Genomic DNA, 110,184 nt, shown 5'->3' with positions numbered 1-110,184 from the left:
GGTTGAAAATTATGTTATATGGCTAATCTACTTAATAAAATGAGATATGAGGAAAAAAAAGTATAAAATTTGTTCAGAGTAGATGGTTTTATAAGTTTGGAGTTGAACTTGTAAGACTATTTTATATAAATTATGTAAAACTTTTTTTTTTCTGTCCTGATGTTATGTGGAATGTGTCAAAAGACAAAGTTCTGATATGATAAAGTATGATAGTTGGTGACAATTAGTAATGAATTATTTTGATTTGTTATAACAATTATCCATTGTTTTGATGATGAGGTTCTGGAAAAGAATGTGTATGTATTATATGTTATGTTTAGAAATATATAGAAAATAGTAATTCACACGAGTGAAAAAGAAGTGCACAATGATCCAATGATGGAGTGCTTCGTATACAAACTCCACTCTGTGATTATCTTATTAGTTAAGAAATGAGTTGAGAGCAACAAAAGAAAAGAAAAAGAAAGAAAAAGAATTGGCAGATGGTGGAGGTTGCTTTGGCTAATATGTAAGTTGTATTTTAAAGTTTAGGAATAGTTTTAAAGTAATGGAGTTTGTTAGTGAGTCAATTTTTAAGGCATGCCAAGGGTCAGCTCCATCATATAAAAAACATTACTTTGTTGTCAAAAACACTGCTCAAACTCCATCATATCAAATGCTTACTCAACTAATATTCCATATTCAAAATTTGTAGCTATTTTTTTCTTCATAAATTCATTAAAAAGAACACAATTTTTTATGGATTTGTAAATCAAAATTGTTTATAGATTATCAAAGGTTAAAATTTGTTAGTAAAATTTCATCATTTTTAGTTATGAATCCAAATTCTTCAAAGTTTATTTACGATAATTATTTGTCTGAAATTTTCAGTTAATAGTTATTTGTTAATAATTATCAACTCGATTAATAATTATTTATCAATAATTATCGATAAATTTTAATTATCAATAAATATAATGATTTGTTATTTTTTTCCTTCTTTCCTTTCCCTTTCAACTCTGCTGCTACTACCACCATTATTCTTGTTGTCGCCACCTTGTTATTATTGTCACGTTCAGTTTCTTCTCCTCTTTTTCTTCTCTTCCTTCCATCCATTTTTAATTAATTTATATAATAATTATTTCATCATATATAACAATAAACTTGACACATTTTTTAAGAAAGTTGGTAACTGACATATTTACATATAAATTTTTAAGAATTTCTATTAACAGATTTAAAAAATAATTGTTACTAATTAATTTTTAAAAAATTTAATTACCAGCAGATTTGTTAATAAATTAAAAAAAAAAACAAATTATAGATTTTCAAAAATTCCATTGCCGACAGGTTCTACAGAAAATAATTATCAATATTTACCTACATGTTTTATCATTAAATAATTAAAATTTATAAAATGTATTAGTCAAATTTCATCAATAAATTTTATTGTGTAGATAAATATTTTTGTCGATAATATTTTTTTCATCAATTTAATAATTTCTTGTAATAAAAAACATATTAATTAAATAAATCAAATTACAGTATACAAATAAATATAAATTTTGTCTTCTGAATTGATATAAGAATTTATTCTAACAAATTTCAGTATATTATCTAAAAAATATTGTTTTCCAATAATATTTACTATGTATAACAACGTACATTCTGTAACGTTTCAATTTAGTAGAATAATTCTAATTTATAGAACGCCTCATGTTTATAGTATAAAATAGAGCACCGACATAAAGTATATTAGAATTAACCTTTTACAGTTATCCCAAATTATACTGGAATGGAAGTCTAAAGACACAACATAATGCCATGAAAAGAATCTAAACTAAACTGGAAATTTGCTCAAAGAGCAAGAAACTACAAAATAACATTACACAAGAAGAAATGCTCAACAATGAGCAATAAAGGACCTAGGAAGCCTAACTACATCGCAGCCTCCCCGCCAACATCATGATCACCAAGAGTCTCCACATCTGCTCACACCAAGGATTTAGTGATCATCGCAAAAGGAAAAAGCCAAAGAAGAGAACAGACACAAAGAGAAAGGGTAAGCTAGAGTAAAATATTTAACATGTTATTGAGCAAGCATATTATAAAACAGGTTATAGACAAGCAAAGCAGTAAGCACCCAAACATGTGAAAGCAAACAATTAAAGGACTCTCTAACTCAATATCCGGATCATACTCTTGATATATAATTCTAAAGGAAGTATGCGCCTGTGCTGGCTTCTAAACTCTGCAGAGTCTAGACGCAAGGGGTTATCACCCAACCACACACAAGGTTAATCCTCTAATGTCTTGGGCCCAATATGTCCCAAGACTAGGACCTCCTGTCAATCTCACCACATAAATTATTCTACTCTATGTGAGCGTGAATAATTTTTAGAGTTCAGAATATCTTCCTTTATCTAAACATCTCCTATATCAAGGTATACACTAACCACCATCACTAAGAGTTTCCCTTGAAACTCTTTTACCAACAATTTCCACATGCCATCTCAATCATTCAAGTCTCATGTCAATCCACCACCAATCAAACAAGTCATGTTTTCCATTTCATACTCAACACAACAAGATTTCATTTAATCTCATACTTTATAAATGCATACTGAGATATACATATATCACAAAATAATATTTATCCCAAATAAATGAGTGTCAACATTTAAGTACCTGCAATTCCATACAATCAAGCACAACACACAACCATAATTCTTATACCAAAATTCCTAAGAAAATTTATTATCACAAAACCAAAATTGTTGCAGTAATGCGTGACACATGTCTCAAGATACAGACATCCAATCGACGATCCAACCGGTCAAACCATAAGATAGCATGTTATTAACCAAATGTCAAAATTTGAGCTCAATCCAACGGTTAATGAGTCGGAAAAGTCAATTTTACTAAAACTGCCCATATCAGAAAAATACACAGTCGCCCAATGAGTCAAGGAACTCGCCCAGCGACTGTGCGACGCATCAGAATACGAGAAAAGACGTCAAACATCACAGTTTCATGAATATTTGAACCTTTAACTCAGAAAGATACCAAAACTAACGTTTTCCAATCATTTAAGCATAAAACAGAAACGAAAACAAACCACATATTTCAAAAACAAACGCGAAAAAGAATCTAGCTTCCCTTACCTTCTTAGATGCTAGCAAACGCCACCAGGTACGAAACCAAGGGGTACCACAGCTCTAAGAATTCAAACAGTGAGCTGGAAATGTGAACAACAAAACAAAACGTACGCAAAAGGTTAAACCCTAACCAGAACAATATACCCAAACGGTAAAAACGTGAAGAAAGGACCAAGGAGCTTCAAAGTTCGACTTACTTGGAGGTATAATGCTCTTAGCTAGTTTGGAGAGGAGTGAATCTTTGTGTCCTAGCAGAACTTTTACTGGAGGAAAGAAAAGGGGAGGGAGAATCTGATTTCTGCAAATGAGACATAATGCATGGGGTTAGGGGCTGAAAAGAGGTATTGGTCCCCTTATTGGGCTGGCCTTAGGCCCACAACAGGCTAGGCCCAAACACCTATAAAGCTGAAAGGAAAAAGGGGTTTACACATTCCAACTACATCTATAATATATAAAATATTTTCTTCCAAATATATATATATATATATATATATATATATATATATATATATATTGCACGTACAGTTCTCGGTGCATATAAATTTATCTTTAGTGAAGACCAACACAAATTATACTAAAACAGTCGTGGGTGAGAGACATATGAGTCTACAAATCAATATCGATCTTAGTCATCATCATATTAATTAATTATATGAATTCATGAGAAAATTACAAAATATTTGTAATGAATTTAATTATTTTTTAATCAGTCACGACGAATCTAGGAAAATATTTGAAAATAGGAAAGTTCATCCTACTTGTGTGCTACACGTGGAAACTTAGTTGGCAGTGTTGTTGAAAAGTAGAAAAAAGCAAGACACACATTTTCATCAACTCACCACATGTATATATGTAAATTAATAAATAAAATTAACAGGTCTAATGGAAATCAAAACATAGCATCATATTTATTTTTCTTATTTTATATTAATATGTGAGAAAGTAATTGATGATAAAGCACATTTTTGAAAGTGAGCGTGTGTAAAAGTGTATGGAAGAAGAAAATGTGATGTAGAATGAGAAAAGAGTGAAAAATGGAAATACGTATCTTAGAGGAATAGGAGTTTTTAGGTGTATGAAATGGTATTAATGGAAATACGTATTGAGTAGAACGAGTTCCTTCTGATTTGTTGTTTGAACTTTGATGAATAATCGGTGTCACGGAGCCTCTAACCAACACGAGAATTCAGTGGTTGGAGCCTTTTAGCCACCATACGTGTCACGTCTTTCCTTCACTCTTCAATCTTCAATTCTTCAACCTTCTTATTCATATCCACACAATCCATGCACGACCAGCGTCTCAAACTTGGATTCAAATTTCCAAAGAAAAAACACTCTATCCACTTCAAATTTCCTTTTCTCCCTCGTTAATGTTTCTTTTCTCAATAACAAAAAATCATCATTATTTAGTGGAGTATTAATCTAATATCATTTCAAAATAAAGATTAATAGCATTTTTTCTCTTCTATTTATAATATGAATTTAATGTTTTCTTCCTATATATTTTTTACTCGATGTGGTTTCTATAGTAAAAAAAAACGATCTCTTTTGTTTACAGATGACAAATAAAATTATTCTTATATTATATGTATTATTCAAACTTGTTTATGTTTTGATAAAAAAATTTCACATTATCGGTATAAGGAATTCTCGACTTTTTTAATTGGTATGAAAATGGGTATATGGATGTATTTGCCCCGTTCTCATCCATATACTCGTCATAATACCCGTTTTCACTATATCTCTATCTCCATTATCGTTTAAATTATTAAAATATTCACAATTGATTAAGTAATCATATATATATATATATATATATATATATATATATATATACACTTTTTTTTTCTTTTAATTGTTTGGTTTGTCATGAAATTCAATCACATCTCCAACATATCTTTTATTTTCACATTTAAATATTTCTATTCTTTTTAAATATTTGGTTAAATTATTCCTTTGGTCCCCATTTTCGTAGCAAAATATCAATTTGGTCCCTCAATTTTTTTATCTAAATTTGGTTCCTATTTTGGAAAATTTGATGTAATCAAGTTCTTTCCGTTAGTGATGTAGTAACATTGCTAAATGGGGTACCACGTGTCATTTTCTAGATTTTTTGAAATTTTATTTATTTATTTTTAAAATTTAAAAAAAAATAAAAATTTGCCACGTGTCAAGCTGACATCTTGCCATGTGGCTGTGACAGTGCCACGTGTCACAATTATGTCTGATGTCATTTTTTCATTCTCAATTTGGTCCCTGTATTTCAATTTTTGTCTCAATTTAGTCCTAATTTTTGTAAAAATTGTGCAATTTCGTCCCCCTCCAAATTGAAACAAAAATTAAACTTTTATATAAATGTTATACAAATATTTATATTAAATTTGATTTTTTTTATTCAAATTGATATTTTTATTATATATTTTCAACAAAACTAAGTTTATTTAAATTTGTTTCACATTCAATTTTACTTAAAATTGTTTTCAAATTTTAATTTTTTTTTATTGTTACATAAACTAGTTATTTTTTCTTAAATTTATATAATTATTCTTTTTACACCATCTAACACATTTGTATAGAAACTATTGAATTTTACACATTTTAAAAATATACAATTATTTAAAATATACAATTATTTAAAATATAAATTTAAATAAAAAAATATTAAAGTATGATGTGATAAAATATCAATATAATTTATGATTTTTTTTTTTGTTATTAGCATTATTTTCTATTAAAAACTTTAAAACAATTTTAAATAAATTTTAATGTAAAATATAAATTAAAATAAACTTAATCTTGTTAAAAATATTTACTTCAAGTATCAATTTTGATAGAAATATTTGTGCACATTTATATAGAAATTAAATTTGGTTTAAATTTGGAGAGGGACAAAATTGCACAATTTTTACAAAAATTGAGACTAAATTGAGACAAAAATTAAAATATTGATACCAAATTGAGAATAGGGAAATGACACTTGGCATAATAGTGACACGTGGTACTATCACTACCACGTGGTACGATGTCAGCTTGACACATGGCAAATTTTTTATTTTTTAAAGAATTTTAAATAAATAAAAAAAAATTCAAAAAAATTCAAAAAAATCAGTAACTGACACGTGACACCCCATTTAAGGTCGTTACTACACCACTAACGGAAAGGACTTGATTGTATCAAATTTCCCAAAATAGGATCAAATTGAGATAAAAAAAAAATTGAGGGACCAAATTGATATTTTGTTACGAAAATGGGGGCCAAAGGTATAATTTAACCTAAATATTTTTATTTATTGTATATTTTCCTTTCACCTGAGAATGTTTGACACTCTCAATTAAAATGTTTAATAGCATAAATATTTCATTTACTAGGTAACAGAAAAAAAAAATTATCTTCTCTACTCTATTATTAATAATTTTTCTTTCATTTGAATAACTTTTTTGTTTTGCTAAAACAATTTACATTATTTCTCAATCATTGACTATGTTGATATTTGAAAAGTTTTCTTAGATCTCTAAGGTATTTTTGATCTTATCATACCCTTAGTTATACATTTATTTTCCTTTGTGCGATTTCATTCAATAATCTCTCAAATTGTTTCTAAGACACACATTTGATAATTCTTAATATTTGTTGTTTATTTTTATCATGTAGAATATTATTTTGATATATTTTATATAATTATTTTTTATTTTTTAACTCATTATCAATTCACTACACGAAAATGTCTCATTAATAACAAATTTTAGTGACCAAAAGTTATTAGTCACTTTACTAACCAATTTAAATACTAATTTACAAAATAAAAAATTATAGATTATTAAACTAGTTACTATTATGAATAAAAAGTTATAAGTAGTCTCTAATTGGTTTCTAAAATTTAACTACCAAAGTTTTAGCTACTGAAGAAATTTGGTCATTAAACATTGGTTATTAATTAATTAGTGGTCAATTTAGCAACCAATTATAATTTTTTATTCATAATAGTAACTATTTTAGTGACCAATAATTTTTTATTTTGTAAATTGGTATTTAAATTCGTCACTATAGTGACTAACAATTTTTTGTCTCTAAAATTTGTTGTTAATGAGACATTTTCTTGTAGTGATCATACTGTAATTTTGTCACTATAATTGTATAAATAAGTTTTATTTACTATAATATAAAAATTTAATGTAATTGCCATGGATTTTTTTTATCACCATTAAACATATATTGAAGTTCAAAAGATATATAATTTATGTTAAAATTTTGTTATTATTTTTTTAATATTTGTTTTTTGAATGATTTCGATCAAGTGATGTATTATGACTTTTATTAGTGTATAAAAAGAGATTCATTAGAATTTAAAAAATTGAAGTAAACAAACATTTAAATTATATTTTAATTTGAATATTTGTTTTCTTTTTATATTTTAAAAAATATTTTTAAATTTTAAGTTCCATTAATGTTTACAAATTTAATAAATATTTTGGTTTTCATGAAATTTTATTTGGTATTCTAATTTGAAATATATACAATTATAATTTTTTTTCTAAATATTTTATATCGAAGAAATAACCACCCTCCTAATATTGAATATTTGATAATATTATGTTTCCTTTATCATAATTTTTTATTATTTTATAAAAATTAATTAATTAATATTAAAACAGTAAGAAAACATGTACGGTTATAGGTACCAGAATACACCTGTTACCCGTTGGATAGGGGATAAGACAAAAATTTGATACCCTTTAGATTTAGGTATGGGGATGAAAATGAATTTTTTTCTATGGAGATGGATGGATATGAAATAGCAAAACTCATTCCTATCTCGTCCATTATTATCTCTATTTTTGTTAATGTTAGATATCATTTAAAAGATGTGATGAATTGATATATGCTAATACAATCACTTTTTTTTAGTTTATTGTTCAATTTTATGGATAAAATGGTAAGAATGACGTTGATGTACCAAAATGAATCACATTGATTTTTTTTTTTTAAATTACAAGGATCTTATTCAAGTAAAAAATAAATTATATCTATATTTTGTAAAAATCTAAGTGTTAATTTAAGTTTCAAATACAATAGAAATGAAAAAGTTGAATTTTATATTAACATATAAGAAATTAAAACCACAAACTTTTAAGTTGAAAGAAATGTCAAGTCCCCATACGTGTCTAACTTAGGTTCCATTATTGATAAATCTTCCATTCTCATCGTAATTTACAAATAAATTTTCAAAAACCTTATCCTCTTGGCAATGGAATTTTATAAAATTCGATTGTTTTATCCACTTGCAATCTTAGGAAGAAAAACTAAGAGTTTTGAAGCCATAGGTTATGATGAACATCCTTGTCACGTTTTGTAGCTTTAGGCCGCCACTACATGCATCCACCACCTTCTTTTGGTAGGTCCTTTTACTTTAATTAAGGATGTTGTTGTTTTCTTTGGAGCAAAGTAGCATATATACCCTTCAAACCAAGTCTCAAAACTTTATAACGTGCTTATAATATAATCCAACCAAATAACTAATTAATTGATTGCACTTGTTTCTTCTCATCAAAACCCAATAGCTTTTAGAAGTTGACAAGGGTAATGTGGAATCTCCCTTGCACAAGAAAATGAAGTTTAATTGGGCTATGTGGGCCATGTGAAGAAAAAGGTTTAGGCCCAGGTACATGAAATTCCAATCCAAGTTGCTTCTTGAATGAGTAATTTAGAGATGCTTGCCTTTTCCCCACATGTTGTTTTGCTTCTCTTTCTTCTCTCCTTTCTTTTTCATGGGTCAATAATGGCAGCCATAAAAATGTGCATTGATGAACCTAACTTTGTACTTAAGAAAAGTTATGTGCTTTATGGCATTTAGAATTAATGGAGATTAGGTGGTCAAGTAATTCGCACTTAAAGTTACATTTTTTATCAAAAGAGGCATATTTTTGTTGATTATGAATAAAAGCCCTTTTTTCTCCCAAAGATATTCTATTCACTTGAAGCATAACAACTTTTATTATTTTACAAAAAAATAAAACAATTAAAAAAGAGAGAACATGTTGAGTTATTGACGATAGCATGAGGTATTACACAAAAAGGGGAAGAGTTATGTAATGGCTAATCAGTTCATATAAAATTCAAAGTTGGTCATTTGATATTGTGGGTATCAATATCCGAAAATTAAAAATTGGTAAATTAATTTGTTCTTCTGAAAAAATAATTAATTCAAAAGAAATACTTTGAGCAGTAAATTAAATTACTGAATAAAATACTATTAAAAAGAAAGGTGAAGTTTTAATCAGATATAATATTTAAAAAAAATTTACGTGATATGAAGAATGTGGACAATTATAAGTTGGGGAAGGTATCAAATCAACGTTTCTAACAAGTTTTCGCATAAATTAATTGTCCATTTTAGTTAGTGCAGGGTGAAGAAGAATTGAGACGTGCAACGACAAAGTTTGTGTTGGTTACACCCATAATTAGTAGGAAATCTTGTCTCTCTACATCAATTATAGCTAAAATTGCTATATTTTTTGAAATAATATTTAATTTTATTTCAGTTCAATCATAAATGCATCTATATATCCTTCAAATATATATAGAAATTAAAACCCGCTTCAACTCACAAAAATCAACTTGTTGTCAAAATTTTATATATATATTCATAACTTTTGAAAAGTGATGCATTTTTCAAAATTTTTTAATAAAATTAGTATTAATATCAGTAAAAAATAAATCTAACTCATAAATAAAGGATTGACATTATTTTTAACATAAAATTTTATATAAAGGATCGACACTATTTTTAACATTTTTTTTGTTAATGAAAAGAAAGAACAAGGATAAAAGATTTAGGTTGAAAATAGATTCAATGATTTTTTTTTTTTAAAAAAATCACATTGGCAAGCTAAAATATCTTCTTTCTTTCATGAGAGAACTAAGGTGGGATGACAACAAAGTAAGAGAAAGAGGGAATGCATCTGAATTTATAAAAATGTATTATAGATAGTACAATTATAAATGTATTTCTATATTACACTTTTTAGAATGTATTAAAATTTAAGTTTAATTATTCAGATGATATCTACTTTGGTAAGAATGTGTCAAGTCCATGTTGTGACACGTGGCAATGTCAGTGCCACGTGACAGGATAATGTTATGTGTGACAAATATCATTATATTGGTTTCAATTTACTATCCATATATATATATATATATATATATATATATATATATATATATATGTGTGTGTGTGTGTGTGTGTGTCATTGTTTCAATTTAGTACCCATATATAATCCATATATATACTTCAATTATTAAAAAAAATTGGAACAAAATTGAACCAAAGATAGAAAAGTTGGGACTAAATTGAAACAATGAGTTATATATGAGTACTAAATTGAAATCAATACAATAACATTTATCACACGTTGCACTGACATTGTCACGTGTCACAACAGGGACTTGACATGTGGCAACAAAAATGTTTTGCAAAAAAGAAAATCAAATTAAAAAAACCAGAAAGTGACACGTGACATGCTGTTAAAGACATTAATTTTTTTTCTAAAAGGGACCTAATTAAGACATTTTTTAAAAAATAGAAACGCAATTGACACTTTTTTATTTACGAATATCAAATTGATACACTTCTATCAAAGTGAATATCATCCAAATAATTATTTACTTTCCTAAAAAGATAATTACTTATTGTCCTAAAAATAGCCATGGACAATATGGTTATTTAGACGGTTACGGGGACGTAGGAAGAAAAAAAAGGAGGTGAGGAAGCAACTACCCTAAAGACATAATTGGCCTTTTGGGCCAAATCGAGTTTGATTTTGTAACCCCAACACATATTAAATATGTACACATATACAATAAGGTATTGCTTCCTTCATTACTTACTGCACTCCCACAATTATTAGTTTCATTCCCATAATATAAAAATTCAAACACTCTTCACTACACCACGACACGACTACTGCTGTAGCTTCCACTGTCCCCGCCGTTGTCCTGCTATTGCAGAGAAAAAATAAGAGGGAAAAACACAACAGAAGAATAAGAAAAGAGAAAATGTAGAAAAGAAAAAACCATTTTGAAAAGTTTTTTTTCCGAAACATAATTCATGGGTTCATTAAGTTCTTTTCCGTAGGATATTCTGAAAAGCTCATCCAAGAGGATATTATATGTGTTTTGAAAAGTTTTTCTCCAAAAATTTCATTCCAAAATAAATTTCATATATTTCGAAAATTACATTTTGAATATTTTGTTCTAAAAATTTCTATTCCGAAAAATTTCGTTCTATAACTGATGTTCTACAAATTCCAGAAAGCTTCCGAAATATCTAATCCGGAAGTTACTTTTTCAATGCTCATTTTGAAAGTTTGATGGTGTGCGAAAAGATCGCTGGTGCAGAAAGTAAAAGTCATAAAACCTAAAACCAGCAAAATTTATACAGCCCGTTTTTCAAATAAAAGTCACATGTATATTTAAAAATCACATAATTGTTTACTTCAACATCTTTTTTAGTAGATAAATATTACTTATAATTTTTTGTATAACTTCAAATTGCATAATACTATGATATATCTGAAATTTAAAATTAAAATTATATATTGCATGAAATAAAAATTACTATATTTTTATCACTTATGTATTATCTATTTCATTCATTTGCAAGTAAATTCACCTTATTCATCAATTACAAAAATATTAAAAAATAATCAAATTAAATTGAGATTTTATTAATTTTGTATTTTTCAGAATTTAATAGATGATCTATTAGTATGAAACGAATCAAAAACTAATTTAGCCTTTAATAAAAATCAAAAACACATTTTTAAGTTTATTTTACAATAATAATAATACTTTTATTGTTGTTACTATTATTAATACTAAATAATTTTATTATTAATGCTGATATTTTTAGTATTATTAATTTTATTATTATTATACTAATAATAATAATAATCTATAACAATATATAAAAGGAGATTCTTCTTTTTGTGTCCACATTTCAAAATACCAATTTTACCCTTTAAATATAATAATTTATTAAAGTTTTAAAAATTGACCGTTATTTTTACCATTTTTTTATAAAATCAGCTATTTTTGCTTCTTCTTTTCTTCTTTATTTATCAATGATTATTCTTTCATCTGTTCTGATATATTTTACTTTATTTTTAATAAATATAATTTTAGTTTATATATTAACTTAATAACATTATAATATTATCACCTACTAATATCACGTATATTTAAATAATGTATACACATGTGCTATCGTGCATGTGTATACGCTAGTAATAATAATTTCGTTAATAATAATGATTAATTGTTATCATTATTATTTTTGTCTTGACATAATAATAATGTTTTTACTTTGTTATCCTATTTACACTCAATTTGTTGTTTCTGTTTTTTACTATTATTGTTATATTATTTTTTTTATACATCCGGAGAAAATCTGTGCACGTATTGTGACTTCCCTAATTACAAATATTTACATTTTTTCATTCTTACATTTTTATTAATTTTTATTAAAGAGTATAATATATACATATATACACTTAATTTTTTTTTTACAATGTTTTGTCATTCCAAGTTCTCAACATGTTTTAGAAAAAAAAAAATACAAACAATTTTCCTTTTTAATTGACCCAAAACTTTTAAAGAAACCTGTGAAGTAATTAAGCAGCTTCTTCTTGCACTTCTATAGTTTCAACCAACACTCTTATGAATGACGATGGGGCAGGGGAGAGGGGTGGGGATGGATTTCGATATCATATACCTATTTCCATCCAAAAAATTCATAAAGAGCTTTGAATACTAGAAGAAAAGCACCTATTCCTAACAAGATTAAGTGAATACCCAAAATTGTAGTCATTTTATTTCTATCTTTCCATATATAATCAAAGAATGGAAAAGATTCTTCAAGAGTCTCAGGTCCCAGAAGTGCATGGAAAAGTGTCTATAACTTCCTCCAGGACCTACTCCCCAACCTAATCATTTTCATATCTAAATTTAATGAGTATTAAATTTTTGTCTCATCTCCATCTTTACCAGGTAACGGGTATATACTCATACCCATACTTGTACCAGTTTTCTTACTATTTCAATATTAATTAATTAATTTTTATAAAATAATAAAAATTACGGCAAAGAAAACATAATATTATTAAATACTCAATATTAATAGGAAGGTTGTTTCTTCGATATCAAATATTTAGAAAGAAAATATATTATAATTGTATACATTTCAAATTACAATACCAAATAGAATTTCATGAGAACCAAAACATCTATTAAATTTGCAAACATTAACTAATTATAATTGATAAAATTTAAAATTTTAAAAAAATATATAAAAGGAAAACAAATATTCAAATTAAAATATATTTCAAGTGATATACTTCAATTTTTAAATTCTAATGAATCTTTTTTTATACACTAATAAAAGTTATAATACATCATTTGATCAAAATAACGCAAAGAACAAATATTAAACTAATAATAATAAAATTTTAACATAGATATTGTATTTATACCTTTTGAACTTCAATATATGTTGAATGGTGATAAAAGGAAAATCATGGCGATTACATTACAATTTTATATTATAGTAATAAAGTTTATTTATACAATTATAATGAATCTCTTTTGTAGACACTGGTAAAAGTTACAATACATCCCTTGATCAAAATAACACAAAAAACAAATATTAAACTAATAATAATAAAATTTTAACTTAGATATTGTATCTTTATATGTTGAACTTCAATATATGTCAAATGGTAATAAAAAAAATTTGTGGCAGTTACATTAAGATTTTATATTATAGTAAATAAAATTTATTTATATAATTATAGTAACAAAATTTAAGTATGATAATGAGTTAAAAATTAAAAAATAATTATATAAAATGTATCAAAATAGTATTTTATATTATAAAAATAAACAACAAATAAAAATATTAAAAAATTATTAAATGTGTGTCTTAGAAACAATTTGAAAGACCATTAAACGAAATTGCACAAAGAAAAACAAATATATAATTAAGGGTATAATAAAATGAAAATACTCTAGAGATCTAAGAAAACTTTTCAAATATCAACATACTCAATGATTAAGAAATAAGAAAAATTGTTTTAGCAAAATAAAATAGTTCTTCAAATCAAACAAAAATTAATAATAATAAAGTAAAGCAAATAAAATTTTTATATTACCTAATAAATTAAAGATTTATGTTATTCAACACTTAAAAGTGTTAAATTAAATGTTCTCATAAGAAATGAAAATATACAATAAATAAAAAAATATGAAAAAAATCAATATTCAAATGTGAGACATAAAAAATATTTAAATGACATACATCATTTGAACATAATTGCATAAATGTTATGAAGATGAAAAATATATTAGAGATGTGAATTATGACAAACCAAACAATTAGAAGAAATAAAAAATAGAAAATGTGTATTAATATATATATATATATATATATATATATATATATACTTAATTGACTATAAATATTTTAATAATTTAAACGGGAACGTGACGATGATGGGTATTTTGGCGGGTATGGAGATGGGAACATGGCGGATATGTACATCCTATACCTTGAAGAAAAAGTCGAAAAGTTTCCATACCTAATCAATGTGTGGATTTCCTGTCAAAACATGGTGAGTTCGGGGGCAACGACGATGAATTTATTTGTCATCTCTAAATACTCCATAAACTTTAAAATTTTAAATTTATCCTCTAATTTAAGATTTTTATTTTTAGTTCGGATAACTCAAATTATATAGATAACCTCTTATTAGGTTTAAAGTCAAAAAATAAAGAAGTGGTTTGAAAGAGAATAAAGATAACATGACATATGAATAAAAGAGAGTGAATTGAAACACAACATAATCTCCATGATTGACCCATAATTGATCATACATGGCTGCAGATTTTGCTTTACAAATTTTAATTTTTTAATTATAAAATGCAAAATAATAATAAAATACAATTAATAAAAAATCAAATAAAATGATATCTTAATAAAAATGTTTTCTTTTCATTTCCCTTCTTTTCAAATGAAGAACATGTGCCCTATAAGAACCAGATAGAGTCCATTACACAATTCTTTACCGAGGAGCAAGGGAATCAATATGTACCACACAACCATTCAGGAAACACCACCACATCTTCATCAACCAAATTAATCTTCACTACTTTTTCAATTTACAAACTCAGTTATATATCTGGAATTCATTTAACAGATTAACCTCTCTCTAGATCTCACTTTTCATTCACAATGGCTTAAAAAACAAATCTCTAATTAAATATTCAAAAGGGCATGGTTATTTTTGCACCACCATTAATGAAAAACGAACTACCATGTTGAAAAATGAAAAGAAGAAACAGAAAATTCACCATTAATGAAAAAGCACATGAAATCCTATTCAGATATATAGACATTCTGTATGAGAAGTTAGAAATGAAACAAGAGAACATTTTCAATGAGAAAAACAATATGCTGCATTCAGTGCTCCATATATAACTGGTCCAAGCTACTTTAACTACTCTATGTGGAGGTTCACATTTCAATGATCAAACTAAGGCTTCTTTCTGTGTTACTTTTTATTTGAAGCTGAAAAACAAAGTGGGGTGGTGGTGTGAATTTTGGAAATGGGACATTAAACATCATAGGAAAGTAGTTGTGGTAGCATACTAGGTATTGTAGGGAATGCAATAGAACAGCATCTCAATCTCCTTCATAAGGACTAAGAAGTGGATGAAATATTTGTAGGGTTGGTCGTGTATCTACACAACTTAATCATTCCTTTTATTTAGAGAACCTCCCACTCAGACTCAGATATATCAGGAAGTAGTAGTTTCTTGTGATCATTCTGTAAAGTTGCACATAAACTCTCTGCAAAATCATCTTTTTCATTGTTTCCATGCAACATTGCAAGCTCTTCATACTCTTGCCTCCTTGCAGCCTTCTTGGATAACAAAAAGGGTTGTCTCTTCTTGTTCTTCAAACATGAGAAAAAGGAATAAACATGTTAGAGCTTTAATATGCTCCAAAGAAAAGAGAGAGGAGGAGTATGTGTACCTTGCTAGTTCTTAGATTACCCTCTGCATTGAGAACTGATTGAACTTCATCTCTAGTAACCATAACACAACTTTCCACAAGCTTCAATTCATCATCTTGTTGCACGGTTTTATGGCCTTGCTCAGCAACAGTACCACCAATCTTTGGTTCATCCAAATCCCATGTTTCTGTGATTTCTTAAATAATAAGATGTGTCAGTTAACATTAGCTAAAAAATATCATGAAAGTGAATGATTTCCTGTGCCTTGAGAATGTTAACATAGGGATTCTACATAGACTTTTTTTTATATGTCCAACACTTGAAAACAAAATCTACTGCAAACAGGTTTAGAGTTGCTGAATCTATATGCCAATGAAGACTTTGAAAAGAACAAAATATTCCAATCATATGTTTCTACTTCACATGACTGAATTGACACCTGAACTAAGAAAGTATATCAGAATGATCTGAATGAGTTAATGGAATGAGATACAGTGATTGTGTGGTGAGAATAATTGTCAGGCTGATATGTTCTGACCCCTACCAGAAAAATAATACAATTGTTACAGTTAATCCTTAATCCTCAGAAGCTACAAGTTATCAACAGGAAAAAATGAAACTTCAGCCAAGAGACTCAAATACTAACCATATGAATCTACAAACAAGACACACGAATTTGAAGTACTATGCTTTTCTTTCTCTTCAGCTGATTCATCCCATTCTAGATCATCGGAGATTTCTCTAGTACTTGTATTTTCAATTTCATTACAACATTCAGCTAAAGAGGCAATGGCAACTGATTCAGAGAAAGTTGGCTTTGAAACAGTGTCTGCATGATTTTCTTTTATCCAGGAGAGTTCACATAATTGTGATGTATTGCGTGTATCTGTTTCTGATGAAGTGATTTCACAGGCACTCTTGGATGCAGGCATGTTTTTATCTTGTTCATCACCACCGAGGTTTGATTTGTTGTACCCTTTGACAGAATAGCTTGAAGCTGCAACAAACAAAGCATTAGAATCACAGGATTCGGCATGGATTACATCATTATCAACATCATCACTGATCCTTGAGTCATCGGTTGTTTGGTTGATACCATCATTTACAGTTACATTCCTGGAACCTTCAAAAGACTTCTCAGCTAAACCAGCATCAGAATTTTGATTTATATGCATCTCAGAGACTGATGTTTCATCCAAATCACAAGGTAGAGGACGTAAATCTTCCATGACTTCTGAACAGATCTTTTTAACACTTTCCCCAACAGTCTGCATATGATTCCCTAAGTACTTAACAGTTTCCTATAAATCATACACAAAAGAAATTCAGAAAAGTTATCACAGATTCCCATAAATACCAAACAAATTTAACAATAACAGTGGCTCTCATGATTCAACTCTCAGTTTCATAATATATGTGGCAACTAAACTAACAAACACTAAAGGCACAACACTTTGGACACACAAATCAAAGATGAAAAGCTGCAACTCTACTAATTGCAGTGGAAGAATTAAGATTAATCTTTCCAGATTCCTCATTTGAAACTATGAACATGCATATTCAAAGGTTAAGGATAAACAATGACAAAGGTATACCTCAAACACTGTGTCGTCCACATCCACACAAATATCCTCAAACTTCTGGAACATGTTACCAACCCATGTTATGCATTTTACACCCATAGCCATCACAATACACTAACTGGAACAGTAACTAGAGCTATCCCTGTATGTCCGATATGAGAGAGGATACAAAAAATTGAACTTGAAGGCCGTTCAACCTGATTATCTTCTGCAAACAAATCAAGGAAAAAAAACCCAGCGAAAAGCCTCACTAAATGTACATTGATCAGAGAGTAATATTATAACAGCATAAAATGCATTGTAGATAAATCCCATCTCAGAACACATTTATTGAATAATCATTCAACTGATTCCTACCTTACAGTGCCAAACTCAACCGCGACCTGTAAAAATAAACTAGCATCCTATAAACATTATGCCTCGTTCATAATTCTGCAAAATCATATTACATCTCACTGTTTGAAAATCCGTTACTATTAACTATTTTCTCTTAAACAAAACAGAATGAAAAGTTAAGCAGATAAAAATCACCATAAACAAGGAAAGAATACAAACATGTCAAAGGAACGGTTAAAATGAAACAGAACACCCTCTCCTCCACCAAAAAAGGGGCTATCCCTCAAAAACAATCACTAGCAAAATTTGTGAACAAAAACCCAACTTGTAACTAGAACACATAACCCATTTAAAATATTACTGAAATAAATAAAAGGGTGGTGACAAAAACAAGAAAGTGCAACCAGAAGAGTATTTACTTGTTGTAACGCGCACAGAAACAAGAGCAGTATCAGCGTGTGACTGAAGAAGTCATGAGAAGGATAAAGTAGTAAAATTGAAGAGAAATTGCAACCAAGAAGAAGAGCACTGTGAAGAGAGAGAGAGAGAGAGAGAGAGAGAGAGAGAGAAGGTAAATAGGGTCAGCTCCACTGAGCCTTAAGATTGACATGTGGATTCCGATTCCTATGTTAGCTTCTGATCATTGTTGTTCACTTTATCTGAGTGGACCCCAGCTTCATTTTTTCACCAACCATACCATAACTGTTACCTTTTTGTACTACTATTTTGTTTTATTGGTTTACTTTGTCGTTTTTTTTACTTTCTTATATGATTATTTGTGTGTGTATATAGAAAAGGTAAAACATTTATTTATCGAAAAGTTATTATTTTCAAATTTACAAATGACCGAATTGGCTTTTCAATTGCATCAAAAAAGTTTATGTGCATGAATTGGCTTGTCAATATAATGTACTGAGTTTCAGATTGTAAAAAAAAAATATCAAACATTTGTTGTGGTTTTATCCAAGCTTTTCGCAAGCGAATTTTTCCATTACGAAGGTCGAAGGACATTGTAGTCGGAGATTGAATTTATTGTTTCAAAATTGGCATGATTTGGAAATTGTGTAAAAACAAAAAGGTAAGTAGTTATCCTCTTTCAGAGAAGGGAAGATACTGCAACTAGTTTCGAAGTTGACTTTCTGCAAATTTAACAACAAAGTTTGTTAAATTACTGAACTTTTAAGGATAAAACATCTGTTCTTATATGTTTACCAATATTTCAACTAGCACTGCAAATTTCGGGAAAATATCTTACTCAATGTTTTTTTTTTCCAATGATCAAAATATATTTGATAAAATATTAATGTCGTTCGGATGAAAGAATATTTAAAGTATAATAAATGAAAAAAAACTTTTTCTCCTATTATATGTGTATCACTTGGATTGTTAAGTAGTTATTTTCTATTTAATCAAATTTCTTGTTTTCATTCTTCAATGGGGAAAAAAATCCTTCTAGGCCGAAAAGCCCTTTATTGTTTGGATATTTTATAACAGAATAGGATAAGATTTGATTTCGTTGTTTAAAAATGAAACAGATTAATTAGGGATGTAAAAGTAATAGTTTTATTTATTCCATCAAGTACACTCAAAATTTAGAGAAAAATAACGGATAAGTAATAGAATGGAATAAATAATAATTCATCATTTTCATTATTCTCCATTCCTATTGTTATAAATAATAGAGGATTCAAGTCCTATTATAAAGCATATAGCTTCGGTGTACAGCAACCACAAAGTATATTGGTGTCCATTTACCCTGGCCTGTAACAAGTTTTCACATTCTTGACACCACTACAGCTTCTGTTACCTGGGTTTCATTTTCTTTATCATATAAGGAACAAATCAACGTTCATAAACACTCAATCTGATTCATTCATCATAACAGAAATTATGCTATCAACAAAGCTATGAACCCAGTTTAGGATGTACTACCATCAAATAACTATTGAGGTATCCCAACTCTGAGATATAAACATAGCACAAAACAGAAATAAAGTGACTCAAGATGAAGGAAAAACTCTCATAGTAGTAGTAGCCCGCATAGTAACTAAACAATCACCGATAACAAAGCATATATAGGTTGATTCTTTAATGATGTTTTGTTGGAGGCTATGTAGGATTTACTTTCTTCCTGACTGGAAGGACATAATTGAATCTCCAAGCTGAATTAGAAGTCTGTGGTATAAAGAAGACGTTCAACGAATCAACGATTTTGCATGTTTCCTAACCATCACCAATTCAAGCCACATGATGATGGACAGCTTAACCTGCTGCTTGGAAATCGCCAAAATCATCATCTGGTACATCCTGTGTGCTTTGATCTTCAGGAGAATTCTGGTGTTCTGGGTCATCTTTAACCGTTTTGGGAGTATCAGCACTAAAAGTCTTATCAAGGCTGAGTTTTGTAGGTGAGTCTGTCGGAGACTTCTGCGGGCTGACAACAGGTGAAGGTGGTGCTGGAGGAGGTGGTAACAACCTAGGACTAGTTAGAGTTAGAGATTCTTTTTTTCCATTCCTTTCTTCTGGGGATTTGTTCAGACCCTGCTCAAAAAACTTGGACTTCACACTGCTGTCACATTTCTGCATGCAAAAGATAGGAATTAATAAAGATAATGTGCTGAAAAAAGAAAACGGCATCGTTCACAGGAGAAAAATGCAGAATTTCATACATTGGTCTTAATTTGCAGCACAAGAGTCTCTCCTTCTTTCAGACTGTAATCAACTGAGGAAGTTTGCTGGTAATGTTGTTCCATTTCCTCAGCAGTTTTCTTTTTATTAAGATATCTTTCAAAAATTTAGGAAGAGACATGCTTTCTATTTGTTAAAAATGACCTCCGTCCTCTAAGCCAGAATGAATAAAAACAATGTTTAAAGGCTGCCAAGTTTTGCAGATGATGAGATCACGAGATATATGTAATAAAAATAATAAATCTAATAAATATATTTGATGGAGGATACTTCATATGATCATGTAAGGCAGCTTGGAAGTCATAAGCCTCCGTTCTTTCTCGGAATCCTATGCCAATAAAAGCATGTCGGAGGCGACCACCTACATGATTCTCAAGTGATAAAGATCAAACTTCGTCTCTAATATGAAAGAGAGAGCAGCATAACTACCAAAACAAAACTATGCATTATATAAAGCCTGATCATAAGTCAACAGTCAACAGTCTTTCCAACTTGAAATGTCCAAACAAGAAAAAGTTAGTACAGTACTTAAAGTACTCAAAAGTAAATTTAGTAATATGCTAAACAGAAGTAAGCTTAGTACCATGAGAGGAAGTAGCGATGAGGTTAAATGGACCAAAAATTAGAACCTATGGCTGTTGAAAAGAGAATGAGAAATGGTAAAAGATAGTGAGAGCCAATTAGCATGAAAGGCCAACTACCAAGATTATGATCTCGGCCAAATCTTACTCTTAAATTTTGTGATATTTTAATACAATCAGTGCAATAAAGCAAGATTCTGACCACTAGGTCATGTCATTAACTGGAATTTATAGACAATCAATGCAGTGAATTTAGAGACAATTTGTGCAAAAACAGACTACATAGGCCTTATTTTGGATAATTTTTTCCGTGAACACGTATAAGAGAAGAGAAGAAAAGAAAATAAGAAAGTAAACTGAATTAAACTTCTCCCACAAGTTAAAATTCGCTTTTGAAAAAGCTAAACAAGAGAAGTTATAGAAGTTGAAATGCACAAGTTGATTTTATGTTATGGGAAAAAGTTTAATTTATTTTATTTTCTTATCGTCAGTACCTATAGATAAGTTTATCCACATAAGACCCAAAAGGTGAACAGAAAAATCTAGTTTCCGATATCAGTCTAAAACAAAACAAAAATGCTTGCAAGCTGCAAGCTTCTCAAAGCTTTTACAAACAAAAATACAAAATAATTGATCATGACGATGATTACTGATACATACATTGATAGCATAGCAAGCTGAATTTTTATTCTATTTTCTGAGAAGTAGAAACTAATTTATCATTTCAAATTACTTCAAAACAGTTACTTACATTATACGATACTATACACTTCCTTTACAAGTCCTACCCTGCTACCCAGCGCATAGAGAATAAGATGATTAAGAGAAGAAGCACAGAAATATGCAGATATTTTGACTCACCTATGTTCTCTTCAATGCGAAGAACAAAGTATCTGCAGAATATATAAGTATAAGTAGTTCTGAAGTGCAAAAAGTTATGGTAACAAACAGCTTAAACTATCAACAGTCTACGAAAACCACCTGCTGCTGTCAATAACAGGTTCCACCGGATGCGGCTCTCCATTTCTTAAAAATGCCCGAGCATATAATTCACCTAGTTATATATTTCATCAAAAAATTAAAAAAAAAAATTAAAGAAAAAAGTGTACATTCTATTAGAAGCAGATTCGATGTGGTCTTACCCGAGTTCTTGTCTTCAAGTTTTATGATGCATTCTTCTCCCTTGCTAGTGACTTTCAATATCCCTTCCCATGCCCATTTGTTGACATCCCATTCATCAGCTCTGAAATGAATTTCACTAATATAAAAATCCAGTAATCGCACACTCCAGTGCAGCAAAAAAAAGTCACCCAACTTGCAAAATTAGAAAATCAATTTCTTCAGAAAGAACATTAACAAAGCCAATGAAACACACAGTAATTAAAAGCATAGCAAAAGTGATAAAACAGATCTAACACACTGAATAACACCACTACTTTACAAAGGTAGAGTACATTGACAATCAATAATGCCAAAGATTCACTAAATAGATCACAAGCACCACACATCAGTTGATCACAAACCTATATGAAGCTGCCCTCTTTCTTGGAGGTATCTGCATACATAGTAGAAAATCATTATTAGCTTTTACACCACGAGAATTTTCAAATTCCAACCGACCCATTCACAGAAAATTCAACTTTAAATTAAAAAAAAAAAAAAAAAAACTAAAGCAAGATTCAGTGCCATCATAATTCCTAAATAAGCTTAAGTTATTAATCAGCACAAACTTGATCATCTATACACCCCCATTAAGTTGTAAATTGAAATCACATCCCTCTCAAAACTCATTGCCCAAAATCGAATTTTGAGACAAACCTACGAAGAGAAAGACGGAAGACTCACTATGTAGACGTAACACTCAGGCACTTGAAACAGAACGAGCTCGATGGGTTCGGCGTCTTCGATTTCGCCTCCACTTTTCTGAATGCCCGGTTCTTTCTCCTCCTTCTCCATGATTTGGAGGCACAGAAAGATCGCAAATTTGGAGGTGGAGAATTAGGGTCTGATGAAAAACAATCTGGGTCAGAACGAGATTGGATTTGGAGATGAACCTTGCCAAAAGAGAATTCAATTTGAAATTAGGGTTTTGTTTGATTTTCTTTTTTCTTTTTTTGTGGAGAGAGAAGTGAGTTAAAGGAAGAAGGGTTGTCTCTGCTTGGTTCGTTCTGAGGAAGGAGATGACGCTGCACCCAAACGGTTCTGCATCGGAGAAATAGGCACCGTACGATTGGAAGGGCCTTGAGATCCAACGGTGTGATAGTATGGACTGACTCGGACACTGATTTCTTGCTTTGTTTTCAAGTCAAAGTAATAAATTCAATAACAATATTAACTGCAAAATAATATTGAGAGAATAAAGAGGAATATACTCTACAAAACTTCTGAGTTCATAATTTTCTATTTTTCTTTTGTATTTTTAAGATTGGTTTATAGTTTCCTTTTAAAAAAATATTACTTTATAGTTTTGGCACCCACGGTAATTTTACTCAATGAATAGCCAGCGTTATTATATTCTTTCCTGAATAGTATTAATTTTTTTTATAGTGAACTATTGAATTCATAAAATAAATATTCTAATAAAATGATTATTAAAAATGGTTATTAAAATAACATTATAATATAGAAAAAATGAAAAAAATAATAATTAAATAAATATACGAAATTTTGTATGTTATATAGAATTTAGGTGACAGAGAGAAGAAAACTGAATGGCAGTGTATATTCACGTCAACAATAAAAGGCTGACCAAAGCAGTTTTTATACAGCAACTAATGTAACAGAACTGACAAAGAAAAAAGGTTATGTCAGTTACAACAAACTAACATAACTAAAACAGCGTAAAAGTCTTTTGACTTATTCTCTAACACTCCTCCCTAAGTCAAAAACTCATTTACATTTATAACTCCAATCAATCTTCGTAGTTCTTTAAAATGTTCACGCTTGAGGGCCTTTGTTAGAATGTCAGACAACTGCATCTCTGATCTGCAGTGTGCTATCTCCACCTTCTTCTTGCTCACTTGGTCACGTATAAAATGGTACTTTGTCTCTATGTGTTTGCTCCTACCATGAGAAGCAGGGTGATTTGCAAGATCAATGGCAGATTTATTGTCAACAAATAGATTTATTTTTTCCAGTAGCCTCACCTTCAACTCCTCTATCAATGAGTTCCACCAAACTGCCTGACATGTTGCCTCACAAGCAGCAACATATTCGGCTTCGCAGGAAGACAACGCAACCACTTGCTCCTTTGATGATCTCCACGAAATTGGTGATTTCCCAAGGAAGAAGATGGACCCGACTGTACTCTTTCTATCATCTTTATCCCCACACCAATCTGCATATGAGTATGCAGTCACCTTCATATCAGTATCTGGGTTGCCTTTAGGAATAAGAATGCCAAAATCACAAGTTCCCTGGAGATAACGCATGATCCTTTTTGCTGCATTGAGATGAGATTGCCTTGGGCTTTGCATGTATCGGCTTATCAGTCTCACACTGAAGCACAAATCAGGTCTAGTGCAACATATATACCTCAAGCTTCCTACTATCTTCCTAAACTCAGTAGGATCAACCATAGCTTCTTCTGGTTCCTTTTCCAGCCGTAGCCCCACTTCTGCTGGTGTAATGGCTGGATTACTCTTGTGCATATCAAACTTTCTCAGAATTTCCTGTGCATAGCGTGACTGGTGCATGACTATCCCATATTCGTTTTCTGAGAACTTTATTCCAAGAAAATAGCTTAGTCTTCCCAAATCACTCATCTCAAATTCACTTATCATTTCAGCTTTGAACTCTGCTATCAACTTTTCACTGCTGCCTGTGACCAAGAGATCATCTACATACAGACATACTATTAATTTTCCAGTTTTCCCATCCTTGTTTCTTTCTTTGACATAAACCCCATGTTCAGAAGTGCACTTTTCAAAGCCCAAACGACCCATAAAACCATCAATTCTCTGATTCCAGGCTCTTGGGGCCTGCTTGAGACCGTAAAGTGCCTTTCTCAACCTGTACACCTTGTCTTTGTGATTATCAACCTCAAAACCTTGTGGTTGTACCACATACACCTCCTCCTCAAGTTTGCTATTCAAGAAGGCAGACTTTACATCAGATGTAAAGTCCAGCGAAATTATGCAGCAATTGAAATTACCAACCTAATTGTTTCAATTCTGGCCACTAAAGCAAACACCTCTCCATAGTCTATTCCAGCTTGTTGCAGGAACCCTTTTGCCATTAGCCTGGCTTTATGCTTCACAACTTCCCCTTGTGGATTTATTTTGGACTTATAAACCCACTTTAGTGTTATTGGCTTCTTCCCAACAGGGAGTTCTGTTAGCTCCCACGTTTGATTCCTTTCAATGGAATCAATTTCTTCTTCCATTGCCTTTCTCCACTTCTTATCGCCCACAACCTGTTCAAAGTTAATGGGTTCTACCTCGACTATAAGTGCGTAGTGTACAAAATTCCCTTCAGCAATGGTGATGGCTTCATAAGAGAGATCATAATCTCTCAATCGAGATGGTAACTGAGAGTCTCTGGATGATCTCCTCACACTAGTGTCACTTTCATCAGAATCAGATTTCCTTTCTGGATCCACGACTTCATCAATAAAAATTCTTGACTCTTCATGTTGGCTTTCACTTGCATCAGCGATTGCAGTTTCATCCACCACTACATCTCTGCTCACGGTGGCTTTGCCTGTTTTGAGATCAAACAACTTGTAACCTCCAGTAGGATGATAGCCAATCATCACAAATGACATTCCTTTATCTTCTAACTTCTTTCGCAACTGGTTTGGTACATGTTTGTAGCAAACTGAACCAAATATTCTCAAGTGTTCAACATTTGGTTTATGACCAGTCCATGCCTCTTCTGGAGTGACATCTTTCAACCTCTTGGTAGGTGATCTGTTGAGGATGTAAGTGGTTGTCATTACCGCCTCTCCCCACAATGACTTAGGAAGACACTTACTTTTAACATACATCGCACCATATTTAACAGGGTCATATTTTTCCTCTCTGCTGTACCATTGTGTTCGGGAGTATAGGGAGGTGTGGTTTCATGAACTATGCCCTCAATGTCACAGAATCTCTCAAACTCTACAGAAGTATATTCACCTCCTCCATTTGTTCTCAAGAGCTTAATCTTTTCACCACATTGCCTTTCAACCATAGCCTTAAATCTTTTGAACACATCAAGCACTTCACTCTTTTGCTTGATTAGAAATGTCCATGCTTTCCTTGTCAAATCATCAATGAACAAAGCAAAGTATCGGCTACCACCAGGGGTCTCAATTTGCATAGGTCCACACACATTTGAATATACTATCTCTAGTTTGCTATTCGTTTTCTGTGGCAAGTATTTCTTGAAGCTGCCCTTGGTTTGTTTGCATTGAATACACTCTCGACATACTGTCTCAGGAATCTTTACTTGTGGCAATCCATTAACCATTGAACTTTTGCTTAACCGGGATAAATCTTTAAAGTTCAAATGACCAAACTGCATGTGCCACAACCATTCTGCTTTGCTCTCTGTCAACGAAAAACACTTATGGTTTACAGCATTCATGACAACACAAAATGTCCTATTTTGGGAAAGCATTACCTTAATAGTCAATCTATTGTGTTGGTCAAAAACACTCAGGCTATTATCTTCCATTTTCATCATGAATACCTTCTGTAACAACTGACCAAGGCTGAGTAAATTGGTCCTTATGCCAGGTACATAAAGTACCTCCTCAATGACAACTTCCCTGCCATTACTATCACGCAACACGACCCTGCCAGACCCCTCCGCAGTAAGGCTTCTATCATCTGCAAACCTTATCTTTCCATGGGCTACTTCTTGCATCTTCACAAACCATTCCTTTCTTCCAGTCATATGTGTTGAACAACCTGAGTCTAGGTACCAGGAGACACCCTCTGCATCATCTGTTTTGGTTTTCGCCATAAGCATCACGGTCTCTGAATCAGACGACTCATCTTGTGCTAGATTAGCTTGGTTCTTCTGTTTCATCTTGGCTCCATCCCTGTGCCAGCATTCTTTCGCGAAGTGACCAAGCTTCTGGCAATTATAGCATCTGACTTTGCGTTTATCGAACTTCCACTCCTTTTCTTGATCAGTAACATGACTTTGATTATCAGAGTCACTTGAGTTTCTCCCTCTTTGTTCTTGAGAGTCTTTATGGTTAACCTTCTTTTTGTGAGACTGCCTAACACCTTTTCCCTTTACTTTGTTCTGAGACCGCGCCTGTAAAACTTGTTCTTGAAACTGTTTGCGCTCATTTATACGATGTTCATGAGCCTCCAATGAATGCTGCAATTCTTCTAACTCCATGGTCTCCAGATCGCGAGTTTCCTCTATGGCCACCACAACATGATCGAATCTTGGTGGTAGAGTTTGCAAGATCTTATCAGCAACATACTGGTTTGAGACTTTATCTTTACACGCTCGCATAGCATTAACATGCTCCTGCACTTTATCGAAATACTCTGCCACAGTATCACTTTCTTCCATGGTCATACACTCAAACTGCCATCGTAATGTCTGCATCTTCACCCTCTTATTCTTATCCCCATCTCCATAGGTTTTAACCAAGATATCCCAGACTTCTTTGGCTGTTTCGGCCTTTGAAATCCGATTAAAAACCTTCGAGTTGACACACTGGTAAAGAAGAAAACGCGCCTTACTATCAAGTTTCTGAAGCCCTTTGTAGTTTCTTTTCTCCTCATTAGTGGCTTTCGTCCCCAACTCCGACAATCCATCAAACACTACCTCTGCAACGTCTTGGTAGCCAAAGATCGCTTGCATTTTAATCTTCCAGTCATCGAAGAATTTGCCATCAAATACCGACAAGGCTCCTTGCATTATCCCTCCTAACCCTGCCATCAGAGTTTCACAATCAGCGTTGGACCCAATAACACGTTTGAGTATAACACACTTCTCCAGATATCACCGATTGATGCTCCACAACTTTCAAGAATTCCCTAGGATCGTCAATGCTCTAGATACCATATAGAATTTAGGTAACAAAGAGAAGAAAACTGAATGATAGTGTATATTCACGTCAACAACAAAAGGTTGACCAAAGCAACTTTTATACAGCAACTAGTGTAATAGAACTGACAAAGAAAAAAGGTTCTGTCAGTTACAACAAACTAACAGAACTAAAACAACGTAAAAGTCTTTTGACTTATTCTCTAACATGTTAGACATGCAAAAAGGATTTTTCGTGTTAGAAATATGAAGACATGTTTATAGATGTGAAACTATTTTATTTTAAAACATGTTTTACTAAAAGAAACCAAATCAAGCTTTTCAGACTCTACAAAGAAAAGAAAATAGAACCTGATTTCTCTCATGCATCTTCTCTCAACTCTAGATTCCTTCTCCTTCCTTCTCTTTTGATTTTTATTCTTTTTTAAATTAGATGTTACATTTGGGTTTATGGTAGAATCCTCTTTGAAACCAATCAGAACATTTTCTTTCCTCGTGTAAGTTAAAAATTTATTCTCCGTCATTTTTTAGTTTTAGGATGTTGATTTCTACTTTGATCATCATCAGTCTTAAATCTTTAATTTATTTTTAGGTTTTGGCTCCTTTAGGTTGAATTAAGGTTTTATAGCTCAAAAATCATCTTGGGATCTTGGTCTACATTTGAGGTGAGTGAAGCTATTTTTTTTTTTTTATGAAAGTACATTCGTCTTATCTGTTATAATTTGATAAGTTGAATTGCTGGAATATTTGTGTTATGTTTTGTTGAACTAATGAGTGCATGTGAATTTCAGTGGTTTATGGTTCTAGTCTTTGAATATTGAGAATAAGGTGAAAATATGTTATTTTAGCTTAAGCGAGAATCTTTAACTTAAGCAAAAACTTGCCTATTGGAAGGATCATCAAGATCATTAAGATGGCATTGAGATCATTAAAGACCTATACGTGCCTGACGACCTAGATGTGCATGACCAACCCAACAACCTAGTCGAGTCGGGTCAGTCCAACAATATAAATTAGTCGGGCTTGTCTGGATCACTGGACCGACCTAGTCTGTCTTGGTTTCTCGGCCGGTCTGGCTCGTCGAGTCGGACCAATCCAGTTGGGTAGTCGGGTCAGCTCGACCCATCTAGATCGTCGAGTCTGTTTTCAAATTTATCACGAACTCAAAACATAATTAAGTCTAAAATAAATATTGTTAAAATTAAATTTTAGTTCACAAGAAATTCAATTATTTTTTCCAAACAAGAAATTGAAATGTAATATATTTTAATTTCTTTATCCAAACAAGTTATTTAGAAAATGAAGGGAATTTAAATGCAACAATTCAATACAAAACATTTCAATTTCTGAGCATTATTGAAATGTTTCATCCAAATACAAGATTAAAGTTTTTGTAGCTGAAGGTGCCTCGAGGTATGTTTTTCATGACTAATTAATATTTGCAAATTTATTAGAAAGTATTTTTTTTGTTTTCTTCCATAATGATATAATTATTGTTTTATTGTAATCTTCATGTTCTTTCTTAAGGACATAAAATTTAGTATTTGTCAATAATAATCTTCTTCTTTTCTCAAGAAACTCCTCAAAATTCAAGAAAGAGGAAACTTGTTAGGAATAACTTTTCACTGGATGACAATAAAATTCTTGATATTTCTAGTATATCTTTCGATAAATCAGAATTAGAAGTTATATTTTTTAATGAAGAGTAACAAATATGAGACTCAAATATTATGATATTTTAAATGTTTCTCTTATTTTTTTATTATAAAATATAATTATTAGATTTATATATATATATATATATATATATATATATATATATATATATATATATATATATATATATATATATCACCAAGACCATCCCAAGAGATATGAGACCCTAAAAAAAACATATATATCACTCGAACCAGCCACACTTTAAGGGTCTGTTCTCATGCGAAGAAAGATTGTAGAAGCAAAATAGAGAGCGATGAAGAAGGGGAGAAACACTCGTTCGCTTTAGGGGAAAGACAACAATGGAAAAGCGAATAACTGCAGGATTAGTAAATAAATGGATTTCTCTTTTTTTTGAAGAGATTTGAAGGATAAATGTGACAAATTACTACAGTATCCTTATGAAAAAAATCACATAATCACATAATTGAGGGTTGGGGGAGGCCCATGGAGAGGTTGGGGAAGCGGGTGGAAGAGGCGATGAGGAAGGCGAGGCCTTCGCCGAAGGGACAGGAGGGAGAGGAGAGGATGGAGAAGGAGAAGCAAGAAGAAAAAGAAGCGATGAAGTTGGTTTAGAGGTCAAAAAACATAAAGTCAAAAGAGTAATTATTGGGATACAGAAGAAGGTTTGGGAGTGAACCCCAAATTCAACCCAGCCGCAATCAACCCCACCAATGTATACCTCCACGTGAATGATGATGTTATAAAAAAAAAAACAGAGCCCTGGGCACATGAAGCATCCCTATCATGGGTTTTGGTCTTGCTATTTGTGTTTTACATTTTATATTTTGTATACATATTTTAATTTTTGTTTTGATTTCAAGAAAAAGAAAATCCTTAAATTTCCATTCGTGTTCCCTATTTTTTTAATAGGTATGTAAAGGATAAAATAATATATAAAAAATGCCAAATATCTTTTCTAGAATTATCCACGCTTCTATCAAATTGAATCACTAATGAGCTAATATGTTAGGTAAGTCTCTCGGTAAATGCTAACATGAAATAACTTTTAAAAAATATAAAAGCGAAAGATAAATAACAATTTCTTCCTTCATTTTCATAATTTTATAATACAATCCAATAAAAAATTTTATTTTAAATTAGATAATCTGTAATATAAATTTGATATTGTAGAATATATTTTTTATTTAATATTTTATAATATATTATCTAAAGAACAATTTTTTTTATTTTGAAATATGTAATGCAAAATATAAGAAGTATATTATAAATTACATAATCTAATATATATTTGTATTTTGTCTGAAATCTATTTTGTATTTTGTATTTCAGAACGTACAGTATAAAATATAAAAAAAAATGTATTTCAACTGAAATATAAAAAATATATGGAGGAAAGTATATGTTCAAATTATGAAATTACAGGAAAAAAAAGATAAAAGAAATAAGAAATGGGCCTAGGTCCATTATTTGGTTTTTGGGCCTTTTTATATCTGGCCCCTAACTATTTCTTCATCCACCCACCCCCTTAAATTTTATTTCACTCCATAGAAAAACTTAGTATATTTTGTCCTTAAATTTTGTATTTTAAAACTAAAAAACTACTTTCAGATTATATTTTTTTTTCAGATTACATAATTTGAAACTCATTTAATTTTTTGATTTCTGAATTGTACAATTCAATAATTATTTTTAATTTTGAAATTGTACAATTTAAAAGTTTTTTTATAAGAATTTTTTTCTTTCAAATCAAATAATAAAAAAATTATTGATAAATAAGACAGAATTAGCACAATTACTTACATATTTTACAAATTTTAATATAAGATTAATACAACCAAATTCTTGTGTGGACTCTGTCGAATCTTTCGATACTTCTTGTAAATTATATCTAAGTTGTGCATTGATGTGTTTATTGCTTTTTGTAGTTTACATCTCTCTTGTATGCATATATTAACTTTATTTTATCTTTTCAAATTGAGATTATTTTTCTCTCTTAAATTGTGATCATATTTTAAATATGTTATTCTCCAAGTTATTATTAATTTTTTATTATTATTTAGTAATAAAATATTTAGCTTTCGTAATTTATGAAATCAATGTAAAATATATTTTTAACACATAATATATTGAGTGTTTCTCATATGAGGGAATGATATTTTCCATTCACCCTAATAAAATACACTTGAGTATATATTTTAGAGAATATGTTTTTTGTCCGTTAACTTTTAGTAAATTTTAGAATTAGTTTATTTCGAAATTTTTGACCAATTTAGTCTTTTATCTTTCAACCTTAACTTTTAGTAAATTTTAGAATTAGTTTATTTCGAAATTTTTGACCAATTTAGTCTTTTATCTTTCAAAATACGTGAATTTAGTTCTTTTAATGTATTTGATGTTTTGTACGCATGTTAGGATTGTATTTGAGTTGTTTATATTATTTGATACATTTTTGTTTTAATGTTAAGTTAAATATTATTATGAAATGCACTTGAAATGTCAAATAAATTTAACAAAATTTGATTAAAACGACTAAATTCATGTATTTTAAAAAATGAAGGATTAAATTGATCTAAAATTTCGAAATTAACTAATTTCAAAATTCACTAAAAGTTAAAATACCAAAAACATATTTAATCCTATATTTTATAATTTTATTTATAGACTAAACATAACTTTTACAATAGACATATTTAATCTTTAATGTTTAAGTTGTCAGTTAATTTTGTTTTATAAACATTTGGATCAGAAAGCAACCCTACTCGGAGAGATTCTTATCTCATGTTGGGAGAATCTGTTGCAAAGCAAAATGTCACCAAACCTTCTTTGTCATTTTTACAATTGGCTCTGCCAAATTGTACAACATAAATGATGATCCTAAGATTCAAAACATAACTTATTTGTTTGCTTTTCACTCCTCTGTTGTTGTCGCACGTGCTCAATCAATCACGTTTTCTGTTTGACCAACGTTATTCCTTTGCAAAAGCACAGCGTGAAAACAAATATAGTAATAAAGGTTTTTTTTCTAGACAAAAAAAATTCCTAAATTGACACTTTTTATAAATAAATTTAGAAAAATTCTTTTGCAATAAAAAAATCGGCTATCAAAGAAAAAGGCAACTTTATTTAATTTAATATTTACATATTTAATTTAATACAATTAAGTTCTCAACCCGACTAAACAAACAAGTTGTTACGAAAAACGATAAAATAAAATTTTGTTAAAACAAGTCCAAATTCTCAGCATGTTTGTAAGTAAATTCCGATCAATGAACAGTGATTTAGATTTTATAAAGTCTGTGATCTAATGCTTCACTAAACTTTAGGATGCAAAAAAAAATATTGGCAATGTGTGGCGTTAGTCTCACCTACTCCTGCACGCTTGCAGATATACACGGGCGTACAAAAGAAGTGGACATTTCTCACCGACACCGTATGGGCGCACTTTAGCACACACCACTCTCTGCTCACAGTATAAAATCCCCAACAAATATACTACTGTCTCACTTCGTGAACCCTCTTTCCACCCAAACACACTCTACTCCTTCTTCTGCAATAATGGCGGCTGCTGCTGCGACGTCGTGTTCTTCTGCAATCTCTGCTGCTTCTGAAACCCTAGCCAAACCTTCTTCCAGAAGCTTCTCCGCTACCAGCCTCGCTCTACAATCCTCGTCTTCCAAACTCACCTTTAAATCCCTAAAGCTGAACCGATGCGGCGCTCTCGGTGCTCGTATGGTGGCGGCGCCGGTGAAAGCCCCGGTGCAGCTCGATTTCGACACGAAAGTTTTCAAGAAGGAGAAGATTAACCTCGCCGGACACGACGAGGTTGTTCTCGGACGCTTTCTTCCACTTCCAGATTCGTGGATTTTAAATTTCTTTTGTTTATTGTTTATTTTTATTCATTTCAGTACATCGTGAGAGGAGGCAGGGATTTGTTCCACTTTTTGCCCGACGCTTTCAAGGGGATCAAGCAGATTGGTGTCATCGGCTGGGGATCTCAGGTGACTTTCGAAGATTCGTATTTAAGTAAAGGCTAACATGTGTTATATGTGATATCATTTATAAGCTTTAAATATCCGATCCATTTTATTGGAGAATCTCGATTGCCAGTGGCCAAAAACTTTTCGGCACCCTAGGCTTTGGAATCCCGTGGCAAGCACAAAATTAGTTAATTTTATTTATATTTGAGTTCGGAGAGTCTGTATTTAAGATTTTGTTTAAGCTTAAAGGGTTATGGCTTAATATTTTTGTTCTGATGATGTTGTACTTCCTAGCTTTGATATGATTGCTAACGAGGCGCTGTGTTTCCAGGGGCCTGCCCAGGCTCAGAATCTAAGGGACTCGCTTGCTGAAGCAAAGTCCGATATTGTGGTTAAGGTGTGTGATTCTTGTTTTAATTTGTTATTTAGTTCAGTTTTGTCTATAATATATTAATGTATGCAGAAATTGTTGATTAATGGCTGGCTGGCTGGCTGATTACATGCATTGTTTGTCGTTTCAATGATTTAAAAATGCAGATTGGACTCAGGAAAGGTTCTCGCTCCTTTGCTGAAGCTCGGGCAGCCGGGTTTACTGAGGAGAATGGGACTCTTGGTGACATATGGGAAACTGTCTCGGGCAGTGATCTTGTGATGTTGTTAATTTCTGATTCCGCACAGGTTAATTAGTTTAACTCAATGCTCCATATATGCATTCTGATTCTTCTGTTGCTGTTTTTTGTTTTGTTTCTGAAACTGTCTGGTTATTAGTGTACGATGTTATTCTGCATTGCATGAGAATAACAATAAGTTTTTTCGAGTATCAGTGAGAATTCTTTTTATAAAAATTGCTGGGTTAATTTCAACGTGAGTAATCAGATTGAGACTTGTCTTTTGGAACTGTAAGTGCTTAGATATTATCATCTACTTGGCCAAAACTGTACCGGTAATGCAGCTTACTATTACCAATCCACCATGATTTTCACACCCCCAATGGCATTATATATTCTTTTACTTGTTGATCACCATCAGTTTACAGTTTGCTCCTACCTGCTTCCATCACCACCAGTTTACAGTTTGATATTGCCAGCTTGCATCACTGTCACAATTCTTAATTTGCTCCATTTATTCTTTTAAATAAAAAAATTGTTTTGTAGTTCTTTTAACATTTTCTTAAAATATTATTCCAACATATTTGTAACAGGGCAAGATAAGATTTGTCCCAAATCTCAAATGTTTTCTAAGAATGTGATACGATATGTTTTCTGAAGTTATATAAGGTTACATACCTGTTGGTATCGTGGTGCCTTAGTTTTTGCTATAGTAATGAAAAATGTACTTTCGAATATCTGTTTGTCAATATTAGTAGACAAAGTATGTCTTGCTGTAGTAATTTTGGGGTTTTCTGATATTGCTGCTTTCAATACAGAAACTTAAATATTTTTATTTATCTTGCAGGCTGATAATTATGAAAAATATTTTCTCATATGAAACCAAATAGCATACTTGGGCTTTCCCATGGTTTTCTTCTTGGGCATTTGCAGTCAATTGGACTTGACTTTCCAAAGAACATTAGTGTAATTGCTGTGTGCCCAAAGGGGATGGGTCCATCTGTAAGGAGGCTCTATGTGCAAGGCAAAGAAATAAATGGTGCTGGAATTAATGCAAGTTTTGCCGTCCACCAGGTTATTTTTGCTCTGCCTCAGTTTGTCCCTTCACTTTCTGCGGGTCTTCTCATGTGTTGATTGAATAGTTTATTTTATTTGAGTAACTATTTGTGCATGCAGGATGTGGATGGCAGGGCTACTGATGTTGCTTTGGGATGGTCTGTTGCCCTTGGTTCTCCATTCACTTTCGCCACTACATTAGAGCAAGAGTACAAGAGTGATATCTTTGGGGAGAGAGGTGAGAGCATTGCAACGTTTTTGTTGTTTTTTCCTTGATGGCCTAAGTTCTAACTACAGCCATGGATGTTTGTAGGCATTTTACTTGGCGCTGTTCATGGAGTTGTGGAATCCTTGTTTAGGAGATACACTGATAATGGAATGGACGAAGATCTGGCGTATAAGAATACTGTTGAGTCTATAACTGGAATTATATCTAAAACCATCTCAACCAAGGTTGTATTTTCACGCTAGTCTTAATTTTTGTCTGTTGGGCACCAACACCCTTTCCCTATAGAATGTGCTGGATTGGGATTTGTTTGAGTTCTGACTAGCCTTTTTCACGTATTGGTTTTGGACAGGGCATGCTTGCTGTATACAATGCTTTATCTGAAGATGAAAAAAGGGAATTTGAGAAAGCTTACAGTGCTTCTTATTATCCTTGCATGGACATTCTGTACGAGTGCTACGAGGATGTAGCCAGTGGTAGTGAGATTCGCAGTGTTGTTCTGGCTGGACGCCGCTTCTATGTAAGGGCATATTCATTTTCCCTTTAGAGTAGTCAGCCTTTGCACCACCTACTTTAAACAATACATGTTTTTTTACAGGAGAAAGAAGGTCTACCTGCTTTCCCCATGGGTAACATTGATCAAACCCGCATGTGGAAGGTTGGTGAGCGTGTCCGTTCTACAAGACCAGCAGGTGATCAAGGCCCATTATATGCTTTTACTGCTGGTGTCTTTGTGGCATTGATGATGGCCCAGGTACTGTTGCAATTTTGCTTGCTATTATTTTCGGAATGGATCCACATAGTTTCCTGCATGTATATTTATCTCCGTTTGCTTTCAAATTTGTGTTGTGACTGATAAAGTTAACTATCAGTGACAAAGGGATTTTTTTTAATCTGTGATTACTAAATTTCTAGATTGAGATCCTGAGGAAGAAAGGGCATTCCTACTCCGAAATCATTAACGAGAGTGTGATCGAGGCTGTTGATTCTTTGAATCCATTCATGCATGCTCGCGGTGTTTCTTTCATGGTTGATAACTGTTCAACCACGGCTAGATTGGGTTCGAGGAAATGGGCTCCACGATTTGATTACATTCTTACCCAGCAAGCCTTGGTGGCGGTGGACAATGGAAGCCCTGTTAACCAGGACTTACTCAGCAACTTTCTTTCGGACCCAGTGCATGGAGCCATTGAAGTCTGCGCCAAACTGAGACCCACAGTTGACATTTCTGTGCCAGCAGATGCAGACTTCGTTCGTCCAGAGTTGCGCCACTCCAATTAGACCAATTTATGGCTTTCACCTCGAATCATTTTCCGATGTGCTCAGAACTGCAGTTTCTTGTTAGTTTGGGGTTTCTAGTTTTGTTTTTATGAATGAATGCTAGTATGTAAGTTGTATTATCATTTTGTAGTTTGTACCTCCTGTGTTTCTGCTGCCGAGGAAGGAACTTTAACATAAGTAATCTACGTCCACAAATGTTGACCCATGTCATTTCAACTTTTCATGCATATCCTTGCAATCCTTTCAATAATTTCACCACCGAAAGCAATTCGAACCATTTTTAGTGCTCCTGGTCAATGCTTGTCGACCACTAAGCTTTGTCTGAAAGCTTATGCCAAATCGTTAAATAACCTAAAAACAATGTAAGTATGAACTGTTGTAGTTTTCTTGATATACCAGTTTCCGTTTAAATGTATATATATTTTTTAATTTTCCAGAAGCCCAACCTAGGGCTTTACTATGTGTCTAAATTTAAAATCATTTTTCTTGCAATTATTCTAGTAACCTATCATCTGGTTTTTTATTTTCCAAAAACGATAATTCTAAGCAAGATTTTGGTTTGTTTTTGAGAAGCTTATATCCAACAATAAGGTGGGATTTTTGCAACAAAATTCTTCTAAAAAAGAACGAAAAATCTAAAATTAACTTTTTTTATAACACTAAAATTTAGCTTATATAAGTTAATTTGTAAAGTTTTTTATGTGGGGAATTAATTTTATTTTTCTCTTTCAGAAAACCTTTTGAAGAAGCTGCTCTAAAGAAGAATTTGTAGGCATGACGACACTTTAGTATGGCCTCAGTTCGCTTATATTGTGAATATAATATGCTAGTTTTTGTTATGCACATAATTTACAAGATATAAGTTCAAAATTTTAAAAATTGTGTTGCGCATTAAAATGATAGAGAACTAAATGAAGAAAAAAAAGAGAAAGAAATTAAGCGATGGGTAACTTTTAAGCCCTAGTTTAAGAGGTGAGGACTAAAATAAGAAGAAGAAAAAAACCTTTGAGCCCTGGTGGAGGAATTAAGCTTGATCAGGTATTATAAAAATAAGAAAACTATCTAAACTTCTCTTGTACATGAAAAGCACGTTTTGCAAGAGTGAGATTAAGCTTGGTTGAATTTTTATGCATAGACAAGTAAATTAACCATACATTATTTCTTACGTAAAAATTTTAAACTTCATTAGGCAAATTAACAATTTTTGTTATAAAATCCAGTTAAAAAATAATTTTAAACCAACAATCTGAAGTTTTTTATAAATAAAAATTGAAGTGAGGGTCAACAAATTAGTCCAAGGGCCTCGGAACGCATGTAGGAAAATTTGTTAACTGGAGTATAGCTATCTCACTATTATGGATTGGTTATGGCTTCCTGCACCCCATAATTACTAATTGCACCATGAATGCTTTTGGGCTCTCTTTTCTTGTAGGTTAAAACGTTGAAAGTTAGTGATACTGAGCAGCAATTAGGTCTTACTTCACACAATTTATGAATTAGTTTATAGTGGGAAAATGAATCTTCATTCCCACACTTTTATCAATCACATCCTTTTTGTTTTTTATACAATCCATTATATATGTCCCAAATTTGTAATAAAAAGTGATCTAGAATAACATCTACTATATTTTTGAGTGATGATGATGGCTAAGAATCACTTAAAATATTTTAAATTGATAACTGAGTTATAAACTAAAATTAAATTCTAGAATGTATGATATGAAGAACAATATATATAGTACTATATATTTGAATCCATATTGTCAAACCCAAAAACATGCTCGAACATCATAACCAACATTCAAAAGTTAAAGAAAAGTATTAAAAGTATACCAAAAAGCGATAGACAAGAGAATATTAATTAACAAGTCTCAAACCTCAAACTATAAATCTCATATACAATGTTTTAAATTAAACTTATGAGATAAATATTAATAATCTATCTTTAATTTACAAATCATTTGTACTAAAAAACTATATGATACAAAGAAAAATACTAAAAACTCTTGTAAAATAAATGATATTAAATATTTTGATTAAACAATTATATAAAACTGAGCAACCATATTTGAATCCCTCAATGGAAACTATATATAGTATACTCTTGGGTTTCGAGCACAAATATAAAAGTATGGTTGAATTGAAAAACTGAAATTTCAGCAATTTATGTTTTACAAAGTTCTTTGTTCTACTTTAGTGTATTATTTTTTTCGAGGAAAAAATTTATTTAAAACGGTTTTCCAGGAAGAAATTGTATCTACAATTTTGATTCTCGTCAACGCCCTTGGTATCAGAAATTCTCAGCAATAAATATTCTTTTATTTTGTATATAAAATATAAAATAATTATATATATTTGAATATGTTAATGTATTCAAATTTCAACGCACAAACCAAAGAAAATCTGATATTAAATTAGCAAATCCAGCTGTATTTGCTTAGTGTGCGAAATGATGAAAATAATTAAGCAGCTAGTAATTAGTTGGAGTGCATATTAGTTTATATTTACTTTCCAAGCTTTATTTATTTGACAATGGAGATGAAAATGACATGCATGCACGACCATAACAATCCAAATTTCAAAAGTTCGAGAATAGTGAAGCCAAACTTGTTCATAAAAATAATGTTACAGAATATCAGTGACTATATGATTTTTTCTTTACTGTGGAATATTCATTTTGAATGTTTGAATCTGCAATTGCCATGATTAATAAAAGCTGGCTTGCTGCTCCCCTTTCCTCGGTTAACCAAATATATATTATTGCTACAAAGCTAGATTCTTAGTCTACCACTATCTATTAATTTGTAATAGTTAAGACCTACATTTAGGTTCTTAGGCTCGTTTGAGGTAGAGTGGTTTAATGATAATGGATTGTTAAGTTTTTTATTTGTTCGTTCGTCAAGTTTTGAGAGGAAGATAAAGCAATGATATGCGAGATGTACCAGGATAGTAATCTCGCCACTGATGTGCAGATTTGAATAAATTGACGGGGTTAATAACAATTTTATCGTCTTCTCTCTCTCACATGTATTGCAAAGTTAGAACCCATATCCACTCATGGTGTGCGAGCTTAACATGGAGAAGTGAGTGTACAATAGATCCGATCACACTCCAATGGAAGGGATCCATGTGAAGAGAGGAAAAGAGAGATCCGATCCTAGCTCTAATGGATCGGATCTGTGCCAGTGAGGGATTCAATCCCAATTGAATGGATTGGATATGAGCTTTTTGAGGGATTCAATCCCTTTGTCATGGAGCAAATATATTTGCTTGGTTAACGTACATATATGTATATTTTTTTTTGTAGTATTTTTTTTTCAAATTTAGTGGTTAAAAAAATTATGAAATAAAAATTTATCCATACAAATATCAATTTATACTACTTATTAAACTAAGGGCAAAATGGTAATTTCTTTAATACTTCTATTAAAACATATTTTTTAATACATCACACCAATCAAATCGGTAATAAACTTTTACAAAAATTACTTCTAAATTTACTCACAATCACCTCTAAATCCATTAAAAAAAAACAACACAAAGTTCACTCTTAAATCAACTCAAACCCATCTATTCTCTCTCTCAACTACTCTCTCCCAAATAAACTCTTCCAAGTGAACACAGCCTTGAGTGGTTCCTTTTTTTACGAAAATGATATTTTGATACCAAATTTTTATTTACTTTTGATACTGTTCACGTGTTACTTATTTTTTTATTTAATATTTTTTTTTTCTTTGAAATAGGCACACATGTGAGGAAATTTGAGAAAAGAGGAAAATGAGTTTTGGCAGGAGAAACACTCAAATTTAAACACTTTGTTAGAGAAAAGCAGTCTCTTAAGGAATTTTGTGTCCTTGTACGAATGAGTTAACCTTTTGATAATAATAGTATCAAAGTCTTACGAAGAACCTAATGTCTTTTTTTGTTGTCAGGTGCCAACATGTGAAGGAGAGACATTTATTAAGGGATTTTGTGTCAAAATAAGAGAAAAAGAAAAATGATTTTTAAATAAAAAATAAGTGACACATGAACATGGCAAAAGTAAGTAAAAACATGGTGTCCAAATATCGTTTTCATTTTTTTTATAGTTTTTTGTATTAATTTGCCCTAGCATGTCCCTTTTAGATATAGAAAATTCTTACAATCATTTTTTTTTTGTTATATTTAGCTAATTTGTAAGTAAAGTTAAGAGGATTCATAACCTTGCAATTATTATATTGCCAAGAGTGTTAATAATAGGAAAAAATACAATAAGTGCTCTGGGAGTAATCAGATTAAATATTTTTTTAATTTTTTTAATAAAAATTATAGTTAGTCTTTTATAATTGTTTTTATCAATTTAATCTCTTATTTTTAAAAATACGTAAATTTAATTTTTTATAACTCAATTTTATTAATTTTATTTCACGTTCACATATGTTTTTCGATTGATACTAAAGTGAAAATATATCAAACGGTGTAAACAACTCAAACATTATTAGGAACGTGTTTGAAACATTAAATAAACTTTACAAAATTTGATTAAAAAAACTAAATTCATGCATTTTCAAAATTCGAAATTAAAATAAATCAAAATTTTAAAAATATATTATTTTTAATTTTTATTTAAAATTAAGGGACCAATAATACTTGATGTAGCAAATGGTTATTAGATATTGTGAATGACATGTTGAAATTATGCCTAATGACTCATTAAAAAGATTTTTGAATCCGTATAAAGTAAATAGTTCACAAACTCTTAACTTAACTAATATTTAATCTAATATTTTATAAAAGAAAATGAAATTATTCTTAGGAAACCTAAATACATTAAATTTATATTAGTTCGTTTTTCTTAAGTTTTGTTGAATAAGATAATTCAAAGTATTTGTACTGTATGTCCCATTGGACCATCGGCAACGCAGAGTCCTCCGGTCCATCGAACAAGGTTGGGAGGGCTTGCATATGAAACAGAACCATCGATCGATCAGTAACTTAAATAAACTACATATGAACCTCGCAAAGGACCATCGGTCGATCGGTTCCACAGATGAATCATAAGGGACCATCGGTTGATCGGACCCACGGATGAATCACACGTTACCTCATAAGGGACCATCGGTCGATCGGTCCCACAGATGAATCACACGTTACCTCATAAGGGACCATCGGTTGATCGGCCCCATAGGTGATTCGCGTAGTCTCTTACATATGATCATCAATCGATCAGGCATATATATTAAATATTCACTTAAGGTTGTTAAACTCAGAGAAGATAACCCACCTAGTCAAGCGGCCATTGGTCGATCGACCAAACAGAGAACCTGAACTAGTCAGCTGGATTAATTAACATTAAACAAGCCAGTAATCATGATTAAAGGATCATTGGGCCGTGATTAAGGAACCCTAATTATAGGCCCACACGGAAACTATAAATAGGACCCAAAGGTAGGTTGGTGAGAATCTTTAATTCGCATTTATTACAGTAGTTATACTTATACACTGATTGGTCCATCAATTGACTTAAGCATCAGAGCCTTTTAGACAGGTACCCGATCGTCTGTTCAACCGATCGAGCCAGAAGGAAGATTTCTTGGCGAGGAAGTTACAACAGATTGTGAAGAGAGGAGACATAGAGAAAAAATGAGTAAAATTGAAGTGGTTCTTAGGTGCTTGGTACCTACACCCGAAACAATATTAAAATTTAATTTTTTATTTGAAAATAGTATAATTTAGTTACCATTTATAGAAATAACTATTTCAATATTATAGACATTAACAAAATAACCAGTACTTAAAAAATGTAACTAACATTCATTGAAAAATAATCTTATTATTTGTTGAGAAAATCCTGACAAATATCAATCGATAATTAAATATGACATAATTTAACAAATAAATAATTCTAACAATATCAATTAAAAAATAATTCTTTTAATGTCAACTAAAAAAGTTTAACTTATATAAGTTGAAAAATACTTTTCATAAACGTTCTAACTAATAGCTCAAATAATATTGTCAATGTTTGTTGAAAAAATAATTTATGTTGGTTGATAAATAATTTTGACATACATATCTTGATTCATCCTGTGATACCTTAAAAAATCTTTAAGAGAACTGGTGGTTTATAAAAAAAAAAAGAAGGAAAACTACAATATTTTAATTTAATCATTTGTTAATATATTTGTATTTCACTTTTCTCTAATTCCACAATATATTGATGGATTCAAACACAGTGTAAATGCACAGTAAAATTTAGATAGTAATCCATAATTATCATTATCCATTCTTACTAACATAACTATTTTTTTTAAACTTGTTTTTTCCTTTAGTAATTAAATTAATATTTGAGATTACGGGGGTGCAGTAAGAAACATCCCATAGGCCTTGACCGAGAGAGCCCAAATGTTCGCTGCATTATCCATTTATAACAACAAAGCAATAACAACTTTTCCAGTTAAGTGAGTGCGACAGCTAGCAACTAAAATAACTTCCCTACCGGCATTTTCTTCTTCGCGCTTCTTCTTCTTCTTCTTCTTCTTCTTCTTCTTCTTCTTCTTCTTCCTGCTCTGCACCAAAGGTTTTGCAGAAACAAGCACCAAAAATGCGAAGAAGCTGCATCAACCTCTGGATCGTTGTCGCACTCTTCGTCCCTGTTCTCCTCTCTCTCAGAAGCCGTCGAGGCGAAACCCAAACCCAAACCACTCCATCTTCTTCTTCTGCTTCTTTCTCTGATTCTTCTTCCTTCTCGGTCAAGCTTGCCAACACATTCCAATTCAACCAAAGGATCCGAGACGGCTCCAATCTTGAATATGACTTCTACAAGGACACCTGTCCCCAAGCGGAGGGCATTGTCCGTTCAGCGCTCACGCGCATTTACTTCGACCACAGGGACGTTGCTCCTGCCCTGCTTCGTCTCTTCTTCCACGATTGCTTCATCCAGGTCCTTCTTTTCTTTATGGGGTTTCTTGTTTTTTCATAAAGTTTTGTACTTTCTATATGGGTTGCTATATTTTTTTTTTTCTGATTCTTGCTCCCAAGACTTTGAATTTGAAGTCTTTGCGATGCTGATTCAAATGGCTCTTTCTTGATTGCTTAGGTTTTTCTTTTGTTTCTGTAAGCTTTTCTTGATTCCTTCTTCTAAGTCGAGAGGTTCTGTACCTTAGTGTTTGCGCAATATGCTGTACATAAATCCGGTGCTCTAGGACGTCTCGGACCCTGTGTTATTTCTGTGCTCAATCTAACTGTTATTTCTGTACCATTTGAATGCTGCAATTTTTACTCGGAATAGTGACAATCTAAATTATGATCATGATCTTGTGCCTTTGTAGATCGTTGATTTTCACTTTTTCTTTGTGCAGTTTAATTTTGATGTGTAAAATCCTTTCGTGGGTAAATAAGAAATTAGTTAGATAGGAATATTAAAATAATTAGTATGATGGCTAATAATCTTAGCAAAAGTGTTATTTTATGTTAATTTATGATTATTTTTATGCATGCAAACAATTTCTCATTGCTTTTGGGGTGTTGATGAATCAGGGATGTGATGCTTCGTTGCTGTTGGATGAGAACGATGGTAATAGTAACAGTTCGGTGGAGAAGCAGGCTGTGCCAAATCAGACACTGAGAGGTTTTGACAAGATTGACTTGATAAAGGAGGAGGTGGAGCAAGCGTGTCCTGGTGTTGTGTCTTGTGCTGATATAGTTTCTCTTGCAGCAAGGGATTCCGTTCTTCTGGTACATATATTTCATTGTTTACAATTGACTAGGGTGCTTAGTATATCCTGAGTTTCAAGCCTACTTTAAGATCATTTGGTTTGTTGCAAGTTTGTCTTAATTCATTTGTTTTATCGCTCTTTATGTCACTTTTGTGCTTGGTCAATCATGTGTTTATATGTTATCAGATCAACAATGCATATTTGTGTCCTTAATAATGATATCATGATTTGAGGTAGTGAAGTCTTTGAAAATACCACTTTTGTTGCATGTGCTACGTTTGTTAGAAGTCCAACATCATTGCACATATGATATCTTTTTTACACATGGCCATGGTAGGCTGGTGGGCCATTCTATCCAGTTTTAACTGGCAGAAGAGACAACCATCAATCGTTTTTTGAGGAAGCAACTGATCAGATTCCCAGGCCTGATGATAATGTTACACGCACATTGCATCTCTTTAATCTCAGAGGATTCAATGCAAGAGAAACTGTCAGCCTTCTTGGTAGTTGCTCTACATTTTTGTTTCATCTTATATATAGTTTCTTTATTGCCATCCATGAATGGAATATGACTAATGGAATGGATTGATTTGATTGATGATGCTTTGAAGGAGGACACAACATTGGAAAAATTGGTTGTGATTTCATTCAGCAAAGGTTATACAACTTTCAGGACACAAGACAACCAGATCCTAGTATACCTCCTGATTTCCTTCGTCAGATGAGGCTAAATTGTCCAAACAACTCAAACACCAACAACAATAAAGATGAGTTTATGACTTCAAAGCCTATGAGCAGTGTTTTTCACTCTAAATCAGGGATGTCATACATGCAAGCATTGTCATCTTCAGTGTCATCAGGTTCAACATTTGACACTCATTACTACCAAAGTCTGCTTAGAGGAAGAGGACTACTTTTTGCTGATCAGCAACTGATGGCTGAGGATAAAACTGCCAAATTGGTCTCTGCTTATGCTTCAGATGATGGATCAACCTTTCGCATGGACTTTGCCAGAGTCATGTTGAAAATGTCTAATCTTGATGTTTTGACAGGACTTCAAGGTCAAGTTCGACTCAATTGCTCCAGACCTGTGACTTCTTGAGTCAGTATATATGTACATTTCTGTGATAGTTCATTCTTTTGTACAGTTTGTTAAACCAATTTTGATTTTTGATGGAATATACATCTGGAGGCTAGTTTTGATCTTCTAAACTGTGGGGTTCAGTTGTAAACAAAAACATAGACTACTCTATGGAAATGTTCTTTCATTTCTCACCATTCAAAAAGAGAAAAAGCAAAATCCCTATACTGTCATAGTTGTAACAACTATTTCGTATGAATATGGTCCATCCACTAAATTTAGAGCTATTCAAAGTCACATTGATGAACACATAAAAAGTTTATAGTACTTGTGTTAATTCACCCTGTGTACATAATTGACTATTTGGATATTGCATCACCATGATCAATGAATATTGTTTGAAACTTCCATACAAATAATACATTAAATAACATAGGCTAAATTTAGTTTTTTTTTTTTTTAACATGATATCAATCATCATTAAGGTTTGTTTGGATTAGGGAGAGAGTAAAAAAAAAAAGAAAGAAAGAAAATAAGTGATAAGGTGAGATATATATTGATGTCATATGCTTGCGAATAATCGCTAACATGAATTTTCTCTATATGCATGAGTCTTAAATTTCAGAGTGTTCATTTAAAGTTGAAGTACCTGAGCCTTCATAATAAGGTTAACAGAGACCCCAGGTACCAATCATTGAGAAATAAATATATTGAAGTAGTTAACTATTTGATGTTATCCAAATTTACCTATTTATATTGTTAACGTCAGGATTACGAGTAAAAAAAATGAGAAAATTAATAAAAAAATTGTTTGCATTTAAGAAAAAAATAAAACACTCAAAGTTTATAAGATGTTAGAAGAAAAATTCTTGGAAGTGGAAGTTGAGGTGGAGGAGGAAGTTTTTAGTTTGAAAATAAAAATCTAAAAGACTATTATTACTGAATTTATGAACACATAATCTAAATGGAATCTAGATTTTATGTAGTTGTGCAAGTTGGGTTGAAATTCTTGCTGTGACAAAGTTTAACACAGACAGTGAAATGAACTTATTGGAGATTCTTTTTGAGCAAGCTAGGATGGTATTGGAAAAATTCATTCCTTCTTTCAAAAGAAGTTACCTTTGTCTGATAAAGTGAGTTTTGGATAAAGTGTCCACTAAACAAAATTTGTAAATTTGTGTTGTTTTCTTTTCTCTCTTGATCCAATGTTTAAATTTTGATGGGGGAATCTTTTTCTGATAAATAAATATGATAGTAGGGTAGTATAGGGTAATGTGATCCAATTCTTAGGGCAAGTGTGATGATGGTGGGCACATACCCCAAATAACAAAGCAAATCCATGTATAGTGTTGTTAAGGTTTAACCAAAATTTGTAGATGAAAAAAGCAGTTAAATATTTTGGGCAATGTTGTTTTGTAACTAAGGAAAAGTGAGATATGGGGACAAGAAGACAAAAAACATAAGGAATAGAGGCATTCATCCTTAAAAGTATGTTTGTGGTCAAAGTGTGAACATCAAAAATCCCACTTCCCTTTGTTCTTAATATTAATTTGATAATAGAAATAAATAAAGAAAATAATTAGATTGTGAAAAAAAGTTTGAAAAAGAAATGGTGAAGGTTGGCAATAGAGTGAAAGTGGGTCCCACAGGCAGAGGGTGTGTGATGGACCCAGCTGGCACTGCACATGTCTATCTGCCACACTGTCTCCTCTTCACCCACACCACACTTCTCTCTTTTTTATTCTTCACTTTCCACTTTACTTCCTTCATTTTAATCACCAATTCATCATGCAACTATAACCTTTCTCCCTTCACAATTTCTACTAAACTATCATCACACACACCACTCTAACTAAACTCAATTACCATAATTCTTCATAATTATTGCTATATCTCAATTAATTTAGTTTCAAATTTTTTTATTTAATTAATTTGTTCAATTTGTAAGTATTCAATAAATTTATTTTTATTTAATTTGCTTTAACAAGATATAATATTAAAATAACATGTACATAATGTTATTAACTTAAGATATGATTATATTATTTATACTCACTTCATGCACAATTTAAGATATAATGTGGTCAACAGGTTGTCTTGTTAATTAAGGACATACTTTACTTTCCTTACCTTTATGCAGAAAAGTGGGATGAACACATCACATGCAAAAGACTTAAGAAGTCATTTTATTTATGTTTCTGAAATACAAATAAGTTATTTTATTTTCATCTTGTTTTACAGAATATACAATGGTAATAATAAAAATTTATTATAATAGTATATATTTTTACTTAAATTAATTAAAATAATTATGTGATATGTATGTGTATATACGTATGTTTTAATAAAAAAATAATTCTCATATTATAAATAAAGATGATATAAAATTTTTAATTATTTTTTGGTACACTTCACTTGTTGTTGTCTACTTTTTTTAATGTGTCAATAAATTATATCCATCAGATAAATCAAACTATATGATAATTTTTTTGTTTCATCATGCCTTCAACACATTATACTATATATACCAATAATAATTAAAATTAGATTACATGGTGTATTATATCATAGTGTTTCATTTGATAACACTTTTAATAATATTTTGTAAGGCATGGAGATTGTCAACAGACTTTTTTTTTCCTCTCTTATCTAAATATGAATCTAATCTATGGACTAAATACAGTTCATCCAAAGGCATGGACGATTTCAGTATCTCTTTTCCTTTTGGGGATAGTGAAAAAAAAAAATACAAATAAATATATTTTACAAGATGCATGCATATATTTAAATCAAAATTTTGTATAGAAATTTATGTTTTATTATATGTATAATACATAAATAAATAAAATTAGATAACACTGATATACTTTTCATTAAATATTAATTTGTTAATGGTTTTATATAAGGAATAAACTTCATTGATTTAATTGTTAAATTATAATTTATATAATTAAGATTAGGCACATAAAATATTGTTAAAAATTAATAAAAATAATAAAATAATTTATATCTTAAATAATACACTTTACTTTGAGTTTGATTTATAGAAATAATGCATTAAATACTTTTAGATTAATATTAAATTATATATATATATATATATATATATATATATGATTTTGAAAAAAACTAATTAAAAACATATTAAATAATGTTATATAGAAAATGTATGTATATAATTTAATTTCTTCATTTCTTTTATATATATATATATATATATATATATCTTATATATATATATATATAATATTTAAATAAAGAATTTTTCTGGTTCAAATTGAATTTCAAAATAAATACTTTTTTTCGGTCATTCCTTAAGTTAATCTACTAAACACAATCTTTTAATTTGAATTTTCTTATTCATGATTTTAATCATGACCTCTATTATATATTTTAAAAAAATATAGTTTATTTTTCAAAAAAGTTAACCTTTAGTAATGTTTTTTAAAAGTAATTTCTTTGTTAAAAATAAAAACAAACTAAGACAATATGTAAAATCCTAAAAAATAAAATTTAAGAAGTGATACTATTTTAAAAATGGAAGTCATAATATCATTTTCTTTTATTTTAATATTAAAAGATTTTATTATAAATGATTTTGTTGTAAATAAGTTCCATTATTTTAAAACACACTATCTCTTTAGAAATCACTCTTCTAGTCTAGAGTTCTCTGACTTCTCTCTAGGAATTCTCATCTTCTGTTCATCAGTTTTGAACTCTCTAAAATCATTTGGAATCAAAAATACCAAAGAAAGGTGCCCAATTAGTAAATTGCACTCAATTAATTATTCCCCCAAATTGTTATTTTTGATACACCGTCGGGCTCCGTTGTAGTGCCGTCGGGCACTAGGCCACTGATTTGGTGTCACCGAACACCACTTTTAGACCATCGGGCGTACCCAAATTAGTGGGTTTTAGGGGTAGTAATGTCGGGTCCCACCTTGTTTTTTTTTGTCTGCATCTTCTTTGTAAAATGAAAATTCCTATTTCGTTAACCATCATATCAAGCTAAATTTTGACAACTGCTCTTAGACACGTGATTAGGGATGTAAAAAAAATCCGTACCCACGGATAAAACGCGCAACAGGTAAGAAATGAATATTGTAAATGAATACCCGCAGGTAATGAGTATGAGTATTTTTTATGTCCGCATGTTAACGGGACGGGTACGGATATCATAATATCCATATCCGTGGATACCCGTACCTGTTATACTCTAATTTAAATTAAAAAAAATAAAAAAAATGATTAAAATATTAATATATTGACTTTGTAAACTGTCATTCAGCACTATTTAAATAGGTTATTTGAACTTTGTTTGAGATTTATGAATGTTATGTATTGTATTTTATTTGAATTTATGATTAAAATATGTGGTTAAATATTTATTTTTATTTTTTTTATAAATACCCGCGGATACCCGTGGATATCCATGGATATTAAAAAATTATGCAGGTACCCGCATAACGGATACCCGACAGATATGGATACGTGTACGGGACAAATATTTATCCAGCGGGTATGGTACGAGGGAGCTACTACCCGTTCCATACCCGCCTTGTTGACATCCCTACACATGATTCTTCACTTTGATTGGTGAGATTTTCTTTTTTTGAAGTTTGTGGTTATTTTCATTATTTTCATGTACTTTATGTATGTATATGTTTGAGATTGTAATTGATTGAGATGAAATTATTGATATGTGAATATGAAAATGCGATTAAGGATGTATATGATTGTGAAAGTAATTAATTGTGTTGAAAGTATTGTTGTGAAACTGGGATGAATATGGTTTGTTAATGTATACGAGCATTGCATGTGTTTGACATAATTTCATGGGTCTCATAGGAAGATATTGTGGTGGTGTTATTTTAGTGTATACATTATTGGATTATGAATTTAAGTAAGGTAATATCCCAAAACTCTAATGACCATTCACACTCAAATAGAGTAGAATGATTCGTATAGTGAGAGTAGGAGTCCTAGTCTAAGGTAGGATAATAACTTTAGATGATCACGGATTAACCTTGTATATGGTAGGGTGAAACTCATTAGCAATGACTCTACAAAGTAGTAGAGGCCACCAAACAAGTGAAGTCTTTAGTGATTCCGATTCCAAATGGATGTATTCAGATAATTGAGTTTAGTGTCAATTGTCTGTGCGTAATTATGTGAATTATTGTAGTTTGTCTATGTATAACTTATAATTGATATGATGTAAATGGTCTTAGGATAATTCTTTTCTATACTAGTTTATCCTTGCATTTTATGGTCTTGTGTTGTTTTCCTTTTTTGCGATGATCATCATTCTGGTGGGAGCAGTTGAAGATGTATGTCTAGAGGCACTTTGCAGGATGAGAAGTCTGTAATTAGAGTTGTGACTTTGTAGCATATGTATGAGTGGTTGGTACATTTGTTATAATGAGTTTTTTTTTTTTTTGCATGTTTGATGTTGTATAAACTATATATCTTTATAGTGTGAACTCTTAAAATAATGTATTAATGTACTTTTTATTTTGTTAATCTGCCTTTAAATATTATTATGAAATGTCTTATTTTATTAGTTTTATACTACTAAAATTGAATGTTACACAATATAAATAAAAATTTTATAGCATAACTCCATGAAGTATTTTATTTAGTAAATAAATTATTTTCTCTTTTGTTATTATGTGAATAGAAAATTTAAACAAAAATGTCATATTCTTTAAATATGTTTTTAGTTTCTCAATTTTGATATGAAATTGTTATATATTATTGTTCAAAACTTTAATATATTTTGATTTAAATATTTTGAAAGTGAATAAATATAATAATTTATCCTAATTATGTTAATTTTTTTTATATATTAAATTGCTTTACACTAATTGACACAATCAATATCAATTGAAAAACGTTTTAATATGTTAAAAAAATTATCTTAATTATATTATATTTATTATTTTAAAATTTTTAAGATAAAAACTAACACACACAAAATTTTAATTTAAAATGAAATCAATTTAAAATCTAATTTCTAATTGAAAAAACATATTTAACCTCTAAAGAATTAAATTACTAGTATGTTTTATTTGACACCACCCATGTTTTATAATGAAAGCAGTGATAAAATTATCAACATTAATAAATGGGAGCAAATAAAAATAAGCAGACAATTATAAAAATAAGTACACTAATAAATGTTTTTTCATAAAAGTGTTTAATAACAAATATACGTAATTGAAGAGAGTTTAAAATTGTCTAGTATAACCTATGATATAAACAATAATATTTATTTTAGTACTGTAACATAACCTTTGACTGTAATTTATGAAAGAATAAATATAAAAAGTGATAATTAAAAATAATAAATATAAATATCTGAGGGTAAAAAGAAAAGCATTTTGCATGGTTGAAGGAAAAGGGTGAGAGAATCTAGAGAGTTAAATAATGACAAAGAAGGAAAGTTGATCCTGAAAGAAGAAAAAAAACTGGAAGCTCCTACTGTTTACCATTTACAGTATTCCTCAAAAACTCTCTTCTCTTCGCTTCTCTTCTCTTCACTTCACTCCCAACCAAACCAAACACATTCTATTCCATTCCTGTAACCTAACAACAACCATTCTCTTCAACCCTTTGCAATCTTCTATATAACAAAAAACAACCTTAAAACAAACAAAAAACACAACACACAAACATAAAAATGTCCAACACTCTGCAACAACAAAATCCCACTCTCCAATCCAAACGTCTCGATCCGTCTTCCCAGCATTCCCGTCCCGGCCACCGGAGATCGGTATCGGCGGGAGCTCCGTTAATCTACTCCGGCGGCTCCTCGCTGCTTCCGACTGGGAACATCTGTCCGTCAGGGAAGATCCTCAAACCGGTTCTGCCCTCGCGTGGACCGAACCGGACTGACGTGCTGGGCTCGGGCACTGTGAACTACGGCCGCGGCAGCATAGTGCGTGGTGGCTCCGGCGCCTATCCCGTGCCGGTGGCTGTGCCCGCGGCGGCGTCGCCACTCACGGTGAAGCGCGCGCTCGGAGGGTCCGATCCTGAGGAGTTGAAGAGGGTAGGGAACGAGCTGTACAGAAGCGGGAATTTCTTGGAGGCGCTGGCATTGTACGATCGCGCTGTGGCCATCTCGCCTGGGAACGCGGCGTGCCGGAGCAACCGCGCAGCGGCGCTCACGGCGCTGGGGAGGCTCGGGGAGGCCGCCCGGGAGTGCCACGAGGCTGTGAAATTGGACCCTGCTTATGCTAGAGCGCACAAGAGGCTTGCCTCTCTTTATGTAAGGTAATTCGTGAATGCAATGAGATGAGATGAAATTTTGGATTTGGATTTGAGTTTGGTTTTGTTGAGATTGGAATTGGAATTGGAATTGGTTTAGGTTTGGGCAGGTTGAGAATTCGCGGCGCCATTTGTGTCTGTCAGGGATTCAAGAGGATAAGTCTGAGGAGCAGAAGCTGTTGTTGCTGGAGAAACATTTGAATAGATGTGCTGATTCGCGGAAATTTGGTGATTGGAAGAGGGTGCTCAGGGAATCAGAAGCTGCTATTGCTGTTGGAGCAGATTTTTCGCCGCAGGTAGCATGAATTTCTGATTTTACCATGTTCTATTATGTTGGAGAAGTCTTATAAAATTAATAGATAGTCAAGTTGTGATTGGTTTCTGATTTCAAACTCTGTTTCTAGTTTTCAAAATGCAACTAAACTTGGTCGCTCATGTAGCTAGTGGAGGGTGTGGTACAAGGTGAAAACAAAGGAAGATGAGAAAAGATATCCAAGGTGTTTCTTGTTTTTGGCCTATAAAACACTTGTTTTATTACTAGCAACTTTTAAACCTTAATAGATTTTGGATGAGAGATTGATCAGTAAGCACTGTGAAGTTATTTTAGAAGACAGTTTTTAATTGAAATCTGAGAACAGAGTCAAACCGGCTCTTGTTTGTGGTATGGTATTTGAGTCTCTACAATGATAGTTTTAAGCTCTTAGGATAGTTGGTATATGACAATTTGTACTGGGCTAACTGGTTGGACTGTTGCTTTCAGATTGTTGCTTGCAAGGCAGAAGCTTATTTAAAACTGCATCAACTTGAGGATGCTGAATCCAGTCTCTTGAACATTCCGAAGTTGGAAGGCTGTCCTGCAGCATATTCTCAAACCAAGTTCTTTGGTATGGTTGGTGAAGCCTATGTTCCTTTCGTGTCTGCTCAGGTTGAGATGGCCTTGGGGAGGTAAACACTAAACACCTTAGAGTTGAAATCCAAAGCTAAATAAAGCCTTTGAGTGAGAACTGAATGATGGATTGTTGCAGGTTTGAGAATGCTGTTGTGGCAGCCGAAAAGGCTAGCACTTTGGATTACAGTAATGTTGAAGTTGGTAGGATTGTAAACGTTGTAAGAATGGTGGCAAGAGCTCGTTCAAGGGGCAATGATCTTTTCAGCTCTGGCAAGTTTTCTGAAGCTTGTTCTGCTTATGGAGAGGGCCTCAAGTATGACAACTCCAACTATGTTCTATATTGCAATAGGGCAATTTGTTGGTCTAAACTTGGACTGTGGGAACAATCGGTTCAAGACTGCAACCAAGCTCTTAACATTCAACCAAATTACAACAAGGCTCTTTTCCGAAGGGCCGCATCAAATTCAAAGGTGAATTCACTTGTGTGTGTGTGTGTGTCTGTGTTTGTGTTTGTGTCTGTTCATTGTTGTTTTGTTCTCTGAAGTTGTTTCATTGTCGTTGTTAAAGATGCATGATCATGTTGCAGCTTGAAAGATGGGCAGATGTTATTAAAGATTATCAAGCCTTAAAACGCGAGCTTCCTAATGACATTGAAGTTGCTGAGTCTCTTCGTCGGGCTCAATTAGCATTAGAAAAATCTCGGCTAGTGGTGTATGGTACCAAGTTTGGAGTTGAAGTTGAAGAAATCTCAGCTTTAGACAAATTTAAACCTGCCATTGCTTCTGCTGGTAACTATCCAAATGTTTTGGCTCTGCATTTTTCTTGCTTCATCGGTAACTTTTTAACAAAAGTCTGAATTTTCAGGTGTTTCTGTAGTTTATTTCAAAGAGGCATCAAACAAACTATGTGAGGAAATATCTCCATTTATAAACACCTTGTGTGTTAGATATCCCTCTGTTAAATTTATTAAGGTACACAAATAAGTGTTTTCTTTGTACTTCCCAACATAATTGCCATATTTTCCTGATTTTCTTTAAATTTTAATTGAAGGTGGACGCTGAGGAGTGTATTGCAATAGCAAAAGCTGAGAACATAAGAAGAGTTCCAACTTTTAAAATTTATAAAAATGGAGAAAAGGTGAAGGAGATGATCCAGCCAACACATGAGTTATTAGAGGAATCAATAAAGAGAAGTAATAGTCTGTAGGTATTAGAAGAATTCATGGTCATTATTTGCATTCACCTGCAACAGAAAACCACAGCAATATTGAAGAAGGTGCTCCAAGAATGCACCAATGTTTAGTTCAAATTAGGAATTCCAGCTTTCCCTGTGATATAAACCAATTTTTCAGGCAGGAAAACCTCAGATAGATTTTAGATACCATTTTGAAATCATATATGTATATCTTTTCCCGGAAAGTGCTATATGCCTCTTCCCTCCATGTCCTTCATTTTATTGCACCAGGTTTTGTGAAATGTTAAAATGTCACACTAAACATATTATTGTTTTAGATTTAGACCACCTCAAACAAGGAAAAGAAACTGTCAATGACGAGGAAAAATATGCTGTCTCCAAACTGCTTGTAAGTGATAAAAAAATTGGTCTGCAAAACATGAATCAGATGGATTTAGTCCTAAACTCATATATTAGTTGGCTTACTTAGTTCTTCAATGTTTCAAGACTAACTCACGCTAACAATTTTTGTTACAATGTTTTGTATGCACCGGATCTTTGTTCAAAGTGTCAGTGTAGGAGTTGAGAAAATTCACTAGAGATTCGATGAAATCGTTGTCATAATTTACTCATGTTTAAATTTCAATGCCAGTTGCAGATTAGTTGATGTAGGTGGTAACCATTAATTAGGGATTTAAATGTCCATCTTTTTTAGAACTTATAGTGGTATAATACCGTGAATTTTAACACTTTTTTAAACATGATTTTTTACACAAAATTCTATTATTTATTCTTAAACATTGTGATTAATGTAAATTGATGGTAACACATGTAAAAACTTAGAGAAAACTATTGCTTGTTATGACAAAGTATTTTGTCTGCCTTGTTAATCAGTTTGTTGAAAAATTATTACAGTAAATTGATTGATAATTATTTTAAAGAAATATTTCCTCCTCCTTTGTGGATCCGAAAAATCTGTGATTAAAAATATAAAATTATTAATGTTAGACTTTAATTTAAAAGTTCTAAATGCTAGAATAAATTTTAAAAAGAATGATTTAAATTATTTGTGTGACACAATTAATGTCCTAAAATAAATCATTTTAATCTTAGTTAAATTGGTTTCATATAGATTAACAAAAAAAAAAACTCAACTAAATTTGATCTTTCTGAATCTCACTTTATCTTAAATTTGCAAAAAATAGTAAATTTTTAACATTTGTAATTATCTGCCACAATAGTTATATTTCAGTAGCATTCAACACTGCAAAACGTTTACGCATTAAATGGTAGTGTAGTTGGTGGAGGGTGTATGAGGACAAAATGTATGTATATACTCCAAATACTTTTAATTTTCATTTATCAACAATTAAATAAATGCATATATATTTCATTAATTCTATGACTAACATTAAAGCTATTGTTTGTTACTTATTTAATTCATGTATTGTACACGCATACGTATAGGTAATAAATGCATAATCAAACATTTTTAATGTATGACTATGCTTCAAATTGAACTGTCTTTCTAAAAAAATCAATTAATTGGAGAATTAAACTGTTCATATTTAAAGTATTAGGGATCACAAAGTGTATATGGATTTGTGCAGTTTAAGTGTCCATAAAAAGATTTTTATACTTTTAACTTTATCAATATGATAAAAGGAAAATTTCAAATTCATTTCAAATAATCTGGTTTAAATTAGCTGGGAAAAAATTATCTACACCATTGTAAAGTGGAATAAATCAAATTTGATGTAACTACTTTAATTTTTATTTTTTAAATATTGTTTCTATTCTTCTTACTTTCTTTATTATTAGAAAGGATTTTATAAAATTAAAAATACAAGTTGTGTTATGATATTTCCAGCGTATCATATAATACAAATATAATATATCACATAAATACATTATTAATAACATTGGTTTCGTTTGAATTTAAGGCAAGATGCGGTACTAAATCTCCAAATCTAAATTGACTTTTTGTGTACATTTTTAAAGAAAAAAAATGATTTAATCCTATAAAAAGACATAGTTCCTCTGCATGACATGTATTTTTTAAGCTAAAAAAACTAATTACATATCAATAAAAATTAATAGAAACCAGAAATAATTAGTGATTCCGAACTTCCTAATAATTTATTTAGAAAGAGTTCTTAAAAGTTAAAGGCAACTCACATGAAAAAACTTGACCTATAAAACCTAATTAATCTTCAAAAGTTTAAGACAAAGATCAACCTAAATCACATGTTTGTCAGGTTGAGGAGAAGGAAGGGAGATTGAAAAGAAACATAATATAAGAAAGAGAAAATGGAAGATAAGGATATGGAGTAAGGAAAAGGGATAAAAGAAGAAAGAGAATGTGACAAAAATGATGAAAGAGAGAAAAGAAAGAAAATAGTAAATATACATAATGCAATGAAAAGAGAAACTAAAACCAAGAGAAAAATAAAGATTCATAGTTTTAAAATTTATATTAAAAGTCGTGTAAATTTTATTATATAAATAACTCATAATTTAGAAGTCATAAATATTTTGATTTTCCTTTTAGAAATGGTTAAACATGTTTATAATCTTTAAAATTAAATGTGAAATTAAAATTTATTTTAAATTTTAAAAATAAATATATATAGTTCTATTAATTTAACAATATCAATTTTTTTTCGTGTATAAGAACATCTCGTGTAAACATCTAGGGTTTAAGATTTCAGTTGAAATATATTAAATGATATAAACAATTCAAACGAAATATCATGGAGTAAGAGTATCTGTATGGAGTAACATTTACCAAAAGTTGATGAGGTATCTAAGAATTATTTATGATGAAAAGCTTGAAAATATTGATGAACAAGAACATTATAGATATGATGAGGAGGTTGACACATGTTACATGAAACATAGTATAGATCGAGAAAGGAAGGTATTATTTTTTGTTGGATGGTCCTAGAGATGGAGATGGAGATGGAGATGTCACTGGCCAGCAGCAAAAGCTTCAACAGGGAAAGTCTTGGTGATACCAGCCAGACTCTTGAAGTGGATCTTCCCCGTCGGAGACTCATCCACTGTTATCTCACTCACCGGAGGCCATAGCATAAGCTCTTTCGCCTTCACACCCTTCAGCTTCTTTATCTTCTTCTTCGAAACGTACCCTGTTATCTCACTGTCATAGCTCACCAACTTCTTTATCTTCTTGAACTCATGCTCCACCTTCTTCTTCTGCACGATCCACATGTATCCCGTGCCCTTCACGTGCCCCACTTCGATCACGTCTTGCAGAGGGAGAAGCCCCTCTGGAAGCTCGAACTCTTGCAGAAGTGAAACGGCGAGTTTCAGACCCTCCTCGTGACCCTTCTTCACAACCCCTCCTTCCTTTTCTGCCATTATCACAAACCCTTTTTCTTGCTTTGCTTTTGGGACTGTGAGAGATGCACAAACTGTTTTCGCTGCTTGTGTGTATATATAGATTCTGCTTGTGAGGGACAGACAACGTTTGTGCTTTGTGCAGATCGAAGTGGATTTCTTTGTATCTGCCGTCTCATGGTGTTTTTCTCTTGTCTCTTGCACTTGTTCTGCAGAATATTTATGGGGTGTGGTGTGGTTTTCTAGAAATAGTGACCATGGTCTGAACAATCAATGCAGACCAAGGAGTTGGTTCTTGGCAGATATTTAGGAAGAAATTTGTCGTAATTAGTTTAGATAATATCTGCATGAACATGATTAGGGTTATCATATGTTGATAACCATCTTATTTTATAATCTCGTCTTATAATTTTTTTATTGAATGATTTAGTTTTTTTTTAATTAAATATGTTGATTTATTATTTTATTCTTAAACAGAGTTGTGAACAACATGTGAGAAAAAAAAGGTGTCAAATTATATATATTTTTCATTTGATTATATGTTATGTGGTTTGTAAATAATTATAGATGATAATACATTGGTATCTATCCTTTAAATTAACAACTCTCTTTATTAATATATAATAACAATAATAATGTATTGATAAAAAATATTTAATGGTTTTTTTTTTCAAAGAGAATGTTAATATATTTCTTTTTCTGTAATTTGTGTCACAAGATAGCTTTTATCTGAGTAATAAGAGATTTCATCAAATGGACTTTACTCTAAAGAAAAGGAGTATTTAAATGAACTAACCAAAAGATTGTTTTTATTTTACTCAATTTTGGCCATTTAGTACAGCGCAAAAACATAGGTGTTTATCGGCTACACATTTTATATAGAAATTTGATTAATGGAAATTTGGGAAGAAAAGAGAACATTGAATTTTAACAATATAAAGTTCTTAGACTAAAAGGGCTAAATGGAAGATAGAGAACATAAATTGTTTCCCAGTACATTATAACTTTTATTTTTTTAAAATACATTACTTATCAATTATTACTTGAATCAATTCATATAATCAAGTTTTAAATATGTTTTTATCTCTTAATTTTTATTGAATTTTAAAATTAATTTATTTCAAAATTTTAAATCAATTTAATTATTCATCTTTCGAAATATGTAGATTTAGTCATTTCAATCAAATTTTGTTAGATTTTTTTAATGTTTCGTATACTTTTCAGGATTGTATTTGAGTTGTTTATACTATTTGTCACATTTTTGCTTTAATATTAAGTCAAATACTATTATGAAAAACACTTGAAATATCAAATAAATCTAACAAAATTTGATTAAAATGACTAAATCCACGTATTTCAAGAGAGATGAAAGACTAAACTGGTCCAAATTTTCAAAATGAACTAATTCCAAAATTCACTACAAGTTAAGGACCAAAAACATATTTAACCCTATAATTAATATCATATAGAATTAATATCATTATGACAAAATAAAGCACAATTAATTTCTTTGTTATTATTTGATTAATTTAACTGTTTTTCTTTTAATCTGACAGTTTTTTTCTAAATTTAACCATTTTTCAATTATAAAACTACCTATGAAATAAATAAAAACTTTTTACAATAAAGTTATAAAAATTATATATATTTAATTTCATAGTTATAACAATAACATTAATAATAATAATTTTATTATTTTTTATTAGCATTAAAAAGTGAAAACACGTAGAAAGTTGCGTTGTTACTTCCATCTCCAAATATACGGTCTCTTGGCTGTCCCCTCCACGTGAAGCTTTTCTATAAACAAGTGAATGATGGCAAATCCAGTGAAGCTCTTGCAATAGACTTGTACTCTTCTAGTTTATCAAAAGCAATTGACGACAGTTCCTGTTCACGCACGCAAATATTTACCATAAAATGGGGGACACAGATATAAGATAGCAGAAAGAGAAAGCTTTTGGAGCAAAATTGTAATATTCTAATGACCATTTATAACACGAATAATTTTGTTTTATGCACTAAAAGTCCTCGTATGAGCTTTTGGTTGCAAAATAGCCACCTTAGCCATCAAAAAAGGTGTCATCGTTTATTACCTTGTTATCCCACGTTCTTATGTAGCCAACAAGACTGATCTGCATATTCTGCTTCTGTTTCAGGTCACTATTTGAATCAATAAGATAAACACGCTGCAAAATGAGCCCCAAGTATTCTCCGTTAGTGACATTCATCAATGAGGTCCAGAAGGATATAATGCATAGTCTAAGAAAGGATTGCAGAAAAAAGTGTAACTATGAGCTTCCATTCAAATATATACAAATTATGATGTGTACTAAACTTATAAATTTTTATGTGCTCTAACACTAGAACTCAAGAAATTTTGTCTAGACTTAACAACACAAGAGTACTAAATGGTGTACATCAGAAGTTCCTGATGTGTAATGAAAAAATAAATTCTACAGTTTTATGATTGATCACTCACTATTTTTTTATAGGCAACACAGGAGAAGTCCAAATTAATGCTAGCCAGTATCTTGAATTTCCTATCTGTATCGATATTGGCCCAACCCAAGTAAAGCCCGACAGCTTGATCAGGAAGAGCAAGTGTTGCATTGTCTGGATTAAGGAATTAAATCAGATCTATAAAACCATGTTAAATCAAGAAGTTAAAAACTAAGAAGCAAAGGGCTAGTTTACTTAAAAAAAAATGTTTTCATTTTTAATTACAAAATTGTCACTTTGTTTTCCATTTATTTTCAAAGATTTATAAAGGAAACAGAGAAAAGAGAAACAAATAAAAACTTGTTTTCAAGGTTGAAAATATAAAACATATTGAAAACAATATGACAATCGAAGTAAAAAGTATAACAAAAAAATGAAAACAGAAAATATACTCTCAAATTCTTTGAGGAATTCCAAAATCCTTCTTTTTTAGTGATTTTCAAATTTTAAGATTTTAATTATTTGAAATAACTTCTTAAAAAAAATTCCTTAATTTTAATTTCATTTAATTTTTTCATCCAAACCTATTATTTCTTTTAAAGAATTTCAAATTTTCTAAATAAATAAATTATTCTCTTAAATTACTTTATCCAAACATACATGAGAATTTGTTCATATAACCAGTATTATCAAACGAGAAAGATGAAATTTCGCAAACCTGTGGCTTCCTCTAGACATCCAGTAACATACAAACCACTCAGATGAATTGGCTCAATAGGTAATGTGTCATCTAACCCTGCCAACATTAGTTTGAAAGATTATTCTGACAGAAGGACACGGCATTTAGAGAAACCAATCAACATTACAAACTAATTAGTGCATTAGCATTACAGTCATCAAAGGGTGGAAGACCCCATAGCTCAGGTTGAAACTCTAAAAGCGAATGAAGAACAACATTTGCTAGCCCGTTACAATCAGCTTCCCTTCGAGATGGGACAGCCACAATCTTCATTTTTGCAGCATTGGCTGCCTTGACGCCAACCCTGTTAAAAGTGCATTGGAGAACATAAATTATATGCAAATATGAATATCACATAACAGAAATTTGCAAGGTTGCACAGAAGGTGCAATCACAAACTTGGCAGGAGATGTGCCACATATCCTGCTGGTGAATCAAAGCAGTGATTATAGTATGCCCACATACCGAGATGAATACCCAGTAGTTGAGATTAACCTGATCAACATATACTGTTTTGAAATCAACCAAAACTGTCTGGGAGCATTATTTTGAGAAAGTTTACGTAATTGAAGAAAAATTAATTTAACCAAGTACACTGTCGGTTATACATTATGAGAATTTTTTAAAATAATGCAGATTAAAATGAATAGGCAGTGCTCATCTAAAAGCATGGATATGATCTCAACAAACTAACAGAGAGAGTCCTGATAAGAGGGATTGTAAAAAACAAAAATTCAACTTCTTTTATAATGTCCATTTCAACCAAAATAGGTTAATCCAATTGCATAGTGTCTCATACACTCTTAACATATCACACCTTTTGCACTCAACAGCCATCCACACATATCTGTGTAGGTTTGGATATGGCCAAAGGATTGGTTGGTGGTCTACTTCAACTATAGGCTTCAACACTGGTGGTACAGTGGCCTCTTCATCTGTGATCACTGTGTTTTGGATTATGTTGGTAACTTTAGATGGTACAGAGCAATCTGATCCCAGAAATTCTAGACCATCCTTGGTCAAGATTAGAATTTACTGTTAGTTGTCACCCAATCAAAAGCTTAACAAAAGTCACAACAGCAAATGCAATCATACACGGTATGCAGAAATTCTGGGAGACTTACAAGGAATCCTCAATCACCAGGCAATTAATTGCATCTACACCCATTTTCTTGGCAGCTTCTTCAAATCTGCAAAAATTAGACTTTACTGTTGTGGTAAAATTAGAAGAGCATACTTGACCGAGAAAACGAATTTCCCTACTAAACATAGGATGGAAAAAGTGAAAAAACGTTGGGTGATTAGAGTTCTGGAGGAAAATTTATGTAGTTAGATAATTGTAGTTGACCATTTACTTCTAATTGTGATTAGTACGGCTAAAACTTGGGATGGTGGATATTTATTTGCTGCTGGAAAAGTGTTACAGTTGTTCATTGTCAATAGATCCACTTGTACTCAGGATTTTTCGTTTCGGGCATATATGAGATGTCAAAGTGCTCAAGTAGAATCTTACAAATACGGAGAAGGCTTCCCAGCTTTAACTTGGTCACTTCCTAGAATTACAGAAAAGCTTTCTTTCCAACCTAAAAAAAATGTGATAAGCATCAAAGAATTCTTCTAACAGGAAACTATATGTCAATAATAAGGAAAAGCAAGTGTCTTTTAACCAAAAAGAAAGGCAGATAATTTCAGGGATCATTTCCAAAGAAGATACTGTACTTCTGTGGTACCATATCATTCTAAGAAGAGAGACCGAGAATAGATATAATTTATTAATAAAAAAAATACAAAATTAGAAACAAAATTGATATCTAATTGGAAAATATTTGGGAAGATACCTCTCCATCAAATTGTATCACATTGTCGTATTTAATATTAGTCAAATCATATTTCTTACATAATCAACTTCTCTGTACCAAAATTTTATCAATTGGATATCAAGTTTTCTTAGTTCTATATAATTATTTTAAAATGAATTATTAACGATTGACTTTAAAGGCATTAGGCTAGCCATTTTAGTGATTCCAAAACCTTAAGCTAAAAAAAGAAGAAAAGAAAAGAAGCATTATCTATTTTTTTCTTTGTCAGATGTTACTTAAGAAACTAGTACTTGTGTCTGCATATTCCCTTGTACGTAATCAGTTCAGAAATAATGGCAAGCTGATAAGTAAGACAACACTTCTTGAAATTAAAAGACTTAAAATTCAAAGTCAGTAATAAACAAAAAGAAGCTAGTCCACAGAAAACAACCTTTGTGATAAGAAATTTTTGCATCTATGTATTCTCGCAAGGAATTTGAGGCAAGAGCCATTGGAACTCCATTTTTCTGCAAATGTTTGATTAGGCGATTCGCACCAGGTAGAGCTTTGGCCTTTGCCCACCTAAATCAATTTATGATTTGAAAATAAGAACCCGTAAATGTGTAAGCAATTGTAATGACAGTTTCCAACAGGTTTGATTTAAGTTATTAATAAAAAAAGTGCATTCCTTTGAAAACAAATTTAGAATATATGATGAATCACATCTCTTACTAATTACTAATCACAAATTATATAACAATCTAACTATGCAGCGTTTAGTGTTTCAAAAATAATTTTGACTTTTAAACCATATTCAGCCTTCCTCGTCAAACTAGATATCTTCATATCAGTCTGACCTCATAGCTTTAGGTTCCATTTATTATGTATAAGAAAAACACGGGAAATAGAATGAGAGAATGTTATCCACTTAGTGTGTATAATTGTTTCTATTTTGAATAATTGTTTTAAATTTCAAATACAGCTAAATAAGTTTACCCAGACAACTAATAGAGCGTAGTGCAAGGCAAATAGTAGAGTGTAGAATCAAGGGAGATGTTGAATAAGATGAAAACAGTAAAAGATCAGAAAACGTCTCTTCTAGTTTCAAATTTTTCAAACAATTTTCAAAAGTTTCATACATTTTAGACGAAAATCTGATAGAAAACTGTTATAGAAAATGGTTTTCCAAACAAAAACGTGATGAAAGAATCAAGCATGCCATCATTGATACCTTTCCCTATATATAGGAGTGATTTCACTGATAAATTGATCTGGTGTCAACGGAAGTTCATAGTCCGTAACCATTATAGCTGCCGTGTCCTTTTGTGTCATCCCCAACCTCTTCTTGTCTTCCTTCTCCCTGTCCAGTTCTTTTCCATACCTTGCCAAAAACTCATTCAAGACACCCCTTGTAGCCCTTTCTGCACACCAGTCACCCACACACATGCATGGTTCAGAAAGAATCCACAAGAAAAAAAAATTCACCAACTATAGAGACTTAAAATTTCACCAAGCATCGTAATTATGTAACTTTAATCGCCCAGATTTCCTTAAATATTGGAATTGAGTAATTTTGCTCCATATTTCACTTTTAGTTAATATTTTCGTAATTTTGCCGAAAATAAAAATGACAGTGAATAATATTGCCTTAGCTAACTTAATTTCCCCTTTACTCGATCATAAATTCATGATACTTGAACAAAAGCAATTAAATATTTAACACAAGACTATATGAGAAACCAAAATTACTCAACTAAGATAATAAACCTAATTTGCACAATTAGAAACTTGGAACAAAAACCGCGCAACAACACTCCCGCAAGACAAAAAGTGTAATTAAATTAAAGCTCGAGGAGAATACCAGAATCCAGAAGGGTGCCATCCAAGTCAAAAATGACACCCAAAACCTTGGCTCCTTCATTGCAGCCTTGCAACTCACAGCAGCAACTCATGTCAGCTCCAAATTTGAGCATACAAAATTGATGGAAACAATGTGAGGTTGATAAATGGATGAGAGTGTCCTATATATACTACAAAGAATACAAGATCTGTGTGTTTATGGAAATCCAACTTGAAAGGCATTCCATTCTATTCCACGAGTAATAGTTCACAGATCTTATGGTTCTGTTCTAAAACCATCAAACAATGAAATAGACCGAAAGAATCATTAACAATCGCAATATGAATGGTTTCAGAAACCATTCAAATTGCATATGAACTGAAAGCAGCGTTTGATACGTGATATTATCGTATTCACACCCTTCTCCGTCACGTCAAGCATAAATTCCGAACGCTAGTTGATGTCGTCGCGCACATTATGCTTTAAATATTCCGTCTTCTCTCCTAAACGACAATCAGAATGAAGCATTCTTCTTTCTTTGAATTTGGTTTTTCGGATGCTGAGATGGGAAGGTTTATATATAATAAAAATAAAAAAATAATTTACAATTTATTTAATCATACAAATTTCTTTATAATCAAAGTATATATATATATATATATATATATATATATATATATATATATATATGCTTTATTTTCTCTTTCAAATAAAGTCAAAAGTGTTACTCTATTTGAGTTTTATTTATTTTAACTCCAAATTTCTTTTTTGATATTTTATTTTTTTTCTCTACCTTATGGCTTGATTTTTTTTATTTTGAATTAATTTTATTAAATACTATTTTTAATTTAAATAAAGTCATACAAAAATAAATAGTTATGTATTAAAATTATAATGGCAACTAAATTTTTATTAAAAATAAAATAGCATGATAAAATGTTCAAAAAGGAATTTTTTTTTTCTAATTCATTATAAATTTATTGAATTCTATTATAATTAGTTTAAAATTCTCTAATAAGTTTCGACTATTAGCTTCCATAAATCTTTACCTTCTATTTGGATAATAAATTTTAATAATTTCAATAAATTGAAATACATAATATTTGAATTACTTAAAATGAATTATCTTCATTTGTTAAATAGTTTGTTTTGATGGGATAATTGAAATACCTTGAATTTCAATTAAATCTTGAGTGATAAAGCAAATTGATTTATTTTTCAAGACAAAATTTTATTTTAAAAATATGGTGCCTTTTATCTTGCTTGAGCCGGTTTGTCTCGACCTTTTATCTGAATCAGTTTGTCTTGACCATCGGTCCAAGCCAACTTGTCTAATGCCTCGGCCATGGTTGACTCCATTCATCCTTCATCTCGAACTGAATTGGCTCGATCTTCAATGTCGAAGGTTAAGTTAAGCTAGTGGGAGTTGAAAGGTTGAGCCAAGTCAACTCGAACGAAAAGTCTAACAAAGTTGGTCGTGGTCAAAGGTCAAGACTAATCGACCCTAATCAAATGTCAAGACTAATTTGTCCTAGCCAAAAGTTGAGACCCAGCCCTAGTCAAAGGTTGAGAAGAGTCGACCCTGACCGAAGGTCGAGATAAGTTGGTCTTAGTTGAAAATCATGACGAGTCGACCATCGAGATTTGTCGTACTAGGACAAAGGTCAAGAAGAGTCAAGACAAGCCAAAGGTCAAGCCGAGTAATCCCAAATTAAAGGTTGAGCCTCGAGTCGAGCAAAGTCGACTTAGGCAGAAGATTTAGTTGAGTCTACACAATCGAAGGTTAAGACGAGTCAACCATAACCGAAGTTCAAGACAAGTCGGTCCTAATCGAAGGTCGAGACAAATTGACCTTGGCCGAAGGTTGAGACAAGTCGACTTGGGTTGAAGGTCAAGATGATTTGATCTTGATTGAAGTTTAGAACAAGTCGACATGGACCAAGGTTGAGTCAAATAAGCCAAAATCAAATGTTGAGTTAATTAGTCCCAGACCAATGATCGAGCTGAGTGGACCCGAGCCAAAAGTCAACCTGAGTCATTTAGATTGAAGGTTAAGCCATGTCAATTTGTGTTAAAGGTCGAGCACAGTCGGTCCGAGTCAAAAAAACAATCCGATTTATTCATGACAGAAGGTTGAGTTGAGTCGGTCTGGTCAAAGCTCAAAATGAGTCAACCTTGGTCGAAGATCGATAAAAATTGATGTTGATCAAAGTTCAAGATGAGTCAACCTGATCGAAATTCAAAATGAGTCAGTTTTGGGTAAAGGTTGAATCAAGTCAGCCTCGATCATAATCAAGCCAAGTCAACCCAAGCTAGATGTCGAAATAACTCAACCCAAGATGAAGGTCGATATGAGTCAATTATTTTAACTTGTAGATTTTTTTTTCACCTTATCAATAAAAAAATTTCAAAATTTATGGGAGTGAATTTCAAGTTCTATTATTTTAGTTATTTGAAACATAATAACAATAAAGGAAAAAATGAATGGAAAGTGAACATGTTTTTTCAGAAAAAAGAAATGAAATTATACACACATAAAGGGACATTTTGATAATTTAATATAAGATTACATTTACTCTTATATTCTTCTTTTTAAGGAATACAAATATCCTATTCCCATTTGCTTTTCCACTCCACCACAGAGAGAATGAGATACTCGTGAGAAATTGTGACACTCTTCCATTTTTCCAATAATTTTCTAATTTACTAAACATAATGGTTGGTAGGTTATAAATTTATTGAGAGTAAATTACATTGAAAATTTCTTATTCACTTTTTTTGTTACGATATTTTCTTCTGAGTTATGAAAAATATTATATAGTGTATCTTGTAAAGAAAATAGTTCAAACTTTTAAAAACATGAAAAATAGTGTATAATCTCAAAAAATTTCAAAATGTATCAATGTAGTTTACTCTTTCGTTATCGCTAATGAGAGAAGGAAATATTTATATTTGGGTTTGGAAATTTGAATAGATATGAACCTAATGAGAGAAGGAAATAATGATATACCTGGCTTTGGAATTTTGAATAGATATAAACCTTTGATATTAAATTTTTATGTGAAAGTTTTATGTGATTTTTTTTCCTTATTTTAAGTCTAACAAATTCTAACTTAAGTCTTCTTATTTAAATTCAGTGAAGTGAGACATAAAACGCAAAATTTGCTTGAAATCTTAACAGGAAATTTCATGTTTGACCATTTTCTTTTTAATTTATTTAATTCCTTATAATTTCTAATTGTAAATAAATGACTTAAAAAACAAGACTGAGGAGAATTTGAGGAACAACAGGAGATAACAAAGACAGGAGAAAGGTGGAGCCCAAAGAACCAAAGAACAAAGTCAGCACAAAGTAGGAAAAATAAAAACATCCTTTTAAAAAAAAAATATAATCTTTCATTTTCAAATCACTTTTCTCGTTTCTTTTAGTTGAATCTCTTTATTTCCAATAACCTTTCAAAATATGCATTCACCCAACTAAAACAAGGAATCCAACAACAGAGTTTTTCCAGATAATAAACTATTCTGATCACAAAAACAGAATATATACTTATACGGTTGATTTTGTAGTACAGAAGACTGGAGTAAAGGCCATTTTCCTGACTTCAGAAACAAATGCTTGTTTTGCTGATGGAAAAGTGCTCAGCGGTCACTCCTTCCCTAGGACATTTATTTACATGTGCCACATTTCGCGGCAATAAATTAGGGTATGCAATGAAAGTGAAAAATTAAACAATGATGGAAGAATCATCTCCAAAATCGCAGTAAGAGTTGTAGCATTTCATTGGAAAAGGAAATAATACACCATAATCAATTCTCATCAATCAAATCCCCCAGAGAAGGGAGGAAAAGGCTTAGGAATGAAATAGGCCATTTCCAGACACCACACAAACAAAAACATAGCATAAATAGCACAAATGGAGTTTCTTTTTCCCCTATCGGGAAGTATGGCCAATCAACAAGAAACAAAGAGGAAACAATGAAACCCTATCTCTAACTAATACACAGATAAGTAATCGGCCCTCATGTTTCATTCCAAATGCATGCATCAAATCCTACGGGAAGTTCCCATCAACCATCGAATTCACTGCAAAAAAATTGATGAGGTGAACTAAAGCAATCAAACAAAAATAAAATTACAGGTACCAAACAAGAAAGAATTACTCACCTCTGCATCCTCACCTCCACCAAGTTTGGCAGTGCCATTCACTTTTTGAGCATCTTCTGCAATAGCGTGAGACAGTTGCAGTGAACATTTGTAGAAAAGAAGCAGGCAGCAAAGAGGATATTGTCATAATTTAAATCCAACATATAACAATAGCATCTTTCAAAAAACCATTTTGCTTAGCACCAAATGCCCTTAAGTAGGTTTTGCATCCTTTAGTTAGAAATAGTCTAGCATGTCAACGGCTAGGCACCCCAGTCATTATTTCAATTGTGCAAAAGCATATTTACAGATCATGGACCCCACAACCTTACAAATCAAAATAATGATTAGTGTTTAGGGTAAACCATGCGTAGCCAAGAATTAATCCTTTTCCAACCGAGTAATCAAGCAATCATTATCTTCGTTGTACACTAGGTAGCCTGTCATATATGCTGGAAGCAAAGGTTACTACAAGTCTTCTAGCAATAATTACCTCCATCCTCAGGGATGTCAGAAGTCCACAAAGTTAGATTGTCTCTGAGAAGTTGCATGATTAAGGTGCTATCTTTGTATGACTCCTCGTTCAGGGTGTCCAGCTCAGAAATAGCTTCATCAAAAGCTTGCTTTGCAAGATGACAAGCTCTGGAAATAGTGATATACAATTACCCTCGTTAAACACATAACACCAATCAACAATCATAATTCAACTTAGAAATCAAAGGCAAAAAGACACAAACCTTTCTGGGGAATTCAAGATTTCATAATAGAAGACTGAGAAATTTAAAGCTAGACCCAATCGGATGGGGTGTGTGGGTGGTAAATCAGACTCGGCTGCGGTAGTAGCAGACTGCAATAAACAAAACATATTTGTGTAAGCGATGTAAGGGAAGTGTTCTGAGGAGGAAAATCCTTTCGGGTACAATATCAAATAAATGTCAAAAGAAAATAATCATAAATCATATAACAAAAATAGTAAGAATAAGAACTAAATAAAAATACTGATTCATTGCACTAAACAATGCAATTACAACACTACAAACTTAATCACTTCAAAAGAAACAATAACGTTACTATCAATGGACGTTACACAAAAAAATAATAGTGTACAAACAATCTAGACAATATAAAATGGCAATGGTAATAAAACAAAGTTCCTCCAATTTCAGTAACCAATGCTGTGCTGCCCAAAACAGAGAGATCATGAGAACATAGCAACTTAACAAAGAAGGAAAATGATAGGTGAGGAAGAGTGTAAAGAAACATAGCAGGAATCAATTAGCAAGGGTTTAATCGAAAACATAAACGAGCAATGACAAAAATGACCCAAAATGGCTAAATCCTTAAGAATAGGATTGTTGCAAATAACAGTTATTTTCACTCAACATTGTTCAAATCAGAAGAGTTCCCACTTTTCCCCAATAAAACAACAGAAGACGCCTAAAGAAACCAAGCAACATGATATAGAAGTTCTACAACAGGTTTGAGAAATAAATAAACTCAACACAAAACCAGAAAATGAAGAGCAAAAGATTCTTACTTAGATCAATTGTTAACAGGATATTTTCAACAATCCCAGCAAACAACCATCCATTGGATAAAAAATCATCATATAAACTGTGAAACAATACAATATGAGTTGCACCTCATATGTTTCATAGACTGATCAGCAGCTTCCTTAGATCCATTGCTAATAGCATATTTTCAACAATCCCAGCAAACAACCATTCATAGGATAATGCCATCATATAAACTGCAAAAACATTAAAGCAACATAAATTGCACCTCATATGCTTTCATAGACTGATCAGCAGCTTCCTTCTTCTCATTGCCGGTCTTAAATTCAGCAAGATAACGATAGTAATCTCCTTTCCTGCAAACAGAATATGTTAACATCCCCAAATCCACATGCAAAAAATACCACATCATACCAAACAAACCCTGTCGCAGAGAATGGTCGGAAATGCTCACATCTTATAGTAGAACACAGTGGATTCACCAGCTGCAGCCGAAGGAATAAGATGTTCGTCAATCACTCTCATAACATCATTACAGATGTTCGAAAGCTCCAATTCAACCTTCTGCCTATACTCCTTAATCCGCTTCGCATTCAATTCATTCCCTTTTGTCTCCTCCTTCTGCTCTATGGAAGACAGGATCCTCCATGACGCCCTCCGAGCACCAATCACATTCTTGTATCCAACAGAAAGCAAATTTCGCTCCTCAACAGTCAGTTCAACGTCTAGATTCGCAACCTTCTTCATCGAATCAACCATCTCTGACACAAACAGATACCAAAACAAAACATCACAGATCAAAACTCACATCGCATGAAGAACAAAATTAACACACTCAAGTACGATGCTATAACTTCGACATGCAGTACCAAAAAAATTGAAAAAACGCACTTTCCATTTTAAAAAATCAGAAAAAAGGAAATTAAAATAAAAGTGAAAAGAATAGAAATGGAAAGCAAAATTCCTTTCAAATGAACCGCTAATCGTAACAGATTCTTCACCCTCCACTTCCCCTCGCAACCAAACTCGCAGTGAACAGTGATTAGTAAACCAAATTGACTACCAAAATTATTTTTCTCACTATAAACGATATAAACCGAAACAAGCGAGCAAAAATTAACTCAAATAAGTAGAAACAAGCAAACACACAAAAAATTATCATAAAATCGAGCACATCGACGCGCATGCGCTAGTCAGAGTGCGAGAAACAAAGGAAGAACTTCAAACCTTCGTATCGTTCGGCCTGCTCCGCGAGCTTGGCGATGTAGACGAAGTTGTCACGATCCTTGGAGGAAGCCATGGCCGATCTCTTAGAAATTAGGGTTTGTGAACACTCTCTCCGCTTCTCACTCTATTTCTCACTCTGACCCTCTCTCTGCGATTCTTCCTGGCAGAGAGGTTCTGTAAGAAAAGAACATGGTCCTGAAATGTCAAATGTGTCCCTTCCTTTTCTTTATTTTTCCTTTTTGGTCCTCACGGTGACTCTGGGGCACGATAAGGTGTGTGAGTGCGGAAACTAAACTGGATTTCCGGCCACTGAGTGAACTCCACGTGTCCATTCAAACCTTCGATAACATCTCCCCACCAATCATAACACGCCGCGTTATACCTAACTGCCAATGATGCCGTTCTTTTTGGTTTTCTTTTTTTTTTTTTACCGATAATTTTGTTTATTTGATTTGATTTGTAAGTTTGTCCTTCAGTGAAGGAAGGGATGTCGACATGAAAATGGTAGTTTGTCTTCCTTGGTTGTGACTACTGTTGTGTCAAAAAGTCTAATGTCTTTCTTTTTTCATTAATTAATTTATTTAATACCATAAATTAATTAATTAATACAAATTCACATGTCCTTGTTTATAGATTGTAAAAATAAACAGTTTTGAAACAACAAATCACTATAATGATAAAATAATCTCGTTAATGACAACTTTAATAGAGGGTAAATACAAGGTTTAATAGTTATTAACGATTTTTTCATTTTAAAATTGATATAGATATGAAGTGTTTTTATATGTTGTCTAAACTAACGAACATTCTTATTTAAAACAAAAACAAGAATTTCAACCTGTATTTTATTATTGAAGAGGACAATTTTCCGAATTTTGGAAGTGATTACAAAATTGTTTAATAAAATGAACAACTCACAAAACACTTAATTTTAATTTATTAATAAATGTTTCTTAACAAAACTTCATATTTATTCACCGTGTCTTCTTCTAATGACATACAGACTTATATTTATTGAAGGATGAAAAATAGCATGAGTTGGAAATTTGAATTTATTTATTTTGATGATTGGAGTTTGAAATATACATAAAAGGAAGAAACTCAATAGGACAATGATATTCCTAGTTAGTCATGTGATGGTTACCACTCAAACAAGTTATATCATTATATCATTTTAGTCACATGTAGACAAAGTTGTGGCGTATATTAAGAGGCATATAATTGATTTAAGGAAAATGAAACTTTGAAACAACAACAATCATTAATATATATGAAACATCATGTAACAAAGCCATGAAATAATTTTATGTAACTAAAAAACCAGAAAACAAAAATACTTTTAAGCTTTTTTGTGTAATTCTATTTTTTATGAGACTCATGAATTTAAAAATAATGTTCATGATATGAAATTAAAATAATTATTTTATTTGACATTATGTTTATTATTTGTATGATTGTGTTCGAAGTTTAAAATATAAGTTAAAAAATTTATTTTTTGATTGGATGTCTTTGAATGGGAAAAAATATTGTTCTTCTAAAAAAATTGTTCACCAGTTAATAATTTTAAAGGTATCACCATGCCATTAACCATGACTTAAATTGTATTTTTAACTTAAATGATTGGTTTGCAGACTAAGGCCGAGTGTTAATAATAATAATAAATTGTAAAAGAAATTTGTTATTTTATTCATAAAATAGTAGTAGGAGGGTTGTAAAAAGATTGTGTTACTTTGTCCATAAATTTGTACGAAAAGTGTTTTTAATTTTATTCACAAAATTGCACAAAAAAAAAATATAAGAGACTACTCAAATTATATATGATTTTAAGATACAACCAATATCAATTACAAAGAAAATTAAGACTCTTTATTCTTACAAAGGTAATGAATACATATGTCTTTGAGTGATTTTTTGTTAAACTCGTGGTATTATTCACCAACACCTCCGTGTATACTGTCATTCTAATATCTAATGATGTGGCAAAAAAAAGTAAAATGTTTTAAATGGTAAATATTATGTTACAAGTTCTAACTTGCCTAAAATTTTACGAGGTGAAACTTTAAACTTTGTTTGTCATATTCCTTATAGAGGTTGTGTCCTTATGATTTATGGAAGAAAAAAGAACCATATTTAAAATATTTTAAAGTGCGAGGTGTCTTGCAAAGGTTAATATAATTCTTAATAAGAAAAGAAAATTTTTTAGTTATTTATTCTGAAGTAGGTGAAATTTCTTACAATACTATCATAGAATTTAGATATAATTTCTTTAAAGGATAAATTGACTAAAACTATTTGTGATACCTCTAGTATTGTTTTTCCTTCTAATGATAATATCATTTGTGATTTTTCTAGTTATGATATTTAATATGTGAAATTTCTTGAGATTATTGAAGAATATATTAATGCAAATAGGATTTTGATTTTGGTGACACAAAATAAACTATTGATTGTGTTTTTACTTTAGGTGAAGGTGTAGTACCTCATAAACAAATTGCCCACTGCCTCATTAATTTTTAAGATACCCTTCATTGTTCTCTATAAACAATCTCTAGATTATAACTTTCTAAAAGTGTTTGGATGTGTTTGTTTTCCCCTTCTTAGACCATATAATAATCACATGTTAGATTTTTGTTCCCAACAATGTGTTTTTCTTGGTTATTTTGTATCTCATAAGTGTTATATGTGTATATCGAAATTTGGCCACATTTATATATCTAACGATGTTTTGTTCAGTGAAATCAGATTCCCTTATATTGAATTATTTTTAAGTCAACCTAATTTCATTCCTCAATATAATCAATTTTTCAGTCTCACTTCTAATCACACACCTTTTATTGTTGTTCACACTAACTTTGTCACGGTTAGTCCTCTTAAAAATATGTCTCAATCACAATATTTAATTTTTCCTGAAACTACTCATGTTGTTGAATAACCCATGTCTCGGCCCTCAAATACTCATGTTGTGCAAACAATATCTAAATATGGTATTTATAAACCAAGGGTGCATCCTTCACTATTGTTGATTAATATTAAACCATTCAGTGTTAAATAGGCTCTACAGGACCCAAGATGGTTGTCTGCTATGAAACAAAAATATGATGCCATTATTTTTAATCACACCTAGGATTTGGTGCCTCTTCCTACTGACGGGAGAGTTGTTGGCTGCAAATGGGTTTTTAGAATTAAAGAAAATTTTGATGGAACTGTCAATAAATACAAAGCGAGGTTGGTTGCAAAGGGGTTCAATCAAGTTCATGGGTTTGATTTTCATGAAGCATTCTCCCCTATTGTTAAGCCTATTATGATCATGATTATTTGCACTATTGCACTAACAAATGAGTGGAATTTGTTTCATTTGGACGTTAATATTATCTTTCTTAATGGAAATCTTGATGGAACTGTGTATATGGTTCAATCACCTAGATTTGAAGTCTCAAATGAATCCCTGGTTTGTAGGCATTAAAAGGCGATCTATGGCCCCAAACATGCCTTTAAACAATTGTTTGATAAATTGAAATTAACCTTGTTGCAACTTGGTTTTCAGTCTAGCAAGTGTGATCCTCTTTATTTGTCTATCAACACAACTAGCAAACTGTTTACATTCTTGTATATGTTGATGACATTATAATCACATGAACTTCTAGATCTTTGATTTAGGAGCTCACTCATAAACTACATTATAATTTTTCTCTCAAACAATTGGACAAACTTAATTATTTTTTGAGTATTAAAATTAACTATTGTGTTGACAAAAACCATCGTCGAAATACATCATGGATTTGCTACATAAGACAAACATGGGTGAAGCCAAATCAATTTCTTCACCAATTGCAAACTATTTAAATTTTTACCAAAGGTATTCTCTAACCCAACCTTATATAGATATGTTGTTAGGTCTTTTAACTATGTTACTCTCACAAGGCTAGACATCAATTATGCAATTAATAAAGTTTGCCAATTCATGGCAAATCCTCTTCTTACTTGTTGGAAAACTGTTAAAAGAAGTCTTTGATATCTTAAAGGTATTATTTCTTATGACTTGCATTTGCAACCTACTGCTAAATATAAGTTCATTTCCATCACAACCATGTGTGATACTGACTAGGCATCAATGTTGATGATAAAAGTTCCAAGTTTAGTTCAGGAATTTACTTAGGTCCTAATCTGGTTTCCTGACGGTCTCGCAGGTAGGGAGTTATAGTTAGATCAAGCACATAAGCTTAATATCGCAACCTAGTTAAATCTTCAAATGAACTTTTATGGATTCAAGCTCTCCTAAAATAACTCTTTATTTCTCTTATTATGCCTATCATGTTGTATGACAACCAAAGTGTTGTGACTAGGGATGTCAAAAAAATATGTACCTGTGGGTATACGTGTATAAAACCCGCAATGGGTAGAAAATGGATATTGTAAATGGATACTTGCAGGTACGGGTATTTTTTATACTTGCATGTTAACGGGGCAGGTACGGGTATCATAGTATCTGTACCCGTGGCTAGTCGTACCCGCTAAATTTTAATTTAAATTAAAAAAATGGAAAACATGATTAAAACATTAACCCATTGAAATTGAATGGGTTAAAAAATCTTAATTTCTTTGTAAACTGTCATTCAACACTATTTAAATGGATTATTTGTACTTTGTTTGAAATTAGTAAATGTTATGCATTGTATTTTTTTTTTTGAATTTATGGTTAATATATACTATTAAATATTAAATTTTCTTTTGTAAATATTTGTGGGTACTTGTGGATATCCGTGGATATTAAAAAAATATGCGGGTACTCGCATCTGGATACCCACACATATATAGGTACGGGTACAAGACAAATATTTATCTTACGGGTAGGGTATGTGGGGAGCTACTACTCGTACCCTACTCCGTTGACATCCCTAGTTGTGACCATAGCACACAACCCAACTTTTCACTCCAAAGCAAAGCATATAGAGATTGACATCTTTTTGTGTTTGTGATCAAGTTCTCACAAAACAACTAGAAGTTTATCATATTCCAAGCCTATAACAATGGGTTGATATTCTCACCAAATCCCTGTCCTCCAGTAGCCTTGAGCTTTTACGCTCCAAACTCAATGTCAGGGACTTTGTTTGTAAAACTCCCTCACCTCGAGTTTGAGAGGGGGTATTAAAGAGATTTAATACAATTATTCAACTAGATATCCATTTTTTGTTTTCCTCTCTTTATCTATTTTGAGATGTAGTAGTATAGGCTCTTAGGCCCATATATACCTCATTGTACTCTATTGATATGATAATAAAGAATACAATTTCAGTTTACAGATTACCTTTCTCTCCCATATTTCTTTATAATAGTCACAAACCACCTTTGAGAGTTTACCTAGTGAATATGATGGTGAGGCCGCCATTATGAGACTTGGAAAAGTCTCTATGGTCTATTTGAATTCACAGACGGATTTGCGACGATAGATTACCAGCCGCAAAAAGAAGTGATAATGTGAAAAACGAAAAGAAAAACACAAAAAATAAAGTGTGCAGTTCACTTTTTTCTTTCTTCACATATATAAAGATAATTGTGAAGAAAACAAGTGAAATGTCTTAAAAACTTTATTGTAATTTTTTATATTATCAAACTTTATACGTGTAATCTTAATTCTTACTTAAAATAATAATTAACATTTGTTTTTAATAATAAATAATAACAATATAATTATAATAATAGTAATAGTACAATTAATAATAATATTATTATTAATATTAATAATACTATAATATGTAATAATAATAATAAATTATATTTTTGTAATATTAAATAATAAGTTCAATTTCATTTTAACATTATTTTCCCTATTTACATTATATTTATCATCAAGGGTAAAATGGTAATCATTTAATGTTATCTATTAATATTTTTAATCTATCATAGCTATCACATTATATACGAACTTTATCTCAAATACATTTAAATCACCTCCAAATTCACTCCTCCAAATCCAAACCCAGCATAAGTGACACTCCTGAAAAAATATACATGCACAAGGTCATAATGTGTAACCACTTATTAGAATGTAAAATGAAAATTGATATTGTATGTGTTATTTACTATAAAACCTGGTCAAAGGAATGTAACTCAAAATAATTAAGTCTCTACATTTTTTTGGGTGAAACTTTATAAACACCAGGTGTAAGACTTAAGATCGAAAGATTCCTTGTATCGTAATACAAAATTTTGTTTTAAGAGATTATATGTTTTTTTATTTTATTTTTTAAATTATATGAAGATTGTTAGAAACATTTAATATAATTTAAAAAATAAATAAGTAAATAATTATTTTATGATTAATAAGTACCAGAAAAGCACATAAGACATTCTTAAATGCCTAAAATAAGTTGTGCAATAATCTCAACCATTACAATTGATATTTATTTGGTACCTTAAAGGGATGTGGGACAAGACCCCATGGTGGACGCTAAATATAATTCCATCCATCAAAGGTGAAAAATAATACTAAAGTCAAAATAATTATTTTTCTAATATCATGCATATGTACATATTATTCTCGTAATAAATACAATATAGTATATCACAAACTATTAGTAAATACAATTGATATACAATTATACATATACAAGTAATACATATAATTATGAGCATAATATGCCACAAATGTCATTGAAATATGATAATTGATATACATATATATAAAAATAATATATTAAATGAAATATAATATGTCAGTCAATGATATTACTAAGGCATAATTTTTCAATCATGATATTATCAATTAATTCACACTTGCTACGTATAAATAGGACACATTCTTACAAAAAATACACACTCAATCAATGGCGGACCATAGAAGGTCCAAGGGGGCCTCCAAGGGGGCCATGGCTCCCCTAAATTTTTTTTAATTTTTTAAAAAAATATTTTTTAAATTTTTTTATACTGATTTTTTTTTATAAAATATAATATTTAATTTTAATATATAAAAAATAAAAAATAAAAAATAATAAAGAAGAATAAAACTTATTGAGATATTTTTTTTGTTATCTCTCATTTTAAGTTTTTCATGTATTGTATTCATTTATTATTCTTGTATCTCTTCTTTTGTTTTTTGTTTTAAAAAAGAATTAGAAAGTTAGATATAAATTCATTCTCTCCCTCTTAGTTCTCATCCATTCTCTTTTAAGATAAAAAAGGTAACTCTCTCTTATCTTGATAGAAAAATATTAGTTTGATATTTGTAAGGCCCCATTTCTTTTCTGCCCTAAAGATTAGTGGGCTGCCCTTGTAAGTGGGCCTAAGGCCGGCCCATAGTATAAAACCCTTCAGGTTGCCCTAATTTCCACTCTCACTCTCACTCTCGCAGAAACACAGCAGCTGTCACCCCTTGCCCTCACGAAAAGCTCTGCTAGGGTTTGCCCTAAGGTCCCCTTCACCCAAGCTCAAACTCAGTTCCCACTCCATGTAAGTGATCCTGACCCTACTGTGACTGCTTCCTAAAATTGTTATTCACATTTCCTCGTTTAGAATCGAACTAACCCCCTTTTTCTTCCACTGTTACGCTGTTCCGCCAGTCCGCAAGTTCAGCGCGCGAGCTGCCGTACTCCGAGGTCCCGGGTCGAGGTTCCGTTAACCCTTTTCCAGGTACGGGAAGTTAGGGTTTCAGTCTTTTAGGTGTTGTCTTGGCTGTTCTTGAGTGAGTTAATGATTTCATGAATGAATCCTTCGTTTTGGTGTGATTAAATGCTTGTTGTGCTTGATGGATTTGATAAACATGGCTGTGGCAGTGAAGAACAGTGGCGAGACCTGTTAATCTCGCCCAAGCGAGTCCATCTCGCCTAGGCGAGATGAAACAGGGAGCTCGCCTAGGTTTATTGCGCGAAAAGTCGCCCAGGCGGCTCGCTCAACTTTTGAGCGAGCAGGCAACTCGCCCAAGCGAGAGGGATCTCGCTTAAGCGAGATCCCGTGTTGCCCAGGCCCTGGTTTTCCTTGAGCCCTCGCCTAGGCGAAGGGGGGGGCTCGCCTGAGCGAGCCTGTCTCGCCTGAGCGAGACCCTTCAGCCTGAGCGAGGGGTTTGGGCGAAACAGTGTGGTGTTGGATTGCATTTTTGTTCTCTTGTGCTTGGATTTGATTGGGTATGACCACTATGATAAGATGCATGTACTGATGTGTGAATATATGCCTAATGAGTTGCTATATATGCGTGACATGATTCATAAATAATGAATGATGAGTGTGGTGGGGACTTAACATATGAAATGAGTATGCGGTTTGAAACTAAAGGGATACGTGATTAATATGAGACGAGGCCCTAGGCTCATTGGGGCGGTGATGATCAGAGGTATGGATTTGGGATGTGATTGATATGAGGATTAAACTCCAAGGGTTGATATGGAATTGAAAAATATAATTTTATTATTCTCTTATTGCTGATTTACGAACGTTGGTCCGTGTCAGCGTGTAATTCCTTGGGGTCTCTAGGTGAGACCTCCGGGGTCGCGCTTCAGTGGTCGGGACGTAATTCCATGGCCCCTGCTAGTGGGTGTTCATGGTGGTGCCCCATCTGTATAACTAGGTAAGGATTCAAGGTAAGGTTGCATCCTGACGCTCCGAGGAGCCAGTTAGTCTCACTTAGAGCGGACTGACTCTTGTGGTGGGAGTAGCAGGAGGCCTGAAACTCATTAAGGGCTAACCTTGTGGTGGGAGAGATTTTTGATTCATCGTAACACTGGTAACACATAGCTCAGGATCGAGCAGCTCAGGGTCGAGCAGGGGTATCCACCACAAGTGCAAGCATCCGCTGAATCCGACCGAGTTATACGTATCCGAATGAGTCGAGTCGAGTCTTAGTGTATTGATTGGAAGGTCATAACATGCTTGGATGATGTATGCATATTGGACTGTGAAAATATATTTGATTGCATGTGAATATGTTGATTGGCTCTAGCTTACCCGTTTCGTTGTATGGTTGTGTTGTATGTGACTGTTCTTTCTTGCGATGATCATCGACTTGGTTGATGGGAGCAGATGGGCGAAGTTCTCGTGGTCAGCAAGGGAACGGTGATCCAGCAGCTTAGCCATCTGGGCTAGATTCTCACGCTTCTTTCCTTCATGTTTTCTTTAGGGCTATGGCCCATGTATCTTTTTCTGTATTTCTACGCTACACTCTATGTTGTATTCGTATTCAGCTTTCCTTTGGCATCGTGGTGTGCCTGAGTTTTGTCGGGGTTGTGTTAAAGACCCCAGGACTACGCTACTGTACTTGTATTGTGTGACGTTTTCCTTTAATTTCGCTTAATAATTAAATGGGACGTTACATTTATGGTATCAGAGCAGTTCGTCCTTAGGATGACCTGAGGTTGTGGGTTTGTCGTTCCTTGCGAGCGTAAGTAGTCATGTCTAGTCGAGTTGTCAGTGAAACCAAAAGTTTAGGAACAGAAAACGCCTTGATAGAGTGATGAGGGTGCACACTCATGACTAGATTAAAGGTTGTTTTCCTTTCGTAATTCTGATGGTTTGGGGAAATAGGGGCGACAGACAAAAAGGGGTTCGTTGTCTGTAAGTGATAGACTGTTGCTTAGTATGATCTAGTTGGTCTTGCTGCGTCTCTGTGCTTTGTGTCTAGTGTTTACGAAGATAAGGGAATTGAGATTTAATGTCTTGGAATAATAAACTGGAGAATATGCTAGAGTTCCCAAAATAACGATTGGTCAGAGGGAGCTTTAAGGAGAGACTCTTCGAAAAATAGATACTACAAGTTTTCTAAAAGGAGTTGAATCGAAAGGGTAATAACACTAAGGGGTATCAACGCATGCAAGTGCCACATCGTTTGAGGAAATCAAGTTGATTCTACACCCCGACGATGGTGAGGTTCCGAGTTATGAAAATGCATACGGTGTTAGATGGAGTGTCATTGAATATAGTCATATGGTCACATCTAGTGCTTCTTGGAGTGGTGTAAGAGGAACAACTGGCAAATCTGAGGTTGCTAAAAGTGAAGGAATTGCTTAGCGACAAGAAAGGTAAGAGAGGAGGAGACTGGGAAGTGCAAAAAGATGGCAAACCTCTAGTGAAAGGCTGAGATGGATAAGGGCTACTGATCAGTTAGGAAAGATGACGTTCCTGAGTAGGGGAAGGAACAATTGATGGATCGGGAAGAAATGACATAAGGGATTCATACCAGGATTAATAGTCAGCAGGTAATGATGGGTACTTTCAAATTTGTGAGTGGGATGCTTCAAGGGAAAGTAGTCCCCATGAGTAGGACATCTGACCCTGGGTATAAAGTGAAAGGTTTCACGTACTAGAAGAAGGGGCAAGCCTTTAAAGGGTTATTCTCGTATGGAAGGACAACCCAATAGATGTCGTAACACCATGATGGGGGAAATGAAGAGGGAAGTTCTGAGTGGTTGGCATGGTGTCTACGATGGTTGATGCTAAAGTGGTTAGCACGAATAAATCTCATACAGAGATGTGCCTTACGAAGAGATGCTTGGACTAAAGGCCGATTTTCTTGGGATCGTGTACTCCTTGATGTCGTCGGTATGGTAGATGAGTGATGGTTGTCTTTAAGAAAGGACTGAAGTTGAGACGATGGTTTCGCCAAAATTGCGACCAAGTGGAGACCCGCTCGAGGGTATGGTGCCTTCGGGGTGATCAAAGTATTTGAATTTAAATCCGATCTGAATTATGCGATGTTGGGACGTAGTCTCAAGGGTGAATCAGTTGTTTTCTCAATCTCACCCTGATGAGCTGGACAACCCACGAGGTGGTGTTCTTGGATTAAAAAGAGATGATTCAATGGTGGCGTGTGAGGTATGGACCAAGCTAAATTGTGGGGACAAAGCTTCATGTGAATCAAAGACATCTGACGAGGGAAAGTGGATGATGGACGAAGAGGATCTCAGTGGAAAAGGAGTTATAGACGTACTGTGGGACAAGTACCAGAGTTTTGACCTTGGTGTGATAAAATTCCCCTTTGCATTGGTGCCTGAAGAGGAAACTTGAGACAATAGTCCCTAATGGAATGGTTTCTACAGCGAGTCTAAAATAAATACGGAGGTGGAGGAGATGTCGGAGAAGTAGTGGCTTATACCGAGTACGACCACAAGGATGACAGCAAATTGGTGAACATCAGAGGAAAGGTAGTGGTGGAATAAATTGTTCAAGGGAAAACGTTAGATAAGGGAGGATTAACTTTTCGGACCTATGGTTGTATAGAGTGGAGAACATGATGGAGGTAAGGCAATCTCAAACATGTTAGCTGTGTCGTCAAGGCTTAACGGCGAGTATCCAAGTGCGAACAGAGTCTTTAAAATGTGCAAGAAAGGGTATTGACAAAGGATGAAGTGCCTAACAGGACGCATAGTTAGGAAGGGTGGATGCAATGTTGCGAAAATGAGACGCTAAGACTATAAAAAGGTGAGTCCAAAGGATTTTACAAGTTGCATAGAATTTTTGAAAGAAGGTTTCTCGGTGATGATTGATTCCTTGTCACGGCAGACATGAAAGGGGCATCATTTTGAGTAAATAAATGAGTGGCTTTTTGTGGTGATCAGAGTAGCGCAGCGGGATGATGGCAAGTGATACTTATGAGGGGTAAAAGGTGTGTGGAAAGAACTATCTTACTTGTGAACAACAAATGTGTCGTTCTTATGAGTATCAGTTAAGGATGTTCAGTTACCAATTAAAGTTGGAATTATGAAGTTGCTCAAAGAAAGTTGTGCAAGAGAAGTAGGGGATGGTTTGAGTTATGATTTCAAGTTAGGGTGCCAACTTGGAAGTGAGGAAGCGAGAGTAGATGTTTAGCCAGAGAAGGGAATTGAAGATCCTTGATTTGATGAAGTAAGAGTGAGAGTTGGTTGAGAACCATAAGTGTTTGGGTTGGGAGGAGAATGTGTGAGGAGATTTCATTAGTCTCGTAATCTTATTAGCACTAGTGAACCTCTCAACAAGGTTGAGAAAAGCCAAATCGGAATATCTTAGTTTGAGGTGTATCGTGGAGTTGCGTGGTACGAACCAGACTAGAAATTTGAAGTCAATGGAAGTTATGGTTCTGAGGTTTTGTGGAATGTTGCCTATAAGTTAGGGGGGGATTAAAGATGAAGATAGGATGCCGATGCGAAATGGTGAAAAAGGCAGTTGAAGGTTTAAATGAGAAGAAGATGTAGGAGTCTCGATACACATAAAAGTGGTCAAAAGTGTTGATGGTGTGGCGGTGGGCTAGCACTCAAGAGTGATTAAGGCAGTGGAGTGATGCATAAAGGAGTGAACAAGGTGACGTGAAGTGATAATGAACGTGCTTTGGTTGGAGACTTAAGGTCATCTGAGACGTTGATAAAAAAAAAAAACCTACAAGAGGTAGCGGAGAGCATATGGTAAGTGAGTCAGTGTGTCAGATACCAGTTAGTAGGGCATGTATGAAGGAGCATTCTGACTTTGGAGACTGGAGGATTTGTAGTGCTTCGAGAGTAGTGGCTAAACTAATCTACATAGTTGGACACATATCGCTTAGCACAGAGGCAAAGTTTCCAATGACTATAGGTGTGGGAGTCGTTGTATATGTCGTGTTTGAGTAGTGGTTCCCAGAGGAGATAAGGAGAACATAGCTCCTTCCTATCTCATCGATGAATTTTCGAGGACGAAAATTTTCTTGTTGGGGAGAATGTAAGGCCCCATTTCTTTTCTGCCCTAAAGATTAGTGGGCTGCCCTTGTAAGTGGGCCTAAGGCCGGCCCATAGTATAAAACCCTTCAGGTTTCCCTAATTTCCACTCTCACTCTCACTCTCGCAGAAACGCAGCAGCTGTCACCCCTTGCCCTCACGAAAAGCTCTGCTAGGGTTTGCCCTAAGGTCCCCTTCACCCAAGCTCAAACTCAGTTCCCACTCCATGTAAGTGATCCTGACCCTACTGTGACTGCTTCCTAAAATTGTTATTCACATTTCCTCGTTTAGAATCGAACTAACCCCCTTTTTCTTCCACTGTTACGCTGTTCCGCCAGTCCGCAAGTTCAGCGCACGAGCTGCCGTACTCCGAGGTCCCGTGTCGAGGTTCCGTTAACCCTTTTCCAGGTACGGGAAGTTAGGGTTTCAGTCTTTTAGGTGTTGTCTTGGCTGTTCTTGAGTGAGTTAATGATTTCATGAATGAATCCTTCGTTTTGGTGTGATTAAATGCTTGTTGTGCTTGATGGATTTGATAAACATGGCTGTGGCAGTGAAGAACAGTGGCGAGACCTGTTAATCTCGCCCAAGCGAGTCCATCTCGCCTAAGCGAGTCCATCTCGCCTAGGCGAGATGAAACAGGGAGCTCGCCTAGGTTTATTGCGCGAAAAGTCGCCCAGGCGGCTCGCTCAACTTTTGAGCGAGCAGGCAACTCGCCCAAGCGAGAGGGATCTCGCTTAAGCGAGATCCCGTGTTGCCCAGGCCCTGGTTTTCCTTGAGCCCTCGCCTAGGCGAAGGGGGGGCTCGCCTGAGCGAGCCTGTCTCGCCTGAGCGAGACCCTTCAGCCTGAGCGAGGGGTTTGGGCGAAACAGTGTGGTGTTGGATTGCATTTTTGTTCTCTTGTGCTTGGATTTGATTGGGTATGACCACTATGATAAGATGCATGTACTGATGTGTGAATATATGCCTAATGAGTTGCTATATATGCGTGACATGATTCATAAATAATGAATGATGAGTGTGGTGGGGACTTAACATATGAAATGAGTATGCGGTTTGAAACTAAAGGGATACGTGATTAATATGAGACGAGGCCCTAGGCTCATTGGGGCGGTGATGATCAGAGGTATGGATTTGGGATGTGATTGATATGAGGATTAAACTCCAAGGGTTGATATGGAATTGAAAAATATAATTTTATTATTCTCTTATTGCTGATTTACGAACGTTGGTCCGTGTCAGCGTGTAATTCCTTGGGGTCTCTAGGTGAGACCTCCGGGGTCGCGCTTCAGTGGTCGGGACGTAATTCCATGGCCCCTGCTAGTGGGTGTTCATGGTGGTGCCCCATCTGTATAACTAGGTAAGGATTCAAGGTAAGGTTGCATCCTGACGCTCCGAGGAGCCAGTTAGTCTCACTTAGAGCGGACTGACTCTTGTGGTGGGAGTAGCAGGAGGCCTGAAACTCATTAAGGGCTAACCTTGTGGTGGGAGAGATTTTTGATTCATCGTAACACTGGTAACACATAGCTCAGGATCGAGCAGCTCAGGGTCGAGCAGGGGTATCCACCACAAGTGCAAGCATCCGCTGAATCCGACCGAGTTATACATATCCGGATGAGTTGAGTCGAGTCTTAGTGTATTGATTGGAAGGTCATAACATGCTTGGATGATGTATGCATATTGGACTGTGAAAATATATTTGATTGCATGTGAATATGTTGATTGGCTCTAGCTTACCCGTTTCGTTGTATGGTTGTGTTGTATGTGACTGTTCTTTCTTGCGATGATCATCGACTTGGTTGATGGGAGCAGATGGGCGAAGTTCTCGTGGTCAGCAAGGGAACGGTGATCCAGCAGCTTAGCCATCTGGGCTAGATTCTCACGCTTCTTTCCTTCATGTTTTCTTTAGGGTTATGGCCCATGTATCTTTTTCTGTATTTCTACGCTACACTCTATGTTGTATTCGTATTCAGCTTTCCTTTGGCATCGTGGTGTGCCTGAGTTTTGTCGGGGTTGTGTTAAAGACCCCAGGACTACGCTACTGTACTTGTATTGTGTGACGTTTTCCTTTAATTTCGCTTAATAATTAAATGGGACGTTACAATATTTAGTTTTTTTTTATCTTATGAATTATTTGTATATTTATTTTTTTATGAATATAAAAAGAAAAGTTATGTAATATATGTTTTTTCATAACCATTTCTTAAATGTGACTTGATTATCATATTTTTTTTAGTAATTACATCTCTCAATTTTTTATTAGATTTTAATAAATTATTTTTTAATCTTAATTTTTTTAAATAGGTATATTGATGAAAAATAAAATAATAAATCATTTTTCTTAAAGTGATAAAAGGGAAGATAAAAATAATACAAATATACTTTTTCACCTATTTTCAAGCATGATTCTAGGAATTCAATTGTTGAATTAGATAACCATTTATTAAAATTCAAAGAATTATAAGTGAGAAATTTCATATTAATTCTTCTAGAATTATAGGCAGAATGTTTCATATTAATTATTTGAAACTGATTATAAGAAAACATACTCAAATATGTAAATATATAGAGAAGAGATGAAATTAAAAAATTTAATTTAAAATAAGTTTCATATCAAATACAATTTCAAAACTATAATTTTTGTAAGGAAAAACATACAAAATTTTCAATACTAAATTATATATATTTTTGTTATATTAGTAATAATAATTAAATATATAAAATTTGAATATATTATTTTAATCTCTTAAAACTTTTTGACCGTTCACTGCATTCATTGTCATATACTCTTCTATACTTATATTATTGTTATTATTATTATTTCTTATGTTTTCATTCATTTGAGCGTAAGAGAATATTTTGAAGGTTAATTTTCCTTCCATTTTATTCTCAAATCAATGATTCAATTTTCCCACGTCACTTCAGAGATCCCACGTTCTTTTCTTTTTCTCGCAAGAACATGAATATTTTTTAAACTAAAATAAGTCTATTATAAGAAAAATTACCTAAAACAATAAAAATTATTTGTATCTACTTTTAAAATTATAATTGTATTATTTTTTATTATCATAAAAGAAACGAAGTCTTGCGACCGAATTTTTCACTAATATTTAATAATAATAATAATAATTCAATTAATAATGTTTTAATAAGTAATCAGATAAATATTTGTTATCTTATTATATAACTAAAATTTATTATTATCTACCACAATCACTCCCACAGTTTTTTAGGTAAAATAATTAGTGAGATTGTAGATATTGGTATGTTATTGTTACCTCAAAGTTTAAACTAATGTCAAAAGGTTTAGATGATCAGTGAAAATTGTAACTTTGAGGGATGAAAGAGAACATAAACTCTTGCTTTATTTGATTACACATTTGCAGAGCCACTTCTGAATATGCTAACATTATAGGATATAGATGGCAATGTAAAGTTTTTTTTTTTTTTTTAAATGAAATTGATGTCCGATGTCATGAAAAACTAGAGGAAATGAGTTATGCCGTTGTCTTTTATTTTCTATATAAATCGAGACTATCCAATTATTTTTATTTAATATATTTGTTTGTATCGATAAAAAAGTTAAAATTAATTATTGACATTAACTGAAAATAATAAAATGTTAAGAAAATATATAATTATATAACCTATCGTGATTATTTTTAATAAAAGAAATGAATTATGTATTTACTTTTTAGTAGAGTATGAATTACATATTTTATTAAATAATTTTTTTTTATTTATTGAAGAATAAAAATTATGATACAGACATGAATTAAAAAACTATAACACTTCCTATAATTTATAAATGGGTTAAATATGTTTTTATCCCTAAAATTTCAGTGAAATTTGGAATTAGTCCCTCTTCAAAAATTTTGCCCAATTTAGTCCTTTATCTTTACAAATGCGGGAATTTAGTCCTTTTAACCAAATTTTGTTAAATTTATCTGACATTTCAAGCGTATTTCATGATATTATTTAATTGTTTACACAATTTAACACATTTTTGCTTCAATGTTGACTCAAATATTATCATCAAATGCGTTTAAAATGTCAAATAAACTTAACAAAATTTGATAAGAATGACTAAATCCACGCATCTCTAGATATGAATGACTAAATTAGTATAAAATTTCGAAGATGGACTAATACCACAATTCACTGAAAAACATATTTAAGACTTAAATAGTAATAGCATCTGTATAAAGCAAATACCAAAAAGTAAACGAAAAAAGAAAAAGAAAAAACACAAAAACTTAATAGTTAATGAATGCATCTTATAACATCATCAACCCTTATTTATGCACTTGACTAATTATTCTAAAACAAGTTGACTCTTCTATCATGATGGAATCCATCATCATTAACTCTAATGGATGCACACCGAAGCACTTGAATTGCAAAACAAGCAAGGGTACATAATACTTGAGTCATTCAAAGCATAATTAATAGTCAAAACCAGAGAGAACCCTTTTTTCATACACAGTTTAATTAATGCTTCACACATACACTTCATAATTTAAAGGTATATAATATAATATAATGTTGTTGATTTGTATGAGCATGAAGATGGTGTGGTCACATGATGACACAAGCGTGAGGATTGTCATCACTAAAAGTAGCACCAGTTTGGTGGCCAAAGATGGAAGATTGTGAGGGATAGTTGTAATAACTTGGATCACTGTTATCATAGCCATGCTTGTAATAGTTATAAGATGAGGAAGGTTGAGAAGCATAATAGGTGAGAGGGCCATTGCAATGGTGCTGCTGAAAATATTGGTTTTGAGACTCTGTTGTGTATGGAAGTTGCCATAACTCAGCCCTGCAACCAGTTTTTCGAACAGTTTTCAGAACCTTCTTCTGCTCAGCATACCCATTCACAGTCACCTTTTGCAGTTTCATATCTATTTCAATGCCATCCACCCCTTAAAAAGAAACAAACATGGATATAGAACTATTAACGCCCGAGATACGGACACGGATATAGAGATACGACTAAATCGATGTATAACTGTGAATAAAATATAGAACTTGCAAAAGCCACTTTTAAACGAGAAACTTTATCAATTTCAATGTTAGAAAAAGTGTTCCTATGAGTGTGTACCTTTAAGTTTTTGTAGTGCTTCTTTCACTTTGTTTTCACATCCAGGGCAATCCATGTGTACTCTCATCTCTATGATCTGAGGATAGAGACAAAAAGAGATCATCATCAGACAGAAATAAGAAACAAGTTGACTGATAAAAATGGAGAAAGTGAGACAAAAGAAAAAAAGAAAAAAACAGTGGTTGATTTGAATCTTCATGTTTCCAAAGAAAGGAAAAGGAAAGTGACAGTGCTCACCGTCATGTTGCTATTGGTGAGGTAGAATCTCTTGGATGATATTGTTGTATCTTTTGGTGAAGGTTTTGGAAATGAATCCAATAATATTATTGAGTGTGCCTCTAGCTAGGTAGCAAAATATGTGTATATATAAGGGAAGATAATTGGATGGTATGGTGCCTCATCTTTGCTTGTTATTGGTGTAGTTAGATAAAATATATATTTTTTCTGCAACTGTTACACCGACCTTTAATTGTTGGTCTTAATTTTGGAGAATTGAGATTCAAAACTGAAGCAAAGGGCAAATGCATGTTGCTGTATTCATGGCGCAGCTACCTCTTTTTCACGTGCATTAGAATAATGCCACTGAAATTAATCATGCAAGTAGATCCAGTTCAATTCAACGAGGGTGTTTGACTTTGTGTTTCTACTCCCATCCCCTTTATTAACACACAAGAAGACATTTCTCATTGATGACGCGTTTATCAGTTTTTCTTTTCCGGACAATGAGATTAAAGAAGAATGATATTTTAACTACCAGCTTTTAACAACTTTTTCTTATAACATAATATGTCATTTTTTAAGTGGTTTTGAAATATTAAAAATAAGAAAATAAAAAACTAGTATACTATTTAAAAGATGTCACCTAAGATTGTAAGAGAAAGTTGTTAAAATTTAGTAGTCAAAAAATCATTTTTCGAGATTAAATATGTTTTCACTTTATAATTAAATATGTTTTCAGTTTATAATCGAAATTTGTCTGTCTCAAATTTTAATATAGTTTAAATATCTTTCAAAATGAATAGATATAGTCATTTTAATCAACTGTGTAATACTCTTTTGATGTACTAAACTACATTTCGAACTACGTTTTACACTATTTAACATATTTTAACTCAAATGTTAACCTAAAATACAATCTAACACGTAATAAAAAGTTAATACTGTTAAATTAAAAAGACTATATTTATTATTTTTAAAATTTGAAGATCAAAATATATTAAAATTTAGAATAAAAACGAACTGCAATTTACGAACTGCAATTTTACGTTCAAGTTTAAAGATCACAAACATATTTAACCATTATTTCTTGTACATGATTAGTGTTCAAACACCGATTCATGCGATTAGTATTTATCACCTAGTGCTAATTTTTATTATTATATGAAATGAAAAGTCTGTTCATCATCATTAGTTTGATAAATAAGTATTCTGTTATATCATATCATTTAATGTTTTTTTTTCTAGAACTATTTCAAGTAATGTGTTTTTAAACACTATTTTTTATGTTACAACTTAATCAAAGTTCAACTATGTTATGAAAACCTTCTTCAAAACATGCAAGCAAAGGAATGTTTTAAAACAAACCCCACTTATAATTCTGTGTACAAAACCAAACTCCAAAAGTTGCATGTCAAAGAAAATGGAAAAGTTGCATAATATAATTCCAGAATTGCAAGAGATGAAAGGATGAGAAGAGTCCCAAAAAGACCTTGACCAAAACCTTGTTTTATTGTATAGTAATATAATATGTTATCATCTCAAGAACAACATAGTGACAGTTATTTGATATTAGTGCAAACCTCAAGTAGACATAGTATAGTAGGTTACAGTGCTGCAATGGATGCCACAACACACATTATACATAGTAAGCAAAACACGCTCTACTGAAATGGAAGCTTAACCGGTGTTCTGCATGCCAGCAGCAATACCCTTCATTGTCAAAATAAGGGTGTCTTCAAGGCCAGGTGCATACTCGCTTTTAGGGTTAAGTTTAACAAGTTCTGCTGCAGGCTTGCTTGATTCCATGTAGTCCTTCGACAAGTGTGGCCTCAGCTTCACATGGTAGTCAGGATCACGAATTCTCTTCAATGTGTAGGCTTGCAGCACATTCAGAGTTGTGATGTATGAGTCACGAAGTCGAAGTCTTTGCTTCAAGTAGGGGTCCCCTTCAAGAAGATCCTTGTGCCCAGCAACCTAAAATAAACAAGACGTATTAGGCCTGAACTAGGTAGGGGGGGAATAACATTAACCATACATAGATTTAAGGCTAAAATGTCGGTTCTTTTTTATGCTGATGCTGATGTTCATGTTGTGTTTTTGTACATATTATGAGAACTAGTAAATGCTAATTAAAATTACCTGGAGGAGAAAGCTCTTGGTTTCTTCGTATTTTGCTCTTAAGCTCTCTCCAAATGGACGTAGCTCTTCTGGCACTAGGAGTTTATCAAATAGTGCTGCAATCCCAGGGTCTCCCTTGGCAAACACCATCTCAACCAAGTCAATGGTGACCCTGAAGAAAGGCCATTGGTTGTACATGTCCTGAAGCATTTGCAGATTCTTTGGATCCTTCTCAATAACATGCTTAAATGCTGCACCAAAACCAAGCCACACTGGCAAATGAAACCTTGTCTGTGTCCATGCAAAAATCCAAGGAATAGCACGTAGAGATTCAATTCCTCCGCTTGGCTTTCGCTTTGATGGACGACTTCCAATGTTCATTCTTCCATACTCCAACTCAGGAGTTGCCTGCAGTGCATAATATTCAGAAATATAACATAACCAAAGGAAAGAAATTTCAACTTCATGACCAAATTATTTAAAAAAACTGATAGATTTTTCCAAAGGGTATCTTGTAAACAAAGGTGAGTGAGTAGTAGCAGCACTTACACGTCTGAAATATTCAACAAAACGAGGCTCTCTGAAAACAACAGAGCGATACTCCTGAGTGGCAATGACAGCCATCTGATCCATGAGGGCACGCCATGCAGGGTTTGGTGACACAGGAGGATGCATGCCATGCTCAAGCGTAGCTGCAGTGAACCTTTGAAGTGTTCTAAAGCACAAATGCTCCTCTCCGAAAGACTGTTCAATGACTTCACCCTGAACCGTTACCCGTAGTGAGCCATGAATGGTGTCTGGTGGCTGAGACAAAATAGCAAGATGAGTTGGTCCTCCTCCTCTTCCAACAGTCCCTCCTCTCCCATGAAACATTGTAAGCTTCACACCAAACTCCTTAGCAACCTTCACAAGTTCCTCTTGAGCCCTGTAAAGCGCCCAAGCAGCTGAAAGACGGCCAGCATCTTTTCCTGAGTCTGAGTACCCTATCATAACTTCTTGCTTCCCATTGATGCGCTCTCTGTACCAATCTATGGAGAAAAGTCGCGCCACGGAAGCCGGAGCAGCCTCAAGATCAGCAAGCTTTTCAAACAGCGGCACCACCCTCAGTGGCTCCTTCACATGGCACTCACGCTGCAAAAGCTCCACCGCAAGCACATCAGATGGGGCTGTGGCCATTGATATGATGTAGGCACCAAAGTTGTCTTTAGGTAGCTCTGCAATGACATGGAAGGTTTCCAAAACATCAGTGATTTCTTCTGTTTTGGGAAGGTCATGGCCAAAGAGAGGGCGTTTTCCACTGAGTTCAGACAAGAGCCACTCCTGCCTCTTTTCCTCAGACCACTCTCTGTATGATCCAATTTCTAAGTGCTTTGTGATTGCATCCATTACATCAGTGTGCCTATCTGACTCTTGTCGGATGTCAAGCTTCACGAGTGAGAGTCCAAATGTGGAAACTTGCCGCAGAAAATCAAGGAGGCTTCCATCTGCTATTGGTCTGTCACCACATGCACAGAGTGACCTATAGCATAGTTCAAGAGGCTCCAGGAACTACAAGACAAAATTGGAGGTTATAGAGTTTCTTTCCATGACAAATTGATCATCTTTTTGCTATAGTTTATAGAACATTGATGGGAATTATACCTGATCAACATTAGTGAAGGTTGTCTCCTCTGCGATATCAGAGGTTCCATTGGCTAGTAACTGGCGAGCACGTTCACGTGTGTTATAGAGTTTGTCTCTGATATCACCAAGAATAACACGATATGGCTCGTTTGGAGGAATCTGTTTCCAAAACTCTGCATCAATTAAGAATTTAATACATCAATAACACAGTTGAATGTGTTGAGTTCAAACTTAAATGTGCAATTTCAGAACAGAATAATACATACCAATGTAATGTTTTGCATCTCTCTTTGAGGACCTATGGAGTTCATGAGCACGAACACGGAGCTCGTCAGTGCAACGCCACATAGACAGCTGCAATAGCAGACAAAAAGCAGTAAGAGCCACGTTCTAAATGCTTAATAATAAAAAATTACCACAAAAATTGATACCTCAAACATGAGATCCTCTATCTGAGAGAAGTACATATTAGCAGCCATCATTCTAGCCAGCAAACACACATCCCTTGTAACTTCAGGGGTTACTCTTGGATTACCTACAATGTAAATTAGACTTATGTAAGACAGCAAGTAATAAGGTATTGCCTAACATTGAAGGTGAAACTCAAAAGCATACAATGAATGAAGAAAAAACAAAGCATCAATGATTTGAAACAAAGATTCTTTATATCAGTACCATATGATATTTGGGACTGTAACAAAGAGAAATCTGTTTTCAAGTAAGTGCTTTTTTTTCATTAGTTTCTTATGGAAAGGAAATAATATACCATCACGATCTCCTCCCATCCAAGAAGAGAACTGAATAACAGGAGCATTATATGGGACACGTTCGTTTATTCCGATGTTCTTGAGAGCTGTATCAACCCGGCGCAGAAACTTTGGTACACCTTTCCAAATTGTCTCATGAAAGTAGCTCATTCCTGCCCTCATCTCATCTTGTGGTGTGGGAGGAGTCCTTCGAATTTCATCTGTGCGAAATGCAGCTTGAATCTACACATGGGAAAAACATCATTAGGCTCTAACTTCGCCATATATAATTCTAAAAGTAAAATAATTTTTGGCCATGGTGTCTAAGCATAGGTAAAGTATCTATCAACTCAGAATCATGAGGATGTGAAACATGTGATTGACAGTGGTGCATTATAAATGAAATGAAAATACACCTCTCTTTGTAAAGCCTCATCAAGTTCCTGCTTATCATCTGGTGTTATGTCTTTGGCGTATAATTGGGTCAAACAATTCCTTATCCTGAAAAAGAAGACAATGATACCAACGGATATAATTGTGTCAAACAATGCCAGAAATAGTGTATTACGTATGATAAACGCAACAATGAATCAACTATGATAAATGCAGCTAAATATGAGTTAATGTAACAGATATACCTTCCATGCTTTTGCAGCAAAGATCTGCGAACAGACTGAGTAGGATGAGCAGTTAGAACCAAATCCACAGTTTGGTTCTTGAGAGCATCAAAGACTTCCTGAGGGGTCTTCTTCAGTTGAGTCACAAGCCTCTTCAAGGTCTCTTCAATGTCTGACTCTGTCATGGCAGAGTTCTCATCCGCAAAATCACCCTTCTTCAATAACTTGATCCTTCTTCGGTACGCAATTTGAACTTCTTCTGCCAAGTTGGCCAAATTGAGCATGTGAGAAAATGATTTGGCAATAACAATCGAATCCCCAGCATCAAGACCAGTCAGCATATTCCCAAGTTCCTCCAACTTTTCAGGTCGATGCTCCCCTTCGTATTCAGCTGACAGCTCATAACAATCTTGAACCTATCAAACCACAAACTCTTAGCCACAAGTTCAGATATGTACAAAACTTCAGGCAAAAAACCAAATATGCTAATGAATTGGAATTGAAGTTACTCGACCATGAATTTATATTATATTTCATAAAAAAATAAAACTTTTAGCACACAGAGAATCAACATGGGAAGAGAAACATAAAACAAATGCAGGACCCATTACTTATGTAAAATTAATTACAAACTAAAGGAAGGAGTGTGAAAAATCATGAAATTGTAAACTCGTAAGAAGAAAGTCGAAAGAAGAACTCTTGCAGACAGAGAATGAGCATGAGAAGAGACACACACATGAAACAAAAAACTAAGTTGAGGTTTCGAACAGCAAAAGGAGTTCTTCATTGCAATAACTGAAATGGGGTTTCATAAATCCATGAAGTTGGACTAAAAAACTCATCTTTTTAAAAAGCAACAGGAATTGACATTACCGTTTGTCTGATATCTTCACCATGCAAATCCTGAAGAATGTCAAGGAAACGGTCCAACAGAAGAGCATCATACTCAACCAGTTTGTCATCATCAGAGACCTTGCGTGGTGCCAGCAACCTCAACTGAGCATCAATGGAGGCCATCTTCTCAATGTTACGGGTAGCCATGATTTCAGTATCTTCTTTGTTCCTCACTCTTTATGCTATGACACTCTCACCAGACCAAGACTTGAATTTTGAAGCAAGAAAGGTTGGAAACAGAGAAATGAGAGGGTGTGAGAGGAAAATCCCGTGAGAACAGAGGAGAAAGATTTTGTAGGTTGAAAGATAATAGGGTCCTTATGATCTCTGCACGAGAAAGTACAAAGAAAAGTGAACACTGAACAACCTTCAACCACAACAATAACTGATAACTAGCGCCAGATATCACGGAGAATAGAAAGAGAGAGACTTCATGTGAAGCAAAAAGGACTTGTTCAAGCCTCGTTTTATAGACACTTTGCACCGTAAAAATACAGAGAAAAAAGGAATCATAAGATAAGATAAGATAACCTATTTGTTTTGTTAACTAGAAATCTCTTGAACATTTTATCGGAATATTTGATTTTGAACCATGTTTACTGAGAAAAGAAATTAAAAAAAAGAAGATAAACTTTACTGAATTGATTTATATAATTTAAAAAGAAATTAGCCTGCAGATAAAAACAGTTAGATGAAAATAATATTTGTTCTGTTTAATCTAATCTAATCTAATCATTGTAAGGATAAATTTAATTGGCTGAAAAAGCTAATGTAATCATTATAAAATTACTCTCATCTGATTTTTTAGTTACTATTTGATAGGAATTTATTATAAATAAAGTATTTCTGAATGAATATAGATATGCGAATATATCAAGTGACTTGTCTAAAATTTATGATGTGACCTATGATTTCGGCATATTTATTAAATAAAGTTTGATATTATGTTAAAATTTATCAAATTAAAAAAAAAGACAAATTTTAAATTACGTTAAAACTTTTATGCTACTGTTTTCTTCAATAAATTTATTTTAAATAATTTATTTAATTAAACTTAGTTCATCTTTAATTTTAAAATTAAACTGAATTACTATTCATGCTATACAGTCTTTTTTTACTAAAAATAAGAAAAATTATGTGGAAATTCAATTTCTGAATTCGAATTCTGATTTCTTAATGCAGAAATGGATACATTGAGGATTTAGTGGGAGGATAAAAGAAAATAAAGAAGTGGAAAGGAAAAGAAAGGAGAAGAAAAAGAGTAGAAATTATATTTGTTTAAATTAAAGAAAAATAAATAGATTTGAGTGAAAAATTATAGTAAATGTAATTGAAAAAATATATTAATAATATATATTACTTATTATTTAATTATAATATATAAAAGTGTAAATATTAAAAAATTATATCATAATAATTAAATATTATATCGAAAATATAATTAATTATGTTTTTGTATATCGATTATATTATATATGAAAACATAATCGATTATGCATATAATCTATTTCGTGTAAATTAATTAATTTATAGAGTGTTCGCTAAATAACTAATTAGAGATTAATTTACTGATTAATTTATTTGATAGTTAAGATTTACGTAATTAATATTAATAACTAATTTAGAAATCAATTCATAATACAAACTATTTCAATTTCAGTTGTCAATTTAAATATTATAATTTTTTAAAACTAGTTTAGTTATCCATAATTTTTATTTTATAAATTAATATCTAAATTTGTTACTATAATGACTAATTATTTTTGTTATTAAATTTAATTATTATTTAAGATTTTTCTTGTAGTGATATAAAGAAAGTTTTTTTTTTCTCAAAATTTACGATTTTCCAATAATTTCACATTTTCAACTTTCAATATAAATCTCTACACTTCTTTTTTCGTCGTTAAATCAAAATATGTGGTAATTAAATATAGTTTAAGAATTAAAATATGAAGAAGTTTATTTAGATAAATTATTTTTTGAATTAACTTTTCTTCTGAGAACAAGAGTTCATATTTATGCTCTACTATTTATAATGGTTCAATATGCATACTAATAGCAAATAAAGGTGTTAACAAGATAATTATTTATTAAATATTTTATTATTGTACATGTTCATTATGAAATAACTAAAAAATTTACTTATAAACATCAAAAACAATCCAAAAAATAGAACTTAGAATCGCAAGCACCAAAAAAATTATAAAAGATAAACAAGAAAAAAAATCACACGTTGATAATGGCGTAGTTTGACTTAAGAATTAACACACTTAAATATACTCTCTTAGTAAACTCTCGTTTAATAATACAACTCAAAGTTTAGCTTTCTACTAAACCTACAAGATATTATTTATAGAGCAAATATGTTATAAGTGACACATGTATCTAAGAGCATTTTAATCAAATATATATACATAGAAATTTATGCCAGAGAGAAATGTCACAAGAACTATCCTAAGTTGAGTGTCATTCCTCCTAAAAGAAAGTGAATCAATTTCGATTCTCATTAGTTGTGAAATCATCACTTAAGTAGTGTAAATGCTTAAAAATAATATTAAGATTGATTATATAGTGTGTTTAAAATGATGATACTCGATTTTTTTTAATATTAGTATAAATAAAAATTTTATAAATGAATTTCATTATTTAAAAACATATCATCTCTTAGAAACCTTTTTATAGAGCTCTCTCGCTTCTCTCTAGGTTTGCTCACCCTATGTTTGTTTGTTTGAAGATCGGAGACCACTAGAGTAATTCTTGTAGCGAAATCTTTACTTCTCCAATAGAGTAAGTTGATTTTCTACCATTTTTCTCTTGGTGAGTTGTTCTTTCTTGTGCATGTAAGTTGTTCTAGCTTGCATGTTCCTACTTTAGAGATGTTACCTTGGCCAAAGACGTTAATGGACTAACATTGTGTATAGTAAGATGAAACCCAATAGCAATGACTCTGCAGAACAATAGAAACCACCACAAACACAACTTGTCAAAGTCTGATTCAATACATCTATCCAGATAATTTAGTCATATATGAGTCTTTGTATGTAATAGGATAATATTTATTAATATGACTTATGTGATTGACTAAGTATGGATGTTAATTTTATTCTTTTGTATGAATAACCCTTTATGCATATTAGCTTATCATTTATTTGTGATGTTGTTTTGTTTAGTTTTCTTTGTTTGCAATGATCACTTTGATTGGTGTGAACAGATGAGGATGTAGCAGTTGGATAATGTCACTATAGCTTGTATTTGGAAATCTTTTGTAAATAAAATATTTTGTGAAAAACTCTAGTTCTTTTAATATAGACATATGACGGTTTATATTCAGTATATCTTATATAAATGACTGTAACATAGTGGTTATATTTAGTATTCCTATACTTAATGATTATTAGTTATATAATGTTTTGTTTATTAGTTTTATGGTATTAAATGAAATGATACAAGTGTTATGATGGTCGGACATATGTTAATTATGTAATTATCTAATGAAAAACTCTAGTTTTGTAAATTATGTAATTAATTTTGTGAGATGGAAATGCATGAGATGTGGAGTCAAGTAGAATTAGAACTTATGTCTAATCTACTTAGAGGTATATGCGTCACATAAAACCAAAGATATTATGTTATAATCTATCCAGAAATGTTCTTAATTATATATGTATATCTGCATGTGATGTAAAGATGATTATTTTTAAGAAAAAAAATACTATATTGAATAGTTATAGGATTTTTATTAAATATAAAATCTCTCAAAGAAATTATCCTAATTCTACTAACTTCAAATTCATATAACAAATTAGTTTTTTACAAACTCTAACTTAAATTATTCTTTGTTCGATGTTAATGAGATAAAAGATTTAGTCTGCACCAATAAAAAATTAAATTAATAACATTGTAAAAATAATTTCAATATATATTTAAATAATTTAATCAAGAAAAATTAATTTATAATGAGATGAAAAAGTTTTAATAAAAGATAAATCAGTTAATATAGATTACAAAAGTCATAAATGTTGATACTTTTAAATTGTTAATAATTATTCTATATTTAAATAATTGTTATCTATATCTATATCTTTTCAGTGTTCACATTTATTTATTTTTTGATCTTTTTTTTAATTTTTTTAAAATTAAAATAATCATTTTATTAATTTTATTTTTAAACGATAATTTCTTTAAATTTAACCGACCGTTTTATAAAATTTAATAATTTTTAATTATAAAATTATGTATAAAATAAATAAAATTTTTACAAAGTTATAAAAAATATTTATTTTTAATTTTATAATAATAATAATTATTATTATTATTATTTTATATTGTTATAGAAGAAAGTGAATGTGTTTTTACCGGTACTCATTAAAAATTTAAAATGATTTATTCAAATTAAAAATTAATAAATTTGAATGATATTATTAAAAAAAAATATTTACAAAGTAAAATAATTTAAAATAACATTAATTTAAATTTAATATATTTGAATGAATTAAATGTTGTGAAATTCCTTATTCCTTGATATAAGTAAAGCTTTTACACTATCGTGTTCCAGTCAAAGAAAAAGACCAAATGTCAATGTTAGTGCATCTATTCTAATTTGCTAATTGGCACGGAACTAGAATGTCGGTAGTTTTTATTTTTTTATTATTTTAATACATTAATAAGACATTTTTAATGGAAACCTTTAGAATTTTTAATAAAATATTTAAAAACAGTTATAAATTACTAAATTAAATACACACGAATCATCTTAAATTAACTACGTAAATACTATATCAGTGTTATCAAACAAATTCTTCAGAATATTTTTCTTAAGATAGTATTTATTAGTATTTAATTTTTTTCAAATATTTGAATATGGTCGGTGTTATATTGTCAGTATCTTATGCAACTCAAGTTGCCTCATCTCCACGACTATAGTCAAAGACGAAAATTATTTCCAAAATAAATAAATTAATTAATAATAAAGCAATACTGACTCAAGAAAAAGAAATTATTAAGGACAAAAAGAAAAACAAAAGAAGAAAAGAAGAAATGGGAAACCTCAATCAGAAGCTAAATTGGAACAATATTGATGTTTTTGTGGTACTCAGAAATCGGAATATATTTTTGAAGGAATAAAAATTACCCTTTTTATTTTGGGGAAAGATTCATAATATTTTGTGCTCTTCACTACTTTTCCCATATTATGTATGGTCACCTAATATCACTGTCATTCAGCATCTGAAAACCCAATAAAGATTACTCTTTAATAATTAGAAACATAACTCGAAGTTTTGAATTGTGTTAATAGTTTTCCAAAATTTAGTTAAATTTTCAGTTGATTGAGATATTAATTTCTTCTCTAGAACAAATTTCATGATATTTTTTTATAACATCTTGGTTTACTTTAAATGAATTTCTTTATATACATTGCTTATCTTCTTGCAATTTTTTCTTCAGCAAAATCAAACTTTTAGAATTTTAAATTTGCACCTCAATTTTTTTATCTTAAAAAAATAATTTAATTATATAATTCAATGTTCTTTTATTCTTCATACTTATATTTTAAATTTAAGACTCTTAAAATATCGCATCATATTGTTAAGATATAATTAATTAGGAGATTATGGGACTCATAAATAGAATAATGGATAAGCCAAATAATAAATGAACAAACACATTTTAATCTTATGAAAGAATTTTCGTCTTATCAATTTCAAATTGAATAAATAATAAATGAACAAACACATTTTAACCTTAAGAAAGCATTTTCTTCTTATCGATTCAAATTGAATGCTGCTCCATTCATTCACACACCTTCAAAAATACTCAAGCTAGAATATTCCTATATTCTTTTTTTTAATAATAACAAACATAATAATAATAATTATAATAATATTGTAGTGATAGTTACCATCACGTCTTATAGGGAAACAAATCATATGTAACAGGAATATGTAAATTTGATTCAAAATTAATTGACTTTATAAGTTTATATATAACTTTCTTACTAACTTGATTTAGTTTTCATTAATTTATATTTATTTTAGCATGCATAATTGTAAATTTTCAATTGGATTTATTATTAACACGTGTTAGGTGACTTATTTTTATGCTTGATTGTAATTCACTTTTATACACCATTATTAGTCAATGATCGGTAAAAAGAAAATAGTGAAATATTAACCATCTTGATTTCGTATTTATTCGGTTACTTGTATTCAATACATGATATATAAAATATAAAGAGAATTTCTTACGTTTGTATATTATGATAATATATAAAGAAGATTTCATTTTTGTGTTTATATTTTATAATATTTTTATTATTTATAATATAATTATATATTAATTTTTTTAATATATAAAAAATATTTTATTTACCATATTTCATAATATTAATTATACCCTTTACAATATAATTATTTATTAATTTTTTAAAATTAACGGTTATTTTTACCTATATTTTATAAAATTGTTTATCTTTTATTCTTTTTTTTATTCATCAACAATTAATTTTTTTATTCATTTTACATTATTTTTAATAAATATAAATTTATTTTATATATTAATTTAATAACATTACACTATTATCACGTACTAACGTACTATCATTTATATTTAAAAAAATATGCGATAACGTTTGTGTGTACACTATTTGTGTCCATATTTTAAAATTTTAATTTTATCCTTTAAAATATAATTATTTATTAAATTTTTGAAAATTGACCATTATTTTAGAAGTTTTTTATAAAACGGTCTATTTCTATTTCTTTTCTTTTTATTTATCAACAGTTATTCTCTCATCTTTTTAATATATTTTACTTTATTTTTAATAAATATAATTTTATTTTATATATTAACTTAATAACATTATAATATCATCACCTACTAATATAATAGTACGTATATTTATAAAATGCGTACGCGCAATATGGCCTTTACGCGCGATAACGCTAGTATTTATAAAAGAATTTCTTTTTGTATATACATTTACTAATCTGAATTAAAAGTGTTTTTTCTTTAAATTTTAATCATTTTTTAGTTTAACTTTTCTTAAAAATTGAATTTTTTTAATTAAAATAATTATAATAAAAAGAATCAATTATAAAATAAATAAATAAAATTTCTAAAAATTATTTATATTTATTTTATAATAATAATAATAAATTTATTATTTTTTATCATCATAATAAAAATAATTGAATTCCAATTTAACATAAAAATATAAAAGAATAACAATATACTTAACCTAAAACCTAAAATTTATGATTTGGGAAGGTTGACACGATCAAAGTTTGTCAGCATATGAATTTGGGTGAACCTATTTATACGACAAAAGTAGCTTTCAGTGCAGTTAGTGTTGAATTCAAAGAAAAAGAAAGAAATGATGGTTAGCCTGAAAGAGGTAGACACATGTATGGTTTTGAAATTAGGGTTAGCATAATCATTGCTTCTGCTTCTTCTGTAATCTTCATCTCACACCACCCTCAATTCTACTTTCTTCAAAAAATAATAACTCAATTAAATTCCTTTTTCATAAAACAAAGAAATACATTTAATAATAAAGTAAAAAATTCATACAGAAAATTTAAAAAATAATTAAATATACTTAAATTAATGATAAGTTATTTATACTGTGAATAAAAAATATTTTTCCTTATAAATAAGAATGACGTTAATATAAAAATAGTTCAACGGTAATGATGTTAAATTTAAATTATTTCATCCAATCACGGGGTAGTCTAATTATATAAAAAAATTGAAATTGATCGATGTTTTCTCTCCTTTAGTGAAATGTTAATTTTTTCTTTTTAATATTTTTAGATTAATCGTTTTCTCATTTAAAGTGTAAGAAAATCCTTTTACTGCAGACGGAGGAACTATTATGCAACATTATACTTATTACTATGTGACACAATGAAAATTAATATTTATTATACTTTTTATTAAAATAAAGTTATCTACACTTTCTATTTGAATAAAAAAAAAGTGAAATAGTTAACAAAAATAACTTAATGTAAAACAATAAAATTAAGCATAACAATTTTGTTTATATGAAAATATTTTTATTTTTATGTTTAAATAAATGTGGTTTTCAGAATTAAACATATATACATACAACTTATACTTTTGTAATGTTTTTTTATTGAGTTTAAGTTTTTATTAAACTATTTAGTTGCATAAACTGAATTATGACTTAAATTGTAAAAGTTTAGAGATGATATTTTAGAATCAGTGGAAACGGAGAAACATATTATCTGCATAATATCTTATATATTTTCTTATATGAATTGTGAGTCTAATACAATATTATATAAAGTTTAGGAGGTGAGTCAACACCATTAATGACAACAACTTACAAACTATTTCTAGAATATCTTTATTGTTACATAAATGACAAAAGATATAATAAAAGAAAAATTATAATGTAAATATATTCTAACAAGAATTCATAGTGTGTTTAAAGTAGTGATACTTAATTATTGTAATGCAGAAAAGTGAAAGCCTAAATAAAAGATTTATAAAGGGGTTTCATTATTTAAAAACACATAATATCTCTAGAAAACAATTTTTTAGAGCTCTCTCACTTCTCACCAAGTTTTCTCACTCCCACTCCTTTGTTTAAAGGTTGGAGATCGCTAGAATGATCATCGCGGTAAGCTCTCTAGTTCTATTCGATCAGTTTCTATGCTTGAGTAAGTTGCTTTTCAGTTCCTTTTCTTACTCTATTTATTCTTCTTTTTGCATGTGAGTTCTTTTAGCTTGCATGTGGCATTCAAGTTTTCTAAGATTCTTCGTTGATGAGTGGTTCTAATGTCATGTCCTGATCATGTTTGTGTTGTTTCTAGAGTTGATTAGAGCTTCATGTGTGTTTGTGGATATTTTTGGGGTCTTTGAGCTGTTTTAATTGTCTCACAAGTAAGAGAAACTAATTGAATTGCATAAAAATTTTATATATGTTGAAATTACTAATTGTATGATTGTATTATGATTTGTCTGAATGATTTAGCTATGTGATGAGTATGATTTTTGAATTGAGATTAGGTTCCTAATTTTCATGAATTGGTTGTATCATGAAATGTGAAGATGTTGCCTGAATTGTATCATAATTTGATGAATTGAGTTAATATATGTTGTTTAATGGATAATTGGTGTGTCTAGGAATTTGTATGTGGTGTAGGATTGAATCGATCTGGCTAGAATAGCATAAATATGCATAATTGTGTTCTATAAAATTATGCAAATTCGCAGGACGAGGTATTGTGTTGTTGAGCGAGGCCAAATTTAGAAAGCCACTAAGTTGGTAGTCGCTATGCGAGGATATTCTCATTGAACAACTCCAAAGTCAAAGAGTTCACAGACTTGGCTGTCATTGGGCGTGACAGTTCTTTGATGAGCAAATTATGAGTGATTTAATCTCCGTGAGTTTTAATACTTATGTCATTGGGCGAGACATGTAGTCGTTGAGTGAGTGCACCTACAGGCACTACTCACTAAGCGAGTGAATGATCTCGCCAAGTGGGATTAACAAGGTTGTTTAGTATTACATGTCACTGTTTTATATGTTTAATGTAATCTTATGTATGGTTAAGAGAATTATCTGTGTATGTGATCTATAAGAGGAAGGTTAGTAGTAATCCAAGGAGGATTAGGATTGGTCTCATTAGAGTATGCATTGATATAATGATTCAGCATTGAAAGTTATCTTGACGCTCTAATAATTATCTAGTCTCAAGTAGAGAAGGATATGGTATATGGTGAAAGGAGTAGGAGGTCCTAGTTTAGGGTTTCGCCAAAGATGTTAACATATTGACCTTCTATGTGGTAGGGGTAAACCAATTGACAATGGCTTTACATAGTAGTCGAGTCCACCACAAGTGCAAAACTTGTCAGAGTCTGATATTAATGCATATATCCAGATAAATGAGTCTTTATATGTGGTATGTTTGTCCTTATGTAAGATTTGTATGTAATGTTACTTTATTTCTGTTATATGAAAACTCTTTTGGATATTAGCTTACCATTTCTTTTTGTCGTTGTCTTATGTTTGTTTCCTCCTTTTGCAATTATCACCTTTATTGGTGTAAGTAGGTAAGGAAGAAGCAGTTGAACCAATTCAAGATGAGGTATATGCAGTTGTGTAGTTTTATAGGATTGGCTTAGTTTGTACATGATCTTTTTTTAAAGACTTTATGTTTATTTCTTTTAGTCATAGTTCCTTGTTTGTATAGAACTCTTGTATAGGTCTACTTATTATGGTTATGTTTTATATGATTGTTTGTAATAGAATTTTCTCTATCTGTGAATAATTTGTTTATAACTATTAGTCACATTATATCTATTTTGATAGTATTAAACTATTAAAATGTGATGCTACATAAATACACTTAAATATTTATAAGACTTAAATACCCATTTGGTCATAGTTTTGTTTTAGTTTTTTCAATTTGGTCATAGTTTTGAATTTGTGTTCAATTTGGTTCCAAATTTCGTCAATTTCATTCAATTAAGTCCTTTTATCTAACACCATCTAAATTGCTAACAGAACAGTGTACAAGGTGGATTGTTCTTGTGGTGCACTATAGTATGACATGTTTGTTTTGATGTACTGTGACTTGTAGTTTTAGTTGGAATTAAACTTACATAGTTGAAATGCATGGGCTAGGGTTTTTATATGTATACGACAGAATAAGTAGGGGTTTTGTCCACTTCAAAAACCTGTTTGCGATTCACCTTCACTTGAAAATCTATATCTCGTAGGCCATTGTCTTCCTCTTGCAATAGTTGGGGACAACGAAGTTGTGGTTCATGCCATGGTGGTGGTTCTAGGGTTTTGGACGTAGCACCCATTTGCGATTGCGGAGAGCTAGCAGTTGTGCGAACAATAAGAACTACAAAGAACTTGGGTAACAAAAACACAACAAAAACCCTAATAAAAAAATTGATCCAACCCTAATCATAAAACTAACCTATGAGATGAAAATGCACACAATCCACCAAAGCAAGTTCACGCAACAACAACGTTCTCCCACAATAGCGATGTTTTCCAAATCCACAAACTCCTTAGACTGCAAATGGAAGCAAGTCCCCAATGTCCAATTATAAACCCTAAAACCAATTTATTTTTATAACTTTTAATTAAAAATTAAAAATGAAACTACAAGTCAGAGTAAATTAATAGACATGTCATATTACAGTGCACCACGTCATAGGAACAGTGCACCTTGTACACAATTATATTAGCAATTTAGACGGTGTTAGACAAAAGGACTTAATTGAACAAAGTTAATGAAATTTGGGACCAAATTGAACACAAATTCAAAACTAGGACCAAATTAAAAAAATTAAACCAAAATTATAACCAAATAAGTATTTAAGTGTATTTATAAGGCCATGAATTGAAGATGTAATATTCAATTTAAAGAAAAACCTTATCATAGAACTAAATAATTTTAAAATTAAATTTACAAAGCAAACACCATAAAAGACGTAAATATAAAGAACTAAAAGTGAAAATAACTAAATTTAAAAAATAAATAAACCTACTGGGGGGTGGTTATTTCTTTAGACACACTTATAAATGTTGACATGATGCATATTGATTACGTTCTCCAAAACTATTCTTTTTTTTTTCTTCCATTGTTCTCATTGTATTTAACAAATCAAGATTTCTATGTCTCATAAAACATGATAAACTAGACAAGATTTGGGACCACTCACCACAAAACACAAAAATAGTTTTCAAACATCAACTAACTCTAACTATGTCAAAGTCACAAACAGGTTCTTCCTTCCGTTTATTTACCACGTCTTCTACAACTTCTCTTTTTCTTCAACAAACACTATAAGCTACTATTTCTCCACTTTTTACGCAATGAATCTTCATTTTTCTCTATCAAAACTCTTCAATCTAGCTTTTGGAGATCCTTAATACAAAGTCAACTTATACACTAAATTCATAAAAATAAATTAAACATATACTCATTTTCTAATATCGTTAGAATATATATTTTGAAATGGTGTTGTGGATGTTGGTTATATATTCTTTCATATGTTTTTGTTATATATGGGTTATGGTTATAGTTATTGAGAGGTTGTGATTCCATATTGTTACATGACATTAGTCTTACACATACACATATAAAACATTTGATACCAGTTTAACACCCAAACCTTAAGACAATAGTGTTATAGATTTTTATTTTTATATAATGTTTAAGTTTGTCTATTCTATCTGATGTGGGACTTTGACTCACACTTGAATTATTCTCAATAATTAATATGTTCTAACACACTTAGAAGATGATGTATCAATTTTACTTGTCTGTTTTAGAATGGTGTTATGATATCTGGAAGAGATGGTTGAGAAGACAAAAGTAGTGTTCATGTTTTTCTGCTAAAGAAGATTAACGTTTCTCTGGGACCAAATATATGTGTCACTCAATTAATGCCCTTAGAACAGTTCAAAGGTCAAGTTTGTTGACCAAGTTGTTCCCTTTTATTGTGTGTATTGGCCAACTTTTATATTTTTGAAGAGCCACATTAAACCAAACACTGTAATTGCATTTCTATATACGTTTCTAAATGAAAAGGTTAATTCGGTAATTTTGCTCCATTTGTCATTAATATTGTTTCATGTCATTAATAAAACTTAATTAAGTTTTAATTTTTTATATATTTTTAATTGAGTTCGTCCTATTTTGATTTCATCATTAATTAAGTTATCGAAGGATGTAATCATTATCTTCTTTCATTATCTTACTTATTTACTGTGTTTAGAGAGATAAAATTTTGTAATTAAAGTAAAATAATATCGTATTATCGATTGAAAACATATTTTTAATTAAAATTATAAAAGTTAAATGTCATTTTACATTATTTTATACTAATAAAAAAGAAATTTAACATTTGTTATGATATAGTGACAAGTATGTAAAATAGTGCGATAAGATAACAAACAAAAATAAAATAACAAAGATTCAATTTGAAAATATAAAATATTTATATAAAAGTGGTTTTTGAAAAGCAAAATTAAGATGAAAAAGAAGAATGTTGAAAAAGAATAATGAACTCAGATGTAAAGAGTTTTCCGTATAGGAGGGTGTAAGGAATTAAGAAAAGTTGGTAATTTCTTATAACTTATATGATACACAAGTTGATGTATACATAAAGTTTGAAAGGAAATGGTTTATACTAATTATAGACTCCCAAATGGATTTAGAAAATACCTTAGGATATGCCCTTAGACTCAGACAACACTAATTCAAACCAAGAAAGCTGCAACGTCAAAATTATAACTTGTGATCTTCGTTTCGTGGCACTTAACGAATCACATTCTCCTCTCTCTTTTTCTATTTTCTTTTCCTTTGATTTCACATCTCCTCCTCATAGTTCACATATTCTTTTTATTATAAATGATTAAATTTTCTAACATAAACAGTTGAAAAAAGGTTATATGCTTAATTTAATTAAACGAAAAATAATGAAATGCAGATTTAGGCTAAAGAAAAAAAATATATATATATATATAAATATATATTTTTATTTTTAATTTATTTCTCTTGTTTACTTTTAATTATTCTACTGTTAATTTTTTTATATTTTAATTTTGAATTTTTTTAATATATTCTATAAAAATAAAATAATATATATATATATTGTATAATTTTGTTTTATATAATATATTTAAAATAAATAATATTTTGTAATAAATTAAATTAAAAATAATCTTTTAATAAAAGAAATAATATATATATATATATATAAAATGTCGTGTGATATATAGAATTTTTTTAATATATATATATATATATATATATATATATATATTAATCGGATG

General features: G+C 31.6%; 10 protein-coding genes and 1 long non-coding RNA gene across 14 annotated transcripts; 3 read left to right on the top strand and 8 right to left on the bottom strand.

Annotated features, from left to right (window-relative positions):
* Positions 1 to 1,695: 1,695 nt before the first annotated feature.
* On the bottom strand, positions 1,696 to 3,431 carry LOC114183300. Its single transcript, XR_003604336.1, has 3 exons — positions 3,335 to 3,431; positions 3,144 to 3,217; positions 1,696 to 1,967 (listed from the first exon to the last, which is right to left on the bottom strand). It is a non-coding gene; the product is annotated as an uncharacterized LOC114183300 (long non-coding RNA).
* A 12,111-nt stretch (positions 3,432 to 15,542) lies between these two features.
* LOC114185594 lies at positions 15,543 to 18,746 on the bottom strand. Of its 4 annotated transcripts, XM_028073424.1 has the most exons (6): positions 18,544 to 18,745; positions 17,801 to 17,996; positions 17,302 to 17,506; positions 16,852 to 17,202; positions 16,226 to 16,401; positions 15,543 to 16,145 (listed from the first exon to the last, which is right to left on the bottom strand). In XM_028073424.1, the coding sequence occupies exons 2-6, from the start codon at positions 17,891 to 17,893 to the stop codon at positions 15,957 to 15,959; spliced, it is 1,014 nt and encodes a 337-aa protein (XP_027929225.1). In that variant the 5' UTR covers positions 17,894 to 17,996; positions 18,544 to 18,745; the 3' UTR covers positions 15,543 to 15,956. The 4 variants fall into 4 exon arrangements, with proteins under 4 accessions (XP_027929225.1, XP_027929223.1, XP_027929224.1 ...); XM_028073422.1 differs by having other exon boundaries at positions 16,852 to 17,506; positions 18,544 to 18,746; XM_028073423.1 differs by having other exon boundaries at positions 16,226 to 16,392; positions 16,852 to 17,506; positions 18,544 to 18,746.
* Positions 18,747 to 19,925: 1,179 nt separating this feature from the next.
* On the bottom strand, positions 19,926 to 23,689 carry LOC114185416 (adaptin ear-binding coat-associated protein 2). Its single transcript, XM_028073129.1, has 8 exons — positions 23,239 to 23,689; positions 22,917 to 22,948; positions 22,536 to 22,636; positions 22,375 to 22,447; positions 22,255 to 22,286; positions 21,083 to 21,173; positions 20,794 to 20,908; positions 19,926 to 20,704 (listed from the first exon to the last, which is right to left on the bottom strand). Exons 1-8 carry the CDS (start codon positions 23,347 to 23,349, stop codon positions 20,387 to 20,389), a joined length of 873 nt encoding a protein of 290 aa, XP_027928930.1. The 5' UTR covers positions 23,350 to 23,689; the 3' UTR covers positions 19,926 to 20,386.
* A 9,873-nt stretch (positions 23,690 to 33,562) lies between these two features.
* Positions 33,563 to 37,443, top strand: LOC114185004 (ketol-acid reductoisomerase, chloroplastic). Its single transcript, XM_028072472.1, is given in 11 exon segments — positions 33,563 to 33,894; positions 33,978 to 34,070; positions 34,381 to 34,446; positions 34,587 to 34,727; positions 35,505 to 35,520; positions 35,523 to 35,731; positions 35,834 to 35,951; positions 36,027 to 36,166; positions 36,292 to 36,459; positions 36,538 to 36,693; positions 36,855 to 37,443. Coding segments are annotated over 11 exon segments (1,740 nt in total). The 5' UTR covers positions 33,563 to 33,627; the 3' UTR covers positions 37,221 to 37,443.
* A 6,241-nt stretch (positions 37,444 to 43,684) lies between these two features.
* Positions 43,685 to 46,284, top strand: LOC114186199 (putative Peroxidase 48). Its single transcript, XM_028074241.1, has 4 exons — positions 43,685 to 44,142; positions 44,739 to 44,936; positions 45,255 to 45,420; positions 45,529 to 46,284. The coding sequence occupies exons 1-4, from the start codon at positions 43,804 to 43,806 to the stop codon at positions 46,017 to 46,019; spliced, it is 1,194 nt and encodes a 397-aa protein (XP_027930042.1). The 5' UTR covers positions 43,685 to 43,803; the 3' UTR covers positions 46,020 to 46,284.
* Positions 46,285 to 52,456: 6,172 nt separating this feature from the next.
* LOC114186198 (inactive TPR repeat-containing thioredoxin TTL3-like) lies at positions 52,457 to 55,574 on the top strand. The gene is made up of 7 exons (XM_028074240.1): positions 52,457 to 53,273; positions 53,368 to 53,563; positions 54,028 to 54,212; positions 54,293 to 54,626; positions 54,743 to 54,944; positions 55,021 to 55,127; positions 55,207 to 55,574. Exons 1-7 carry the CDS (start codon positions 52,681 to 52,683, stop codon positions 55,360 to 55,362), a joined length of 1,773 nt encoding a protein of 590 aa, XP_027930041.1. The 5' UTR covers positions 52,457 to 52,680; the 3' UTR covers positions 55,363 to 55,574.
* Positions 55,575 to 58,209: 2,635 nt separating this feature from the next.
* LOC114183102 lies at positions 58,210 to 59,015 on the bottom strand. Its single transcript, XM_028069971.1, has one exon. It carries the CDS (start codon positions 58,708 to 58,710, stop codon positions 58,300 to 58,302), a length of 411 nt encoding a protein of 136 aa, XP_027925772.1. The 5' UTR covers positions 58,711 to 59,015; the 3' UTR covers positions 58,210 to 58,299.
* Positions 59,016 to 60,368: 1,353 nt separating this feature from the next.
* LOC114183516 (bifunctional riboflavin kinase/FMN phosphatase-like) lies at positions 60,369 to 66,037 on the bottom strand. Its single transcript, XM_028070559.1, has 10 exons — positions 65,528 to 66,037; positions 64,898 to 65,087; positions 64,118 to 64,248; positions 63,381 to 63,450; positions 62,992 to 63,057; positions 62,020 to 62,171; positions 61,847 to 61,924; positions 61,169 to 61,302; positions 60,783 to 60,875; positions 60,369 to 60,576 (listed from the first exon to the last, which is right to left on the bottom strand). Exons 1-10 carry the CDS (start codon positions 65,637 to 65,639, stop codon positions 60,487 to 60,489), a joined length of 1,116 nt encoding a protein of 371 aa, XP_027926360.1. The 5' UTR covers positions 65,640 to 66,037; the 3' UTR covers positions 60,369 to 60,486.
* A 3,219-nt stretch (positions 66,038 to 69,256) lies between these two features.
* Positions 69,257 to 72,639, bottom strand: LOC114183517 (14-3-3-like protein D). The gene is made up of 7 exons (XM_028070561.1): positions 72,395 to 72,639; positions 71,622 to 71,928; positions 71,436 to 71,523; positions 70,391 to 70,500; positions 70,147 to 70,295; positions 69,675 to 69,730; positions 69,257 to 69,593 (listed from the first exon to the last, which is right to left on the bottom strand). The coding sequence occupies exons 1-7, from the start codon at positions 72,465 to 72,467 to the stop codon at positions 69,591 to 69,593; spliced, it is 786 nt and encodes a 261-aa protein (XP_027926362.1). The 5' UTR covers positions 72,468 to 72,639; the 3' UTR covers positions 69,257 to 69,590.
* A 16,545-nt stretch (positions 72,640 to 89,184) lies between these two features.
* On the bottom strand, positions 89,185 to 90,470 carry LOC114185928 (heavy metal-associated isoprenylated plant protein 28). The gene is made up of 3 exons (XM_028073894.1): positions 90,377 to 90,470; positions 90,140 to 90,215; positions 89,185 to 89,960 (listed from the first exon to the last, which is right to left on the bottom strand). The coding sequence occupies exons 1-3, from the start codon at positions 90,380 to 90,382 to the stop codon at positions 89,614 to 89,616; spliced, it is 429 nt and encodes a 142-aa protein (XP_027929695.1). The 5' UTR covers positions 90,383 to 90,470; the 3' UTR covers positions 89,185 to 89,613.
* A 1,378-nt stretch (positions 90,471 to 91,848) lies between these two features.
* LOC114186204 (phosphoenolpyruvate carboxylase 2-like) lies at positions 91,849 to 96,815 on the bottom strand. The gene is made up of 10 exons (XM_028074245.1): positions 96,336 to 96,815; positions 95,484 to 95,878; positions 95,262 to 95,346; positions 94,866 to 95,088; positions 94,531 to 94,634; positions 94,366 to 94,453; positions 94,118 to 94,272; positions 93,026 to 94,024; positions 92,498 to 92,884; positions 91,849 to 92,332 (listed from the first exon to the last, which is right to left on the bottom strand). The coding sequence occupies exons 1-10, from the start codon at positions 96,501 to 96,503 to the stop codon at positions 92,036 to 92,038; spliced, it is 2,901 nt and encodes a 966-aa protein (XP_027930046.1). The 5' UTR covers positions 96,504 to 96,815; the 3' UTR covers positions 91,849 to 92,035.
* Between the last annotated feature and the right edge of the window lie 13,369 nt (positions 96,816 to 110,184).

The sequence above is a fragment of the Vigna unguiculata genome, chromosome 5 (assembly GCF_004118075.2).
Source record: "Vigna unguiculata cultivar IT97K-499-35 chromosome 5, ASM411807v1, whole genome shotgun sequence".
NCBI lineage: Eukaryota > Viridiplantae > Streptophyta > Magnoliopsida > Fabales > Fabaceae > Vigna > Vigna unguiculata.
Note: the sequence above shows the minus strand (reverse complement) of the source record. Positions and strands in the feature narration are given on the sequence as shown.

Coding starts and splice junctions, on each gene's coding strand:
- LOC114185594 (XM_028073422.1), bottom strand. CDS start 17,893: ATGGCTATGGGTGTAAAATGCATAACATGGGTTGGTAACATGTTCCAG. Junction 16,402..16,851: donor CTTGTTTGTAGATTCATATG/GTTAGTATTTGA, acceptor TTATTATTTAAG/AAATCACAGAAACATGGGAT. Junction 16,146..16,225: donor GTAATCTAAGAACTAGCAAG/GTACACATACTC, acceptor TCATGTTTGAAG/AACAAGAAGAGACAACCCTT.
- LOC114185416 (XM_028073129.1), bottom strand. CDS start 23,349: ATGGAGAAGGAGGAGAAAGAACCGGGCATTCAGAAAAGTGGAGGCGAA. Junction 22,287..22,374: donor CCTGTTATTGACAGCAGCAG/GTGGTTTTCGTA, acceptor TATATTCTGCAG/ATACTTTGTTCTTCGCATTG. Junction 20,909..21,082: donor GCCTTACATGATCATATGAA/GTATCCTCCATC, acceptor AATTTTTGAAAG/ATATCTTAATAAAAAGAAAA.
- LOC114186199 (XM_028074241.1), top strand. CDS start 43,804: ATGCGAAGAAGCTGCATCAACCTCTGGATCGTTGTCGCACTCTTCGTC. Junction 44,937..45,254: donor CAAGGGATTCCGTTCTTCTG/GTACATATATTT, acceptor TGGCCATGGTAG/GCTGGTGGGCCATTCTATCC. Junction 45,421..45,528: donor AGAAACTGTCAGCCTTCTTG/GTAGTTGCTCTA, acceptor GATGCTTTGAAG/GAGGACACAACATTGGAAAA.
- LOC114186198 (XM_028074240.1), top strand. CDS start 52,681: ATGTCCAACACTCTGCAACAACAAAATCCCACTCTCCAATCCAAACGT. Junction 53,274..53,367: donor CTTGCCTCTCTTTATGTAAG/GTAATTCGTGAA, acceptor GAATTGGTTTAG/GTTTGGGCAGGTTGAGAATT. Junction 55,128..55,206: donor CCTCTGTTAAATTTATTAAG/GTACACAAATAA, acceptor TTTTAATTGAAG/GTGGACGCTGAGGAGTGTAT.
- LOC114183102 (XM_028069971.1), bottom strand. CDS start 58,710: ATGGCAGAAAAGGAAGGAGGGGTTGTGAAGAAGGGTCACGAGGAGGGT.
- LOC114183516 (XM_028070559.1), bottom strand. CDS start 65,639: ATGCTCAAATTTGGAGCTGACATGAGTTGCTGCTGTGAGTTGCAAGGC. Junction 65,088..65,527: donor TGGCACCCTTCTGGATTCTG/GTATTCTCCTCG, acceptor ACTGGTGTGCAG/AAAGGGCTACAAGGGGTGTC. Junction 63,058..63,380: donor GGGAAGCCTTCTCCGTATTT/GTAAGATTCTAC, acceptor TAATTTTTGCAG/ATTTGAAGAAGCTGCCAAGA.
- LOC114183517 (XM_028070561.1), bottom strand. CDS start 72,467: ATGGCTTCCTCCAAGGATCGTGACAACTTCGTCTACATCGCCAAGCTC. Junction 71,929..72,394: donor GCAGGCCGAACGATACGAAG/GTTTGAAGTTCT, acceptor TGTTTGTGTCAG/AGATGGTTGATTCGATGAAG. Junction 71,524..71,621: donor ACTGTGTTCTACTATAAGAT/GTGAGCATTTCC, acceptor TTCTGTTTGCAG/GAAAGGAGATTACTATCGTT.
- LOC114185928 (XM_028073894.1), bottom strand. Junction 89,961..90,139: donor AGCACTACAAAAACTTAAAG/GTACACACTCAT, acceptor TTTCTTTTTAAG/GGGTGGATGGCATTGAAATA.
- LOC114186204 (XM_028074245.1), bottom strand. CDS start 96,503: ATGGCTACCCGTAACATTGAGAAGATGGCCTCCATTGATGCTCAGTTG. Junction 95,347..95,483: donor TTGCTGCAAAAGCATGGAAG/GTATATCTGTTA, acceptor CTTCTTTTTCAG/GATAAGGAATTGTTTGACCC. Junction 92,333..92,497: donor CCAAGAGCTTTCTCCTCCAG/GTAATTTTAATT, acceptor TGTTTATTTTAG/GTTGCTGGGCACAAGGATCT.